This window comes from Cricetulus griseus, chromosome 2, assembly GCF_003668045.3.
Source record: "Cricetulus griseus strain 17A/GY chromosome 2, alternate assembly CriGri-PICRH-1.0, whole genome shotgun sequence".
NCBI classification, from domain to species: Eukaryota; Metazoa; Chordata; class Mammalia; order Rodentia; family Cricetidae; genus Cricetulus; species Cricetulus griseus.
In genome coordinates, this window is record NC_048595.1 from 318,200,841 (window position 1) to 318,345,019 (window position 144,179).

The 144,179-nt window shown below is 43.5% G+C and overlaps 1 protein-coding gene, 1 long non-coding RNA gene and 1 pseudogene across 3 annotated transcripts; 2 read left to right on the forward strand and 1 right to left on the reverse strand.

Moving 5' to 3' along the window:
* Window positions 1–334: 334 nt before the first annotated feature.
* Window positions 335–94,302, reverse strand: Map1b (microtubule associated protein 1B). 2 transcript variants are annotated; one of them, XM_027401637.2, is made up of 7 exons: window positions 93,968–94,302; window positions 85,883–85,984; window positions 26,773–26,855; window positions 24,217–24,357; window positions 10,238–16,721; window positions 6,036–6,274; window positions 335–4,791 (listed from the first exon to the last, which is right to left on the reverse strand). In XM_027401637.2, exons 1-7 carry the CDS (start codon window positions 94,149–94,151, stop codon window positions 4,636–4,638), a joined length of 7,389 nt encoding a protein of 2,462 aa, XP_027257438.1. In that variant the 5' UTR covers window positions 94,152–94,302; the 3' UTR covers window positions 335–4,635. The 2 variants fall into 2 exon arrangements, with proteins under 2 accessions (XP_027257438.1, XP_035296410.1); XM_035440519.1 differs by having other exon boundaries at window positions 26,773–26,966.
* Window positions 94,303–94,396: 94 nt separating this feature from the next.
* Window positions 94,397–98,812, forward strand: LOC103161326. The gene is made up of 2 exons (XR_004768514.1): window positions 94,397–94,549; window positions 98,580–98,812. It is a non-coding gene; the product is annotated as an uncharacterized LOC103161326 (long non-coding RNA).
* A 25,629-nt stretch (window positions 98,813–124,441) lies between these two features.
* On the forward strand, window positions 124,442–134,304 carry LOC118238194 (annotated as a pseudogene).
* The last annotated feature ends 9,875 nt before the right edge of the window (window positions 134,305–144,179 follow it).

The following is a 144,179-nucleotide window of genomic DNA, read 5'->3' on the forward strand; positions in this document are numbered from 1 at the left end:
GCCCTCAGAAATTGTCTACCAGGTGACATCTCCTCCAGTGTGCGGGACCACTGCTGGGGTGCGTGTTTTCCAGGCAGTGGTTCACCAGTTAATTACAAAAATTAACTTAATTACAAAAAGCACATTCAGAAGCCTCCTCCTTGTGGGCACAACGTCCCTCCCCTGAGGAGCTATTGGCTTAACTATAAAAGACACCAAAAATAAGTTGCAAAAGTCATTTGGGCCCCTCTAGGCTAATCACCCATAGCCAGGGAGCCCACCATGAACCAACCGCCTGATCATGGTGGCAAAGTCCTGGTAACAAGGAAACCAAAAACGTCTCAACACACAAGTGAACTTTTGCCACTTTGTATTTTATTGTGGAACTGAGTTTCTGTTTTTTTGTTGTTGTTTTTTTTTGTTTTTTTTTTTCCTTTACATCAAATATCCTCAATGGAAGAGGGGATATTGCACACAAATATCATAAAAGCACTACATATTACTTTCACTGGAAACTAATTTTTCTACATTAGATATGACTGGATAGGATGGAAGTGATGCAGGATTATAAGACATAATACCATACACAGCTGCAGACCGACACAAACACCATTCAGAACAAGAGAGAGGAGTGAGCTGCTTCTCCACAGCCGGCCCGGGACTGTACGCTGCCTGCAGTGCAGGAAAACAAGACTCGGAACCATCGCTGGGGTGAGGGCAGCTGAGCAGAGCCACTTCTCCAGGGCTCCTGTTTTGGGGAGCTCCACACTGCGGAGAAGCCGATTCTTAGCTGTTGCTGTTTTCCTTCCTTTTCAGTTTTTGATGCTGCCTTTGAAATGAATTCATAAAGTCACAGTTTTTGTTTTGTTTTGAAATAGTGAATAGTTTTAACACCAGGTGAAGAAAACCTAATTGCTATCAAAGCGTTGCTCATCCCTAGGCTGCTTTTGATGTGTTGTTCAGCTGGTTAAATGATAAAAGCTTACAGTTCCTTTCACATGGAAACAGAATCTTTTCTCCTAAATATGAAGTACAAAAGGAAAAAAGAAAGAAAAGTCATTATTCCAACTCACAAATACCATTGCCAAGCAGGAACCTCTTGTGACAGGTGACAGAAGAGGCAAGAAAAGCAACTCCAGAATTGTAGTTTCGCTCTCAGGAGCTGAGTTTGGTAACAGAATTGGAAGGTGGTAAAATTTTCATTAGCAAATAATTAAATTTATAAAATAAGTATTAGAAAGCTCCTAAATTTCATAAGCTATTGGAAACACTTAAAACATCCATATACACTGGGGAAACCATTCACTATGATATGTAACGATAAGAAAAAATTTTTTTTCTTTTGAATTCCATGGGAAATGGTGTTTGGGGTGAGGGGTCGGTCACTGTATCCAGTCCCACCACAAGACTGAGAAAGCATGCATGGGAATTGGGGTTTGGAAAGAGGACAGAATTGGTTAAAATTGGAATGGAGGATTATCTCTAAGATTTAGTCTCTGTGGAATTTTGTTTACAAACACTACCAAAAAGGTCATGATCAAAGGGAGTGCTAGCTCAATAGAATCCCATCATTTAAAGAGGGTGGAAATCCCTTCCACTCAAATATTCAATCTATACAATTGGATTAAGAATCATATGCACAAATCTTCTAGAAGTCTGTGTCGGTTTTTAGCTCTCACCACAAATATACATGGTCCATTGTGATGGCTACTTCTAAACTAATTGTATATGTATGGAACTAGCAAAATCAGATTAGCCAAGCAGGTAGGAGAGGTACTTGGGACATCAGGAATCACCTGTAAAGCAAAGGTAGTTCACCCTGGTGTCCTTGGCTCCATGGCCATCACTGAGAACGGGGGTGCAGGAGGGTGCTGCCAGATTGTGTAGGAAATCAGAGCCAGTGAATTGATGACAGTTTTGAAAAGTATTGTCCCCATTAAATTCTGTAGAAATAACAATAACAAGTATGGGGTAGAGTGGTTGTAACTGAAGGCTGGCTATGGCTCTTGTTGGATATCTGTATCTTTAAAACAAAATAATATACAGGCTAAATAAATTTAATTTGGGAAACTGGAAAGTAACTCCATCTTCTATGAAAGAAAAGTCAGCCAGCGGTCTGGATTTGGTAAGAAGGCTAGAAACTGCTTCTTTTCTCATTCGTTATTCGGACAAATCGAACAGCTATCATTAACTAACTATATTCAGCTTGTCTCATGAAGTGTGAAGCAAATGAGTTTATAGTCAACGAAGTCTGTTTTCATCACAATGACTTTTCCATCATATATGACATTTTTGTACCTTTAATGTGTTACTTTTACGGGTTTGAAAGAAAAAGGATAATAAATAAAAACTGCATTCCTAGAGACGCCTAACAAAAATAGAATATTAATTTTCTTTAAAAAATTAAACATTTGGAAAATGTGATTCACAGCTTTAAGTAGACTGCATGGGTCCTCAATGAGGGGACCCTAGAGAAGCATTGTTTAAACCCTCAGAGGAAATAGCAGTGCGAAACATATACTTCACAGACGAAAATAAACTAAAATGTAAATTCTGAAATAAATAACTAACATAGAAAATAAAATGAGGTCATTGTTCACTACTCTGTAGATCTTAAGAGTCTGTAGGAAATGTAGTGTGACAGAGCACAGCACAGTTGTTGCTGAGAAGGGTGCCACCTCTGAACCCCGCTACATGAATCAGCCACTTGGGACTTGTGATCTGGCTTCACGGCTTTGTGGTTCAGGGATGACAGCGATGGACATCATGTCTGAACTCTACAAGGTGAACGGAGGAGTTGGGAATTCATTTGTTTTCAATCTATTATTTCTTTCATTTAATGTTTTCCAGAAAAGAAAGCCCCCAAGCAAACTGGTGCGAGGGTTCTTCTGGACGTGGCTCTTTTAACCTTATGATGGACAATCTTGGAAAGAGGAGATGGGACAGCTCTGGGTGACGATGCACTTAAAGCCCTCAACAATAGCCTACCCTGCTATCCACCCACTCTCAGACAGCACCTACTCACACTTCCATGATATGAGAGTCAAGGGGTGGGAGGTATCACCATTTCTGGTACTTATAGGTTTGTAATAAATATAATGACTTCAATATCAGATTTCAAATCTTGCCAGAACCTCAAAAAAAAAAAAACTTCAATTTTTGTGTTATGAAACACTTAAAATAAAAAAAGATCATCACTTGAAATTTTTCTCTGCATTTTCCTGTAAATGAAAACATTCGGTAAAAAGTTCATCTATGAAAAGTTCTCATGTATCTTTAAAAAAAAAATCTTCTGTACATGTGTTCCCATCACTGTGTTAAAATGAGTGGAAAATTAAAATAGCCAAAGCAAGACAAAGGAAGGCAAATACTGTACACTTGCTGGGAACCTCTTCCACCATAAGGTTCACTGTTTTCCCAGTTCTGATCATAGAAGCCATTTTCGATCTTGAAGTAGTTAAAGAAGCTGTAAGAGGCGCAACGTGTTTGGCTGAGGGGCCACAGGTGCATCAGTAATGGTGGTATTCAACAAGCATGACTCAGCACTAAACTGTTGGACCAATCGCATGAGCTTCAGTACCTTCCCTCCCCACACGCTCCTCTACCTGGAGTATCTACAATCCTACATGGATGTTTTAAAAACTTGCTGTCTCACATTAAAAAATAAGTGCATCAAGTGTCTTTTTGTACATTCAAGTCACTTCCTAAGGCAAAATGTCTCCCATATTTACTCCCAACTGCTTTGGTATTTGCTTCAGTGAATTGGGGTGGACGTGGCTGTTGCTGCATGCAGGTTGACTTGGTGTGGACTAAGTGGGTGGACAGACGCTGGGAGCATGCCTTAGATCAACCTACTCATAGTGTTTGAAAAGCCGGAGAGTTCTGAATGGGGCTCAAGCCACTCGCATGTCCAGTCTACACTTGCTACATTATGCCATGTGCAGCCTTTAGAGTAAAGGCATTTAATTAAGGCGTGAAAAATCTCATGCCCTCATAACAGGCTTCGTTCTTTTTGTTCTTTAGAAACATGCTTTAGGAGATTAAGACTCCTTCTGATGACTCTGATGAAAATGGAAAACTTCACCAGTGTAGACCACACAATAGCTGCTGTCAGAGAAAATGCAGACCTAGTTGCTGGTGTCTTCAGAATACCCCATCCTGCCCACTCTTTCTCCCTGGGCATCACATCAGAACTCTCCACCACTGCATCTCCTTCTCTTGCATTCTTTTTCTTTCTCATTCTTTCTCTCTCATCCTCTCTCTCCTGCATTCTCTTTGTCCCTCGCTCCCCGCTCTCTCCCTCCCCTCCCTCTGCCTCTCTTTCTCTCTCTTTCCCTCTCTAAGACAAATGCCAATACCTAGCAGAAGTCAGTTGGGTGCGCGAGTGCATGGCTTCCAAATGTTCAGCAGAGATGAACAGGGGTAGGTAATTTTGCAGTAACTTGAATTCTAGTGTGGGAATATGGTTACTTCCCTTAGCGATCAGCAAAAATTGAGAAATATCAGTGACTTGCATCACCATGACACAGTATAGCATTTGGCAGGTAATTGTTCAGTGACTTAATTAGATGAATGGACGTTTTAGAAAAGGTAGTTTCAAATTCAAGAATTTCTGGAAACAAAGTTCAAATCCTGTGGTGTGGCCGGCTGTGGTTTTTACAGTTCTATCTTGCATGCAGGGAAGGATTCGTCTTGCATGACCACTGTACTGCTGCTTGCTAAAACCATGATGTTGAGGTCTTGCTGCTTCTCATGGGTCTCCTGGTACCATTCCCTCATCACCTCTGAGTCATGTGTTGGGATCAGAGTCACCTACAGAGGGGGAGAAAAGGAGATATTGCAATATTTCAAGGGCATAGATAGATGCCGGAAGTAAAAACAAAGCAAGGTATTAACTGGATCACTAGAGGAAGGGGACAAAAGAAAAATGTTGTTTTCTCCAAAAAATGCAAATGAAGTTTGCAACTGATATTTTCCAGGAACCATAATCAAGCTGTAAAAATAAAAAGGGTTTTTGTTTGTTTGTTTTCAATGAGGGGAGGGGTTGGAAATTAGAATCTAAATCAGCTAAGGGACATGTCAGTTCATTCATCTGAATTTCATTGTTGGTTTTTCAACAATGCTGGAGTATTAAGAAGTGTTTGGATTAGGTACAGCTTCTCATATTTAGACTATATTCCATATTTAATAGAAGAAGTTTTAGTTATTGCAGCTCAAAACCCTCAGAAGCTCACCCGTTGGCCTGAAAACTGGGTGATAACAGGAGTGGAGCACTGATTGGTACTTCTCATTTGAATACTATGGAAGTGTTATAAATTAATCTTATTTAAGATGCAAACATAGGTTGCTAGATAATTATATGAAAAAAAAACTGTCAATCAGATGACCAGTGATCACAGGCCAATAGAGAGAGACAGAGACTGGGTGGTTCATGGCCAGACCTGAGAGTCTGGAGTTGAATAAACAATGGCACCACCCTGGAATTCCACCTGGAGACTGGATCCCCATGCCCCTAGCCCAGTGACCATGTTCCCATTTTTAGTCTACTGGTGAAACACAAATGAGTAAAAAAAATTCCTTAGCAGCAATTCCACAGACACAGGACCACTTTGATTTACACGTACAATACTCAGCATGCTGTAGGAACAGCAATTCATTTCAGGTCATTTTACAGATGCATGAACTCTGTCTTAGGTAAGGTGGTTCTCCACTGCCACCAATGGTGAGCCTTTCAAGAATTTTACTTTGGGACAAGCATGGCAGCGCATGCCTTTAATCCCAGCACTGGGGAAGCAGAGGCAGTTGGATCTCTGTGAATGCAAGGTCAGCCTGGTTTACATATCGAGTCCCAGGACAGCTAGAACTGCTACACAGAGAAAACAAAGGGCTAGCTTCTGTATGTCAAACTGACTTTCTGTGTAGTATGTTTCACATGCAATACTCAGGAGGCACCACATGAGAATCTACAATCACAAAGATTCCCATTTAAACATGGTTCTGTCTCCACCTCTAGACCTAGCTCAAATGCAGCTCAGATGGTGGACGTGTGCTCTTACCTGCATGTTGCTTCCCCACTGGGCCTTCCCTTCCAACAAGGCATCCAGGACAGCCCGGCTGGGCTCCTCAGCAGCAGGGTCATTCCCACTCACCACATAGTAAGATGACCTCACTCTCTTGAAAAATTCCACATCAACATTCTTACTATTGCTGTGGTTGGGAATATAGCACAGGTCCAAATACACAGGGAGGCCTGGAGGCACGGTGGATGACTTGGCCGTCTTAGTGGTTCCTGGTCCTTTGATAACAAAGACAAAGCAAGGGTCATAGTAGTGTGAAGACACCAATACATCCACTTGTCCCCAGCTCTGGGGTCCTCTGGGACATGGAAAGGCTGGTAATATTATTATTTCCCTGGCACTTTGTACAGGTCATCAAACACAGGGAATCTGAGAAAATATACCATGGTTGTTTATCATCTCAATAAGAAAAATTGAGGTTGAGCTGGCTTCCCTTTGCAGACAACCCATCAGGAAGTAAAAAGTTTTCAGAGCTTTTCAAAAGAGGGAATTAGACAGTAAGCCTCTCCACCCAAAGATCTATTGATGTGCATTTTAAATCGAAAAGCTCTACAAGATGGTGGCTTAAACCATGGGTCCTGATGCCATATAGATTGAACAACTGAACATGGATGGATTGATAATTTTCTACAGTAAGAGATTTATGGTCACCAGTGACCAAAAATTAATTCAAAATCAGATGTGTAATGAATGCTTGGGGTCTCTGACAGGGCTTGCCAGTATGGCTCACACAACTCCACTTGCAGTCTTGGTTCTGGACCAAAGCATGCCCACTATGGGTTGTGCCTGCCGTCATACTGTGTGATGGCAATAGATGGTGTCTGAAACACGACACTCTTGTAGAAACATAGTTTAACTAGAAAGACAGACTTTGCATAGTTTTCTACCATCACCTCAGCATGCAAGTATCAAATGAGTGTATCTTAGATTGGCTTATGCTAGAATGCTTGATTTAAAAATACAACACTGCTATTTGAATTAATGGCTTGAGCTTCAGAAAAAAATTTTTCAACAATTTTGGGTTGGAGCTGGGAAATAATTTTCAATAATTTCTGAAATAGTCCTAAACATTCTTCTGCCATTCTCTACCTGCATATCACCTCACATGAGGCGATATTCTCAGCATTGATGATGAGGAAACAAAAATATTGAAAAATGATGATCCTCCTCTCATTGCACAGCATCAAGTACACAGCTAGAATTTAATTCCTCATGGAAAAAGTGAAAGGTATACTCACTTCACCAGTATGCAGATTTTCATCTTTAATAAATAAATTCTGTATGTGATCAAAGAATTGGTTTAAAATAATTTCTATATGAGTTTATATCAATATATGCTTGATTTGTATACTTATTTATATGCCTGGACATACAGGGTTGTATAAAAATTTCATTTTTTATACAAAGAAAAAGGAAAAGGTTTAAGAAGCTCTAATTAATAAACATTTTAAAAATCCAAAGGAAGCATTCATATTTGGTAAACCATAGTTTAGTGGCCTTAATAATCCTTTTTCTGGTCTCTTAAAATTTACCCAGAGTTCACTGGGATTCCCTAAAGTTTGATCCAGGAAGTAGTTCAGACCTCAACCTCATATAATCCATAGGGTCCTCAGCATCTCAGGCTTATCCAGTAAATGGATGAGCTAGGCCAGTCCCTTAGGAAACGGAAATGTCTCTCCCTAGACAGGGTTAGACACCAACCTCTGGCAAAGAAGGGTCCAGAAAGACTAGGCTTTGCTAACCAACTGGGCCCCATCAGTCTGGGGAAATACCTGGCAGCCAAAATTCCCAGCCTAAATTAGAAAGACCTGGGAAAAGCCAAGATTTGGATGAGCTCCCCCAAGTGTCTGGGCACCCCTGTTTGGTTTAGTATTCTGGAGACACTAGTAGAAGGAAGGAGGATCGGCCTCGCTGCACACCACCACAGACAGAACCACCTCAGTTACTTAGTGCCACAGGCCTCATCTTACGAAGTCTGACCTAACTGTTACAGGGCCTGGGCACGCCTGATGATTCAAATGGTAGTGGGTTTGAGGACACTGATCCAAACCCATTCAAAACAGCTCGATTCTATATACCAATTCTTTCCTTTCTCCATAGGAAGTTTAAAAACTGCCTCCCCAAAGTCAAAACAACCAGTGAATTCCATCAACCATCCAATGTTACTTTGGGGGGTGTGAGGGCAGGGGAAGTGGAGATGGTGAGAACGGGCCAAACTTGTATTTAGATAAGTAAATTCATTTTATAAATAGGTTGGAAGACCATGCCTCTGTGTGTGTGTGTGTGTGTGTGTGTGTGTGTGTGTGTGTACTTGATGGAGACAGAGACAGAGAGACTCATTTTGACTTATAAGCCAGGTATGGTAGCACACTCCTGTAATCACAGAACTTGGGAAGTGGCAAGAAGAGGATCAGGTATTTGCAGTCATCCTCTGTTACATAATGGACAGCACATCCACTTTTCCCTTGAACATGAAAATCTTTATCAACAAGTGAGTGTTTCCCACAGATATACCAACTTTCAAAGCTATCAAATGAACACCCAGGTTTGTTTGCAAAGTCAATTTATGATTTATTTTGCCTGTTTTAGAAATGTGAGTGTAATGGGATCAGGGTCTCGTGCATGCCAGAATACACAATACACGTGGGGATCAGAGGGGACAGCTTTCCACACTGGCACCCAGAGACTGAACTCAGGTCATTAAGTTTGCATGACAAGTGCTTTTACCTGTAAAGGCATCTCAGCAGCACTGCCTTTACCTCTTTAAATGTCAAAAGAAAAAAAAAATTCATTAGTTATATGAGCTAATGTTTTTGGCAAATTTCAGCTGTTTTTTTTTTTTTTTTTTTTGTACCTTATTAGGTCCTATTTAGATAAATTCTATGCTTTCTCCTGAGTATGTGACAGTTGTCAACTCTTCTAAAACAGGGAGTTAATTATCTGGCGGCTTTACCTTTAATCTGATCATGAACAAATTCAGTTTATTTTCTGTGTAAATTGTAGAAAGGCCAAGCCTGACCAAATCTGATGTCCATGTAAAATAAAACCCTGAGAACTAAGATGTCCTAAAGGGCACTGGATTTGAAAGCCCCAGAAGTTGGTCTCTAGGGTTTTCTCTCATAGACCAAGGAAATGCTTAAATTAAGTTTTTGCTTTACATGTTTGGATAAATAAATATTATTTTGTGGTCAACGATCTCAGGGCAATTATGTGACACAAACAAAGTGTATTATTATAAATGATTAAAGCAACAGGATGAAATTGTGTTGCCCAGAAGCCATTCCATCAAAACCCTACTCACACCGGTTCTGGTGGTACACTCCTGTGATCTCAGAACAGGTGGTTGAGGCAGGAGGATCACAAGACCAAAACCAGCCTGAGTTATAAGGCTAGAACCTGTCTCACAAAATGGAAGCCTCAAGTCACTGCTGTGAAATGGAGAATGCTGTGCATCAGTGGCAAATTGGGAGCTCTCAAACATCTCTATTTAGCTCCTGTTGAGTTGAATTCCAGTCTGGACAAGCAGTGTGTTAGTGAGGCCATGGGTAGGAAGGAAGAAGAAAACAGCCTTTAATTTGTTCTTCTCTTTGTACTAGAGAAGAACAACTGGAATGCCACTGTTCATGAGCAGGTAAGAAAACACAGCCGATGTTTAAATGGGCACAGACTGCCCAAATGAAAGCTTTTTAAAAAAAAAAAAATGTGTAAATTTTTATAATTTTACATTTAAAATTTTTCAGAAGAAATAAATATTGTGCCCAGAATGAACATTCCAAGTTTGCTAGGGAACCTCTAGTTTGCTATAGGTCTTTGGGTGCTCGTGGCCTATCATCTCAATGTGATTTTTAGGGCAAATATGCCTGAAGTCTCCCTGAACAGCCTGAGACATATTCTTACTTCTGAAGGTTTGCGACAGGCCTGCAGCTACATCCAGAATGATACTAACCCAGCAATCCCACTTGGTGGATTCCAGCAGCACTGGATATACTCCGCTATCTCTAACCCTGGGAGCCACTCTGGGCCCAAGAAGGTGTACCTTTAGGCAGAAGAGGAAGGCAGAGGGAAGGAGAATCATCAGTCCCTGTTCCCTGGTTTTCCCAGCAAAAAGCCAAATAGTGTGTAGACAGGCTTCGAGTGCAAATGCAACCATGGTCTGAATGTAAAGGGTCACCCCCACGTACCTGCTGTTGCGGTTTTCGCTGACTTGGATGCGGAGGCATTTGCAGCATTCTTAGTCTCCTTGTCTTTCTCATCCCCACGTGTGGCTTTGATCTCGGGAGTGGTGGTGGTCTTCGTAGCCTTTTCCACAGATTCTTTCTTCTTTGGAGAAGCCACTCTGGACACCTTGTCAGAGGATTCCTTCAAGGCTCCTGGTTTAGGAGACGCTGCCAAGGGCTTGGACTTCCCATCAGCCTTCTTCACAGGAGAAGAGGACTTGGTCTTCGTGCCTGGTTTCTTGGTCTTAGTCTTCTCTTTCAGGTCTTTCTTCAAAGCTTTGCCTAGGTTCTGCTCAATGGCCAAGGCCTCTGGGTCCACCATGGACACATCAGGGTGGCGAGGAGAAGGGCTTCGGTCTTGCATGGGGGCTGGAGGTGGGTCCATGTGTTTGTATGTGACAGTTTTGTCGGTGGGGATGGTCTCTGACTCATCTTCAGAGTCGATGTTGGCATCAGCTGTGATGGAGGGGCACTCTTCCGTCTCTGGGGGGACATCAGAGTCAGTCTGGGATGGGGCTGACTCACTGACAGAGGTGGGTGGAGTTTCATCACATTGTCGGCCCTGTTGCTTTCCTCCTGAAGGTGGAGGGGCTCCTCCGGACTCAGCGAGGGGCTTCTCAGAATCTTCAGTGGACTCTTCACTAGCAAACCACTCGAGAGGATTTGGATTAATGAAGGAAGGTGAGAGCTCTGTCTTGGGATGTTTGTATTCACAGGAGGACACAAGACATAAATCAACATCTTGGCGTGCCTCTGAGGGGGACCTCTTTTCTGGAGTGTAGCATCGATCTGAAGTCTCATAGGAGTATGTGGATGCCTGTGGGGTCTTGGTGATCTTCTCCATGGTCTCATAGCAGTATGTGGCGGTATCTGGGCTCCGTGTTGTTTTTGTAGACATCTCATAGGAATAGCTCTCAGACTCAGGAAAACTGCTAATTTTCTCTGTGGTTTCATAGGAGTAGCTACAGTCTGCAAGTGTGTGGCCACCATCCTCAGAGTCATCATAGCCATTGCTAATGTCATCCAGGAGCCTTCGAGATCTCTCCGTCTTTTCATAGGTGTAGCCACCTACCTCAGGGGTCCGCGTTGTCTTCTCACTGATCTCATATGAATACCCACCCTCTTCGGGGGTCCTCGTGGTTTTCTCAGTAATCTCACAGGCATAGCCACCGTCTTCTTGGGGCTTGATGGTCTTCTCAATGGTCTCATAGGAGTATCCACTGTCACATGGGGATTTTATGGTTCTCTCCGTCTTCTCATAGTAATAACCATCAGTATCAGGGGCCCGGGAGGTTTTCTCATATGATTCATAGTCATAATCTTCTTCATCTGGGGATCTGGTGGTTTTCTCAGGCTTCTCATAGGCATAGTTAAAGTCACCAGGTGTCTTCCCTCCACTATCCTTCTCCACACTAGATGTGGTCAAGTCTCTATTCAAGGCCAGATGATGTTGCATTGTGTCAAACAACATCGAGGCACGGAAGCCATAGGGCTCTGCAGATGCGGCATCCATTGGTGGGGAAGAGGTTTGTCGACCTGCTGCATTCTCTGTGGTTGCAGAAGTTGAATCTGAAAAGCCAGGTGAATATAAAGGTGAGGACTCTCGTGGGGTGAGTGGAGAAATATCGGATTTTGGAGAGAGCTTCTCTCCTTCCAGACTTTGAGCTTTCTCGGAAGTGAGTGAGGCATATAAGGACATATCTCTGGGAGGAACAACATCAGACAGAGTGTCTTCCTGAAGAGGAGAGGCTATCTGAGAAGGGGTGTGAGCAGAAGAGGTGGATGGGGAAGCCTCCACCTGAGACACAGAGATGAGCTCAGACAGATCATTATCTTGGGTGTAGGATGGTTCCTCCATTGGTGGGATCTTATGTGACAAACTAGAATCCTGGATATCAGAAGGACTATAGTCCACTTCAGTTGGGCCATTTTCAGTGATGTGAAGCATACTCGCACCCACAGTAGGGTGATCAGGAGACTGTCGGCTAAAGTCCATAGCAAGGGAGTGCTCAGGGGATTCCTGGCCAAATTCAATAGACATCGAAGACTGTTCAGATCGGTGATCTTGAACTGGTGTCCTGGACTTGGCTGTCTTAGGGGAGAAGTCTGGAGGAGAAATGGACATTGGTCTTGGGCACTCTTCTTTAGATGGAGACATTTCTGTTTCCTGGAAAGTAGTAGGTGTCTGCACAACAGATACTGAAAGGGAGTCATCTACCTCTGTGGAGTGTGGGGAGCCCACTTCAGCATGCAGAGAAGGAGACACGTCATCTGTGGTTGGCTCTGGAAAAGAGCTTGTGGCCACAGAGGCAGTAGAGACTGAGGCCACGCCCTCCATGTGAGAATAAGTATCTTCTGCCACACCCTCATCCACGGGAGTGGCTGATTTGTCTGAGACAGTGCCTTCTGAAATGGACATCTTGGTGTCTTCTTTGAAGGAGCCAAACTGACTGACATCTATTTGTGTTGGAGATACATCTCCTCCCAATTTTCTTTCATCCAAAGCCAGAGCTGACTGAGAGCTCATGATTTCAACCTCATTGGTTTTCTTTTCTGGACCAAAGTCTTCCCTTATTGGTATGAAGCCCGTGCTTTTCCCTTCCTGTTCTTCTTGGTAAAGACCGGTGGAAGTCACTTCAGACACCGGGCTTTCTCCTTGCTTTTCATTCTTTCCTTCAAAGGGGCTTTCGATACCTCTGCCAAGAGCCTTGCCATCAGCACTGAGAAAGTCTTCATAGGCAGACTCAGATCCAATAAGAGGAGGGCTACGTAGAGGAGACAGAACTTTCTCAATAGGAGACTCCGAGTCTGGCACAGGCTCATCCATGGGGCTTATGGAAGCTCTCTCATTCTCATCTTTGGCCTCCTCACTGAATTCAAAACTCACTGGAACTGCCTGTGGTTTCTCAGTGGCTTCTGTAGGTAGGTGACTGGCCTTCTCATCAGTGGGAGATTGGTAGTAAGGTGTGTGGCCAGCACTGCCAGTCACAGACTGAGATGGTGACACTACTTCCAGGGTCTTCTCCTCAGGACTGGCACAATGCTCTTCAACTACTGCTTGGGTCATTCCAGGAGACACTGATGTCACGTCTGCCTCTGCAGAGACTTTAATCTCATTTGGGGTCAGAGAGAAATTCACACTGCGTTCACCCAGGGGAGTCTTCTCTATGGGTGATGGCGGAGAAGGACTCAGGGATGGACTCTTGGTTGGGCTAAGTCTCTCATCCGAGACATCTTTGATGTCCAACGCAGCACTGGCTTTCACTTCTTTTTCTTCTGAGCAGTAAGCATCACGCAGAGCAGACTTGCTGAATTTGTCTTCTTCCATGGAGGAAGGTGGTGATATGGTGGAGGCAGAAGCATTGTAGTCCTTGCCATCAGTGGCGTCTGTTTTTGACCCTTCCGACAAGCCATTGAATGATGCAACGATGGGTTTGGAGTATTCCTGAGAATACAGCGAAGATTCATATTTGGTAATATTTACGAACTCCTGAGATGGGGACTCCGTCTCCTCATTGTTGGTCTCATCACTCATCACATCACGAGGAGTAGACATCTCATCCATTGGAGTAGGCTCACTAGATATCTCAATGGTAGACTGGGTATATCCAGAGGTGGCAGTGAATTCCTCCGGCTGGTCTTCTCGATTCTCCTCATCGGAAGCCGTGGCCTCACTCTCGGAGCCTCCAGGTAGAGTCTCATCATGAATTGAAGATGCAGGTTCTCGGCCAGGAGACTGGGCTCCAGGTTGCTTGGTTGGTGTGCTCAGGAACCCGTATTGCTCCTCAGCAACACCAGCCTCTGCGGCCTTGTCAACCACAGCCATCACATAATCTTCACCCTCAAGTTTTTCAGGCTCATAGTCTTCCTCTCTGGCATCCTCTGCCTTGTCCTCCTCCTCACCCTCCTCTTCAGATTGTTCAGCTTCCTCTTTCTCAAGTGCTTCATCCATGTCTTCTTCTGCCCGGTCATCACCGCTCGTCACAGACTCCCTCTTCTCCTTGATGTGCACATCTGCCTCAGCCTTTGCGCTTTCATCATCTTCTGTGGGGCTGTGCTTAGAGGCACTCCCACTCACATTATCTTCCCCATCCTCTTCTGGCTCCTCGGCCTCCTCAGTTTCTGCCTTCTCTTCATAGTCTCCAGTCTCTGAGGATTCTTCAAAACCAGCTCCCTCGTCTTCAAATTTCTCAATGTCATCCACTCCCTGCTTCTCAACTGGCTCCAGCTCCTCGGGGGTTTGCTCACATTCACCTTCCCCTTCAGTGGTAGTGATCCCCTCATCAGGTGACTCAGCAGAACCTTTGAGGACTTCTGTCTCTTTCTGGATGACGTAGGCTTCCACGGACTCGGTTTCCTTCAGTTTCTCTTCATCTTCAATGAGCTCCAGCTGAGGTTTGATGTCCTTTGCCACATCAATCTCCTCAGCCTTTAACTCCTCAAAGTCCTTGGTTAGATCCTCAGGGGATGACATAAGGGACCTCTCAGCTTCAAGTTCTTTGGCAGGACCAGTGGCCACTATTCCAGCCGCTGCCACTGCAGCAGCTGTGGTAGCCGCAGTGCCAACAGCTGTGGCAGCTGCCTCTGTTGTCTTGCCTTCCTTCTTAATGACTTTAACTTTGCCCTTGTCCTTGAGCTTGCTAGCAGCAGCAGGCTCCTTCTTGGTGGCCTCTTCTTTCTTCGCTACTTTTGGTTTTAATGCAGCTGGTTTTTTTGTTTCTGACACAGGAGTGGATTTCTTTATGTCTTTGGAGATCTTCTTAATTTCCTTTTTGGGTTCCTTCTCTTCCTTTTTAACTTCTTTCTTTTCCTCTTTCTTCACTTCCTTCTTGGCTTCCTTCAGGGGTGTCTCCTTCTTAACCTCTTTCTTCAGCTCTTTTTTCTCCTCTTTTTTGATTTCTTTTTTGACCTCCTTTTTCACCTCTTCCTTTTTTGGCTTCTCATCTTTCTTGAGTGGTGTTTTGTCTTCCTTTTTAGCCACTTCTCTCTTGGGCTTTTCCTTCTCCTCTTTCTTTTCTTCAGGTTTTGCCTTTATTTCTTTCTTCACCACTTTCTCTTTGGTGACTTTAGGTTTGCTCTCAGTGGCTTGCTTCTCAGCCACCTCGGCTTTCACAGGGGACTGCTCCTCTTTGCTGGGTACCTCCTTTTCTGTCACTGAAGGTTTGGTTTCTGTCTTTATTGGCTTGTCTTTTTTCACTGTTACTTTCTCTTTGCTTTCAACTTTGGGTGTTTTTTCCACTTGGCTAGGTTTTGTGACTTCAGGGGCTTCTTCTTTGGACTCCTTCCTCACTGATTTACTGGGAAGTGGTTTTGTAGCTGGCTTCAGGCTTTCTCGGCTGTCAGCCCTCTGTTTCAATTTGACTTGTTTCACTGTGGGGGTGGGCACCTGGCCAGTGAGATCTTTTTGGGTGGCCAATGGCTGCTTTAGGAAGTCTAGGTGCTTGAGTTTTTCCAGTCCTTCCAGGATGTTGTACTGGGTGCTGTTTCCGGGAAACAGAACTCGGATGATTTTCTCAGCCGGGTTGGCTGGATGCCATACAATCAAAGATGAGACTGAAGTTAAGTAGGAAATTGGGATATCTACTTCTTGACCATTGGGCAGGATTAGTTCAGCCTTGTCTTTGTTGGTGCCAGTCCACTGTTGCATAAAATATTGCATTTCTTTGCTGCTCTTGACTGGGTTAAGCACGTACATCTCAAGTTTGCCCACTCCCATTTTTTGGAATAGGATGACAGGCTCAATGGTATTGCCTACGCTTCTAAATAGAGGCTCTGGTTTCATGGACAGTTTGTTCAGATATTGGAGGGTGAAGCATGCTTCTTCTATGCTCCTCTTCATCTTGATGTTGGGCTCTGGGTTTTTCAGATTTTCAGGTACATTGAGAAACACAACCCCCAAATCAGGGGAGATGAGGTTTTTCATCCAGTCACTGTTGCTGGTGGAGCCCTGGGACCTTTCCTCTTCCAGCTCTGCAATCTTCCGCTGCAGCATGCTATTTATGCCAGGCAAATTGTCATCCCCAATGTGGGTGAGCAGGATGGAGTCCACACGGTCCAAGTGCCGAATGAGCTTCCAGAAGCAAGATTTTCTTTCCGATCCTCCATTGATGAGCATATTGAATCCATTCACTGCAAACAGGGCAGAATCACCCCGGCCCCCTGGGAAAATGTAACAGCAGGGCTTGGAAAGCTTGAGAAATCCGCCTGAGGTCGGCGGTTCCAGGATATCAAAGGGAGAAGGGACTTCCACGGACTCCGAGAGATACTCCGTAAACTCAGAAAGTCCCTCCATTTCTGGCAAGATAGAAGCTGAGTTGAGCTTAATGTTGATGAAGTCTTGGAGATTGTGTCTGTCAAGGTTGGAGTTCTTCCAGTCTCCCTCCTCGGGGCAGAAGAGGGTGAGGCTGGCTTTGTTGGCAGGGTGGGTGGTGCTCAGGAGCTCCCCAATCTGGGTTTGTAAAAAAGACAGGAAGAAAAGGGTTAAGTGACGTCATCAATCACCCATCACTCCCATCTATTAGTTACTTTAGGATCACTGACTTTACATTAGGCTAATAGCAAAAGTTTGGCTACAGTTCTGATTAAAATATTGATAAACTTTTATTTTAGAAGGTGGACAGCCTCTGTTCTCAGTCCCTGCATGTACCCTTTGCCACCTCCTGACCTTTGCTCTCAAATCCTCTCCCCATGTGTGTCTTTGCCCCAGAACTCAGGTTCCAAAGCCCAGGACCATCTGGGTGATTGACACTTGTATTGCAGCAGTTATAAAGTAATCTGGATACTGCCTCTGGGTGGGTGTTAGCCATGCAAAGATTCTCACTAACAAATATTAGGCTATCACAAGAGAAAGCTGCATCCATCATTTCACCATGGGTTAGAAACCTTTATTTTAGCCTAAACTAGACAAAATGCCAGCATGAAGAGGAGGTTAGGTGTGAAGTACCACTGCCAGCTAAGGAGCTATTGCTACGATAGCTGCTAGAAAGGGGGTTGCCAGTTTTTTTAAAGGGTGTGACAGGCCACACATCCAAGAATATATGGGCAGCATAAATTGGAGAAAGTGGGTTTTAAAAAAATGAAACAGGACATAATGGTAGGGGGAAGGGTCAGATCTGGGAGGTGTTATGAGGAAGTGAATATGATCAAAATATATTGTACAAAATTCTCAAAGAACTAACAAAAAGTAAAACATTGGTTGTAACCCACTGGACTTGACAAAAGGGGCATGAATGATGCATTTTAGGACTTCAGATAATAGTGTATTTCTTGATGTCTCCTTTCAGAATTTAATAGGCACAAAAGAAAAAGGTTGGTAGGTTTATTTTATTTTTTGCTCTAGGAGACAAGGAGTTGTTGATTGCCCACTAATACAACAAATTACTAGGTTCTGGCACCCACATTCTGTAAGTGCCTGGCCCAGCAGATCTTCTGCAAATACAAATGCTCCTATTGAAGCCATGATAACAAAGTGGTCTGGCTTTGTTATACAAACAAGTGGCCACATTTATTCCTCCATTTAAGTTTAAGTCCAAAGTGAAAAAAAATCAAAATAAATAATTCCAAGTTGAGACTCTCAGTCCTCCTCATGATCTCAATGAATTTGGAGCAAGCTGGCTATCAGTGACTAAGATCTCATTTGGCTTAAACATTTTTCAACACATCATGCATTACTTCCCAAGGAAGGGAATATGGAAAACTGGATCCAGACCAAAACAAGTATGGTTTGGAAACAGTTTTCTTCAATATCTAGGTCATGTATTTCTTGGTTTTGGCTCAGGAAATGCAAATAATGCCATTAGCTCCAAACTTCAGTTTCAGCAAATCTCACACATCAGTACAGAGGTTCCAGTGACAAAGGGTCTATATCCAGATACAAATGATTTGGGGCCAAAACCAAGGGTCATTCTTGAGCCATGGGCTCTGAATCCTTGCCCTTGGTTTCTTGTCTCAATGAATTCCAGAATACTATCACTCCTAAGCTATGCGTGTGAGGGTATGTATGCAGAAGCAATGTATAGAAGCCAAAGTTTCCCATATTAGTTTTCAGGAGAACAGTCATCTTTGTTTTGTTAGACTATCAATCCTGAGCATAACAGTTGATGTCACAAAATACAGAATAACAATGCTTTGCTATTTTCCTCTGACTTGACTTAATTCCGTTGCATAAAACAGTTAAGAGTCAACTCCTGTTTTGGAAACTAAGCAAACTAACACAGAAAGTGGCAAATATCCATGAGGGTAAAGGGCACCACTGATCAAATCATTCCTTATAAATGTCAGTTATCCTTGGGGGAATCTTTTTTCACGTTATTTGTGGGCCAAGGCAAACATGAATAAGGTTTCATTTTTATTGCATTCATTCATTCATTCATTCATTCATTCATTCATTCATTCATTAGGTATGTATGTGGCATGGTGTATGTGTGTGGAGGTCAGAGGGTAACTTGCTGGAGTTCGTTTTCTCTTTATAACATGTGGCTCCTGGGAAGACGTGAGGGGGGATCAGACCCAAGTTAGCAGGCATGGTAGCGCCTTTCCCCACAACAGCCATCTCATTGGTCCTTTAAAATTTTTTCTTACTCCATTTTATTTATCTTAAAATATGATTTCTTGTCCAATAATTGGCGTAGACCCTCATCACCATAATTTCAGCACAATAAGGATTCTCTCATTCCCAACTCTCACACAGAGTACATGAGAACTATTCATATCTACATATTAGGGAACAAATCAAAGATAATCCAAGCTGCTAAGACTTTCACAGTGGAAATTTAAAAATAAGTTGAGTTCATTTTAATCTTTGAGTTCCAGTCTAGCTGAGCTGAAGCGAGCTGAAGGTATAGTCTAGCTGTGTGTGTCTGAGGTTACTCACTTATTAAGTTATGTCAATGATTTTAATGTTTTATTTAGATTTATTTATTTTGTTTTATATGTATGAGTGTTTGGCCTCCACATATGTATGGGCACCGCATGCATGCCTGGTACTTATGAAGGGCAGAAAAGGGTACCAACTACCATGTGGGTGTTTGGAACAGAACCTGAGTCCTCTGGAAGAACAGCCAGTTCTCTTAATTGCTAGGCCATCTCTCCAGCCCCTAATTTGTAACTTTTTAGTATGAAACATAGAGTCACCTAATTCAAGGAGAAAGTAAAAAGACTTAAGGGATATTATCCTACTTTCTAGCTCTTCACCTGTCCCCAGAAAGTTCCTATGAAAAGCAGAAAATGACTCAAAAACAGATAAGGTTGCCAAGAATTCTGAGGAAGTCAGAGATCATGGAAGACAGCCAACAGCCATTGCTGGATAGAAAATGACGATTTAATGAAATCAGGAAAGCAAGCCAGAGAGTGAAAGTCTAATCATTCTGGAAAAACATCAGCACACTGTACCCGATGAGACAAGAACGTAAAGACAAGAGTTGGAAAGACAGATGGAATAGGGCAGGAGATAGGAGGGTATCACAGCATCCTTGGGGATACCCAACAGAACTAAAGCCCCTGATTTTTCCCATAGCCCAGCTCCAGGCCTTTGACAAGTATCATGATGAGGATGGAATTCAAGGACAACAGATGACTGAAGATACCCAGTCCGTGTTGATGCTCAGTCCACACTCATTCAGTGAAATGGTGGGATCAGTAAGAAGTATATGAGAACATTGGCAGTACGAAGGGAATGATGACTAGTTCTTTGAAATCAGGACTACTTCGAAATGAACCAGAAGTCATGTTAACAGTAACAGCAACCATATGGCACACCCTTATACAATGAAAATTTCTAGTTAGCAAAAACGTTTTCTCTCTTTTTGTATTTTAGTTGTCTTTGTTTCCTCAGTGTATAAGCAGACTCAGTACACTAGGTTACACACTGCACTTAATTTGGTCAATTCACTACATGATGTCTTCCTGCAGCTGTGACAAGTGCCTGTTGATGCTTATCAAACACAGAGACAGTTCCCATGCTTCTCACAAAAATGGATGGCAGACATGAGTAGGAGAAACACTGCTTTGGTGTAAAATCATACCTTGTGTTAATTACCTTTCCTGATAAATTCAGGCACACTTAAAGAGGAAGGAAGATAAAGGAATACATGGCTTTACCAGTGATATTAACAAAACAAGATTTTAATTGTAAGCCACAGATTTCTAGCTGTATTTCCTTTTTTGATTAAGTAGCTTGCTTAGCTGAAGAGAAACTACTGTAAACAGTGTATTTCTGGGCTTTGGCCACACATTTAACAGGGTCTTGGGACAATGCGATAACAGAATTAGGTGGGTTTATAGGCAGCTCCATAAGTAGTGCTCCTTAGTGTCGGCCTGGAGGAGGTCTGTGATAGGCTGTGTCAAACTTCACTTCTGTCCTGTTGAGTACTGACTAGGATGAAAATGGAGCAGGATGTTTGTCAAATCTGTGCATGGCTTCAAAATGAGAGACATAACGGAATATGGGATGGTAGAATTAAGGCATTTAAGAAGGCTTTGGACTTGATATAATGCCAAGGCAACTGTGAACAGCATGGCATTCTAAAGAGATAAATGTAAGGTTCAACAAGCATCAGAGTAAAGGATTGGAAGATGTGGCTTAACGACAATATCCCTGGAAAACCTCGGGGATTTTAGCTGACAATCAAATGGATTTACATGAAGCCAAAGAAGCTTAAACTTCAAGGCCCCTCACTAGCCTGGTCCTCTATTGAAGTACTGTATTTTAAAAGTGTATTAATAATGGGTTTTCTTTTCTTAGTGGGAATCTCCAGATTATGTTAAGTTGCAGAATGCCTCAAGGCCTGTATCTCTTCTCTATTGACATTTAATTATTGTCAATTGGAGAAAGTTGGAAGCTTTTAGACTTATTTATTAACTTGACTGGAAACTCTACAAATTACAGTCTGGCCACATGACTTCTGGAATATGGTGTCTAGGTTAGGTCAGGATACCCAACAAATTGTATATATGTGTGTATGTTTTTATGTTCTCTCTTTCTTCCTCCCTCCCTCCCTTTCTCTTCTTCTCCCTCTCCATCCCCCTCTCTCTTTGCATTGACACTGGTTGTCAAACCCAAGGTCTTGAGAATGCCAGGCAAGTGCGCTCTACCATTGAGCTACATCCCCTACCCAAACTGTGACATTTTAAAGAAACCCGATTAAACAACACTCCTGAGACAAGTCCCTCTTGCTGGATCCTTCTCTTTGATTTTAGCCTCTAGAGTTCTTCATTCTTCTCTCTCTAGAGACAACATCTGTCTTCTGGGCTCTAAATGCCCATATCACACAAATGGATTACAAATGAGTATCTCTAGACAAGTCAATGATCCTTAGGCTCTGGGCTCAAATATCTACCTGTCTGATACCTCCAAGGTGTGTCAAAGAATGACCAGTGCTGAAAGCTTGAATTCCCCCCATACCTACTTAGACAGAGAACACACAGGACTGTTTGCAACTTATGGACAACAGAGCAAAACCAACCATGGTTAATCTAGGGGATGAGTGGAAAGTGTAGGTGGATACAGGGTCAAGGTCCCTCCTTGAAGATATAGTGAAACAAACAAGAAAATCTTTCCTATGGAAAGGTTGAAAACTGTTCCAAGAAATGTTTGCTTTTCTAATGTTACGTTTCTTTTTTAGTTGACTAGTATGTTTCAAGGATTGAAGAAATGCAGCGAGACTGGACAACAAATGACCTCACTAAGACATTCTGCAAGCCTTCTTCCAAGGCAACAGTAAGTAACCATAGCTCCAAACATGAATATTCATTGGTCTAGTTTAGTAAGTTTTACAATTTTTTTTTATTAATTCTCCTGCATGCCTGTCTGTCTGTGTAGTACAGGCATGTAGTACCCTAGGAGGTGAGAAGAAAGTGTTGGGTCCCCTGACACCTGAGTCACAGAAAGCTGTGAGCCGCCATGTGGGTGCTCGGAATTGAACCGGGGTCCTCTGGAAGAACAGTCATTGCTCTTAACCACTGCCATCTCTCCAGTCCCTAGTCTAGTAATTTTTAATCCACTTTAGCTGTGACATCCCTTCTTCAATGTCTAGGTAAAAGAAACACAGGCTGAGTTCCATAGGTTTAGCAGGAGGGCAAGCATGAATTCCACCCTTCCCCCACCCTAATACTAATGATCTAATCTATTAAAGAAGACTCTGGTGATCCTCTTGTGTGCACTGAGCATGACTTCCTCCAGAAAAGGTGGGGTAGGAGAGGAGAACATGACCCCCTGTGACCTCAGTGATGGCTGCCCAGGTGTAGCAGGGTTAGCATCTACCTTTATTACTACAAACCCTGGAGAAGTTGCCCCTTCTATAGAACTTGAATTCTTTAGATAAGGTTTTCCTTTTCTTTGGAATTAATGGTTAAATTGGGCACACGAACGGCCCATTGTACAAAACCTCCATTTCCACAACTTTTAGAAGTGATTTAAGTAGCAACTTTATAAAACTATTCCTTATGTTAAAGGGGCCCAGATCAGTGGCATGATGCCTCCTTATGTAAAATCTTGGCAATGATAAAATGCTTTTCCTTACACATTTTCCTTGTTTAGTTTTCACGGCAAAAACCCAAACCCATGATGTGGGCAGAAAGCGAACACTAGGAAAGTACCGCAGAACTGAACAGGAATGCAGGAAGGCGCCCATGTGCATGTAAATGAGCCCAGGCCTCAAGGCTGAGCTGAGCTTACCAACAGAGCCCAACACGACACAGGGGCCACTTCCACCCTTCTACAGCCTGCTCCTCCCTGAGACAAGATGCTGACAGCTGAAATGCCAGACAAAGGCCCGAGTGCCCTTCGTAGCACATGATCTGAGAACATCATCTTGAAAAAGAGCTGGCATTGCAGTGACTATTCACCAATTTCAGGGCAGTCTAAACAGGGGAAGTCACAGCTCTTTGTCTTTGTCTCGGCATTTCAGGGCAATTGAGCAATGCCAGTGTGATACATCAGGGTGTTCGGCTCAGCCCCGGAGGAAGAGAGAACACAGCTGTGGAGAAGGTCACAGGCAGAGCTTCCTCCTTAAGGTGAGAAGACAGGCCAGCAGTGAATGAGCCGGAGGCCCCTGAGCCAGGAGCCGCTTGCCAGACAGGGGTCTGTTTCTCACTCTGCTGAGCTGGTGCTATGTGCCTCCAGGTACAGATGACCTCACACCCTCTGAGAGAGCTCCACACTATGTAAAAATGTTCCCTTTCACAGTCCTGTGCTGCCTACCCCCTCCCATTCGGGGAGAGAGGAAGCTGTTGTGTCATCTCGCCAGGGTTTTACTGAGGCCTTCAGGTGGAATGAAGCTGGGCAGTTTGCTGAGAGGACAAGCACACAGAGACTTCTCTGTGAAGTGAGGTGCTGAGGAAGCTTGAATGCAGGAAGACAAGACAAAAAGCCCTTCCCAGCATGCCTGAGACACCAAGGCTCCCATCTCAGAGAGACAGGGCTAAATGGCTCTGGTAACTCCTACCAGCACGTCCCTCAGCCCACTCCCACCCCATCCCCACTTCACCCCACCCCACCCCAAGCTTTTCACAGTGCTTCACTCTAAAGGGTACAGTCATTAGAGGTAAGAGAAATTGGAAATAATCAGGCCAGGAAAAGTGACACAAGTCCTAGCAGGGAGGTCCTGCTGAAGCCAATAGATCTATGGAGAAGTCTCTTGGAATGTAGGGAAGCTGGGTTTCTTCTGGAGCGTTGTCCTTTCTACTACTGTCTCCAGCACTTCTGCCATCTGGAAATGCTGATCATTCCAATGCCCCCACCGCCCACCTGTGTCTCCAGCACACCAACAATGGTCCCACTGCCCACCTGTGTCTCCATCACACCGGCCGTGGTTCCAACTATCCTCCGACTGGAACTGTGGTCTAGCCCAGGCCCAAGTCATTTTGCCTCACAGTTTTGTTTATTCCAAAGGGGTCCGCCCCACCTGCCTTGCCCCACACATCAGGACACGCTGTACGGAACCTACCTCTTGATCCGTGAAAATCTCTATGAAGTTCTGGAAGGAGAAAGAGCCTGACTGGAGAATGAGCTCTCCAGTGTTCTCAAAGCACTGTCCTGTAAGCACCAGCAGTTTATGGCGGGCTGCGTCAGTGATCATCAAGCGCACCTGAAACACAGTAGGGGTGCAGAGTATAAATGAGGATGTAGAGAGTGAGAGGCAGTCCCCGCGCCCCAACACCAGGTCCTGATGCCTGAAGCTTATTACCAATCAAACACACTCATTCTAAGAGTCTAATTTCTTCAGCAGAGAGTGGGGGCAGGGATGTTGGACAGAGCCTTGGCTGTAGGAGTTATTCATAAAATCAATTGTGGTTATTAGTGCGCCCGTGAATACCATTTTAGAGCTTTGCATCAACTTTCTCCCCTGAGTTCCCTCCTCTTTCCAAAGCAGTCTTCACAGCTGGCAAGCATTTGTTCCACAGCTGTTGGAAAGTGTCTGCTAGCAGCCTGCAGCCTATGAGGCCAGGGGAGACCTGTGGATATGTCAGTTCAGGTCCCGCAGCTACCCTCAGAAAAGAGGTGTTTCCAAGCAGGGTCTCAGAACTACCCATTCCTACCCAGGATTCCTGCCTTCCAAGCCACAGAGCAAGCACACCATGCTAAATGCCTACTTCAGAGCTAGCGGCAAGGGGCTTGACACTGAACACAAAGAAAAGGCGACCCCTGAATGGCAAGCTGGGAAACTGAATTGAAAATAGTCTGTGCTACAGAGCTCTCAGTGAACTTTCAGTTACAGGGAAGCCAGCTGTCCTCCAGAGGAACACCACCCCCAGCACCAATGTTCTCAACCCAGTTTGTGAATATTTAGCGCAAACTATGTGCCCCACATAGTGTTCTGCACTGGGGAGAATTCAAAACTAAACAGGCCATGACTCCTGCTCAAGAACCCCACAGGCCACGCCTGGAAAAACACGAATGCCTAAATAGTTGTTTCAGACTCATCTGATCCACAGGCTAGCTGGATTTAAAACAAACAAAAAAAAGCTTTTATTTTATTTTTCCTTTTTTTCACAGCTAATCTAGGCAGTCTACCTGGGTATATACTAATTCTCCACCTCCACCTCTTTGTGTGTGTGTGTGTGTGTGTGTGTGTGTGTGTGTGTGTGACAGAAATTGTCATCCCAATGCTTTTCACAACTCCACGCCCTAAGGGATTGTCAGAGATTTTGCAGGCAGAAGTAGGTCAACACAGGCCCGATTATGACAGCCCCAAAGTGAAAGCAACTAAGAAATAAACATGCATATGTGGTATATATATGCAAAAGGATACTATACAACCATTAAAAGGAGTGCAGAATTGACATGTGCTACAACACAATCGAATCTTAAAGCAGTTAAGCTAAGTAAGTTAAGCTGAACAACAACCAAAATCAGGCCACATGTTTGTATGATGCCAGGTACATGAAATGTCTGAAATAGAAAATTCTGGAGAGAAAAAATAGGGGTTCCCAGAAGCCAAGGGGTAGTGGAGTGACTGCTAGTAGGTTTAAGACGTTTTAGGGAGTGACAGGCATGTTTTGAAGTTAGATGGTGATCATATCTGTTCAATTTTGTAAACATTCTTTAAAGAAAAATCACAAAATTATCTACTTTCAGTGGATGGATTCTGTGGTTTATAAATCCTATTCCATTATGAAAAACCATATAGTCAGAGTTGCAAAGGCATGGACAGAAGATACCACAGCAATGATGCTGCCAGGGCCTCTGGCTACTTTAATGTCCAAGAAGCATCTCCATCTCTAAGGAGGTGGGAAGGGGGCTCTGTCAATGCTTGGCCAGAGGGATGGAATTCTTATGTCAAGATGGGTCCTAAAATTCCCAGTTACTCCCTCTAGCAATAATTTCATGTCATGCTAATGATACAGTTGCAGTGGCTACCATGTACACTTTAGCCACCTTGTGCCACTCTGTTCTGAACACTGAGCACTTCAAAGCACAACAAGTAGGGACATTAAATGGGGGACTGTTGTGATCATCTTTGCACAGAGGTGTGAAACGAAGCTGCAAGATAACTTGATGGAGACCACCAGCTTGTAAATGGCAGACCTTGGATGATGAAGCCAGGCGATCTGGCCTGGGCTAGAGACCATGTTTCTGATGCTTATGCTAGCCTGCCTTCCAACCATGGCTGAAGGCTGGCCTGGATAACTCTGAACAGGGATGCTACTAGGATGCTAGCCTTCTCTGAGTTCCATCCCTGTATGTGCCAGCCTGAGGGCTTACAGTCTATTTCCTCTGCTACATTCCTGTTCCCCATCCTGGCAACAACATACCCGATGTGTGCCCCCAATTCCACACCCCTTCACAAATACGCTTCCAGCTGGCACTGTCCACTGTGTCCTGAACAGAAGAGGCTTCCTGCGATGATACGAGATGCAGACCCGCTGTATCAAGGAAGACTGGAACCTGGAACTTCTCCTGCTTGCATCCTTCTCCAGCTGCCAACTACCTAGCCCCACCGATCAGCCAAGCCTCTATTCTGTGAGGCTCTGAGGAAGACCTCACAGCACTGAATACTCACCTCAGTGCTGACTGCTTCATCCGAAGGGTTGATTAGGACTACTGTTTCCAAGACGTCACTTCGGTGATGAAGGATCTTTTGTCCTGAAGGCACAAACACACACAAAGAAGAGACCTTTAGCTTTTCCAGATGAAAGCTGCTTGCCTGCTTCTGGGACAGCAGAGGAATTTCCACCTCCGATGTGGCCCTGGAAACTGGGAAACACAGTGGGTGCTACTGAGCAGGATGGTGTACACACAGCAGGCTGAACTCAGAGCTGCTTGGTGTAGCCCAGGGCCCCCAGGCTCTCACACTGGGTCTTTCATGGTCAATGGCGAGGCAGCCTCCTGACCCAATGGCGGGGTTTTCATCTGAGACCAGGGAGGGATGCCAGCAAAACTCAACGGGGCTCTTGACATTTCCTTTCTCATGGTAATTGGGGATGTTTCTCCCTAACGGCCTTTCTTCTGGTGAGAACTGCTAGGAGATTAATTAGGAGCCTCATTGTGCAATGAATGACGGCCAGAAACCCGGCTAACAATTAACCCAGCAGCCAGAATGGCTGTCTGAGGCAGGCTCATGGTCTGTTGGGGTATTCACTAATTAATTCGCTTGCTTGTAGAAAAGTGAAGAAACTGTGGGCAAATGAGAAGCGGAGAACAACCCTCCCACAGGACAGGGTGGCCGAACTGCCCGCCAAGACAAAATGGATGGAGAACAAAAGGAGCAAGGTGTGGTTTGGGATGAGGGGGCCTGTTTAGGGAAGCACAAGCAGGGCCTTCAGTATCCTACTCCTTATAGGGTCATCCCGAGGCTGATCAGCCTCTACCTTAAGTCAGCAGAGACCTAGTCTACAAATACTACCCTGCCTCGACAAGGAAAGAAAGACATTAAGTGAATGTGAGCAGAGTCACTGATGCGCTACCAGCAAACAAGGGACAGAGCAGGGCGGTCCCTCTGAAATGTGGGAGGAAGCCATGTGGTTGGGAGGAGAACATGCCTGCTGTTTGGAAGAACAATGATGTTTGGAAGATAGGAGGAAACAGAAGAGAATCTGAGGGAGATACCAACAGAGAAAAACATAGAAGAGAAATGGAAAATAGATCTAGGGTCCTTCAAAAAGCTAAAATAGAATCGCATATGACCCAACCATTCTGTTTGTTGCAGTTTGAAAGCAGAAACTTGAACAAATACTTCTTTTAGTTTTTCAAGACAGGGTTTCTCTATGCAACAGCCCTAGCTGTCCTGGAACTGGCTCTGTAGACCAGGCGGGCCTGGAACTCACAGAGATCCTGCCTCTGCCTCCCTACTGCTGGGATTAAAGGCGAGTGTCGCTGCTGCCTGACTAAACAAACACTTTCATGCTAATGTTAATTACAGCTTTATTTTAATAGCCCAAAGGTAAAAACAACCCAGTCTGTCTATGGGTGACTGGATAAAATATGGTCTACTCCCAGTGAAATACTAGTCAGTCATAGAAAAAAAAATGAAGCTCTGATAATGTTACAAGGATGAAGCTGGGTCACACACACTAAATGCAAAGAGCTGGACACATGGGCAAATAAAATGAAATATCCAGAATAGCCCGGCAGTGATGGCATGCCTGTAATTCCAGTACTTGAGAGTCTGAGACAGGCAGATCTCAGTGAGTCTGAGGCCAGCCTGGTCTACAAAGTGAGTTCCAGGACAGCAAAGACTGTTACACAGAGAAATCCTGTCTTGAAAAACCAAAATTAAAAAAAAAAAAAAACAAAGAAAAAGAAAAAAGAAATATCCAGAATAGGTAAATTCAAACTCCAAGGGGAGATTAGTAGTCACCAGAGGTTTAAGGAGGGGAAATTGGGGAGCTATTTCTTAATGGGCACTAGTTCATGCTTGCAGTAATGAAAACATTTTGAAATGGAAGTGATGGTTTACACAACCTTATGGGTGTTATAATGGTCACTCCTGAGTTGTACATCTAAAAAAAAATAGTTAAAATGGCAAATTTTTCTCTATACATATTCTATCACAAGATGAAGAATCAATGTGGCAGAGTGGGAGAGTGGCATGGTATGGACACTATCTCAGTGAAGCAGTAGAAGAAGACAGTTCCATGCACAGCTTGACTGGAGTTTCCGCTTTGTATCACTAAGGCTCAGAGAAAACAGAAACATCTGCACATTCTTACCATGTCACCAATATTGATCAGTCTTGCTTTGCCTAACAGTAATATTTACCAATAAACTCTAATGAGGCATAGGAGCAGCCCAACTAAACCATAATGGTCCCAAGCACTATTCTGAGACATATACAATTTTACTTAATCCCCTCAAGAGCTCTCACACAGGGCACTAGGACCATCGCCCACTACTGATGAAGACAAAGAGTTGACAGAAGACAAGTAGTTCAAGACTCCACAACAAGCAAATGGTCAAGCCAGGGTCTGGCCCAGGTTGCCTGGCTCTAGGTTCCTTCTGGATTACCACTTCCTATGATGCCATGACTTGGATTTGGCAAAACGGACACCAAACGATGAGGAAGCACTCAGAGAAAGACCAACAGAATAAAAGCAGGGATGTGCTCAAAAAAGCAGGAAGTCCGCAGAGAATACCAGGTGGTCAGGTGGGGCTGAGCACCTAGACACAGCAGAGTAAAATTAAGTAGAATCACGTCAATGTCCTACTCCAAAAAGACTGGTGACAAAGAAACTCCAAACAAGAGCAGCTCTTACTGCTTGAGCAGGCAAAGACCCGAGGCTCATGAAAAAGATGCCCAACCATGGAAAACAAAGTTCCTTTCGTACGAATGCTATAATTTGTAATTAATTTAAAAATTGCCTTTTGCCTTTATGGCTGTTTTCCCTTTTGGCAGCCATGCACACTTAAAGCTAAAGCAAAGACAATGCAAATAAGCTGACAATAAAGTGAAAAATCCCACAAATACATCCTTGATCAAGGGTCTCTAAGCCCTTCCCCCTGTGCCATCCTTGGAACAAAGACTTGAGGATCTTTGAAGACATGAACTTAGGACAACATGAAGCTGACACTTAAAACCAAGACCTGAAAGGCTATTTCTTCATCGTATCTTTGATGTGACTACCCGGAGCACCAGATAGTGTGAGACCGGGTGTGACCACTGTCATTAACTGTGCTCTGTAGGAAGTCACAGCAACAAACCAAAGTAAGGTCTGGAGAAGCAACCCCCTTCCCAAGAGTCCCTAAGGGAGCTTCTCTGCTGCCCACAGTGCTGCTGATTGCATGCACCCTTCCAAAGCGACAACAGGCAACACAGTCACACTCCTGCCCACACAGTCCAGTCTCTCCAGAGAGGTCTCCAGCCGCTCTCTGCCGGGGGCTTCTTACCATCCTCCAGACATTCTCTTCCTCCTTGGCTTCCTCAGTTGCAGACAAAACAAATGCCAAGTAACAGCTGCTGGTAACCTCCACTCTTCCTTAGTCATTTTCAAAGCAGTCTGCCCAGGAATTCGGCTAATGATTGTCTCCCCATCTTTGCAAGTACTCGGGAAAGACACTGACAACGCATGTGCAGCAAGATGCCTCTTGAGAGGGTTGATCCGAATGCAGAAAGGGATATAAAGGCAGCCAGAGAAGCTTCCAGCTCTTGTCTCAGCTGGAATGTTGTCCAGATTCAACCTCAAGACTTAAGCAGAGGTCAGGCCTCCTCAGCACTTGGCAAGGCCAGGGCCCTGACTGAGAGACCTGTCAGGCCCCCACACCCAATATCCCGTGAATGCCCGCTCTCTGGCAGCAGGGGATTGTCTGCTCAGGCAGCTGCGAGGCTCACAAAGCCACATATTTGGGGAATGTTTCACACTGGGAAGAGGGCCAGGCATTCTGAGGGAGAAGCCACCACCCTTCCCTGTAAAGGTCCCATTGAGTTGCTTCAGAAAAGAAATTTCCAGCCTCTCTCCTCACCCTCTTGTCTGCCCTCCTCATAGATACCTTATAAAGAAACCAAGGGGTGCCCCATGAATAGTTGAACCCTCCTCAGCTTTGTGGAGGCTGGACATGAAGTGATGGAGTTCTGTCACTCAGTTTCCATATTAGTCTTGGAAGTCTTCCTCAAAAAAATCCCACATAGCCATGAGGCTGGACATGGTGAGGTGGGGGCGGCAGAGAGGGCCATTGTGTGACAAAGGGTTCTGCTTCACTTCAGAATCAAAAGAGGGTGAGGACCCCTTGAAGCAGCAGGGTCCTTCAGACAATGGGGCTTTTGTCTGTGGTCTCCCCGAGCTGTATTTGAAATTCAAACAGTCCATACAGTTTCCAGTTATTGATGGGATTTTTTTTTCCATTTTGAAAATCTGGTAGATTAATTGAATCTTCATGCCTTTTAAAGTTGGGTTGTTTTGATGGTTTATGTTTAACTACATCTAGGCAAATTTTGAAATTTCTTAAGGCAAAAATGACATTTCCTAAGGTAAAAATGACATTTTCAAGCATCTAGGATAACTATCGATCTCTTCAGGGAGTTTAAGATTTTCCTCTCAGCATGGATGTGACATGCAAAACAGAGGCTCTCTCCTGGGTTTCAGAGGTTGGCTATGGCTAAATCCAGCCAGACTCTTCACTGAGGACCTCCAGAGCCTGGGCTGGGATGTAGCTCAGTTGATAGAATACTTGTCTAGCATACACTAAAGGCCTAGGTTTGATCTCTAGCGCTACATAAAATTGATAATGATGGGGCATGCTTGCAATCTCATCACTTCGGAGGTGGTGGTTAGAGGACCAGAAATTTAAGATCATCCTTGACTACCTGTTGAATTGAAAGCCACTTGGGACTACCCAAAACCCTGTCTCAAAAAAAAAAAAAAAATCTGGAACCTTCTTTTATACATGGGTAGGTCTTCTCTCCTATACACAGAGCCCATAATTCAATAACTAGGAGACTGTAGCATCTTTGCTGGGCCAGAGCAACCCTCAGCATCCTTAGTTCAGGCCAGAGCCTCAAGGTAGCTGAGAAAATTTCTGACGGACACAGAACTGCTAAAAGTGACTAAGTTGTTCTTATGGGCACAAGACCCATTATGAATTCCCTCTCAATGATTACAAGCCAGAACTTTATTTGAACAACTTCCGTTTATTAAATTGTGCAATGGGGAAAAGATAAAGAGGGTCTTGAATCACCCACAGTCAAGATGGTGGACAGGGGTCTCCAGCAAGGAGAAAAGCCCTGTTGTTCCGTCCCGATCCCTTCCTCTGACAGTTCCCCTGTTGTCATGCCTTTATCAGTCACCTCTCTCAGACTTTGCCAGATGAAAACTAGAGTGCTTCTTTTTAGAAAAGACATCTGGTCTTGTGAACCAACACGAGATAGACCCCTATTGTAAAGGTTACACTGGGAAACGTGTGAGCTAAAGGCCTGAGACTGTTAACTAAACATAGGTCTGGTCACTCAAGAGCCATGAACACCCCTGGATGTTAAAGCAGGGAGGGAGATATGGCGAGTGCTTCTATCCTTAAACCCCACCTCTCCATCTAGTAGAGCTGTGAAGGGAAAACCTCTTGCCTCAAACCTTTGCACTCAATACTATGCCAGTAAAGTTTAGCTAAATGGATAAAAGCAAAAAACAGGAGTGCTTCACAGGCATGGAAATGACAGACCCGTGGTAGGTAATTACCTACAGGTCTCTAGACAGCTTTTAGTAACAGCTTTTTATTTAAAACCATACCCAGGCCTCCTTACTCTAGGAACCCACATAACATGCAGGGCAAATGTGTGGTCAGTTTAAAGAGACACGAAGCTGGTATGGAAGGAATTAACTCTGGGCAGAGAGCAAGCCCTGGCTCAGCAGGAACTGTCACTACACATCTCTCAGAGGAGAAGGGTGGTGCCTGCAAGTGAGGAAGCTGCATAGAAAGCTGGGAAGGGTTCAAGAAGGCCCCTGAGCACCTTTGCCCCACCTGTGTTTTTGAACAGGAAAACCAGAGAAAGTGAGTGAACACAGGTTACCTGGTATCAGGGGCTTCTGAGAGGTCACAATTATCAGATCCCATTCCCAGCACTCAAGGTTAGAGATTGGAAGAAGCATCTAGAGGAGAGGCTGAGGCAACCTGGGAATAAGCAATGCCACCTGGCTCCCTAGAGCAAGAAATCACCTCAGCCTAGAGATACAGGACCACAAGGCAGGGCAGACACTGAATCCTCTATGACTGCTTCTGAGGAACTTGAGAAAACAAGGGTGCTGGGGGACTTGGTATCTCCTGATTACCATGATCCCCAAAGACCAAAGGCGTCAGCACAGAAAACAGAAAGCCTACTGTTACCAGGAAATGATGCAGCTTTCCTCTGGGGAGACAAAACCACACCCTATAGGGAGTTTGATTTCTCCAAGGCCCTCTCACATCAAATCAACTTGTTCGTCTCTTCCAACTTACCCGTTCAATCTTAGGCTTAACAAAGGACCCTTTTCTAGCCTGGCATCTCAGAGGCAATGGTGACCACAGGTAAAAGGCAGCACAAGCATAATCCAATGGATAGGATGACGTGATAGTCATGGTTGAGTAAGAGAACCTTCCATGTGATTGGTGTCAATCTGAGTCCAAGAGGTTGAAAGCCCATCCCAGGAACACAGCAATTAAACCTTAAACATGGAGAGTCCTACAGGATAGCTAAGCATTTGATCTTGGCTGGGGCTGGGGCCGGGGCTGGGGCAGTGTCGGGGGAGGGGGCATGCTGTGTTTAAGTCTTCTAACATTCCTAAGAGTGCACTCCTGAGTGCAAATATTCTCTCCTCTTAATGGACTACAAACTTGGGATCTAATGACTTGGCTCTACATCTCACTCCTGGCCAAGGTCAGGGATGTGACAGTATCCCTTTCCTTCCTTCTCCTGATCCACTCACCCCAAAGAAAGGTTGCCCAAGTGTAATGCCAAGACTTCCCTTTGTAAGAGGTTAACACACAGTGTGGGCCAGCTGACAGTCGTCCAAAGCCTGCTGGATGCCCTGATCAACCCTCCTACCGGGTTGTTTCTGCTGAACGGTCAGCCAAATTCTCTCCTACCCTCCTTCCTGATCCCCCAGAAATGACATTTATTTTCTATTGAAACTGAATTTTTGCTTCTGACATTTCAGCTCTGGGGCATAGTCTTGAAAGCCACATTGCTCTTCAAATCTGGCCATTTGCTTTTCGAGAGAATTTAAAAATAAATAAATAAAACCCCATTTACACACATTCAGGCACTTTTTTCAGTGTAAGAATGCTGCTCAGTGCTTGGGAGTAACGTCACTTGATTTCATCATGTTGGCTTTTGGAGTTGCAGAATATTCAATGGCTTGAGTCTATATCTCATTTTCCCTATACTCCCTTGATGTTAACTGGTTACTGTTTTTCATTTTCACTATCACTTGCTTTGGTCTTGGTTTCCATGGCTGCTGGGCCTTCAGCCCATCCTTCCCTTGGGTGCTCTGCCCTCCTGGACTGTATGTGTCCCCAACCTGGAAACAAATAACTAAAGCCCCTGACTCCCAAGGTTCTCTCTGTCCCAAGCTGGTCCAAGTAGGTAGAAAACCATAACAGGCTGGCTTTTCCCCTGCTGGCAAGAGCATCCTTGTTTGACATTCTGCATTCCCTCCTGTTTCAGTGGAGTACCCAGAGCAGAACTTACAGGGGTAGGATGCATGGCCGTGGCTTCTATTCCCTTTGCAGACTTCTTACTCAACTTCTAAATCCTCTGCCATGTTCTTCCACCTCCATCCTTTCCCCAGGCTCTTCTTTTGCTTTTTAATTTCTTCCTTCTACTGTCTCCCCTAAACCATCTTTTCTTTTTATTTATGTGTATGTGTGTCTGCACATATTTATGCACAGGTATGTATGTATGTGTGCATGCCTAAGGAGGCCAGAAGAGGGCATTGACTCTTCTGGAGCTAGAGTTGGTGGCTGTGAGCTGCCTGACTTGGGTGCTGGGAACCAAACTCTAGGCTTCTGTAAGAAGATCAAGCAAGTGGGTCTCTGAGTCCAAGGCCACCCTAGTCTATAGAGCTAGTTCGGGATAGCCAGGGATACACAGAGAAATCCTGTCTCGAAAAACCAATAACTAAATAGATAAATTGCACACATGTACATACACATACATATATGTACATATATATGTGTGTGTGTATATATATGGAGAGAAAGGAGTGTGTGTGTGTGTGTGTGTGTGTGAAAGAGAGAGAGAGAGAAGAGAGAGAGAGAGAGAGAGAGAGAGAGAGAGAGAGAGAGAGAGAGAGAGAGGTTTATGAGGGATATATTTTCTTAGAATGGAAAATAAGTCCATTCTCTGATTTATAATGTTGGGGGCTCTTATTTTGAAATCTACCTACTTTGTGTCTTTGTCAAAAGTTAGGTAGAACCAGAAGATTACCAATATCAGCACTTTCACCTTAAAACAACATTTTACAATTTGATGGAACTTTTTGGTTTTGTGGTTGTTGACTCTGGAGGCATTATTATGGTGTACTGGGTAGGGCTTTAAGCATGCTAAACAAGAGCTCTACCACTGAGCTACACCCCTGGTCATTTTTCAATTTTCAATTTCTTATTTTGAGGAAAGGTCTCACTAAGTGAGCAGGCAAACCTTGAGTTTGTGGTGCTCTCCTGTCTCAGCCTCCTGAGTAGCTGGGCTACTAAGCCCAGCTGGACTTTATTGAGAATAAAGTTTCCCGGAGAGTTCTTAAAATCGGAAGGGCCCCTGCTGCCTTTGTAAAAAGATGCATTTCTTATTTGTGAAGACAAGTAAGACTTACAGAGGACAGACATTTCTGGAATTTAGTTCAGACAGATCAGTCTGACTTTCATAACTGAAGCTCCGGAGTTAAAACGTGAATGGACACTACCTCTGTCCTGAGGGGAAGCCAGTTTACCAGGGACACTCGGCAGGCATTCTGAGCACTTAGTAACCTAGGAAACCTAACTCTGCAACAGTGTCTCATACACAGCACAAGTTCAATCACTATTCGATAAAGGGATAAATAATAATAATGGTCATGATACTGACTATCTATCCAAGGTCTGACGTCCATCATCACTAGCAATGTGCACTTGAGGCCTGTGGGAAGACATCTCCCATTTTACAGGCGAAGATGAGGAACTTGAAACCCAGGGCTGTGACTGCCCCATGGTGTGAGGACCAGAGCTCAGCACAGGCCAGGGACTGGGTTACCATTTTATTTTACCATTTCTTTTTGTATTTGTTTTTTAAAGACAGGGTTTCTCTGTATTGCTTTGGAGACTGTCCTGGAACTCACTCTGTAGACCAGGCTGGCCTCAAACTCATTGAGATTCGCCTGGTTGCCTCCCGAGTGCTGGGATTAAAGGCATTCACCACCAACTCTCAGCTTATCATTTCAATTTTTAAAGGCTGGTTTTCACTATCCATAGCCCAGGCTAGCCTCAAATGTTAGGCCAGTTTGTCCTTAAACTCACAATCTTCCTACCTCATTAGTCTCGAGAGTGCTTGAGATTACTGGTAGACTTCAACCATAAGGCACCATCTTAAAGGTGTTAGGTTTGAGGAAGACTGGGCAGAGAGTTTGTGGGGGAGGGGGAGGCAAATAGTAAAGGCAGACAGTGAGTTTCACTTGGGGTGTGCTGCATTTGACGTCTCCAGGGGCTGCCCAGGTGGTTATGTCCAGTAGCAGACAGAAACATGGATCTGAAGCTTAGGTCGTAGACTGAGCCAGATCAGGGTCTATTTCTAGTTGATGCTGTTGGAGAGTGCTACATGCTTCTCTCTGATTACAGTCTTGAGAAATGCCCATAATTAAAGGGCAGGCAAAGGCAGGAAAAGGCTGATGGAGGAGCCGGAGCAAACAAAGGGCACATGGACTCCCAACCTCTTCCTCTCACTTTTACCCCACACGAGGTAACCTGTAACTGCAGCCTGTTCTAAGGCCAAGTTCAAACCACCTCTGCCTAGAATTGTGGCAGAATATCCCAGACACCAAGTAACCCAATGAGAATTCATGTCTGGCATTCAAATTCAATCCCAAACCCTCTTGGCTTGACCTCCATAGACATTGTGATATGTTAATATACAGACCTGACAGAATAGGCCAGCTACCAAGGGGCTTCATAACATTCTCCTATGCATGACCCACCCTTAGGCATTCTGATTCATGAGGCCTAGAGGGTCCGGAGCTCTACCCTTCTGCAGTCTCCCAGATGGTTCAGTTGGGTCTGTGTTCTCTTTTTTGAGAAACACGACAGTGTGACAATGACTGTTCTGATGATCAGTAAGAACACAGTAAGTAGCCGCATTAAAATCATCTTTATATTGTTTTCCTGTTACTCTCTTAATGTCTGAGCATAATGCTAGATTTATTTCCCTCGGACAAAATATAATCATTAAAGGCTCAATGAACTTTTCCCACCACCTATTAATTCTCAGAATCCTTTGGTAGGTTTATCTGATATTGAATTTGCCACCAAAAACTCCACCCGTTGATTAAATCCAAGGAAATGCCTGGCCTTTTCAAATCCTCTTCTGTTATTCTCAGAATCAAATTAACACAATGCTACTCATCCTCAAATCCATCTGCCTCAAAACAAAAGCTGTGTTAGTCCTTTTTAGTATCTGGCTATTGAAGAAGGGGAAAAAGGAAAAGATACAGATAGAGGACAGAGCACACATTAAACCTAGAATCTAACAATTATCCACCCTGGGCAAGTCTTTTTTTGTTTGGTTTTTGACCACGGAGAAATAGTATGAACTGGATTTGGTTTGCTTGTTTTTGTTTTGTTTTGAGACAGTATCTCAAGTATGCCAGGCTAACCTCAAAGTCACTATGCAACGGAGGATGACCTTGAACTCTTGAGTGCTAGGATTACAGGTGTGTGCCACCATACATGATTTATACAGTTCTGGAGATCAAAACCTGGGCCTTGTGCACGTCAGGCAAGCACTCTACTAACTGACCCAGAACACTAGCCGCATGAGCCAATTTTTTTTTTTTTTCCTAGTAAAGACCAAGTGAGCAAGACTACCCACAATGGCAGCAATCAGTCTAGTGGCCCATCAAGAGGGGACCCCTTGGATTCAAGATCTTGACCTAAAAGGCTGAGACTCAAAAGACTGGAGACCTTTATCTAACTGAAGTGAGGTCCCAGGGGCCACCATCTGTAACAAGTGGCATACAGGTGGCTCCTTGGGTCCGCCCATAACTAAATCTGGCCATCTCTATAAATACTTAACATATAGTCTCAACCCAGGTCTTAGTTAGGGTTTCTATTGCTGTGAAGAGACATCATGACCATAGCAACTCTTACAGATGTAGGTTTGGGTTTTAGTTTAGGTTTAGGTTCATAAGTTTAGGTTCATAGGTTTAGGTTTTAGTTTAGGGTCATAGGTTTAGGTTTTAGTTTAGGCTTAGGTTCATAGGTTTAGTCCATTATTGCCATGGCAAGAAGCATGGTAGCATGCAGGCAGACATAGTGCTGGAGAAGGAGCTGAGAGTTCTTGATCCAGGAGGAGACTATGTGCCACACTGGGCATAGCCTGAACATATGAGACCTCAAAGCCCACCCACACAGTGACACACTTCTTCCAACAAGGTCACACCTACTCCAACAAAGCCACACCTCCTAATAGTGCCACTCCCTATGGGCCAAACATTTGAATACATGAATCTATTCAAACCACCACAGCCCACCTCCAAGGAATGTAATTTTTATTGCTTGTTTGCTGTGTTTGTTTATACACTGACTCATTCAAAGGAGGAAGTAGGATGGTTAACTTATATGTAGATAGACCCAGTACTTTCTTTCCCACCAGTGGTACTAGCATTACTCAGTCACAGCTGGATGCTTGGCTACCCAGACAAGTACACCCAGTTCTCAATGACCTTGGCCTTCCTGCTCATAGAGCCAAAGGCCTTGCCTGTTCTTTACCCTGAATTGTACTTTCTGTCTGGGGAACCAAATGCCTCCCTGTAGTCTGATTATAACTTCTATCATTTGGGTTTGAGTGGATCCCAAGTGTGTTCTTTCCATTTTTAAGTGTGTCCTCTTTAAATCCAAGACCCATGGACAGACATTCAAGGTCTCTGTTACATATGTAGGTTCCATCTTTTCCTGGATAAGCTCACATGTAAACATGAAAACCCAAATCTGCTTGGGTGTTTTCCTCCTTATCACCCCTCTCATTTATTCTAAGGAAGGAAACAGTGAGTCTTCCTCACGTCTAGTTCACCTTTCTACCTTGTATATTGTCCTAGACAACTGAGAGAAAGAGGTGCCTTTTTTAAAGACTTGATAAGCTTCCTGAACAGGAAGCCTTGTGTGTGTGTGTGTGTGTGTGTGTGTGTGTGTGTGTCATTTATTTGTTTATATTTTTTTAAGCTCTGTCTCTCTAAATAGCACTGACTGTCCTAGAACCCACTATGTAGACCAGGCTGGCCTCAAATTTACAGATATCTGCCTGCTTCTGCTTCCCAAGTGCTGGAATTAAAAGTGTGCACCACCATGCCTGACATAGTCCTTTATCAAACACTGAAGAAGACCACACAACAAATCCACAAGGTAACTGCTCTGACCATGTCTTCAAAAACTCTGCCACAGGGAATGCTGAGCCCTGTGTATGAGGTTTTTTTAATGGACACAGAGAGTGAAATCCAACAGAACAAATTCTCCAACTAAATTCACCAGTTCCTCTTGCCCAACTAAATCCAACCTGGTATTTAATAGCAAAATATTTCAGGATATTTTACCCTACCTCTGTTCATTCTAGGCTTTTGAGTTTTAAAAGAATCTGAGTCACAAATCCCAAGCACTGAACTCATCTCTGTGACAGGAGCACACACAGCAGGCCACCTCCTCTGCACACTGACAGTTGACCAGGTTTGCAGGAATCGAAGACACTGAGCTTCACAATGGAAGCCATCTTGCAAACCCGAGACCCTATTTCCCTTTGTTTCCTCTGAGTTCTCTAAACTCTACATTTGGCATTTCTGCTTTGCCTCATTGGTTTTGGAGCTTGTATACCGAGCATTTCCTTTGGATACAGAGAGAGAGAGAGAGAGAGAGAGAGAGAGAGAGAGAGAGAGAGAGAGAGAGAGAGATCTAGCAATTAGCATACTTTGTGTGGCTGTACCAATCTGATAGACTCCCAAACATGTCTCCATGGCAGAACAGAGGCCCTGTTTTGTCTTGTTTCCTGGCCTGCCCCGCCCACCGCACAGCCTGCCATTTGCCAACTGGAGACGCCTGCCCCTTCCCTTCCTCTGCTTGCAGCTTCCCAGGCAGTCACTACACAGCCTTCCTTGCTAAGTACTTAATGAGGTTTTAATTCAGTTTGGGGTCTGGAACTGGGCCAGCCACTGCTGCTGAGGTTCAAGTTGCCCTTCCTACATTATCTGAGAATAGTCATAAAGACAGGCTGGGTCATCACTAGCTTCCTGGGGGGCTCAAGGGGAGGGACTCACTGGACCTTAGATTATCAAAGGTCTTGCTGGCTTTAGATGACAAAAAGTTGACCAGGAAGATGAGGGAAACAACTGTTGAGGCAATTTCTTTGACCTTTCTAAGGGTGGTACAGTTCTGGGTATCAGTGGACCTTGGTCCAGATGGAAGAGAAAGGAGTACAGTACATGCAATATGCTTTGGGTCAAAATCATATGTATTTTTACAAACACGTTACTGTCACATAGGAGGGTTGTGGAATAGCCCTCTTATCCATAACTCTGTTGCTGGAACGGGGTCCGAGTGCTTCTCTTATCTCCTTAGACCCTGATGCAGAACACTTACTGAAGCTTAATGTGCTGAGATATACCTCTACATGCTGCAGTTTTTCTTATATTCTCCCAGTCATGATTAGCATGTCATACATAGTCTAGAGTTTCAGAGCCTGGGGCTGCAGCCAGAAAACCTAGGTTTAAGTCCCCTTGCCAGCTCTGTGAATCTTGGATCTCTGAACAAGTGATCCTGAGCCATAAGAAAAGCTGACCATAATAATGCCTATCTCTAATAGCTTGAGGGACCTCAGAACTTTGAAAAAGATTCCCAATACCGTGATTTCTCCTACCCAGGTCCACTGGTGACCAGTTAGAAAATTCCCCCTATGATACTTCTTGGCATGTTCTGCCACCTCACCTTCCAACAGGCACATGCTTTCTTGGCAGTGTGCGTCGTGCATATGAGTACAAGGGCTCTTGAAAGACAGAGTTATTGATCACCATAGAGCTGGAATTACAGGTTATTGTGATCAATCAAAATCAGTCCTCTGGAGGAGCAATATATGCTCTTGACCACTGAGCCATCTTTCCAGCCCCATCCCAGCTTTTTATGTGGAAAGTAATGACCTAAACCCAGGTCCTTTGCCTGACTGGCAAGCACTTAACCAACTGAGCCAGTCACCTGATACACATCTTTTTAAAATCCTGATTTGTTACAGATGCTTGATCTGATGACTTGATTGAAACATGATCTAATCATGTTTTAAATATCCATTTAGCCATTTGTTCATAATAAGTATAAGTATAAATATTAATAAGTATATACTAAGAAGTTCTATGTGCCAAGACATGCGAATATAATGGCCAGCAAGACTCCAGGTACAGTTGGTATAAAAAGGCAAAAGCAATCAAATCAGTGAGAAAAAAATCATCAGTTGGTGAGTGGCAAAGAATTAAAACAGGGCTATTTCTTTGATCAAGGGGCCAAGGCAGATTACATCAAAAAGTCATTAAATTATTAAAACGCCATTACCTGACCAAATATCATTTTAGCTCTAAAGAGCTGGTTTCCTTGGTTCCTATTCTTTGGTTTAAACCTATCAAGATTCTCTCATACTATTCAAAGACCAACAGCAGAGCAATATATAGTCCATGACCTATGTACCCAATGACTGAAAAACAGGAACTTTAAAATAAAAAGAAAGAAAAAGGGTTGGGTGTTGGTGGCACATGCCTTTAATCCCAACACGTGGGAGGCAGAAGTAGGTGGATCTCTTGAGTTCAAGGCCAGCCTGGTCTACACAAAGAGTTCCAGGACAGCAACAGTGAAACCCTGTCTCAGTGGGAAAAGAAAAAGGAAAATCCTTCAAGAAAAATATTAATGACTATCCCTAAAAGACAATACTCCACAATAAGTAAATAATAAAATTGTTGGGATACAATATCCTTACCATCCCAGTGGTCAGGGTAACAATGTGTACAGAAAGACCCCTGATATCCTTCTGCCTCAGCCTCCTGCATTCTGTGATGGTGAACGTTCACCATCATGCTGGTTCTGAAAGTCTTCAATTACTTCAGGCACCCGCACCAGCTCCATGGCTACCTTACAAGAGATCTTCATGAGGTTTGATAAGAAAGCTGGCACCCAGCAAAGAGCCAAGGTGCCAGTATCAGCAATGAAATGGTTTCCACCTGGCTCATCACCAGTCCCTTTTTCAAATTCAAGAAGAGACCCAGGGGAACAGGCAAATTAGTGTCATTCATTAAAAAAGCAGAACACTGCTGTTCAAAATATCCCAAAGACTAACTCATAATGCCCCCGACTCTCAATTTCAAACAACAGATGATATCACTCTTGTCTCAGACCTACCTTTACTCATCATTGCCCTTCACCTGAATTGTGAAATGCCTCCTATCTAACTTGTTGTCTTCAGGTAGCCAACCCAGGCTATAAACTCCACCAAAAGAATCTTTTTATATATGAATTAACTCATGGTCATGAGTTCAACTTTGCAACCAGATCTCCTCCTAAGTTCAAATTCAAGCTCTAGGGACCTGTGAAAATGGCTCAGAGAGTAAGAGTGCTGGCTCTAGCTATCATAAAGAGCTGAGTTCAACTCTCAGGCTCCTAAGAAAAAAGCTGAGCATGGGTGCACATGCCTCCAACTCCAGCTCTCAGAGGAGGTGGAGACACTCTTACTGGCCATCAACCAAGCTCCAAGTTCAGTAAGAGACCGAATGTCAAGAAAATAAGTCAGAGGGGCTGGGTAGATGGCTCAGTAGTTAACAGCACTGACTGATCTTCCAAAGGATCAGAGTTCAATTCTCGGCACCCACACAGCAGCTTATAAGTGTCTGTAACTCCAGTTCCAGAGCATCTGATGTCTTATTCTGGCCTCCACTGGCATCAGGCATGCATGTGGTGCACATACATGCAGGAAAAATTCCTATACACATAAAATTTTCAATTAAAAGAAAATATAAAATTGAGAGTAATAGAACAGGATGTCCTTTTTCTGGCCTTTGTATATGATCCACCCATACACCTACCCCCTACACACACATGATCACATCCACCCATACACCTACCCCACACACATATGATCAAATCCATCCATACACCTACCCTGCACACATATGATCACATCCACCCATACACCTACCCCACACACATATGATCAAATCCATCCATACACCTACCTCACACACATATGATCACATCCACCCATACACCTACCCTGCACACATATGATCACATCCACCCATACACCTACCCTGCACACATGTGATCATATCCACCCATACACCTACCTCCCCCCCCACACACATATACACATTCAAATTCCAGCTCAGCTCTAGTTTAAGGACTTTTTTGACTCCAAGAAAGTTACTTCTTAGTAACTCCATCTCCATATCCACAAAGTGGGAAGGCTAATAATAATACCTGCCTTGTAGGGTCACTGTACAAAGTAAATACAAACAGAATAGAGGTAAAATAGTGTTAGCCCAATGTGAGTGGTCAATGAAAACTTAACATTTCATTATGGAACTTGTGGTGATTTTAAAACAGTAATGGCCCCCTTAGGCTCATAGAGAGTGGCACTATTAGGAGGTATGGCTTTGTTGGAGGAAGTGTGTCACTGAGGGTAGGCTTTGAGGTCTCAGATGTTCAAGCCAGGCCCAGTGTGAAACTTTCTTCCTGCTACCTGCCAATCTGGATGTAGAACTCTCAGCTACTTCTCCAGCAGCATGTCTACTTGCCATGCTTCCCACCATGATGATAATGGACTAAACCTCTGAACTGTAAGCCAGCCCCAATTAAATGGTTTCCTTTATAAGACTTGCCATGGTCATAATATCTCTTCACATCAATAGAACCCTAAATAAGATAGATATCAACATGGCCCTGTTATTCTTAGCTATGTTTCAAGTGTTTCCAGTGTCTTCAAGATAAAGCTAAACTCCTTAATGTACATGATCTGGCCCGCTTTCAGAAATCCTCACCTGAAGGCAAAAAAACTACTGCCAGCCCTGGAGCTGTTCTCTCTCTGTCTTTACATTTGCCGTTCTGTCTAGTGAACTCAGGTCTTCCTGTGCACTCAACTGCTTCCAACAAGGCTTGCATGTCTTGAAGGAGATTGCACTTCCAGGAGGTGTTCCTCGGAATACTTGGTGCTCACTTGTAAGCCCCAGATACCACACTATGTTCCTCTGCTCTGGTGTCAGAGATCAGGTCACAAGACAGTGTCAGGTGTGTCTTACAAATAGAGATGCTTGGCATTTATTTATTATTCATCCGTGGGGTTGGCACCAAGGGAAAAGCCTTCCTGGCTGAGAATGTGGGTTTGAGTTTTATAAAAAAAACAAGAAAGAGAGAGAGAGAGAGAGAGAGAGAGAGAGAGAGAGAGAGAGAGAGAGAGAGAGAATTACAGTAGAGTAGAATAGAGGCTTTGCAAAGGGGAGCCTAGATAAAGAGTGAGACTGAAAGTTATAGTGAGTGTTTTCTAAGTTTTTATTTTTAGTGTGTATGTGTGTGTGAATGCAGGAGCCTGAAAAAGTACTGTATCTCCTGCAGCTTAAGTTAAAGTGTACAAGCTGTTATGAGTTGCTTGACATGGGTCCCAGGATCTGAACTCTGGTTTCTGCAAAACTAGTAAACACTCTTAACCAGCAAGCTATTCCTCCAGTTCCTATAGTCAGTATTTTTAAATAACCACATAAAAATACATCCCACACACACTATGATTCTTCCTGTTTATAAATACCGGAGGATGTTATTAAACATAGCTATCTGGCTTAATTTAGACATTAACACATTATTAAGTTTTTACCTCAACTTTTTGTTGTTGTTTTGAGACAAAATCTCTCCATGTCATCCTGGCTGTCCTGGACCTTACTATGGAAACAAGGCTGGCCTCAAACTCACAGAGATCTGCCTTCCTCTGCCTTCTGAGTGCTGGGATAAAAGGTGTGCACCATTATGTCCGGAAACCTCAAATATTCTTAAATCTGATGGACTGAGTGAGTTTCATAGTTCAGGTGCACTGCCAGACAGAAGAAATGGGTTATAGACATCTTATGAGAAAGTAAGTTCCCCTTGTGCAGATGGATATGATGGACCTACTGGTCTACCAGCCTGTGGATCCAGAATGGGTCCAGGTCCTGGTGATCATCAGAAAAAAAGAAGTACCTCTTAAACTGATGGATTAAACCTCCACCTGCCCACTGGACACATATGGGCGGGAGGAGTGTAGGCAGAGTGGGAGTCTGTGTTGTGAAAATTGCTAACTAAGAGCTGAAGGGCTAACTGCCATGAAACATGCTGGAGACCCTTTTGAATCTAAGCTTTAAATTTGTCCCTATTCAAATGAAAGAAGTAACTTATCACATGCTTCTCAGACTTGTAACTTGAGACAATCATAAGAATCTTTTGTTAGGCAGAAAAGAAGAAGGAAATAGCTTTTCAAAAGGAGAGAAAAGACCTCTGGACAAGGGAAAACCAGGAAAAATGAGGGTTAAAAATAATTAACAATAATACTAATGATAGTAGCAGGAAGAAGCACAGGTTAATGTGCGAGGAAACAAGCCCCTGGATGGGTGGGATTCAACCATCAAATATTGACAGAGCTGCGCTTCAACACTGGGGAGTAGAGACCAGCAGAAAACACAAGATGGCTACCACCTTCTGCCTCACATACACTCTGGAGAGGACATGAAGCTCTTAAGGACAAAAGAGAACCACAGTGAGAAGGAGGGCTTAGAAAGGCATTCTGAGTAAGATAGCATTAAGGTAGGGCTTAATGGATATTGGATAGTGGGTAAAGTTAGGGAAGAGGCATGTAGTAAAGAATCTACAAGAGGCTATAAGTCCCAGGGAACTCATCCTCTAGGACAGAGTTTGGCAGTCCAAACAGAATCCCTGCAGCCTGTATCTCCAGGGATTTGTTTGGACAGACTTGGTGGTTTCCAGGCTAAGACACTAAGGTTCAAAAAGACTGACATGTCCAGTGGCACACTATAAGATAATGGCAGAGCCTGCAACCAGGAGTGTGTATTCAGATCCTCGTGGTACCCAAAACAATCACTGTTGAGGCTAAGGTCACCTCTACCTGATCTGGAAACCTTTCCCCTCTGTGATGGGAATCTTCCTCCTACCCTTGCCTTCTATCCCACAGTAATGGCAGCATTTTATCAAGCGATAGTATCCCAAACAGCATGAAAGGTGTCTTTGATTCTTAATCTAGATATTTCTCAAATTCCTCCCTGGAAGCCACAGCTGGACTGCAAGAGAAGTTCAAATTCAATTCTTAGGTTACTGGTTTGAGTCACTAAGGGCAAAAACATGGAATCTCATCTACTTGGCTAAAACTGTTGGCTTAGATCTGCCCTTCTTTTGGAAAAGGAACAGCTAGAAAACATAACTGACTGCTTTATAAACTATTTTAAGGGGCTGGAGAGATGGTTCAACAGCTATGAGCATTTACTCCTCTCACAGGGGACAAGAGTTTAGTTCCCAGCATCCATGTTAGGCAGCTCACAACCATCTGTTACCCCAGTTCAAGGAGATCTGACACTCTCTCCTGGCCTCTAAGAGCCCCACACACGCACGTGATTCACTCACAAAGATGTAGGCACAACATCAGTTTTATACTTATAAAATAAAAATAAATCCAAAAGAAGAAAAAAGCTGAACTATTTCAAAGGAGACAGGGAAATCCTGTCTCCAGGATTTATGTGACTTTCCATGCTTTGGTTCTAGTCTTCAGAGACTTCTTGTGGAGATCTTCATGTGATGAGTGAAAAAGCCTCACATACCACACAAGAGGGCTTGGAGCTGGGTGATACGATCCCCCCTTAGCAACACTCACTGTGCAATAATTAATATTCTACTCATGTGCATTCATGAAACAAAAAGGGTTCTTGGTAAAAAGGGAAGAAAATAGCAACGAGTTGATATTTGTTTCTTTCCATGTCAGATCACGCCCCCTGCATGAAAAGAGCTTCCCTGAGGCTTTCAGAGGTGAGAGGATCTATTCAATCAAGCAAAAATTCTATAAACATCTCTGTATTTCCTTCGAAATCCTTCCAAATTACACCATAAGGTGACGTGTGTGGCTGCAAAGAGCAAGTACTTTTTTTTTCTTAAGGCCATTTTATTTTCATTCTCCTCCAAAGAGTGAGAGGAAATGGGGAGGAAAAGGGAAAAGTCACACAAAGTTCTATGGCTCTTGCTTCAAAGATTTTCAAGTTAGTTTCTTTGAAAGTATGGTGCATGGAGAAAGTGAGGTACAGGGAAACTGAGTGATTGGTCTAAGGGATCAGATTCACCTGGCATCAACGCGAGCCTCTCCTCCTCACACACAGACTCGGGGCTGGCTCTTCTCTGTGCCCTAGCCTGGGGTTCTTAAATGTGAATGTCTAAACACTTTGGAGGAAAGCAACAGGTTCCCCTCCAGGACCAGTGTGTTGCCCAGGCCCAAGGGCACCTCTCAACAGTACAATATACTGTTCAGTAGTTAAGCTAAAGGGAAATGTGGTCTGGGTTTTTCTGACCTGAAAAAAAAATCCCTCATCTCTCTCTGAGCCAAGGTTAAACCCATACCCTCATTTCAGTGACACTGTGAGGCCCAGGGAAAGTGAGCCATTCATGGCCAGTCTGGTTTGTTCTTTAATATCAGATACAAAGATTCTGTCAGCCTCTCCAAGTCATACCCAGGACCTATGACCCTCTAGTAGAAAGGGCAGGAGCCCTACTGTGTGCCCTATTCTCTGCCTTCAGAGGGTTAAGAAAATCTTCACAGGTCATTTTGGGGACAAGGAGTACTGACTCAGGGTCCTGCTGTGCACCCTAAGCAGGCCTTGAACTCACAGCAGACCCCTTCCAATTGTTGGGATTACAGGCCTGAATCACCTCACCCAGCTTCTTGAGTCTTTGATGCTCTCTCTATATTTATCTCAAGGAATAGGACTGGCCCTATTCACTCTAAAAAAGGCTTAAAATGATATAGAATAAAATGATTATATCTTTAGACTACTACACTGATATAAAGAGAAGACACAATGGAGCAATCATAGGGACCTTTATGAACCCTTCCTACCTCAAAAGAGTGCAAAAAAAACCCATGGTTTATTTCTAAACAGTGTAATCATCCAGTCTATTCCCAGCCTACACTCGTTGGTTAGATAACAGTCATGATTGTTTAAATAACTTCAGCTATTTCTAGCTGGGCAAATAAGTATAGTTGCACAGAAAAATATAACATGTAGTAAAAGACCTAATGCTACCTACCACGGCTCTTGATTAGAGATGCTATTGGCTTTTATGTCTTTTCAAAAATAGCTAGGAAAGAGCTACAGGAAGTGTTTGGGTTTGGGAGAATTTGTTTGGTTCCTAACATACGCTCAGAACCTTCCTTTATAAATGCTCCATCCCTAATCCACAATAAGAAAAATTTCCCAACTGTTTCCAGATTCTCATTCATGCTGAAACTGAAAATGGAAACACAAAGAAGAGAAAATGAAGAAATAGCTAAAATGCTTTCCCTCATTCAATTCAAAGACACATTTTACTGCCACACATTAAAAACCCCAAAAGTCGCCGGGCGTTGGTGGCGCACACCTTTAATCCCAGCACTCGGGAGGTAGAGGCAGGCAGATCTCTGTGAGTTCGAGGCCAGCCTGGTCTCCAGAGTGAGTGCCAGGATAGGCTCCAAAGCTACACAGAGAAACCCTGTCTCGAAAAAACAAACAAACAAAAAACCAAAGTCTTGGTGTACTCCAAAAGATACCAGATAAAGACAGGTGACAGTTAAAGAACCAGTTGGGCTCAATTCTGATGGAGCTCCATCCTCTCCCAGCTGAAAACAAGTTTCTAGTAGACGGAGGCTCTGTGTAACACTGACTCCTTCCCTCATCACAAGTCAAAATGATCATGAGTAAGTTCTGCACCTCACTCTAGTCAGTCTCAGGAAAGCAATCCCCTTATAATTAGACTCCAGTGTGAATTTAGTGTGAAACACTAGTTCCTGGGACCCATGAAGTTCCTGTTGAATCTTTGCAAAGGTTCCCTTCTTCATTTTCATAAATTGATGTGTTAAAAGCTTTCCCTAAAACCCATCAACGCCAACTTTCCATGACCATTTGGAGAACAGGACAGCACTTTTCTCCAGGGCACAAGTTAAATCATGGGTATGATGGCGTTTACCAGCAATATAATACCAGATGGCCAATGCACAACAGACAATTGTGCACACACACAATCCAGCAAAAGAAGGCTTGAGCTAATGATGTGTCAATCAACACAAGTCAGTGGCCAATGGCGAGGGGGGGACTCGTACAATCTGCCTTCTCAGAGGCTGCTGGATCCTGGATAGTTCTGTTCTTTCTAAAGAGTCCAACAAAGTTGGAAATGACTTAAGAAAGCAGGCACAACTGACCAGCAACACTCCATTTTGACTAATTCCTGCACTCCCTTGAAAGTTCCCTTCTCAGCTATCTTTCAGTTCTGATTGTAGAAGGTACCTCGCAGGAAGGTACCTCAAACTTTGGAAACTGGCTGCTCTCAGTTCATATCTCAGTGTTAGAGCTTGTTGGCTACGGCCTTGGCTAGGTTATTTAATCTTTCTGGCCCTCAGGTTCTTCATTGGTCAATGGGAATTGTGTCACTCACTTTCTAGGGCTGCTGAGGGGACTACGTGGGATCTGCTCCACAAAGAGACTGGCATGTGAAGGCTCAGTATAATGGGTTGGCTCCAATGGCTGTGGTAACTAGTATGTAGTGACCCACTCTCTAACTTTCTGTAGAAATAAGTCTTCTAGTCCCAAATTTACATTTTTATATGACTTCTTTGATTAGGGCTGGCAAGATGGCTCAGCAGGTGAAGGCACCTGCCTCCAAGTCTGATGACCTGGCTTTGACCCCAAGGCCCACATGATAGAAAGGGAGAACTGACTCCCAAAAGTCATCCCCTGGCCTCTCACACAAGTGTACACTCATGCCCACACATATACCCACAATAAATGTATGTATGTATGTAGATAGATAGATAGATAGATAGATAGATAGATAGATAGATAGGATAGATAGATGTTTAAGAACTTCCTTGGACCCAGTTCCTCTCTCCTCCCTTAGCAAGGCCCCATTGTCACTAGCATCCTCTACACACTAGCCTCCCTCTCATGAGCCTTTACTTCTAAACTGCTAGGCCAGCCAGAGTGATGGACCAAAAACAGCAGCAGCTTCTTCTTGCCTGGGTTTTACCTCTTGCTCATTTCCACTGAGCACCTGTTCTGCACCTCACTTGTCAATCATCAAAATTTCAAGCTGCCCTTATTTTTCTAGTCCACACACATCAGTGGTCCTCCCTGAACTCATCACCCCCCGAAATCACAGAAACCAACCCTGCTGAAAACCTTGCTCATTCAGCCACTTGACAGCTCCCGTGTGTATCTCCTGTTAGTTGTGTGTAAGTGGAGCCAGTCACAGTTTTCAGACACTTCCCTTCTTGTCCAACTGTTCTAACTGCCTGAATAGTTGTGTGAAGCAAGGACAAGATGGAAGGCTAATTTTGGTTTGCATTGTTGAGAGATTCCCACCACCTCTTAGTAATCCATCCCATTACTAGGACTTATAACCACTACAGGCGAAGCAGCAAGGAAGAGTTAGCCATTACTAACTGTTTCCAGTGTTCAATGCAGCATTCCAGGTGCTTTGCACAGTCTTTCTCCTTTGCCACCACTCATTCCTTCTCATTCATCTAGAAGCAATTACAGGAAGGTTGGGAATTGCTTTTACCGCACTCATATGGACATGGCTATGAATCTTATCAGGAAGGTGAGGCTAGCTAGTCATCACTCTCCATTGTCAGGGACTGGGATCAATGATTTCTCTTAATTCTGCTACCCACTTGCTTGAAAAAGTCACTCCCTCCTGTGCAGTGAAAAGCATGAGGACAGACCTCAGCTGGCTGTCCTCAGCATTCCATCTCCATCCTTGGTTCCCATAAAGCACCCACAGCTACAGCTGCTGACCTGTGTCTTGCTGCTATTTGCATTCCAAATAAGTGCATGAAAACAACAGGCAAAACAGTAAATTGGAGATTTGTGTTTAACAGCAACAACAAAGCCTTTGATTAATCCATGATACGATAGGAAAGCAGCTCAATGCACCACCGTTGGCCCTTCACAGACTCAGAGAACCTGTCAGTGGACTATCTAATCTAGGATCTCCAAAGTGAGCAAAAACAACATCTTTGGGTAGGAAAGTGGATCAAGACAAAGAGAAGGAAATGTGTTGCTTTGCATACAGTTTCAATTGAAGTCCGGCAGCCAGGCAACCATCTATCCATCTGTTTAACACACATTCACTAAGTGGTGGTCCTAACCTATTGGATTGCTTTAGGGGTGCTGATTACAAATCTGTTCTCTTCTACAAATAAACCAGCAGTGGTATGGGAGAAAAAACCCAAGGTTTGACCCCACAGCATGCTACTTTTGACTTGTGACTTATGAGTCAATACCCCTAGACTTGTATTCTCATCTGAAAAAAGGTTGAGGAACATGGGACAGAAGTTTGGACTGACTGCTCAGAGAGTCCCTCAACTGGAACCTTGGGATCCTAGGGTTTTGCCCTGTGTCTCTCTGTGCATGTCAGAAAAAGTGCTGCACCCATACTGAGCACTGAAATTAATGAAATTCATAATCTTACATGAGTCCCTAAATCTTGGTTTCTTTGTATCCAAATGGGAATACTGGTGATTATTACCTATGCAGAAAATTCAATTTAAATGAGATAACCTACAAAAACCCCACTGCACCATACAGATGTGAGTTATCACCAACACCCCTGAGGCCTAACAACCTCTTCAGGTTAAAAATTCAACAGCTTGTCTCTCTGCTGTCCCTACACATCTCTATTTATGCTTTGTTTGAAAGAAAAAAAAAGGATTTATCTTATGTGTATAAGTGTTTTTCCTGCATGTATACATGTGTACTACATAGTACCCTTGGAAGTCACAAGAGGTCCCAAGATCCCTTAGAAATGGAGTCACAGATGGCTGTGAGTCACCCAGTGGGTGCTGGGAACTGAACCAGGTCCTCTGTAAGAACAGCAAGTGCTCTTAACCACTGATCCCTTCACCATTCAGGTATCCGGTTCCCAGGGCTATGCCTTTAGTGCCAACTAGTGTTCCATGGCTCTATTACAGACCACGCCATTCCAGTTGCAAGTTACAGTTTTAGAGGACTTTTTTGTTTGCTTTTTTTTTTTTTAAGAAGATTTAGAAATGTCTTGACTAAGGCCTTTTGGACCACAATCAATGAATCATTGAATTGAACAACTCTGTTTTCTCTTTATCAAGAGAAGGTGGAAGAAGTTTGGCACATAAGGGGCTGAGGCTGAAGAGCAGGTCAGTGTGTGTGTCACAGGCCAGGTCTGCCTTGCTTCATGGGACTCCCTTGCTGCCTTTAGTGTTATGCAAGGGATGAAGACAAATCAGGGCTTCAGAAAGGGAGGAAGGGAAAACAGAGGACAAAAATGCTGAGGTAGAAACCTCCTCGGGCCAAGTGTTCAAGATGAAAACCCTTCAGTGACCCCTTGAACACTGCCCACAAAGTTTGCTACTGAAGGCCACTCAAAGGTGGCAGGAAAAGCAAACACAGTGCATTATAAAACATTTCTAAGCAACCACAGTGGGTAGACCAGAACATCACAGTCCTTGGGACTGTGATAGGAAGAGGCCCCGAGCAAGGCTGTATGTGCCTGATGTGATGACTGCAAGATTTTACCAAGGATATTATCTTTGTACAGATGAACTCTAAGCTCGGTCTCAGAGAGTGGCTCTGATCGCCAAGACCAGAGGTCCCATCCCTAGCTCTTCATTGTCTGGTTGGACACCTGCTGGTTTACTCAGGGAAACCCTTGTTGACAAAGTTCATGAGCTCAGCTGGAGAGGGTACTGATGCAGCCGAATGATAAACTTGATTATTCCAACATTTCTCTCCAACTCTCCCCTGCTCGTGGCCATCTGTACTGACCAAATTAACTACAACTTGTCAAATCCCCTTCTCCTGGAGACACTACCTCTGTCTGTTTATAAATAGATGAAGTTGTTAACAGCACACTGGAAAAGGACCAACACCAAAACACTCGATTGGTCCAAAAACATGTCAGGCTAACACCCCCTGAAGGCAAGGCACTCAGTGTGGGTGGCATTGTACGTGGGCACTGGGACGTTCCCAATCCTCTAGACCTAAATCATGTTCCCTTTGGTCATGAGATTACTTCACATACATATTTCTAGAAATCTGTTAGTTTGTACTACACTTGCCAGTGACAGAGGGATGAGTGGGGGCTGGTGACAGGAGACAGAAAGGCAGCAATTAAATCCCTAAGAGTTAGAAGCAAAATGAAAATGTAACAAAACTTCCACACAAACAGGATTTTGTCTTTGCTTTTTTCTTTCAATATACAAGTGGCTTTTAAACTTATTGATAAACTATATATAAGTTCTAACCTGCAGACTGTGGTCAGAAATGTTTTCATTTTTCTAGTTTTTTTTTTTTTAATTGAGATATTATGGGGCGTTTGTTGGATTTTGAGACAGTTTCTCACTCTGCAGCCCAGGATGAGACCACAGGAATGAGCCACCAGGCTTGGTTATTTATTACTGTTGAAAAAGTGTGTATTGAAGGCCATCTTGTCAGCTTCTGTGGGAAAGGTGTTGTTATTTTTTCCTATTGTTTTATTGGGCATCATAAAAACAAAACAGATCCTGTGAGGCTCTGAGAGAGCAGATGTCGCTAGAAAGCGCTGGGCACAAGGACCCCAGCTCAGAGTGGAGCTGTTTCCATCATTTCCATTCTTTGCTGTTATTCAAAGCCCAGACCAGTGGTCCCTAAGCAAAGGGGAGAGGGTCGGTCCCCTTTCTCTCCTTGACCAAAGGCCAACAAAAGTGACCCAGAGGACACAGAGATGGAAGGAGACCCATGTATCCCATCTGCAGCTATCATCCAGGGAACACTCAGCTGTGTGTGGTTCCACCAGAACTCTTTTTCATGGTCATTATAAATAATCCCCACAGGACTCTAGGCCTCAGGTCTACTTGTGGTTGACTTACTTTGGGTAAAATGGTAATGAAAATTGGTATCCACAGATACTGAAAACATACAACTGTCTCTAACAAACTAGCTCTTAACTTTAGCCAATGAAAAGACCTCAAACCTATACCTGATTCAGTAAATGATTCAAATCAAGTTCAATGTGATTCCTGAATATCTGTGCAACTGTTTCCTGTAGGGAGGTTGACATCTTGGCACATCCATACCCTCATTCCCAGGCTCTCCTGTGACAATTCTGGTCAGGCAAGCAACACAGCCTGTTGCTAGGTAACAGAGCATAGCTAACATGTTGCCTCATGTTTGTAAATGGCAAGAAAAGAAAGACAAACCTGTGCATAAGGCTCAGCAAACACAGATACAGAGCAAATACAAGGCTGCTCAGCCAATCTTTGGCTAAACATCTGGTCAGAATTCACAGACCCAGACACCAGACATATCCACAGTACAATTTCCTCACTGTGTTTTGCTTTCTTACATTCACTCCTGAGGCCTTAAACAAGCTTTCTTCTCAGACTTTAGACGGCTTTGGTTTCCTTATGGTTCCCCCAGAGGAACCATGTTACCACTTCCTGTTCAAGCAAGACCAGCAAGTGGGTACTTCGGTGGGAGAAGGGGGGCACTGAGCCCAACTTACCTCCAAGGACATAGCTGTATGTTGGATGCTATCTTCACTCAAAATGTTATTTCTATGCTAAAATTAGAAACTTTTCCTTCACAGACTTGCCACTGGCCAACATAAGGTTCAAGGGTAAGGAAAAAAAGAAACAGGGTCATAGTCTTGGGTTTGTAGAAGGAATGCTGTTCCCAGAATCAAGAGACCAATTTCACCATTGTCGTTGGCTCCACTCCCAGAGGAAAATCAGGTAGTCTTTATGTAGATATAACAGTCGGACAAAGGGTAACTGACATACACTGTCTGATTTGTACCTTTAAGAAACGTCATCTAAATGACATGTGAGATCCTGCAATGGCCTAAGAAAACTTCATGGGGAAATCTGTCCTTTAATTAATACCATTCTATGAGTGTCAATTTCTTTGTTTTAACAAAAAGCAACATGGCAGGGCCAACTGCAACAGGGGGCAAAGGAGATAGCTGAGGATACAAAACCTGCATTGTCTTTGCAACTGTCTCATAAGTTGAAAATTATTCAAAAATAAGACTTTAAAAGAGTCCACCTGAAGTCTCAAAAGTGGTCAATTACACAGTCATATTCTGGTTGTTACTTGTTATATAAAACAAAATAATAATAATGATGACAATAAAGCACAGAGTGGGGAGGAACTTATAAAAACCACGGAGACAGAAATCCTGGGTTTCACCCATTCAGCACTGCCGGTTTGATATCACATTTATCTCGGCCTCACAGCTAAGAAGTTTCCTTTAAACTTAAAACTTCACAAGTGCCCGCAGTGAACAGTTAAGCTGCCACAGATGAAGCAGCATCTCTGGGAGTGTGGTCACTTACCCAGGAACAGTCACTGCCCACCTTTGATCAGGTTCATCACTTCTCAGCAGGGCAGTTTTCACACAGTGGGGAGTCACGCATTCTAGGCTTTGTTTCTTCACTTAATTTCTCTGGTCAATGGCTTCCCTGTATTGACCTGGGACTTTTTCCAGAGCAACCTATCTGCTCTACCAAGCACCAATCCACATGTGACCTAACTCAGTGCCAACTGTTACACAGTTAAGACTCACAGCGTTTTGTTGCATATTATTACCACAGAGATAGCTGAAGGGACAACGTCACCCTGTGCCTACTTTTCTCTGGGCTTAGAGGTATCTCAATGGTAAACAGGCAGGACATGGCTATTCAAGGTTTGTGGCCATGTCTGCTTATAGCCACTTAGAACAAAACACACACCATCACCAGAGAAAAGGTCAGACCAAATAAGAACAAACTGAAAACAGTTTTGAGTAATAATGATATGAAAATATTGAGTGGCTCTTACATCAGTAACTAATATATAATAACAACAAAAACAAAAAGAGTCCTAGGTAACCATGGTGCTGTCTTACACAAGACAGACTGTTTATATTGACACCAAGTCAGCATTCATTTTGGTCAAAACTCAGTGGGAATAAATTTCAGTTCAATTTCAAGAGAATGGTTGAACAGCTAGATACTGTAAAAGATGCAGAATGGCCTAGATCCAGCTCTTACTGTGAAAAGTGAAAAATAAGACACTGATAGGCTCACAAACATAGCCAAATCCTGAAGCCAACTTTATTAACTTAATATTTAGTAGGATTAAATGGTTACATCAATATTTAGGAAGAAAAGCTAAACTCAAAGAGGTCAGCTGCTTCTTTGAGGGGGCCATTTCAGTTTGTACTGGAATCATACTGCTTCACTCCCTTCTCCATCTATATGTATGGAACCATAGAGGAACATAAACCATCCCCCTTATGCCCATCTCCTGAGCTTCCCCCACCCTGTTTTTCTATTCCAAGCAATCCTTCCACTGTCTCCATGGTTCCAATTAAAATCCAGATGAGGCCCCAGGCAGCCCCACTGAACCGGAAGGCTCTATGTGAAGAGCTCTCTGGAGACTTCGAGCAGTCAGTCTGGAACACCAAGTTCTTCAATCTTTGGGTTCTGAACCAGAGTCTCACCAACGAGATAGCAATCTCACCAACACTTTCTGTAAAACTCAGGGTTCTCCAGACAGACATTGAGAGTCCAGCATAAAAACAAACAACTATTTTGGAAAAGTGGAAATCTGAGATGTGTGCATGTCACTCCTCCAAGCACTCAGAAGGCTTAACTAATAAACAAATATTTTCTCAGCAGGGGTGAAATTGCTTGGTCAAAACAGACATTTCTTTCCAAGTTACTTTGAAGGGACAGTGACACCTTGCAGCTTTGTGAAGTCTAGAAAGAACATCAACAACAGCAAAACAATGCCGGGAATTCCAGAGCATTCAACCAAAAGACACAGTGTAATGAGCACCTACTGAGTGCCAGGCACTGCGGTGAGTGCTGGTGGCACAAGACACAGCCTCTGCCCCTGTAAGGGATGATGCAATAATCGGCTAATCACACAAAGTGTGTGGGAGCCCGTGAGAATGCCTGACCAGAAAGCAGCAGGGAAGGTGGGCTCCTAGCTAAGATAGAGTAAGGGGAAGAAGACTCAGGTACCAGATCTAAATGTTCCCATTTGGAGAAAGACAGGTGGGTGGGCCTGGAGTCTTCTCCCTACGGACTGTACCTTAGCACACTGCTGGTTATGTTCTCTCCTCAGAACCGTTTTCTCTATCACCACAAATCTCCTACTTGCCTTTTGTTTCTATTCCCATCTCAGCATCTCACAGGCACGTCCCCAGCATCCAAAGCAGCATGAAGCAACAGCTATGCTTAAAACATAAACCAGAAAAGTCACCTGGCGGTAAGAATAATCTGTTGGGCCTGTTACAAATGCAGACTCTGGCTCCCGTGCTCACTGAGGTACAGAGACTCCACACCCTTACATTGCTAACAGCCCATCCACCCTGCCACACAATTCTGGAACATCCTTAAGCTATTCTAGGCTCTCTGCTACCTTTCTTAAAAGAAAATTCAAAACTAGAGGGATAACACCTCAGACATGATTAACAATGACCTCCCTCCCTCCCTGTGGAAGCCTATTGTGGGTCCTGATGGGTCTCCATAAACACAGGGCTTTGGGGATTGTCCCCTAAGCCCTCAAGAGACAGGGAGGATGAAGAATTTTTAAGAGTCATGTAGCTTCAGGGTGGAATGGGAAATTCAATGGGATAGAGTTCTGAAGAGTCTTCAATTTTCAAATCTTCATTTTCATTGTAACTACTCTACAGTTTATAGTGACTTAATGTGGAGTGTTTGCTATATATGGGGTTAACACCTTTATAGACAACTGATCTTTCATTTAGGGAACTTTTGGGTCTTCTAATCTGGGTGGCTTCCCTTCCTCTGTAAGGAAAGGGAGTTTGAAACCAAAGTTGAACTCTACTCTATGACACCAGTATATTAACACACATACACACACACACATGCAAGCATGCATGCACAATGTGTGTATGTATGTGTATATATTTTCTGCTTTTTTTTTTTGCTTTTAGATTTACTTAATTATTCTGCCTGCATGTCAGAAAAGGGCACCGAATCTTGTTAGAGATGGTTGTGAGCCACCATGTGGGTGCTGGGAATTGAACTCAGAACCTCTGGAAGATCAGTCAATGCTCCTAACCTCTGAGCCATCTCTCCAGCCCTAGTGCTAACTTCTTTCATGAGCTGGTTAGAGGCTTTGTCTCCAGCACATTACTCTATCAGAGGTGACAGTGAGCAGGGGTTTACCCTGGAGCAGCCTGCTGTCCATGGGCTTCCCAGGCAGCATACCAGCCCCATTCCATGGAATAGTCTCCCAGCTTTCTTCTCTGACATGACTTTTAAGGCCTCCCTTACCACCTGGCCACCAGACTATACCACTTCCACCTGTGGTAGAAGGAAAGAACGGGCAGGGACAGACAGTCATCTGGACAACAGGGAGGGCAGAGCCAGCAGTGTCCTCTGCCAGCCTCAGTCTGGGCTTCAGTGCCTTGCCAAGACCTTTCTGGTTTTTTCCCAGCCACTTCCCTCCTCTCTTTTGGTGATTGGTGAAAATGGTTCACACTGGAAGTCCTATTTCTCGGGAGATAAGTCACTGGAGCACAGAGAATGAGGCAGAGGTGAGCGCTGAGACAAAGCCCACTGATAAAGCCAGACCTTCCAATACAGCTTTCTTACCAAAAATGATACTGGGGGCTGGAGAGATGACTCCACAGTTAAGAGCACTGTTTGTTCTTCCAGAGAACCCAGGTTCAATTCCCAGCATCCACATGGCAGCTCACAACTGTAACTCCAGCTCCAGAGGATTTGACACCCTCGCACAGACATACATAAAGGTAAAATACCAATGCACATAAAATAAAAATCATTAAAAAATAATACTGGCAGCTTGGTTATAAACTTTGGATAGAGATTCAAACTGTATGTAGCTCAGGCTGACCTTGAACTTGTAGCAATCCTCAATCCTCCTGCATTGGCTTCCCAATGTTGGGATTGCAAGTTCCCTATTAAAGATACCAGAGGTATCCGAGGGCCTTTAGTATTGGTATCTCCAGAGCCTAAACCTCATCTCTGCTACTCCTTCATGTGTGACCTTGGACCTGCTACTCACACCCCAGCACCTCAGGTTCCTCAGTCAAACACACCCACACCTTGTGAGCTCTTGGTGAAAGTCACATAAGCTTTGTTCTAGCTCTTAGCAATCAAGGCTGAGGACACAACCCAGTTAGTGCACTTGGTTAACGTGTCCTGGCTTTGATTCTCAGCACCAATCAACTTGATGTAGTGGTGCACATCTGTAATCAAGAAATATAGGTGTGGGGGGGTGGAGGGGATTCAGGAGTTCAAGATTATCTTTGGCTACATAGTAAGTTTCAGGCCAGCCTAGGCTACACACGAGACAGCCTCTCTAAAGAAAATAAAGATCACAAGGCTGAGGATGGCACCATAGGCTTCTAATCCCAGCTCTCGAGGGACTAAGGCAGGTAGTAGGAGTGGGAGCCACAGGCTGCTCTGGGCTGCATATTGAGACAAATCAAAAGATGACAAAGATGCTCAAAGCACCTAGAAGGCTGACAGCTTCACGAATCAAAGAGACAACCAAAATTACACAGTACCAGCACTACCTGAGAAAGACAAAACCTCTTCCCCAGGATATGATCCCCTCCCAGAAATCTCTAGAAATATGGCCTGCCTGAAATTATTTTTAGATTTAATGAAAAAGGCAATCTACTTCAAATTAGGTGAGCTGGGTGGCTGTGCACTCCAGCCCTGGGGCACTATTCGGATCCCTGCCTCGGTTATCATGCTGGGCTGAAAGGAATTGATTTAAATGAGCTAATGAAAAATTCAGACCTCTCTCCTCACAAATGGCAGAACAAAGCTCCAATAGCTCAAATGAACAAACTACCTTCTTGTGAGAGGAATTCTGAAAAAGAAGAAAGGAGATTTAGGGCACGTAGTTCTCCCCAAGTCATTCGCAGTGAGTTTTTTTGGTTGTTGTTGTTGGGCACATCTTTATCCAATCTCAGGTGTTCTCCAGACTCCTCCTCTAGAGCCCCCATTCCCAGGTCTCCCTAGACTCCTGAATACAGTTAATGGATGTATTTTGTGGGTCAATGCTGGACCCAGGAGAACAGTACAGTTCATGTATAATAAATGGATGACATTTGTGAAACAATAGGGATGGATATGATCCAAGATCTAGAACAGGACTCTGTGGGTACCACAAGGAATCCACTAAATTAGCAAATGATTCAAGATCATGTAATTTCACACCATCATTGCCTGCAGCCATCCCTGGTACTCCCCTGCTCCACAAAGAGGAGATGCCTAGAGTCTGAATGGAATATTGTCAGGTGACATGAGGCCTCTTCTGAGTTGTGCAACATTTCCCTTCAAAATCTTGCTGATTATGCAAACACTGGATAATTACACTGATTCATGTATTATGCTCTGTCAGAATGACAGCCCATTAGCACTGCCACATTGCTAATGAAACCCAGCAAGCTCCGAAGACCACCATCTATCCAGAGAGAAAGACTTCATTCAGAGTCATGACAGGTGCGTGACAATGAAAACAGGGTTTAAAAAAAAAATATGTGGACAGATGCCAAAGATTAAAACCACTCTGTGTTTAATATCATTCTCTTTGTGTTCCTCCAATGTTTAGTATTTGCTTTCAACAAAGAAGCACAGAAGTTGATACAAGAGAGCCCAGCTCCTTGAGACCTTTCTTTAATTTCACACTGGGTTGGTTAACACTTCCTATTGGGGTTTCTATGGCTTTCTTTAGAGACTGATGTTACCCCTTCAACAAACTGGGGACTGGGTGGGCACTAAAGTGATTCTCAAAAAAAAAAAAAAAAAAACACAAATAACTGAACTGAGAAGGGAGCTGGTGCCAAACAGTGACCCCACAGCTGTATAGAGAGTGACTTTCACCCCAACAATGTAATTCACAGGAAACACCAGGGATAGGCAGGGACAGGTCCTTCAGCAGTGCACACAAGCATCAACAGTCTCCAGCAGCTCCAATGGCTGAGAAGAGAAGGATCTGTGTCCAACCCAGAAAAAGGGACCCATTCTAGCATCCCTTTCACACAGCCTAGCTAGGGTTCAGGCCACCTCTCTGAGCATCCCGTGGCTTAAACTCCCTTTAGCATCCACAAATCCTCAATGTGAAAGACCCAAGCCTAACTCTCAGTGTATCAGAAGCTCTTTTATGTAGCTGCCTCAGCTGCAAGGAACTCAGTTTAGAATCTAGTTACAAAATGGCATGCCAGAGGGAAGGCTTGGAACAGGCCAGCATAGAACCTGTTTAGCCAAAGTATGTGAAGTTCAAGGACTTGACGACCTGGAGACACCCCCCTTACACATGTGTGTGCGTGTACACACACACACACACACACACACACACATACACACACACACACAGAGCTGAACACTGAGCTCAAGTGCACTCTCTTTTCTCTGCTTCTTTAGTCAGGAGTCCTAATGAGCTAAGTCATCTCCTGGGTTTTGTGATCTACAGCAGACTCCAGAGGTCACAGAAGGAAAGTGTGCTGAATTGACTGGCCTAGACCCCCAACGTATGACCTCTGCACAAAATCTGAGATCATACAAGATTAGGGGAAGCCTTAATCCAATGGCTGGTGTGCTTATGTAAAGGGACAATAGAGGACTTGGGAGATGGCTTGGTGATTGAGAGAGCTCCTTGCTCTTCCAGGGGATCCATGTTCAGTTACCAGCACCCACACTGAGCAGCTTCCACCTGCCAACTCCAGCTCCAGGAGGTCTGCCATCCTCTTCTGGACTCCACAGGCACCCACACACTGGATACTCACTCACACAGACACACTCATGCACATATAAGTAAAAATAAGTCTTTAAAAAGTAAGAGGAAACAGGCATCCCCAGGGAGGAGAGGACATATGGGGGCACCAGAGGGATTGTCCATCTGTAAGAGGAGGCCAGGGGCAGTCTTCCTCAGAGCCCTGAAGGAACCAGCCTCACCAACAACCCAAGACAAGAACTTCTTGTTCTTGTAAGCCACCTGGTTGGTGACATTTTGTTACAGTAGCTTGAGGAACATGGAGGAGGTTTAAGAAGAAACTTCTGCAGTATGTGTTATGATAAAGCAAGAGGGGAACCTTGTCCAATTCCACGGCAGGCAAGGGTGACGGAGACGGTGGGCAAACATGCCAAGCAGACAGAGCTTAGTGAGAAGTTTTATTAGAAAGAGGAAGCGGGGGAGAAGGAAAGGGAAAAGAGGTAAAGAGACACAGAGAAGACAGAAGTGCACTCTCTTTTCTCTGCTTCTTTAGTCAGGAGTCCTAATGAGCTGACTAAAGGGAGACAGGAAAAGTCCTCTCTGCCCCAGGGGAACAGCAAAAAAGAGTGGGAAAGAGAGCATAAGTGGGTGGGGTCTTTCTTTTAAAGGGTCCTTTGCACCTTCGTGCAGACGAAGCAACCATGGTACCCCGGGCTGACCAGGGTACTGCCTGAGTGCCTTCTTCCAAGTGACAGGGACAGGGCAGCACAATGCCTGAATCTTTATAGTATGGTTCCCAGGGGAAGCCAAGAGGGAGATGTTTTCAAAAGACAAATGAGTAGAAGAGCCAGAGCTAGGACCATTCTATCTGGTGGCAAGCCAGCAGGTCCTCAGGTTGTGTAATGATCATCCAGTTGCCATAGTAAAGCAGACTTTGCGTTGGTTGTTGAAAGGCTGGCTTTGGTGCAGTGTCCCAACAAGGTGTCAGGGTGCTGCCTCCCTCCCTCTCCTAAAAAGGAAGTGCTTGTTTTTGTCTTTCACTTCACTAAACACTCTATTATACTTGGCCTCTCAACATGGCCAAGTTACTAAATTCTTGAGACCGAAATTTCACATTTTTTTTTGGGTGGAGGGGATCCCAATCCAGTCATACTGATTATCTATAGTACATGTAAAGGTTTCTCTACACTTTATCAACATTGTTAGGGTGTACACACACCCTAAGAACAACAAAGAATCATATATTAGTATCTGAACCTGTCAAGACCACAACAATCCACATTCGACTGTGGAGTTTATCTTCGAAAAGCAGTATTTCTGGTGGGTGAGCTAGGACATCAGAATAATTATAAATTGTCATCAAATCACTAACAAACTCTATGCCTCTACCACCCTCCCATCTGGTAAGAAAGAAAATAGGTAGCTGGGTACAGTGGTGCACACTTGTAATCCCAGCACTTCGGGAGGCTGAGGCAAGAGAATTGCCGTGATTTTGAGGTCAGTCTGGGCTACATAAGGAATCTATGGCTAACCTGGGCTATGCACCTACACCATGTCTCAAAAAAACGAAAGCAAGATCTCAGTAGAAAATGTTTCACTGTGAACTGTATTCCACACAGTTCTGCATTGCTCTCTGATCCTTTCCCTCCACAGCCTGTACCAAGCTCAGTTTACCTCCTTATTCATAATATTGTAAAATTTCATTTAAAAATTATCTCCTTTTTTATGTGTAGGAGTGTTTTCCATGCATGTACCTCTGTGTACCACATGCATGCTTGCTGTCTATAAGGCCAGAAGTGGGCATCAGTCCCCTGGTACTGGAGTTACAGATAGTTTTGGTCCATCATGGGAATGCTGGGAGTCAGACCAAGTCCTTTGGAAGAACAGCCAGTGCTCCTAAACTCAGCGTCTTCTTTCCAGTCCCCTAAATCTATAATCAATTAATTAACAAATTAATTAATTAACACATTAATTAATTAATTTGCTGGAAGGGAATATGTCATGGCACGTATGTGGAGGTCAGAGGACAATTTGTAGGAATAGGTTCTCTCATTTCCCCATATGGCTCCTGGGATTGAACTCAGAACACCAGGCTTGGTAGCAGGTGCCTTTCCCTGCTGAACTATCCCAGTGGACCCAGTTTAGGTTTTTTGTTTGTTTTTAATTCAAACTTACGCTTGCCACCTTTTATGAGAGGTGGAAGGGTCACAGGGTCATACAGGCAGAGCACCCCACTCATTAAGTCCATCACTATTGCTGCTCCTGGGCTCCTCCAGACAGTCGAGCTGGGCACAGAGCCAAGGTGGGGAGGGCCACCAGCCTGTCACTGGATAGGGTCTCCTTTGCTTTGCTTTGCTTTGTCAGCATTTTAGGATTTAAGAGTGGGGGCTGAGCTCCTGGAATAACAAAAAAGCAGCCATTACAGAAGCACATGGCCAGGCATTGCAGGCTCTGCAGGGCTGCACAGGAGACACACTGAGCATTCCTGATCCAAAGCCACAAGGCACAGAGGGAGGCCAGCCCAAACCAGTGGCTGGATAGCAAGCTGCCACCTTAGTGCAGAATTAGGGTGGGAAGGCCTAGACAGAGTGTTTTCTTCTTTATCCAAGCCTCTTAGTAACTTGATACCCACTGCCTTAGGCTTTTCTTTCTTTTCTCTGTTTTTTAAAAAAACGTAATCTTCTTACAAACACAAAAATAGTCTCAAGACCTCTCCATATAAGGCATCTCCAGACAGATGGATTCTGAGCCTTTCTTGGGTTTAGTGGAGGAAGTCATTCTGGGGCCTGGTCAGACTTTCTGAGCAGGACATGGGGACAGACCTGGTGGCTCACATTGGATAGGGTCTGGTCTTTCAGAAACACAGTAGGTCAGCAGCAGGAAGGTCACTCTCTGCTTACTAGTCTCTAGGTCATGTTCACGATTTCCAAATAAGTCCTGAGCCCAGAGGCTAGGTGCAACTGTCGGAACAGACCCTAGACAGAGGCTCTGAAGCCACACCTCTTGACTATTACTAATTGAGTAACAGAAGTCATTACTTTCCTGCTGAAGAGACAGATGAAAGGTGTAGCTCTCCCAAGTACTGCTCAAGGACCGACAGCCACTTACCTTCTGGAGCTCCAGTGACCATTGCTGAGCTCCTCCAGCCATGTTTACAGGTGACCAAACTGGCACCACAATTAACAGACAATGACAAAAGAGACCACTGAAAGAAAACTGCTTTACCCCCCCATTGAGCCAAATCAAAATGCAATGTCACGAAAGCTAACATGTACAGATTAAGAAAAAAACAAAACAAAACTCACAAACAACCAAAATCAGAAAGGAAAGCAAAAATAATATAGAAGGAATATGTTAAGAGACTAGATATGAGGGATTAGAAGAAGACCGGTGGAAATTCACATAAAAGTAATGCTGATGCCTCTCAAACAAGTTGAAATTGTGCTTCTGAAAGCAATCATACACCCCATGCAGATGAAAGAAATCGCCATCAACTTTAGTCTTGTGGAAAAAAAATAAAAGCTGAGATCTTAGTTGTGGCTTTTGTTTTGAGTGTCCATCTTGAACTTTCCTTTTCCCAATCCCAGTCACAGTGTATGAGTCACTGTGAACAAAGGGTGACCAGCAAGTTAATCAGCTCCAGGCAGGAAGCCCTGGGAGGCGGAAGGCATGTGTTCACTGTCAGCTACCTGCATGGCTGCAATCCAGAGGCCACTGGTAACTGCACATGCCCGAAATCTGCCATGTTCAAAGTACTTGGCACACCCTTTCTGATGTCTGAGACTTCAAAGCATGGGACAGGGCACATAGGGTGAAGGATCTTGCACCCCGAACTTTACTCCTGCTATAGCCTGTTCTACCTCCTCACGGTCTCTTCTCACTCTATCATCTGCCAAAGCCATGTCTGTCTTTTCATTCCCTTTCTATTCTTCTGCAAAGAAATTTGTAAGTACTGTTCAAAGTTTGTCCCAATATATAAATTTGCTATGGAGGCAGCACAATCCCAGGGTTCCTAGATTTCAGAGTCCATTTTTTTTTTTTTCTGTCCTGGCTGTTTTATGTATCTACTCAAACCTCCTTAACTCAGACTGACATCGTGGGTTTCCTTGCTGTGTCATTACACAAGTTTGAGGTTTCTGAGGTTAGAGTCTGAAGAGCTTTTCAACCTCTGACTCAAATGTACTCTATTTCCCCCAGACACAGAACTTACTACTGAATCTCATTTCCATGAGAAAAACAAAGGAGGGTAGTGATTCATGCCTCAAATGGGAGGCTTATCATTGTAAAAACTGCTTATGCCTTTTCCTGATTGTAAAGTGACCGGAGATGACTGCACAAAATCAAAATGTACACAGAAGATACAGGTGCAAATATCCTGCTGATGACCCAAGTCAGACCCTGAGCTGGTTTTGCAAAGACGGTGTTTTGGTACTAAACTGAGATCAAACTGTAAATGGCCTTCGTGAACTTTGCCCTTTTACTCACAACCGCCATGTGTCCAGTGACACAGAATTTGTAACGATGTGTAATGTGGGCTGAACATTGCATCCTCTTGACTAATTACACCATTCACTCCTGGCTGGAATTTCAGTTGTTTTTTTGTTTGTTTGTTTGTTTTTTCTGGGTTTGTCACATATATAAATAATAAGACAATAAGCCATTTTTACATAATTTTTGTGTACATCTCTGTTTATCCCCAATAGGATAGATGTCTGATCAGGAATGACTAAGTAAAATGCTTGTGCACTTTTACAACCTGATTTTTACTAAAATTCGCATTTTACAAAGGTTGCCGGGATCCAGCAGCAGAGCAAGAGGTTGGCTTGTGCTCTTTGTCGACACTGTGCAGCACCATTTTCAAAGCCTTGTGATTTGCAGGTAAAACTGTATCTTCTTGTATTCACTCAGATTTCTTCATTCATAGGGGTTGTGTGTTTTTCAGAGGTGTACTGGCCATTTTGTGTGTATGTGTGCGTCTCTTTCTCTACCAATCACCTGTATGTATATCACCTGTGTGCATATAAATTGAATGTTCGTTCATACCCTATGCCCATTTTTAATTATTTGTAAGGGTGCCTTATAAAATGTGGAGGACCAAACAAGCATATTAAATTTTGAGTATGAAATGTGGAGCAAATACTTTCAGCCTCTTTTTTTTTTTTTTTGGTTTTTCGAGACAGGGTTTCTCTGTGGCTTTGGAGGCTGTCCTTAAATTAGCTCTTGTAGACCAGGCTGGTCTCGAACTCAGAGATCCACCTGCCTCTGCCTCCGGAGTGCTGGTATAAAAGGCATGCGCCACCACCACCCAACCAGCCTCATTTCTAATTGTGTGGCAATTTAGAGTAATTTTTTTTTCTTTTACACTGTCTTCATCATAGAAATAAGTCATGCCATCTGCTGGTAAAAAAGCAGAATAGTTGGTAATTTCTCACATTTCCATGGTAGTTGCTTTACCACACCAATTAATTTAATACCAGATACCAAAGATGAACAGCTGAATGGGGTTTTTATGACATTCTGGAAGTTCACATAATCCTGTGGCTATCAGTCTTTGATCATATTTAAATATTAAGGCTATTTAAGTTGGGCAGGAGAGGGGAGGGAAAGGCTTCAGGAAGTTAGACATGAAGGGGAAAGCTGAGTTCTAATCTCTATCATAGCTACTTCTGGGGTTAATTTTGGATGTAGCTATGTGAGCCCTGTTTAAAGGAATCATACTAATTCAAATTCTGAATTTTTTAATGAGACAATTAAGGGAAGGAGCCTTTAACATTTACATTAGCAGCAGCTCCAAAGGAGCAGTTTTTAAAACCAATGCTTGCAGCTGGCATAGGAGAAGCTGCTGTCACTTGGTTCTGGATGAAGATGTCTTACCAGCTAATGACCAAACAGCTTCCATGGATTTAACCAGAAAGTGCATCTCAATGTGGGGCTCACATATAACAAGAGCTTCGATTTTTGTTTACTGCTTTGAACTCCCTTGGGAGCAGTCTAGGAAAAGCAGTGTATTCAAAGGAGCTGTGGAAACCGACTCTGTCTAGACATCAGCTGAATACAGTAAGACTTGGTCTTGCTTGTACTCGATGCATACAGGTCCACTGCCAAGTACCAGAGCCAGCACTGACCTGTCTTGACAGACAACAATTAAGTAGCCACCCTCTGTAGGAAGCTGCCCTTAGGAGTGCACTGAGCTGATCTTTTGGGACTGTGAATCACTACTCAGCCTCCAGGAGTTTTATTGAAAACCAAAACACAAACTATCCAAGAAGCCCTTCAATTGTGTGCCATGAACACAGTCCACAGTAGCTTGATCCTCAGGTAGCAGACACACAGATCTGAACCAATCTATAACTGGAAACGAGCAAACAAACCTCTCTATAATGGAGAACATAGAGTTTTAACAATAAAATTAATCCAGATGCTTGAGATTCTAGCTCAGTGGCACATGGATGGAGCCCTGGACTCAACCCTCAACACTGGAAACAACTGATTTTGATTCTGGGGGAGAAAAAAAATAAGCAACTTCCAGACAAGATTTTCCCTGTTGGGCTTGGTAGCTTGAGCTAAATGAGCAAAATTTTAAGATTATTGTTCATTTTTTAAAAATCCAGGGATGTATGAAGAACCTTACATGGTGGTACACACCTATAATCCAAGCACTCTGGAGGCAGAGGCAGAGGGAGAGTGAGGCCAGGCTGGGCAACATAGCAAGGCTTTGTCTCAAAGGCAAAAAAATAAGAAGAGAGAAAAAGGTTGAAAACCAAGCCTGGACACGCCCTGATCAGGAAGCACGTCTGGCCAGCAACTGAGTAAATGGAACAAAACTTCAGGCCCGGTTGGCTTGGAGCAGGATCTGGCAGAAGGCAGGAGTAAAGGATTATGAAAAGCAACCAAGACTATTTCCCTCTTCCCACCATCCAGGCTGAGGGCAGATTCAACATTATCCCAGAGACCCAAACCACGGATGGATGAGTCAGATGACTGCCACGTTGAAAGCGTGGTAGGGCCACAAGTGGAGTAACAGGGGAGATGACCTTAATGTCCCTTCAGCAACCTGGAAGAGGAGGATGTGGCCATCTCCAGACAGTAATTTCAGCTCTCCAGAGCAAGTAATGACTACATGTCTGTAACAGCCTTACTGTGATGACAAGGTAGGAGAGCTATCCTGCATTCCAAGCGACCCAAGGAGTTTGGACAATTGTAGTGGAAGCAACTTTGTATGGATCAAGAAGAAAAAAGAAGAAAGTTCAGGAGAAATTGAGATAAGAGCTCATTTCTGAAGACAAAAAATTTGGTGAACCCCCTGACTCTGCATGGAGCAGTTACAGAGCTGGTACACAGCTGTGGCATCTCCCTTCTTCCCACACAGGACAACATGACAGGTAACCCTAGCAGTGCAGTGTTTCCAGAACCCTCAAACCGAGTCTGGCACGTCCCAGGGTCTTTCCCACCAAATAGCCACCCCAGACCTCATAGAATTGCAGCTGAGGACTTTCAGTCAAATTAATATCATTCAGAATCTTAGCCCTAAAGTATCACTCATATAAACAAAGGCAGCTAGGTAGCTCACCAACCACCCTTCCAGACAGAACAAGAGCAACGGGAAAGTGGGCGATATGTATGCAGTGACAATCCTGACAAAGAAATCTGGTCTGCACCCAACAGAACTAAGTGCTAAGAAGGGTCTGGTTTTACAAACACAGAGACCTGAGTCAGATCACCAAGGCAAGTAAGTTGCTGTGGACTTCTTCCTTGAGATGCTTTCAAAAATGTTTTTAAAATGTCAATTTCCAGGGCTGGAGAGGTGGCTCAGTGGTTAAAAGCACTGGCTGCTTTTCCAGAGGGCTTGGGTTCATTTCCCAGCACCACATGGCAACTGTCTGTAACTCCAGTTCCAGGGGGTCTGACACCATCACACCAATGCACATAAAATAAAGTTAAATAAATTAGGTAAAAAATGATTAATTTTTTTTAAAAAATGCTAATTTCCAAACAAGTAAACAAAACCCCTGCAATTTCAAATGCTCTCTAAAGCAGGTGGCCCTAGATCTCAGAGTCCCTGTGTTTTCTCCGGAGGGAGAGGGGCTTGACAAGCTGCAGTTAGTTCCCTTGCCTGATTCTGCAAAAGCCTTACAGAAAACGGGGGAGCCAAAGGAGAAGAGGGGCTGTAAAGTGAAGGGCAATGCTAGCCTGTTATCTGGAAGGAAATGGTCTCAGGAGGTGAAAACAACCTTTGACAGTTACCGGACCCAGCCTGTGAGGTGTAGTTACTTAGTCAACACCATTGCACAGGTGTGCAGCTCTGGGCAGCTTGGTGAGTTGTCTAGGGTCACACAGCTATGCCAAAGCCAGGCTGTACTTGAGCCTAACTTTTCCAACTCAGAGCTATCAGTTGCTCCAAATAAGGAAAAGATTCCCATTTCTCCACATCAGAAAGGGATTTTCTTCTTATTTTTTAAATTATTGATTTTGTTTATTTTTCTCCAAGTCTATGTTTACTTTTGTTGCTAGAAGTGAAAACTGTTGATAAACTTCAATCCCAGCTCAGAAACTTGTGACCCCGCCTGGCCCTGACTTATTTTTTGGGGGGGAGGGGTAGGAAGGGAATGAAGAGTTCTACCTTGAAACATAACAAATAAGACCTTGAAGACATCCTCCAACAATGCCAATTGTGAAAAAAAGAAAAAGAAAAAGAAAGAAAGAAAGAAAATCAACATTTCAGAGGCAGAGGGGACCAGCTGCCTGTGTCACCTTCCCACCCAACAGCCCCTATGGCTATGCCTTCACTTTTCAGAGCCATTTGCTGCAGCATGGCCTAGGGCCATTGTGGGCTTTCGGAAGAACGGTACTAAGCTTTTGTAAGGGAAGCGATTTCCCAGGCACGCTTTGTGTCCCTGCGCTTTCACTAATTGATAGGCGGGGCTGTGGGGCTTATTTCTGTTCACTCAGCCTCCGTGTGTGTGTGTGTGTGTGTGTGTGTGTGTGTGTGTGTGTGTGTGTGTGTGTGTGTGTGTGTGTGTGTGAGAGAGAGAGAGAGAGAGAGAGAGAGAGAGATCACATTTCTCTGTTTTCAAGTTTTGATTGACTTTTTTCTCTCCTTTTAAAAAACTTCTATGAAGTAAGACACAGTCATTTGTAGCAAAATTTATTAAAGCCAAATTCTTCTTAGTGGAAATGAAAGAGAGAAAAAAAAAAGTCAGTAGAATTTCTCTCCTCATGCTAATCTCCTGTTTAGCATGCAATGACATCATACTATGGGGAGAGGGGGTGTGGACAGAAGGCAATGTAGTGTCTGCTATAATTACAGGGCTTAGTATGCAGGATCAGGGAGGTGGCTGTGAGCAGCAAGCCCTTCTCACCGGGCCTTCCTAGGGATACAATGGGACACAGTAATGCAGTGGGGTCTTGCTGTGACCATACTAAAGGAGCAGAAATCAAAGGACTGCACTGAACAGCTTTTATTTTCTGATGCAAAAACATCTCCAACAAGAGACCACTGAAGTTAAACTGCATTCCCCCCCCACACCATTGAGCCAAATTGAACTGCAGTGCCACAAAAGACAATGTGTGCATATAAAAAAAAATATTGCAAACTAGCAAAAACAGAAAAGAAAGCACTTTTAGATGCATGGCAACACCGTACACTTACAACACAAAATCTCCGTGCATCCCTTGCCATAAGGGCGTTGTGCTGATTTGTAGGAAGCAATTAACCTTACCAGAGGACACTGCTTTCTTTTGTAAAAACAACACTCATAACTCCCCCCTTTAAAAACACAGGTATTGCAGGGCAGCAGTGACACATGCTTTTAATCCCAGCATTCAGGAGGCAGAGGCAGGTGGATTTCTGTGAGTTCCAGGCCAGCCTCAAAAAAAACTAAAACCAAAACTAAAAAAACACGGGGTTTTGAGGTGTATCAAAAAAAATGGCAAGAGAGTAGCTAGCACATTCTCTAACCATGAGGAATTCCCACAAGTGAAGTTTCTATTTTACAGAGTTCCTCCAGTCAGACAGGATTAAGGAAGCCAGTGGGATACAAGGCAGCAAACATGAGCAATCTAATGTGCCTTGTCCAAATTTATGCATTTTTCAAGCAATCCATAAATAGCAACTTCTAGAGTGATACTAAGGGTGAATGTGACCCTTTTGGTAGGTTCTGGGGCTACAAGGAGGGATTGGTTTTTGAACCATACGATAAGGAAGACAGAGATCTCAATCAGTTTCAAACCGTGGAGGGCCATGATTAGACAAAGTGAAGCAAAAAACCTTGCTTCTAGGGACCTTCAAGCTAACACTGTGAGGAAATTATAAGCTCAAAGCAACTACTTATATGAGTGATGCTATAAATCACTCTGCAGAGTGGCCAATGGTACAATCAGTGTCAAGATGAAGCAACTTTCCTAACATTTCTTAGTATTTCCCCAAAGGGTTAAAAGCACTACTCATCACTATAGATATTTTTCTTTTTAAGAACGTGTATCCCAAAACCTGAAAAGCAGAAGATATTGTACTTGGTGAAATATTGGTTTATAGTTCAAAATATCTGCATATTACTTAGAAAAAGAACATCACTCCAGAGTTCAACATAGTGTCACATGCCTGTGATCCCAGCACTGGGGAGACATGGGGGATAGGATCGCTGTAAGTTAAAGGCCTAGTCTACATGGTGAGACTTGCCCCAGAAGGACAAGACACAAACAAAAAGAGGATGCTCTGCTAATTATCATGGAGCCGGTGAACTTGGTTTTTCAATAATTGAAAATTAATGAAATGAATGAAAATGAAATAAGTACGTAACTCACTCTTGAAATTATGGCTTTTGAATTATCTCAAAGATTATAACATGATGACAGCTGTGAATGGCAGATTTCCACAAACAGATTCTATAATACAATGACTGTTTCAACTTAGGCTGAATTAACGTGGGTGACATGGGGACAAAAAAGAATATGCTCTTGTCTAAATTTATGGGTCTTTGAAAAATTAATGAATATACATAAAACCACCACTACCAACAACAAACATGCCCATGGTGATTTAAAGCAAAAATGTTGCTAAAAGGCATGGCAAGGGAAAGGGGTCACAGGAGACAAAATAGATAAAAAGTGATTGAAGCACACATTTAAAAATGTCTCACCCAAGGAAAAAAGTAACAGGTGACATTCATGGATCGTTTAATATGGTCTCACTATCTCCACCCTTCACATGACTTAGAGCCTCTGCGTACTCATTAGAGCAGGCTCATCAGTAAGGAAACTGAGGCTTCCTCCTCTTAAGAACCAGACAGAGCTGGGTACAGAGAAGGTTTCTGTGGGCATGACAGCCTGAGCTGAGTAGTATCTCAGGAAAAGCCCCTGAAAAGGGAGGCAACATTTGGGTGAAAACTCAGGACTCAAGTGGGATATAAGGAGATGCCCCAAGGAGGCTATGCAACCTTGTCTGTTGACGCATGCTGAGCCTGGATGGACATTTCCATGTCTAGGAAGAGAACAAACAGCACTCAAAATGGGACCTTTGGAAAAGGTCTACAGTACAAAATAAAATGAGTACTGGCCTGAGAGTTGGTAGAAAATCATATCTCAAAAAATGGCTTTGTCCAAGGAACACGGTGAAGTTCTGGAAAATAACTGATTCCAAAGATATAAGTCATCTCTGTGACATGATAGAGAACCATCCAAATAGGATGGGCTACGATGCAAGGAAGCATCGTGACACTGACCTACGAAAAGCAAATAGTGAAGATAACTGGCCTGGCAGAGACTGGTCCAGCATCACCTCCTAAGCATCCTGTAAGCAAATGCAGACACGAAGTAATTTATCCACAAGTGCACAAATCTACTTAGCAGAGGTGATTAAAGCCCAGGTTCTCTGTCCCATTGTTCTCAGCCACAGGCCACTTGCCTTTTACGTCTCTGAAAGGTGATAGTTTGTAAATAAATGTCCTGCTACACCTTAGTATTTAAAGGAAATCTATAACTAGGAAATTGCTTATAGTGTAAGTAATCACTGCACCTTTTCGTTTTCTAATATAGCTTATTTTCTGCTCGATAAGGTGATTGTAATTTCTTGAGCCTGTGACATCTCATGACTCACCACTGCACCTTTGTAGACCTAGTTCCTGGCATTACCCTAAGGCTCTTTAACTTAAAGCCTCTTTGTCTCCATGGTTAAAAGATACCTACATTCCTTCTTTCCTACAAGTTTGTTGCCACTGGGAAACAGAACCACATCTGAAATTTAGACTCCTAAAGGACTTTGTTCTGAAATCTGCTCTGTGATTAATTTAAGATCTCTGGTCTTTCTTTTTCTTATTCAAAATATGGTTTTGTTTATTTCTTTTATTTCCTTCTTTTTGAGTTGTAATTAGAACTTTTTGTTGCTAACTATTTTCAAATTTGTAAGGAGGCTACTTACCAGGACTAGGAAAACCCATTTACTGGGTAAAATTTGCCAGCAGTGAAGCTTCTAAGGATAGAATCCTATTTCTAGATGACCCCATGGAGTGAGCTAATTTGACACATTATTTCATTTGTATTTATAAGCTTGAATGATGTTCCAAAGGCTCAAAATAATCCCTGTTCTATGTATAAAGCAATAAAACAAAAAGCAGACAGGGTATAATAGCATATCTAACTGACCATGATGTATGGCCTACTTAAATAACAAACACTGACCTCATGCTAGGTGTCTAAAAATAACCCAAACTAATATCATTTGTAGAAAATATGGCTGTGATTGGATAGTGGGGAGACATACTGTTAAAAAATTGAAATGGAGAGATGAAAAATGAGAGAGAAACAGATGACTTGGGAGGCATGAATGAGTGACAATCGGGACAGCACAATGAGAGAAAAAGAGACAACTGGAATGATACGTGGAGCTAGAACTGCACATGACACACTCCAACAGAAAACATTTTTCTCATAAGTAGGAATATAGTCCTAAAATCACAATAAGAGCTATATTTTAGCAAACGCATTAATCAGTGATAGTTGATTGTCCTTATGAAGCATGATGCATTATCACAGTAGTACATGCTGCACTTCCGCACAGCAGGCAGTACCGGTGTTTACATCTGCATGGACAGAAACCCGTAACGTGTCACTATCTTATGGCATCCTTAAACAATAGTTTCCCAGCTCGGTTACGAGCCAGTGGAACCTCTGTTGTGTGCTTACATGCAAACACACACACACATGTACACATACTATGATTCTTGAACATGTAAGCAGCTGCAAGATGTAGCCTTAAAATTGTAATTTAAAGATATTTTGGGCAATAAGCTTTTTTAAATAATTTAATTTTGCATTCCTTTTAGATCAGTGGTTCGGAACCAGTGGGTCGAGATCCCTTTGGGGTCCCCTCTCAGACAGCTTGTATATCAAATATTTACATTATGATTAATAACAGTAGTAAAATTACAGTTATGAAGTAGCAAACAAAATAGTTTTATGGTTGGGGGTCACCACAATGGAGGGATTGTATTAAAGGGTCTCAGCATTAGGAAGGTTGAGAACTATGTTGTTGATCCAGGCTGAATTTTGTGTTTAGTGCCTTCTTACAGGATCCTGTAATGGAGGAAACAACTATGTGCTATAAACACTACTCTTTCATAGATTTAGAAGGCATACAGGAAGAAGGAACATGTGGCGGAGACTCAGTGAACATGCCTGTTGTACATGGATCAGAACAACACAGATGTAACATACTAGTACATAGTCTTCAAACTCTGAGTTTCAAGCCACATAAAAGACAGACATGGTCTCCTTTCCACCCGACTGTTCCCTCTGCAATGGTTTTGAAGGCACCTGGGGAAAAATAAGTGGGTTGGTCTGAGCCTGGATTCCAAACCAAAAGCAAGGTGTGTTCTCCTCTTGAGTGAGGGTGTCTTTTGGCTCGTGTTTCCAATAAATGACAGTATTTGCTTAAAGGGTGAACTAAAGCAGAGAAAGGTAGAGAAATCTGTTTCCTCTCTCCTTCCTTTCCTCCTCTCTCTCTCCTCTCTCTCTCTCTGTCTCTCTCTCAAATATGACTCCAGAAAGGAGAAGGAATAATGAATTTCCAAATTCATATTGACTACAAATAGTTTGAATATATCTTAGGCTGACATTTAAATTGATTTAGGGTTCTTAGTCAATTCTGAGATGCTTGCCTTAAAAAAAATGACTGCTATCATTGGTTTCTAAATTTGGAAAAGTGTAATCCCACATGGAATAATCATCAGAATCATTGAATGACTGGTCACTATACTGTCATCTATGCACATGATTGACAATGAAGCTATTATATGTAAATAAGTTTCTTTCAAGTTTTAGCATGCTATGTATAGTTTGCTGTGAAGACACAATAATGTCATACAGGTGTTACTAAGTAAATTAAAATAAGCTTTTAGAAAAAAATGATCAAATTAGAGATGGGACAAATAGAACCAGTACTTTAAAGGCCTCAGATGTAAGTGGGTCATGGTGGCTCACATCTTTAATGCCAGCACTCACTTGGGAGGCAGAAGCAAGCAGATCTCAGAGTTTGAGGCCAGCCTGGTCTACAGAGTTCCAGGATAGCCAGAGCTAAACAGGGAAACCCTGCCTCAAAAAAAAAAAAAGCCTAAATAAATAAATAAATAAATAAATAAATAAATAAATAAATAACAAGGTCTCAAATGTCAGTAGCCAATCATAAACCCTATTACCATAAAAAATCACTTTCCATTTGGATAGTCACGGCTTTCTGGTGATGATCACCTGAATGCACATTGGTAATAATCTGATTTGAGCTAGGCTCCCCAAGGGTGTTTGTATCTGCGTGTACTGACTTGTTAAATTGTGTTATGCTAATAGATCATTCACATGACAAGATATGCATAGCTGGTCATGAGCATTAAAATGCAGGCCATTCTCAATTATGTACAGCACACTCAAACTACAGTCAACCCCCAAATCTATATGCCGCAGTCCTTCAGCCTCCTTCCAAATACTTGTAAATCAGCAGCTAGTCTGAGGTGCAAAGCAGCGCCGAATGCCAACATGCAAGCTCTTGTTTAAAGGGGAAAAGACAATGAAGTTATTTCCAATTTGGCATTGTGTAGATAAAACACCCACAAATTTGACTTTTGAAATACTTTCCACACAGGTGTCTGCCATTGTGCAAACACAATTAGTTTTATCTGGCTTGAACCTTCCTTGAAGAGAGATAGGAAAAGGCAAGGGCTGGGAAGTCAACATTCTGAGCATCCTAAGGCTGTGTCTCTTTCCTTATTGACAGTCCTAGTAGGTGGGACAGGCAGATTTTCTAGATCAATTTTTTTCATAGACCTCTTAAACCTGGTTTTAAAAACATATTAAGCTGCATGGAAGACAAGCCCCCATCTGCATTTCAGTGCTGACCTACCGGGGTTACAATCAGCTCCACCCTTTTGCAAACTGTGTTCTGCAGAAGTCCAATCCACAGTGGAAGTGACAGGTCTAAATTCATGCTTCAATAAAACTGAAGCGGTTCATCCAGAGTAGCTTACTCAGCTACAAAAATAAGATGGGAGAGCATGCCCTATATCCCACAGAACTCTTATCCTTTTTTTTTTTTTTTTTTTTTTTGAGTGTTCTGCAGGACATTTACAGGGACCTAACGTAGTTTAATCCCTTTATTTTCAGAAAAGGAAAGGACACAGCAACTTTCCAGAAAGCTCCAGGGCTGACAATAGATAGGCTCCTATGTGGCCCGGGCTGCTGCACAGGTCAGGCTTTCAAGCCTTGAGGAGGAAGGGAGCAGGCCCGCCCTGCTTCCCCTGACAAAGGAGCAGGCAGTTTTCGAAGTGTGCACTCTAGCCTCAGGGCAGTGAACCAGCTAATTCACGTTTATTTCCTTGGAACTTCGAACTGTTACAATCACCCCTAGTGTCTCCCATTCGACCACTTCGTTAGCACTCAGAGATGAAGAATTAAGCATCTACATCCAGGCAGAATTTGGTTCTTTGTCAGGGGTCACCAATCCTTACAATAACTATTTCCACTGGTGAACTGAAGGACTTGGCTCTAAAACAGAATTTCAAACTAGGGAATACTTGAGTTTGGGTTCAAAACTTCCCAGGCCACAAAGAGATGTCAACATCTAAGTCCCAAATCGCATAGATCATATATGTTGGAGCGTATTCTATGCATTTTTTTTTTTTTTAGTGTATCCTCAATGAAAAGAATTTACAGGGTTCTCTTACAAATGTCTGATTTACACACACTGTAAGCTTAGTTGATTGTTTAAGAAAATAATTATAACCAACTCTCAGGCTAGGATTTATCAGTAAGTCATCTAAGTCGTCTTATGCCTGCAGGATTTCAAACTGAACTGCACTTGCTGCCCATGTTTTTAATGACAGACTGTCTGGCAATGGACTCCATCCCAAAAGACATACCACAAAATGTGAGGAGCTCCTCTCCCTTCCAGTGGATCAGAATAAAACTCTCTTTCTCCACCCTGCCCCCCACCCCACCCCACCCCTACAAGATGCATTAAACTAATTACACAATGCTTGAACACCTTGTGGGGCCCTTTGGGTGTCACACACACACACACACACACACACACACACACACACACACACAACTTCTTCTGACTGAACCATACCTCCAAAATTCTGAATTTTGCACTAAGACATGACCTGGAATTCTAGTTGCAAGAACAGTCCCTCCTTATCTAACCAGGCATCCACTGTAATTAAAAAGCAGTTTGCATGGGTCTTTCAAAAACTCCATCTTCCAGGTGAAAGCCTGGCAATGGTAATGACTCTGCAAGATGACAACAGGGCTGTTCATCATGATGGTGGTGTTCACCTAGGTGGCCAGGTATACATTCCATCTTTAATCTTTTGCTAGTAGGGTTTTGTTTTTTTGTTGTTTTTGCCAAGTGTGATATTTTTGCTGAATTTCAGGAACCCCAAAGCAACACTGTGAGGCGGGGGCCTCAGGGCCAGGTGTGCAGCCTTCTGAGCTCTCAGCTACTCCATTCCACACTTGCCTGGGAGGCTCCCACGGGAATCTAGGAATTTGGGCCAGTGGCTCAACAGTGACTGTTGCAAGAACAGTCGTAACCACTGCAATCCCACTTTATTAAGGAAACCCTGGCTTAAGGCAAAGAAAGGACAGATGTAGGGACTTTTCTCCAAGACAACAAAGGCAGTCCTATGTATGTTGCATTTGATCTTGGTCCCTCCATCTGACAATTGAGGTACACTTTGGTTCCTGTTTTTCATCACATACTTCTCTCAAATCATATATGGATTCTCTGGTTTTTCATAGCATTCATCTCACTAGCCCTAAGTACAGGCAGTCCTGTAAGCCCTGGAAGAGTCGATTAAAGTCGCGTTATTCTTGTTTTGTCTTTGTGTTAGCTGCCCAGGCCCTGCAACTCATTTTAAGGTGCTTTCCCAGGCAGGAGTACTTCTTACTTTCCCACATGTCTCCAGGACCAAGGAAACATGACTTCACACACATAATGATTACCCTCAGACCACAGTGCGAAAACAAAAGCGGTGAGCCCTGGAGTATGATGTTTGGAGATACTGGATCGTTGCCGCGGTAGCGGTTCATTAGTCTTGGGTTGCTGCTGGGGGTGGAGCGCTGGTACCTGGGCAACCTTTGTCAACATGGCTAGTCCTGGGTTTGAGCAATCAAAACCTGGGACTTGTTCAGCTTTCCATCTTCACTCCAGATTTTTAGGAATTAAAGTAAATTCCCTCCCCCCACACAAAATTTGTAAATTTAAAAAAGCACTTTCTTTGTAAAATGGCGTTGAGTTTTAAAGGAATGAATGCTGTCTTTTTCTAGCTAAATTATGAAGAGTGAGGATATCTCCTCCCATATTTCCCTTCACACTTCTTTGCTTGTTAGTAAGTACTCAATATCATTTGCCTGAAGTTCGAGACACAATCTTTCACTTATGCCCTCATCTGCCATTCTCTCTAGCACATTACCACAAATACAAAACATGGCCCAAAAAGTGGCAGTAAGAAAGTGTGGGACTGGGACTGTGCTTTTAAAACCTGACAAAAATCATGGGCACTTTAGTCCCTGAAATGGTAGAAAAAAGCACGGAGGCCGCCTGCAATGCCACCCTTGGCGAGCAGTGACAGCTGCCTCTCTGGACTGCACTTAGCTGGACTTAATGGATGGTTATTGGCGTTCCCTAACATGGCTGCTGAGCCCAGGCAGCCCACTTCCTGCCACCTTCCTGCCTATGTGGGTCTGTATCGAGTAGTTCCACAGTGCCCATTAGGAACCCATGAGAGCCATTACTGTCGGCAGACTAAAACATCCTTTCTACTCAGGTTTTAAAAAAAAAAAGTGAGATGAATAGTTATTTCTAGGTGGTCTGAATGAGCCATCATTAACTCCCTAAGGAATGAAGGCGCTTAAACACAGCAATGACACGATGTTTTTTCCTTTATGTTGGCCACACCTGTACCAAAGGAGGGAAATCACCTAGTGTGTTAGGATGTGGATATAAAGAACCCCTGACATTTCAAAGTGGAGAGGAATGCCAATCTCACAGGAATTGAGTCTTGTGCTATATACATCATAAGATTCCGAATAGGCTGGCTCTTGAACTATTTTGGAAATTGCAGGCTATACGCTGCAGTGTGGACCCTGTAGTCTAAAAGGGAACAATAGGACAGAAGCAGGTAAGGCCAAGGGATACTAAGCACACAGCCATCCCTGCAAGTGGGCTGGGTAAGCTTGAACAGGAGGGCCAGAGGAGAGCCTAAGAGTTTGCATTAACTCTTTCCCAGGCAAGCACCATTTACCCCAGTGAGTATTGAACAGAGGTCTGGTTATTTCATGAAAAAATAAGACTTGCCATTTTAACATCAGAGTTCCTCCTGACATCTTGGACAATGGCATGATGAAAAAGAACGAGGGAGCCAATGTGAGCATGGGGATAGGGACCCTGCCCTGACTATGTACCTAGGACAAAGGAAGCAGTAGGGCAAAGCCTTGGCTTTGCAGAGGTCACAGGTTCCCAGAGTGATAAGTCAGTCTCTTGAATGCAACGGGAGCTTGTATTTGTGTGTTTGTTGCTTAAAGGCTGAGAGCAAAGCTGACAATATATCCATAATTCACCATCACAGAGCAGTGGATATACTCTGCAAACGCCACTGAGCCACAATTCTATGTAATGACTAACTATACAGGACTAGGCACAGAAATATGATAAACATATCACAAAAATAGTTGTATCTTTTAAATGTTTGTCATGAGACCTCAACTCATTAATGTGAAAGGAAAGGATTCTCATGCACGCAGTTGAAAGGGTTGGCATTAATTCTCTACCTACACCAAGCTCCAGAAAAGGTGAGCACAGACCTGAAGATGCTCACCTGCAGTTTGTTTGTCTTTCATCATCTACAGGAAAGACATGAGTCCTTAAACAGAACCGCCTGGGTGCACATTTCAAAATCAGTCACAACCATATGAAGGCCTTTGTGAATGTGATCTAGTAGCGATAAAACTAGTCACAGAATGTAAATATGCCAAAGTTGTACTATTTATTCAGCTGGGTGAGAAAATAAACCACAGGAAATCTGAGTTTCTTAAAATTGGCAGAGACTCTAGTCACTGGTGTATTGAAGAGAGAAGAGGAAATGGTGGTGGGATTAAAAGGTTTGGAAGGATGGGTCACCACAATAAGGGAGACAGCTAGGGCTCTCCCACTATGTCACCATCCTTGTTTTCAGTGTGGCAGGCCATGTTGCAAACGGTCTAACCTCTGCTCTACTCCTCAGTACTCTAGCACATTGCCTTCCTTTTGCTCTGGTGCCCCAAGGACTGAGAGTAATGCTGAACATATATCTGAGACTAAACTCAAAGGATCTTGCTGCCCCTACACAAAAGGAGCAGAGACACACCTTCTGAGAATGCCAAAGGCAACTGTTTCTGAGGATCATCATTGATATAAACTAAAAATTATTACAGGAACTTGGTATTTCCCACAGACAATAAGAATCACCACACATACAAGTCCCACAGATTTTCTTTGTGAAGATGGGAAATGGCTACTCATTTATATTTCGTTCTCCAGAAGATAGGTCTCAATGTGTTTATAAACATTAATTCAATCGGTCTTCACAAAAACTGTGAAGTTGAAGTAAGCATTCTGTTTTACAAGCAAGGAAAGTGAGATGAATGCCCAAGGTCATTCAGGAAAAAAAAAATCCATGACAGGGCTAAGAACAAATGTGGGGAGCTGGCTCCAGAATCTGTAACTGTTGCATTGTGCTGATGGCAAGGAACTGGGTTATCAAAAAATTTAACTATGTTAAAAAACAGATAAAAGTGACAAAGGGAGAGAAAAGAGAAGACTGAATGAAACTGGTGTTCTCTTTGGGGAATTCCTTCCTTCCTTCCTTCCTTCCTTCCTTCCTTCCTTCCTTCCTTCCCCCCCCCTTTTTTTTTGTTTTTGTATGAGAGAGGTGTCTCTCCATCAAAATCATGGGATATTTCCTATGCCCTCAGAAGATAATGTTGCCTGTAACTACAGTTAAGCTTGGGGAAGAAACAATAGAAATGGAAGTGAATAGAATTCTATGCATCACAGCAAGCCTGAGCTTCCATTAAAGGTCTTGCTGATTCTTACTCCTGGAGACCTGCAACAATGACTCAAATCCAACATCATTAAGGCACAAAAATCATATACACAAACAAAAGCTTTATGATGCCATGGGGACTCAGAAATAGAAGGACATATAACATGTTGCTTTATGTTACAAAGTCTCAGCTGCTGAGCTGTCTCTTGAGTGAAAGATAGGCTGTTGTCTCAGAACCACTGTGCCTGCTAGGCCGGGTCTCACAGGGCCAGAAAGCTTCAATCAGGGAAAATCTGCAGGGAATGGCCTTGGTACACAGCAGCAGGAGTGTGCGTGAGGCAAGTCCATGCTCAGCTGGTTAGAGACACTGGCGTAGACTTCAGTGGCTAACAAGTCCCCAAATTATATAGTCTGCCAATGCTACAGGATAGGACTTCAAGACCTCTGGATTGATGTTCTGAAGGATTCACACTGTGCCAAGCCATCTAGTGTACAAAGGGCTACCTATATCCCAGGTTCTGAATGACAAATCAGACTACTTTTGATTGAGACATGATTGGACTCCCACTGAACCCCAAAGCCCCAATACAAAGTCTACAGTAGTATGAGAGTAAGGGCCTAGTTCCACCCACATGGTCTGCCCTTTGCAATTAAGCCAATACTAATTTTTCATATATGATCTCTGATTCTTAAAAATAATAAAGGAATTAACAATGAATATAAATGTACAATGGGCCTGACATCCGCATGCGCCCTTGTCTACTGAGTCTACAAATATTTTACAATAAGGCTGCTAGTTAAAAACTCACCAACCCAAATCAACCAACCAACCAACCAACAACAAATTTGGGTTTTTTTGTTGTTGTTGTTTGTTTGTTTGTTTGTTTTTCAAGATAGAGTTTCTCTGTGTAGCCTTGGCTGTCCTGGAGCTCGATCTATAGACCAGACTGGCCTCAAATTCACAGAGATCCATCTGCCTCTGCCTCCCCAGTACTGGGATTAAAGGCATGTGTCACCAACACCTGGCCAAATAAACCTATTTTATGCCTAGAGTGCAGGACTTTATGCCGCTGTGTGTGTGACTGTTAGATGCCTCTTCCTCCCCTAAGAGCAGAAGTGTGACAAAGGTCACAGTTATTCTGTTACTCACTTCACCCTTCAGAGTTCATGGCATATGCTAGGCTCCATTGAAATAGTTATAAAGCAACTGAACGTCCTGGGTTTTTTTGTTTATTTCTTTTTGGGTTTTTTGTTTGTTTGTTTGTTTGTTTTTAAGGACTCCATCATTAATCATATTCCTTGTCTCTAAATAGACTTAGACTTTTGAAACTCTAAACGAGGCTTGGCTGATCCCACTTTAAGTAGCCTGAGAGACACAACTCGGCTTTTAATGAGTTTCAAGTAAGTGGGGAAGAGACAGGTAGAGGAGAATTAGACTAAATTTCTTTGGTGTTTTCAGGAAACTTTGATAAAGGTTTCCTTGAGCTCAAAGTAAGGATCATCTTGCTATCTCCACCCAATCTGTGTTCTTGCCCTTTAGCCTCTTTCCACAGCACTTGAGATTCAATATGAATCATGCCTTTGGTATTGACAGGTTTTAGAATTTGGATTAAAGAATTTTAGATTTGGGGGTTAAAGATACAAAGACCCCAAACCCAAAATCTCCAAAAATGTGAGACTCTTCTGGTTCTAAACATTTTAGATATAGAATACTTAAACTGTAGTAGAGTCTGAGTTAGAAAACTCCATGCCTCCACAGGGGCACCATGCATTGGCTTTGCTCAGAGGGAAGCTGGGGCACACTGAGGGACACTCTAAATAGTAACTTATTCTGCAGCTGGCCAGAATGCTAAGGGCACTGTTCATACAGAAGCCAGTCCCCAATCCCAGCCCTGATACTACTTGATAGGTGACCTGTTCTTAGCAGGGGACAGCAGGAGGAACAGGATAAATCAGGCTAACATGCAATTTGTAGAGATTTCTCTTTCTAGTTTCCAGAACAGTTCAAGATAGGGCTTTAGTCCAGAGAGTGTTAACTCTTCAGCAGTTTTTTGCAATCTTTCATTTTGCAATACACATTTGTCTTCACATAAAGACAATCCAAATACGAACGTATACAATGAAAGCCACATGTTTACAAGAGAAAGAAAAAGTCTTACAAATCAGAAAGGGGGAAGAACCTACAGAGACACTTGGCTTTTACTTGTTGAAACAAACATACTTGTCAAAGAGCACTTATTTTTTATGAGGTGGTTACAGGGATTTGCAAGGCATGAAAATAAAACAGAATAATGAGAAAATACCTTAAGCTGCACCTAGCCTTCAGCTAAGTACGGGCTGATGGTCCCTAGACAGCGTCCTCCCCACCCCACCCCTCACCTACCATCTTCTCTAAGTTCTGTGCTTGAAAGCTACAGTTGCAGGTCACTGAAATGTATGGGGTTTTATTCTAATCTCAAATTCAAGAGGAAAAGTAAGGGGCGGTCCCATGGCCATATTACTGAGTTAAGAATGTCTCATGAAGGCATCGTTTGGTATCTCAGTACATGCAGGATAATGGAATATGATCTAATCATCTAAAAAGTCTAACCTTCATTCCTGATGTTCTGTTAATGCCAATAAGAGCACAGAGAAGAGAGGCATATAGACAGAAAACTCCTGATTTTACACAAGTTTCAAATAATAGTCAAAAAATAAAACGTTACCATTTCAATAGCAACCCTTTTGACTGACATACCTGGGTTTAGAAAGTTCATGACTGAGAAAACTGTTTTATGATGCCCAAATGGGACCAGATGGGAGAAATGCATCGCTCACAAAGGAAGAAGAGATGATTCTGCATAAATTATCACCAAAGCAGAGATGTGGGTGGTGAGCATCCTCACTGAGAGGGTTGTCAGGGAACAACTTCATATGTGACCATTGTTTGTGTCCTTACCTTTGATTCTCTTTTTTATTCTGAAATAATAAGGCTGGAATGTCAGACTCTTCCCCACACTAAGGAAGATCTGTGAACTGAAAAACGTCCTTTGTGTCTGAAATGCCATGTGGCCTTCCTTTTTCTTTCTAGAGAAGGGAGTTGGAGGATCATTGGGACACCCAATTTATACTCATAGCTTTGAGTAAAATTAATACTGAAGCAGTCTGTAATCCCTTCATGTCAGAGAGATTGAAACAAAAAAGGGAAATAACCTGAACTTTGAACCCTCCCACCTAGAATCCATTCCCTAAATAACCCACATGTTAATCACTTAAATTCTACTTTCTTAGGTTGTGGCTACTGGCTAAAGTCACTGACACAAACAAAATACAATGAGAGGAAGATTTTTTGTTGTTGTTGTTTTTGTCATGTCCCCTACTTCTCTTCCCCCCACCACCTATATGCTAGGCAAAGCTTTCCAGCCAATAGCCACACCTCTTTCAAGATCTAGGCTAACACTAATAGAAGCCTCACCTGGAACTTCAGGAGAGAATCTTGCAGAGTGTCGAGATACGAAAAGTTTGAGTTCTTGGTCCAAGTTGCATTCAATCAGGTTTGTGTCCCATGATCGGATCCCTGTGGAGGAAAAGGAAGACAGTTGGCAGGCTTCCAGCGAGGCACCTCCCAGTAGGCTTGGAAAGCACCCCTACAAAGGTTTCTCGTGCCTTTTTCTGGAGAGTCCCTTGACTAGCAATGGATGCCCACAGATGGAGAAGGAGAGGTCCCTCCACTGAGACACAGGACAGAGAACTGACAGTGGGGCTGAGGTTCTGCCCTTCATAAAACATAAATGCAGCACTGCTGGAGGCTGCAAAGAAAACAGTTATTAGGGTAATGGCAGACTGAAGAACAGAGAGAAAGGGCAGCTAAGAGGCTGCACACCAATGCCAGCTTCTTCAGCTTCTTCAGGATCCAAGACTACACGTCAGTGTCAGATGCAAGTGGGATGGGAAGCCACCATTCAAGCCCAGGCCTCTGGTTTCCAAAGGATGTTCTTGCAGTGTGCTTGTGTGGTTTCTTCTGTACTCATTTTTTTCACCTTAGTTTCTTGACCTCTGGATGTCAATCCAAAATTGTGTGATCCGTAGTAAGCATGTGGAACTCCAGGCTTGGCCTGAGACTCCTACCAGTCATTTCTTTTATCTAATCAACTTGTCAGGGAGTGTTTTCATTCACAATTGTAAGTTGTGTTGATTTTTTTTTTTTTATCCAGAAGAAAAGAAACAGAAAACTGGCAACTTTTTATACTTGATAAGACTCTGATGGGATTGGGAAAGGGCATGAACTTCCTTGCACTAGCCTGGAAGGAACAATTAGGGGCCAAAGTAACCCACAGTAAAGAATGAGAATGATGATGGTTTCTGGTTCAGGCCACACCTCTTAAGTCTCTTCCTTACCTCTCCTCCCCCTCCTCATCCCAAAAGGGATGCCTCAGAGGGAACACAGAGAACATCAAGTCAGGAGAAAACTGGGCATAAGCCTGGAAAACCTGTGAATCCCATAAGCCAAGACAGCTCATGTGTATTTGTGTTCATGTGTAAGTGCTTAGACTTTCCTCCACAGATTGTTCATGATGGAGCCAGTACATAGCACCATGACTATACACTGGTATGAGCATCCTTAACTGCCAGGGGCCAACTTCTGAACCAACAAATATTTATTATCCTACTCCTAAAGAGAAGGGCTTGAGCCCTTAGGTCTAACTCTGAAAGCGAACTATCTCTAACAAATGGCCAATGATTGGTTGACTGATTGATTGGTTGACTAATATTTGTGCCATTGGCCTACAGGGATTAAGTAGCAGTGCATGAAACCGACCTCTAAATCCTTAATGTATGCCTGTATTTACCATCGTTTATGATTGATTAAATGTTCTTATCCTAGGAGTGATCATGTGCATTATACATACAATAAAGATATATAACAATATCATAAATACATGTAATAACTTAATTAAATATATATTAGATATATATCATTTAAAAGAATGTGGTTCTCAGTTCACTGTACATGTAAAGCTATCTTCAACGTCATTCTCTCTCAATTTTTTTTTTTTTTTTTGAGACAGGATCTTACTACACAACCAAACCAGCCCAGAACTTATTCTATCTAGTCCAGGCTGCCTTTGAAATTGTAATTCTGATACCTGAGCTTCTAGATTGTTGGACAAAGACTGTTTCCATCAGAGGAAGATTTTTTTCAAACAGCCGTATTCCCCTTAGACAGAGGCAGAATCTCTCATAGGACTAACGGGAAGAATTCAGACAAGAAAGAGTTAACATTCCCAAGGAGCATTCCTAAGGAGAGGCTAAATTATAAGGGGAAATTTTATGAGTCTCCCTGGAAACATTAAATGGCCTCAGTTTGCATTTGTGCTAATGGAATATTTAAATTTTAACAAGAAAGGCATGTTGAGAGTTTGTGAGTCTTTTTAGTGGAGAAATGATAAATGGCTTCTTTTTGTTCCCCACAGAGCTTGACAGGTTGAGAGGTCTGAATTCATTAGAATATTTTACTTCAACATATACACTCTATACTAGCCTCGTGTAGAAAGCCATTGAGTTTCTGTCTGAGTAGCTTAATTGGGACTGTTGACGGAGCTCCACTTTGTCTTCCGGCTTGTCAAGCTGGGTCAATAAGTTAATAATGAGACATATGTATTTAAATTAAATTCATACTATTTTTCCATCTTTGTTCTAAGTAACATCTAAATGGCTACATTATTTGAATGACTTCATCTGGGGCTAGGTACCCACTTGCCCTTGCACTGTTGTTCGTCATTTTCCCCCTGTCACGACACAAGTGGTGAAATGTTCGCTTTATATTCATTTATGCATTTTACATTTATAACTAGACAATAGAAAAAAATGCTCAACCTTAAGAAATCATTGAGCTAATTTTTAAATTAAACAAGTAGACAGCTAATAAAAATAACTTCCCATGTGCAAACTCCCAATGAAATGAAAACTTCAAGGTTCTTTCTAAGATAGCAATTTCCAGCCAAAGTATTTCTTAATGATGCACAATCGCTGCTGCAATTTATAAAATAAAGATTACAATGAACTCGCTGGCTACTTTAGGTGGAAATGAACGTTTTAGAGCCATATCAATTTTGGAAATAAGAGACTTAGTTATGACTTGGTCCCTTATGCTGGATATTATTAATAAAGGGAGACTAATCTCAGTAAGGATTGATTGCTTTTTACTAATCTTCTAGATCTGCCTCCTTTATTGCCTAACTGGGAGTCAAAGTCGGAACCCTCATGATGATAAGCCATTGTCATGTTCTGGGTCTGGACTCCATAGGCAGAGGGGATGCCCAGGTGTTGTTAAGAGGGTCTGAAGAGATTTGGAAGCAGGGAACACAAGCTGTACACCTCACCCTCTTTTTTTTTTTTTTTTTTTTTTTTTCTGATGATGATCCTCTATTTCCAAGGACAAGCTCTTGATTGAGGCTTTGATTTTGTAGCAATAAGAGGACTTCACTCTGACTGGACTACCCAGGGGCTAACAACTGGAGCCACTGGAGGTAGTAAATAAGCCTCTGTGTTTCAAATGCCTGGGCTCAAGGGGCATCTGGCACTCAAGAATGCTCCTTTCTGGCTCAGCCCTGGGAAGCAAGCACTACTGACCAGGTCCATCCCAGGTGACTAGGAAGCATCCAACCATCTTTTCTTTTCAGTTCTCTCACTCCAGGTGGTAGCAGTGCACAAAGAAGCCAACATGCACGTGGTTTTAACAGATGGGGAAAAAAGGGGAAGGCCATTTCAGAACAAGTCGAGGTGAAGAAGGGAGAGGAGCGTAGGTCTCCGGGTATGCAGGCTACATTGTGCCAAGTGTACCCTGATGATGGAGGAATTTGGGGTTTAATAAAAACCAAAAAAGCGCCTCTCCTTTAATGGATGAAAACTGTATATTTCTAATAGAAGCAGTAGACCAAAGGAAGGAAAACGAATGGACCACCAGTGCATGCAAAGCTCAGGGGTTCCATGTGACAGTTACGTGGGCCTTTCATAAGCTGTTTTCCTCAATGGGTCCAATTTAATTGTTCCCTTTGAGAAACAGGCTTTTGAGTATTTCTTGTAAATATCAGAACAGCCAGCCTATAATCCTATGATTCTGTTTGGAAAACAACACTAAAAGGTAACCTGAACCTAGAACACAAGTATAAGTCCAGAGAAACAACTAAAAAGAAAATGCTAAGCGGCTTTTTAGAGAAAAGATTTCCCTGGTTTCCTTTGACCCAACCTTTGGTTTGCTCTTCTCTTTACAAAGCCTGTAATCTAATGTCTGTAACACATTTGTGTGTAATGCAAATGACATCTTAAAGAACATCATTTCAAAGCATTGGCAGTGAAAAACTCACTGTCTTAGATAACATCTTACAACAGAAGCAAACAAACAGTGATTTATAAGAATTTATTTCTTAATCTAAAAGTTAGAGGTTACTTTGGGAAGTAAGTTCTCAGGGAAGGTTAACAGAAAAGCACCAATTTAATGACCTTCCATTTGAGGACTGACCGGCTTGTGTTTTAACTTGGATCACAGAGCCCTTAGTGGGTAACGCCAATTAGGCAGCGCAAGCAAAATAATCCATCTGCCTTCTGACTTTGGAAGTGTGAAGACAAATATAATAAAAGTAACACATTCTAGCATCTCTTTAACTCCCACCATATATGGTTTTCACTTTTTTTTCCTTGCTAGAAGAAAATGAAAATTAAATCCCGAAGCTTTCCCAGGCTTTTAATTTCCTGGCCTGCCATCTTGGACAGAAGCATAATGGGTAAAGCAACATCAGACTGTTAGATTGTAACCAGCTCAACTCACATCTAAAGATCCAAGGCAGTGGATATTACAGTTATCTATTTTCTCAGGAGCACATCTTGTTCATTCCCAGTGTCACCTAGAGGGATAGTTGCCTTATAATAGTAATTGAAAGCCTCAAGCTAACATGTAGATGGCTTAGTTTCTTTAAAAAGAATGGCATGAAACAATGAAAACACATTGCACCAGGCTTTAAAATTCAGTTTGTCAGGTTATTGTTGTGTAGAGCCTATGTATTGAAATATACCAAATGACAGCATTTTTCTAAAAATAAATTAAGCTAACGCCACATTGGGGCTAATTGAGGAGGGACAAATGAGTCAGTTGGTGGTAGTCACTATGGTGGAATCAAGTCCTATATAACTACATCAGTGTAGCTGGACCAGTGTAAGGAAACACTATTGTTTGAAGCTCTGGGGAAAGAAATGATCAACTCTTTTTGACTTTGTGCTTTTCGAACACAACTGAGCAAGTAAGAGCAACCATTTTTCTTCCCTGGGCTCAAGAAGCTCTTAGCATCCATACTGGGGTGTTTCAGGCCAATTGTTTTTACTACATTATTTACCATCCCTCTGCAGGAGTCGAGACTATTTTTCAGAGTGCCCTGGGTAATCAATCAGATGGCAAATATACCAGTCTCCAGGGTCTCTAACTGCACAGTGCTTGAGTTTGGATGGGAAAGGAAGGGGAAATAAGAAAGCTAACAGATGAGAAGCTGTTTTCCCAGCCTGCAGGCAGCTCACAATCAGAGCTGAGCCCCCTGGAGCAGCTCCATCTTGCTTCACATAATGTAGCCTGCAGGCACCAGCAACAATAGCAGTGGCATCAGAGTGACCTCTGGAGGAGGCCCAGCTGCAATCTGCCCTCTAAAGCAGCAGTGTGTCATGCCAAGAAACAGAGCCTGCCTCCCTGTTGCTAAGTCATCTCCCACTGTCTGAAAATCCTGGGAAGCAGGATTTTCACTTCTCCTTGAAAGGCAGGGCAATGTGAGCTGCATAGGAGACCCCTGGACCCAGGAGAGCACTCTCCAGAGGATCAGCAACATCTGTTACTACCCTGGGGGAAAGGGCTGTGCTCACACACTTGGTTGATTCTTAATGAGATCGATATAACCATTTCAGAGATCTATGGAAAAATCTGACCAAATTAGGGAATTAAAAATCAAAAAAGCATGCTGATTGCAAAGTGAACATTGGGGTTGGTGGGCGGGGTGGCTCCTGGGATGACTATGGCTGTTTCTTATCTGGACAAGACAGGTATGCTCACTTTGTGAAAATTCAGTGAACTGCTAGCCTATGGTTTGTGCTTTTTTTTTAAATTGAAACTATTTTTTGTTAGAAAGACAAATCTGGATCTTAGTACTAAATGCTGGCAGTGTAAAACAAAATAAAGCTAGGACCAACATCACAGAATTCCTTGGCAGCATATTTTCTCCTCTGACAGAAAGAGGCTTGAATAAACCCCAGCAAAGGACGATCAGGCCAGTAACAAAGCAGGAAAATAACTGTAGTCAGAAGGTGATGGCCGAGCCACCTCCCTGCACTGAGCGCTGCCCACAAGTGGATGACTGTACAAAGACAAGGTCTGAAAACCGCCTGCTGAATCTTCCTCTGACGTTAGCCTGCCTGCACTACCATCTGACCCGGCCAAGCAAGTAGTGACACTGCAGTACCGGTCCTCCTGTCACTGCTTCACAATATGACCTTGAGTCTGTCCCTCACCCTTCCTGCCTCTCTGCGTACCCAATCTCTAAAAATGGGCGTGATGATTCCTCTCTTGGCACCACAATAGGTGATCCTGAAAATTCTGGAGATGAACAGACACTTCTTAATATGTTATTTCCCAGCAATGTTACATAAAGAAAATAATTTTAAAACACCCAGTCATTAATTCCCACAATAGCCACACCCAAAGTCAGTACGTGTGATTTTCCAAGGAATAAAATGTGCAAATAAACCCAGTTTGAGAAGCAGATCAAAGGCTTATAGCCTGAAAATGGATTACTGAGACGTTCAGATAAAGCATTCCACTTCTGAAATCTTATTCTTGTTTTTTTTTTTCCGAATGAAAAATCATGACTGGCTTTCTGCTCACTTTTGTTGTTGTTGTTATTGTTGTTGTTGTTGTTGTTTTCTTTTTAGCTGAAAGGGAAAATCCGTGCTTTAAAGTTAAACAAAAGAACCGGGTCTGCAACTCCAGTCCCCACCCTGCAGCCTTTTGTTCTGGGGACAAGTGGCCATTTCCAAATGCAGAGGCAGGTAACAAGCTTTTGTTTATTTATTTATTCATCTAAACCAAAATCATTTCATCCATCTTTTATTGGCGTGAGTGGGAGCGGGAAAGGAGGGCTGCGTGAACGCCCTTTGTCCGCCTCGGGCTGCCGTAGAGACCGCAGTGCGGACTGCACCACGCCCACCAGCCGGTGTCTCCTGGCAGAAACGTTTCAGCACCACCCCGAGAGAATAGAGCGCTCAGGCTGCGCTGTTCGGGGACCCAGCGACCTCTGCCAGGGATGAAGTGAAGGGAAGGATGGGGAGGAGGGCGGAATAAGGCAGAGGCCAGAGCTGCCCACCGAGGGGCTGGGAGCGCAACAAAGCGGCTCACAGCCAAAGGTGGGCGCAAGGCCCCCCGACCGCGCGCAGCTCGGGCAGAGTGAGCTCCGGGCCAGCCGGGGGCGCCGCAGTGCGGGGGCAGGTGCGACTGCCCAGTGCGGGCACTGCGGCAGGCCGGGTGGGGCTGAATCAAGGGTGGGGCTGAATGAAGGGCGGGGCCGATCGTGCCCGCCCGAGACTCCGTCCTCCCGGGCCCTCCCGGGCCCTCCCAGCCCCGCCCAGGGTTCCCCGGGAACCGCTATTCCTCCTCTGCAGAGCCCGCTCCCGGTGCGCGCAGCAGCCCAGGAGCTGGCCCTACCCCGCCACCCCCTCTTCCCATTCAAGCTATGGTTCCTGAAGCTGAGACTTTTCAAAAAAGCCCACCCCACACCCTGGAGTCCCATTGTCCTTTCTGAAAGCTGAAGCCAGGACCTCAGGGGCAGGACGAGGCCGGACTTCGTCTGGGAACCGAATGCAGACGGGTTCCATGCCTGTGTCCTGGGGGGTGGGGGTGGGGTGGGGCGGGCGTGGCACTAGGACTAGCCTAGTCATTCCCAGGAAAGAAAGGATCTGGAAGTTTAAAGTCAGAATGGGCATTCTCCATTCTCAGTGTGTGTGTGTGTGTGTGTGTGTGTGTGTGTGTGTGTGTGTGGTGTCAAGGGCGGGTTGCACAGGGTGGCTATGATAAGGACGATTTCCATGAGGGCCTTGGCACATGGTATTTGGACCCCAGGTTTTCGGGTAAGGGGAGGAGGGTCTCAGCCTTTGCCTAGGGCGAGAGGGAAGCTGAAAAGAGAGGTTATGCTAGGTCCACCCCACCCTTTCTGCGGTTGTGGTTTTATTATGGCCTCCGCTCCTCTGACACCTGCATTTCACTGACCACGAGAGGAGGTGGCCAAGTCGGGGGCGGCCACAGACCCAGCCAGGTGATCCATCCCTCGGGCTATTAAAGATTCTCTCTTTGGGTCTCAAATAGAATATTTGGAAATGAGCTCAGAAAAGAGTCCAGATGGAGTGTGGGATGTGGCCTGGAGAGGCGTGGGTGCGGGGCGCGCGGGAGAACAAGGTGGCGGTCGCGCCCTGGGTGGGGTCCTTCTGGCGCATCTACCTACGCACGTCCCTGGGGGGCCGCGGGACTGCTTACCCAGCTCGATGTTGCCGATGGCACGCCTCAGGTGCTCTTCGGTCACGGTTTCGCCGACCACCACCAGCAAGTAGAACTTGCTGTCTAGGAAGCGGTGCGACAGGCTGGGCGAGGTGGACGCCGCCGGGTTGGCGATGCTGCCCGATGGCTCCGGCTCGGTGGCTTCCACCACCACGGTCGCCATCCTGCGGGCGCTGCTAAAGCCTGGGCGAAGTGTTCCTCTCCCGCCGCTCCTCTGCTCTGCGGCAGGAGAAAAGATTATCTCCGAAGGTGCTGTCTCCGCTCCGCCCCCTGCGTCCCCCCTCCTCCCGGCGCGCGCGTCGCCTCCTCCTCCGCCCTCTCCCGGCGCGGAAGAGAGGAGTGGGGAGTGAGAGGCCGGGGAGGCGGTGCCGTTTATATGGAGACTAGGCTAGGAGCCTGGGAGGAGGAGGAGGAGGAGGAGGTGGAGGAAGAGGAGGAGGAGGAAAGGACCACCCGGCACATCCTCGTGGTAGCTGCCTCCACTCCTGTAGCCCTTGGCCCAGGGCTGATGTCATCTGCAGCAAATCATTTCGCCGGCGGCCCGGAAGCTGGAGGGACGAGGTGTGTGGACAATAGTCTGGGCAGGGCCGGGAGCCAGGCTCTGGGGGACCCAAAAAACTCTGCTGTAGCCCCGAGGCGGGCCGCACCACCACCCTTCCTTACACACGCCTTCCTTGCCCCAAACCATCAACTCTCCTGTACCGGAGAGGGGATGACTTCCTGTTTCAGAGTGGGATTATGTCCTGAGTCCCGAATGCACATCAGGCCTCTTCCTGTGTCCCATTCACCGTGAAGTTGGGATTTGCATAGCTGCAGCAATCACAGTGGGCCCTGGGTTAGGGTACCCCACTCAAGAAGACTGGAATCTGCCTTTTTGACCTTGTAGATTTAGAATGGTGTACTTGTCATTTTTGTTTGTTTGTTTCAAACAACAGGAATATTTACCACCTTAAAGGATACTTTGCAAGCCCTAAACCTAATACGTTCAGGCTTTGGAGTCTAGTCTGGAAAAGAACTGTCCTTTGGTGCTCATGGGAAATGAACGAGAGGAGGCAGACATATTATGTTAGATACAGATTTCTTTTTTTATTAATATGCTGAACAGATAGCATCAGGCATAACAAAGAATAGAGAAGATACTGTCTCTGCCCAGCAGGGTTACAGTGACTATAATGTGCTTTTCAGTTCCTTGGGGATACACAGGCAGAATTATTTTGTGTGACAATGATGTCTTTTAAGATACACATAGCTTTGGGAGTTTTTATTCCCTTTGTCTATATTTAGAAGAACTCATAATAATGTTTCTAAAGGCCACCATATACATCCACTTTTCACAAATCTAATGAATATATTTCTGTCTTAGGACAGGAGGGAAGGGCAAACACTGCATTATTATACAAACTGGGGATTAGAGTTTTAGGGAAGCAAGTTAGATGGAAATAGGTGTAGTCAATACACTTATTATTAGAGTATATACTAGTTTTAAAATGCTAACTGGAGGGGCTGTAGCTCAGCTTGTAGAAAGCAGGCCCATTCCAGCATCCTTATCATTGGGCAGTGTAGTCTAAGCACTCAGGCTGTTCAGGCAAGGAGGATCAAAAAAGTTCAAGGTCATCCTCGGCTTCTGATGAGTTCAAAACCAGTCTGGGATACATAAGACCCTATCTCAAAACAAAACAAAACACCTATTGAAAGATTTCTCAAAACAACCCAGTGTCTTTAAGTATTCTCTGTCATGACTTACTAGTTACATGTCTTTTGCCCTATTTCTTTCTTGAAGCCTGGAAAGGCTATCCAGTGGGCTGCCAAAGACTATGCTAGTCTGGTCAATGGAGACTCAAGTTACCTGACATATGGCATTAGGGGTCTGCAACAAGCTTGCTGCGGAGATTTGGCCACCAGTGAAAAGAAACTATTTAAGTGGGAAGCTGCCTGATGTTTGGTGAAGACAGGCAGCTACTTAGGTTAGGGCAGTGGGGTGGTCCATGGTGAGGGTGAGGAGGGGAACAACATCAGAATGGCTTCATCAGGTGAGTTTCTTCCATTTCTCAGAACCACCATTACTCCTATGTGTGGGGGAGTGTTTATGGTACTCTTTGTCACAAATTCCTGTGAGAGACTGGTGTAGGAAGATTTGTTTCTGCTCACAGATTCCTGTTTCCAGCCATGGTCTGTTCCTTCCTTTTCTTTTGTCCTGAGGTAGGACAGAACGGCGTGGTGGGAGGAGTGTGTAATGGAAGAGGGCTGCTCACCTCCTTGCAGCCAGGAAGCAGACACATTGCTTCTCCCCATTTCTTCCATCTGTGTCCAGTCTAGGGAGTGGTGCTAACCACATCCAAGGTAGTTCTTATCCTGTTAGCTAATCCTCTAGAAACACCCCAACAGACACACCCTAAGGTGTGCTTTACTAATAGCCTAGGTGTCTCTCAACCCAATCAAATTAATAATCAAGTTGATATCAGTGCTCTTTTACCTCATTTATTTTACTTAAATTTATTTGGGGAAAATGTCTATGTTTCTGTGTACATAGAAACACTACTATCACAAATAAATAGGAGGTAGTCCTCAAAATATCCAGAATGAAAATAAGATACTGTTAAACTTCTGCTATAAATTGTTCCTATTTGCTCAATTTTGAGCCTGAGGTATGTACTATCTTAGACAAAATCAGAAAGTGTTGAAATATACTAGCACTAACTGAATTGTTCCATATGTTGCAATGGAATATTGGATGTAAGGACAACAGGAGGCCAATGAGATGACTCAGTGGGTAAAGGTGCTTGCTGCCAAGCCTGGGAACCTAGGAAGTTCAGTCCCCAGGACCCACAAGTGGAAGGAGAGAACAGACTACCAAAAATTGTCCTCTGACCTCCACACACATTAATCAAGCAATCAATTAAAAGGGAAAAGTGCAACCAAAGGGCTGCTTCACTGTGGTGGTCTGTACAACGAAACCATGACCATAAACCACTCCAGTTTTCACCCTTGCTGTGCAAACTGGAGACATGATGGCAGAACACAGACTAGCAATGGGGACTGCTACTTTATACCCCTGTGACTTCAAACAAGTAATTTGGCTCTTCTTTTTATGTTCAGTCCCTTTGTTGCAAAAGCGGGAAGAATCAGGACTTTGTGACTGTGTGATGAAAGAGACTTCAGGGGCTCTTAATCCAGTGGGTGGAGCACAGTAAGAAATCAAGTTCTGGTGAATAAATGCCATCCCCACCCCCATTTCCTTAGACAATGGAGTAAAAGTGGCTTTACAAGGTGTACAGGTGACTCCTTCAACAATACCTCTGAGAGAAAAACAAAAATAAAAAACAACATATTCAGCCACTTTTCTAAACTAGAAAAGTCCCCGGCCCCTAGAAAAAGGACACAATTCTAAAGAAAAAGAAAACTAACATCTAAGGGAGCCTGCCTATATGGCCAGCTAGTCAGTGACCCCACCCAAGTGTCCCAAAGGCACTGTACACTGGGCATGCTCCAGACACAAGTCATCTTTACCCTCTAGAGCTGAGTGAGCACATCTCCTGTTCCATTGAACATGGGCACCATCTACCCCACTATGTAAGCTGGAAACCTCACAGAGATCTTGGACTCTCCCCTGAACCTTACTTAACTGCAATGGAATCTGGTCAGTTTCACCTTCACCTTCCAGATGCCTCCATAGCCATCTACTTCTCTCCATTATCACAACCCCAGTCCTCCTGTTATGAGAGGTACTATATATAGTTAAAAAAAAAGTTCCCCTCACCCAGACATGGTGATAAAACCCCATGGCTTAGAGTATACTCTGATACTTATTCCCTGAGGTCATAATTTAGTAGCTCTGTGACCTTGGACATGGTGTTTAAGCACTCTGTCCTGGTTTCTTCTTCATTGTAGCAGCAATGGGTCCCAGCTTCCTGGAAGGGTGTTATTAGGGTTTTTGTTCATTTGTTGCCATGCTGGGAATGAAAGCCAAGGCTATGCATGTGGTAGGCAGACACTCTCACCAGTTTAGGCTCCACCCTCACCCAAGGGGATAGTTTAAGCAAGTGCTTAAAAGTGTCTAGTGTGTATGTAACAGGCACTCAATATATAGGTTAATTGATGTTTTATTGTTTTACCATTCAGTATAGACAGTTTCAAACAAGTACAAATGACACAACTTCATGTCAGATTATAATTATTGGGAATGACGTTTTTAATAGTTTGCTTAAGTCAAGGTCAGAATAAGTTCGATGTATTTAAACTAACCAGGTGTTTGTTTGTTTGTTTGTTTGTTTGTTTGTTTTGAGACAGGGTCTCTCTATGTAGCCCTGGCTGTCCTAGAACTCACTATGTAGACCAGGATGACCTTGAACTCAAAAAAGATCTACCTGCCTCTTCCTCCAGAGTACTAGGATTAAAGGAATGCACCACCATGCCCTGTTCCAAATGTTAACCTTTACCCTGTGTGCCCTGACTCTTCTTGCTTTCCTTGTAATGTTTTTGTCGAAACATTTGTTGTCATCGAGTTTCACAGAGTCTGAATTTTGCTGGGTACATGAATGTTTTGTTACTGAATACCTCTCCATCATTTCCTGAAATTTTTGTGTCTTAATAGGGAGATCTGAGAGCTCCATTGGAGGGTTGGGGTCGTCTAGTTGGGATAATGCTGCCCTTCCATGAATGAGGCGCTGGATTCGATGCCTGAGATCCTCGCTCCTGGAGGAAGAAGTAAGAGACTCAGAAGGCCAAGGTCATCTTTGACTAAGCAGCAAGTCTTCAGAGGCCAGCCTGAGCAATATGAGACCTTGTCTCTAGGTCATTTAATTAATTAAAAGATTGGCCAGAGTTGGTTTTTTTTTGCAACTATTCTTCATAGATGATAGTGGTTTCATTGTATGATTTTCATTAGGTCATTACCTAATCCATTATTTATTAAGGATTTGAAATTTCTAACATTCTATTATTTATTTGACAGCAAGAGGGCATCAATTGGGAGAAGTCTTGTCAATTGGTTAACCTAAGATGCAGTCTGTACAGGAAAAAGAAGACAAACACATGCCTCTTTATTTGCTAATTCTAACATCCGTTCACTCCACCCCATCCTCACAAAGTGACTAATATCTTTCTCTCATTAAGATCTTATACAGATCTGTTAACTCACATTGATATTTTAATTTTCCCATCTTGGCCAGGAGCAGGCAGAATACTTCCCACCTACCTTATATTTAGCCACAGAACCAGGATTTATCTGTTTCTCTAAGGAACCCACATTACTTAAGTAAAAAAAAATAGTAATAAAATAATCTTGATTGAAGGTCTCTGCCATCTTGGTCATTGTTTCCAGATATATTTTCAGTAAACACAAATGAAGAATCTTTTTTTTTCCTTTTCTTTTCTCAAGATGAAAGACACTATGGGTTGACCATGATGGCAGTAATTAAGGTCAAGGCCACAGGGGTTTTGCTTCTCCTTCATCTTTCTCATACACCTGAAATTCCAGTTCTCAAGACAACAAGGACAGGGTTAGAGCAGAGAGCAGCTCATTTTCTCTGCCTTACACTCCAGTAGCTATACGATAAAAATGCAACACTTTTTGCCAACTGTATGGTTACTAAAAGACCATTTAAATATTTTTGCAATTATTTTCCTTTTTAGCTTGTATAGAAAACCAAAACTCTCAGTCATCAGGCACTGGAAATGGTGGTTCTTTTCTGCTCTTCATCATGATAAACACAGCACTGTTGGGACAGCAGCAAGATAGCAATATCAACAGGATTACTGAAAACAGCTTGTAATTTCTTTTTGCAATAGCTATCTCCCCAAGGCATACAGTTTAATGCAGTCTAATTAATTAATTCCTTTTTATAGGATGATGCCATTAACTCATATGTAGATTCATTGGTTTCATTTGCAGTATTTCTGAGTTGATTTTTAAATTTAATTTTAACATATAATTATGAATGTATAGTTTCAAGGTCAAATTTATAAGACAATTTTTATCCAGATGATTTCAGTCTGTACTTATACTTCCTCCACCATGTTCGCCAACTTTCCCTAGAAGCACATCCCCTCACTCCCCACCCATTGCCTGGGTGTAGTTCCTTGGCACTTTACCTACTCAGCATGCACTTGACTCTGGGCTCAGTCCCCAGTCCCCAGCACCAAAAAGAAACATATATATATATATATCATTCTTTTCTATTGCTGCATAGTAACCCAATACATTGATAGTGGACATTTGAACCATCTCTTACTTGATTTATATTGTAAATAATAGTTTTATTTGTTACCTTTCTCCTTGCTGTGTCATATCAAAAGCAGCTTGAGGAAGGAAGGGCTTGGTTTTGGCTCACTGTTTGAAGGTATAGTCCCTCCTGCTGGGGAAAGTGGTGGCCAGAGCCTGAGCTAGCCAGCCTTGTGTGTCCTCAGTGAGGAAGGAGAGAGAAGGGATTGCTCAGGTTGTTCAGTTTCCCTTTTTCTTCATTGTGGGACCCCACTAGTGAGATGATGCTATCCACATTCAAGGTGTGTTTTTTCTGTTCAGTTAAAACTCCATGAAAATGCCCGCACAGTCATGCCAAAGATGTCTTCAAAGGGTTTTGGAATTCTGTCAGGCTAACAGTGAAGATTAGTCACCATAATAGTTGTTAGCATTGTTTTCTCCCTTTGTAACAACTGGGTCACCCGACTGGCTCCCACACGGTTCTGACCCTCAGCCAGTTTGTGATTCACACCAGAAGGAAAGTACCTGTTGGTCATTTTACTCCACTCCCACTGGAAGTCCCATATTGTCTTCAGATAAAGACCAAATTCTTCTGGTTTTGTCTTCTTCTTCTTCTTCTTCTTCTTCTTCTTCTTCTTCTTCTTCTTCTTCTTCTTCTTCTTCTTCTCCTTCTCCTTCTCCTTCTCCTTCTCCTTCTCCTTCTCCTTCTCCTTCTTCTCCTTCTCCTTCTCCTCTTTCTTATTTTTATTTTTTATTCATAGTCTCACTGTGTAGCACTGGCTATCCTAGAACTCCCAATATAGACCAGGCTGGCCTCAAACTCAGAGATCCACCTGCGTCTGCCTCTGGAGTGCTGGGATTAAAGGCGTGCACCACTATGCTCAGTCCAAGGCCAAACTTCTTAACATGGCCTAAAGCCCCCTAGAAAAGTCTAGCCTCAGCTTGTTTCCCCTAGGCAACCCCTAATCCAGTTGACTCTTATCTTTCAGCCTCGGCCATAATAGCCTATGTCAGCCTCTCCTCCCTCCCCGTGTATCCCCTTCTTTCCCTGGCACTCACTAGTTCACACTCCTAGTTAATATGACCTAATGCTACAGATGGCACCTCAGCTACCACCTCTGTGGGAAGGCCTCTCAAACTAACCTTCTCATGAGCACTTGTGTCTCCAGGCCTCAGTTATCTCCAGTGCCTATCACCTATAGAAGTGATTTCTTAAATTTGTTTGTCTTCTCTATTAGACTCTGTGCTCTATATAGTAAAGGCCATGTCTTCACTCCCAGTACACCTGCGAGTACACACACATGCACTCCAGCTCACTTTGGAATTTATAGTGCCCCACATAGAGTCTGTGTACATTCAGTAGCTGAAAAGCCTCTCTGGTGACAAGATGACAGTGTCTGTGAGTTGAGTCACAGTTAGAAGCATTTTGATTGCATGGCCTTGAGTTAATTTCCACCAATTTCCTAAGCACTTGAAAATGGGGGGAGGGGGTTGCTGTTGCTTTGCGTTTTTAAGAAAGAAGGAAAACAAAGGTGGGTGGTTAGAAAATGGGGAGAAGCTGGGAAAACTTGGAAGAAGAAAAAGAACATTATCCAAACATGTTTTTATGCAATTCTCAAAGAATAAACAAAAACATTATTTAAAATTAAAATGATTCTAGAATGCAATTTAAGGCCACTTTTAGCAGAAAGGATGTACCCTGTGTTTTATTCAGCATTAATAGATTCAGCATTAATAAATTTCCAATTTCTAAGCTAGCTATCGAAAACAGCAAAGTTTGGGAAGAAACAAGAAATTAGGGAAATGATTTATAATGTATGAGCTATTAGAGACAATTTTAATAGTACCATGTGCTGTATCATTGGCAGGGGTACTGTTCTCTCTGGGCCTTTTACATTATTTCTTCAGGGCATTTCTGTAAATTCAGTGCTTGTAACCTCAGCTTCAGGGAAGTATCTTATACTCACTTCTATTTGATTGTGCTTGCCTGGGAAATTGCCTATTCTTTTGGTAAAATACTGGATGATGGGGTATATCTCCTTAGGAGGCAACTGTAGTAAAACTCCTTCCAGCTGCGTGATCTGGTCCCTCCCATCACTCTTCAACAGCAAACAAATGAGCAGTACCAAACCCTACAACCGGATGGAGAACCAAGTGCAAGTTGTGTGTGTGTGTGTGTGTGTGTGTGTGTGTGTGTGTGTGTGTGTGTGTGTGTAAGCACACATACATATATACATACATATATAGGTAGTTTTACACAAATGTAAAAGTTTAGCTTATACACATATACAGAGATCGCCCCCTGAGTCAATAATATTTCACACATAGTTCTTCAAATAGCATTTCTCTTTTTGAAACTCTCTTCAGATATGTGAAGATTGACCTCATTTTCAAAACTTGTACACAGGAACCCACAGTCTGAATTCACTCTTCACCATTCATTCCCTTTTCTCCCTGATAGCAGTCCTTCACCTGACCTTTGCTTTCTTCTAAGTGATGTGGCAAGGACCATGTTTCTGTGTGTGTTCAGCTCTCTGGGCACAGATGGTTGGAGTAGAATAGATGGGCTGAACGTGCTATCATGTTTTAACACAGGCTGCCTCCTGCCAAGTGACTCTCCCAGGGGAAGTCAGCGGCTGATACTCTCACTACATCACAGTATGGGTTTTGATGCATTTTCCTTGTAACAAATAAATATACTTATTTAAAAATTGAGATTTTTGTGGTGGGGGTTGGCTTTAGGTATTTTGTTTTTTGTTTGTTTGTTTTTTTGAGACAGGGTTTCTCTCTGTAGCCTTAGCTATCCTGGAACTCACTCTGTACCATGCTGTCTTCAAACTCACAGAGATTTGCCTACCTGCTGGGATTAAAGGTATTTGCCACATCTCCTGGCTAAAATTGAGAATTTGCCCCCCACAAAAGAATCTTTTAAATCACATTTCTCCCCCTTCTATCAACTAAACATATATGTTCCTGAATGTCTTCTTCCTCCCTTTTTGGATTGTTAGCTTTTTGTGTTGGTACTGTTTTCTTGTGTTTGTTAATTTCTTAAACTTTCTATGTGTGTATGTATATGAGTGGCAGGAGGGAGGGAGTATGTGTGCCCTGATACACACTTTCCAGAGCTGGTTTTTTCCTCCTATGATGTAGGTTCTGGGTACTGAACTCATGTCATCAGGCTTGGCAGCATGTGCTTCTACCTGCTGAGCCATCTTGCTGGCCTGTTCTGTTTTTGTTTTTGAGAAAGACTTTAATGCAACCCAGACTGGCCTAGAACTCACTATGTAGCAGAAGATGACCTTGAACTCCTGGCTGTGTTGCAGCTGCCTTTCAAATGCTAACATCACTGGTTTGTATCATCATGCTTGTCTGACCTGTCGGTTTGATTGTGAGGATCTCAATACATCTGGATAAATAAGTCTCTGTGATCAACATGTATTGCAAATGTTTCCTCTCTGTGTCAAGTTTTTCATTTTTGGTCCATTTCTGATAGCTTTAATGGCATAAAGCATTCCTTCCAAGTTCAACCTACCTTATAAAGAAGAAACTTCTTCATTTATGAATTATTAGGATTTATCTTTCCCCAAACCTTAGCATTCTAGTAATTTTACAGACATGTTCAGTCGAGAGAATATCAGCAAAGGTTTATAAAGGAAGAAATATTTGAAATTGCCCTAGAAGAATTTTTTTCTATCAGGCATAGAGAATAGACAACCTCCATGAAGGGACAGTGTGTCTCCACACACCCTCATCCTCATCACCAAGGGCAGGCACCCCTGTTGCTTTTGACCAACGCATAGAGTTCCTTTGTGTGTGCAAACCTTATTGCACCACGGCTGTCTTGATGACGACTCCCAATCTTTCCATCAAAATAGCAGTGCTACTGTTAGAATCTAATCAGATAATGCAAACAACACTGCAGCCAGTGTCGCTTCTCTTAAGTTAGAAGCTCTCCACAGGAAGAATGCTTCAGAAATTGCTGAGTCAAGGGAAGCACATTTGAAATACTGAAAGACGTTGACAATTCGTCTCCTTTACATTTTGTGTCGGTGTGTGCTCCACCAGTAACAGACAATTGCACTGTTTGCTTCAATGGGAGGATTTTAAAACCTTATGGGCTCCAGTGTTAAAGATAATAAATAATATCTCTGTAATTTTAGTAGTGTTGTCTTCGTGAGTGTGTGTGTGTGGTGTGTGCATGTGTGTGCTTGCAGAGGCATATGTAATGTACATGTGAAGGGGTGGTGCCTGAGGTTAACTGCACGTGGCTTTCTTTGATCCCCTTTCACTTTATTTTTTTTAGACAGAGTCTCTCACTGACCCTGAAGTCCATCCATTTGTCTAGCCTGGCTGGAGCTTCAGGAATTTACCTGTCTACCCGATCCCTGCCCCTGTAGGGGTTATGGGCATACACCACCACACCAAGTTTCTTACATGTTCTTTCAATTTGAACCCAGGGCTCTGTCTTCCACAGCTATCCCCCAGGCTCAGCTGCACTGTCATCTAAGTGAGGCTGATGGGTTTTCATTTCAGTGAGCTGCATGCTTTGTCCTTTACCTACATTTTGTGTTTTTCTTATTGATTTGTGTGTACTCTTTCTATATTAGGGGAATTAGCCCTTTTGTGGTATGACTTGCAAATATGTTTTTTCCTCAGGTTGGCATTTGTTGTTTTGACTATTTTGCAGATCTTGGCATAGGGAATATCTTTATGCAGTTGTTTCATTTGTGGCTTCTGGGTCCTCTATTGTACCTAGGCCTTAAAATTGCCTTGCAATTCTTAGATTGTACAAGAATTTCCTCAGGTTTTTCCCAGTTCTCCGAAAACTTAAATATTTCATATTTTGGATTTATCCAGATGTAGACATTTCTATCACTTATTTGTTCCTAAGTTCCTTAGCACTTTGCTGATACAAGATTGAACAACATGATGTAATCTTTTGGTATCTTTTGCCTCCATTGATTTTGGGATCTATGAGAGTGGGTGCTTTGGTTTTATGCTTTTATCCCCTCATTCACCTTGCCTTCTGCCACTCCATCCTCAGCCCGAGCTTCCGGAGTCAGCAATTGGGCAGCTCAGACTTGCTGCTCTTCACTGCTGGGGGAGGTAAATTGGGATGAGGCTGGGGGTGGGGGAGTGAGATGAGATTGGAAGTTCTTGTCCAGTGCCTTTTCATTAAACTCTGGCTCTTACGGAGTACAAATGCCAAGTGAGACATTCTGACACGCCAGAAGCCTGAGTGCCAAGCAGAGAATTATGCTGGAAATAGCCAAGCCTGCTTGAAGATAGGTTTCTCAGTTGTCAGTGCAGACAAGCAGCCACCCAGCTCACAGCAGAGCAATAGCTGTCCGATTTGCAGTTCAAGTGCTGTGCCAAGCTGCAGGTACAAATGTAGGTCCCTTCCCAGGGTACCAGCAGCCCCTGAGTACTGTCCTCCCAGCTCACAATCAGGACAGGTGTCTCTGGCTAGCAAAGACACTCTACCTGAGGTAAGAGGTGTACCTTGAGACTCTAGGGGAAGCATCTAGGTGGTAGAAAGCCAGGGAGATGTGCTGGTGTCCCCTGCAGAGCACTAACACAGCAATAGCTCCAGTAATCTGTCCCCCTGTGATGCTGTTCTAGTCCCTGCCCCACTTAGGAAAGTGGGCACACCATTGAATCTCTCTTTCTCAAGTAAGTAACAGTCACACAGAAACATGGGGTCAGGTCCAGAACAGAAGCCAGTCCAGATCAGAAAAAAAGAGTGTGGAGGAAAATGTAGTTACATCCAACCAGGAGACCAGGAAAGTTCATAAGGAAGGGGCACAGCTGCCATCAGAGCTGAGTGTCAAAGGTCACTTTCAGAAGGTGTTTGGAACAGTGCAGATGGAGCCTGGAAGGGAATGTAGACAGAGTAATGCCCGCACCGTAATCCCTGTGCCTTGTATGTGCCATTTTAACCCAGTAGTCTTCAACCTTCCTAATGCTGCAGTCCTTTAATACAGCCCCTCATGTTGTGGTGTCCCCCAACCATAAAATTATTTTCGTGGCTACATCATAACTGTAATTTTGCTACTGCTACAGATTGTGATATACGTATTTTTGGAGACAGAGGGTGGCCAAAGGGGTCACGACCCACAGGTTGAGAACTTGTGTTTTAATGGCAAAGAACTTTGCAGATGTGGTTGAATGGAGGATTCTGAGGTGAGATGATCTGGTCACTAGGGTCCCTGTAAGAGAGACAAGGTGTCAGAGACAGAGGAGATAGGACATGGAAGTGGGGGGTGGGGAGGTGTGGGTGGGACAGGAGCAGAGAGAGGACAAGTCAGATTTTAAGATAGGGGAAGGTAGTAAAGAGCCACGAATGTATGTGGCCTCTGGAAGCTGGAAAGCTAAGGAAATAGAGACTCACCCGGTGACCCCAGAAGGAACAAATCCTGCTGACACCCAGCTACAGGACTTTAGATCTCCGGACCTGTCTAATTATAAATAGGTATTTTACACCTCGAGTTTGCTATAATTTGTTACACAGCATCAGTACACTAATGCAATGAGTTAGACACTTAGAGAGGGCAGTCTTTGCATAACTGTGTCTGGGATTTTGGCTAGCTCTGCCAAACAGTGCCCACCCCTGCAGTCTGACTTGTGTGTAGAAGAGGGTTGGAGCTTCCTGGAAGGTCCCCTGCAGTAGGATATTCTTTAAAGGTGTGTTACATTTGTTTATGCTGTAGAGCATTTGTTTTAATGATGCAAAGATGTGTTGCATTTTTTATGTCTCATTTGTTGAACTCTGTGCAGCTTTGACTGTTGAAAATACCTGAGGTCAAATAAAGAGCTGAACGGCCAATAGTGAGGCAGGAGCAAGGATAGGTGGGGCTGGCGGGCAGAGGGGATAAATAGGAGGAGAAATCTGGGAAGAGGAAGGAAGGAGCAAAAGAGAACAAGGAGAGGAAGACTTCAGGGGCCAGCCACCCAGCAGCTCAGCCAGCCACAGAATAAGAGGGAAAGTAAGATATACAGAAATAAGAAAAGGAAAAAGCCCAGAGGCAAAAGGTAGTTGGGATAATTTAAGTTAAGAAAAGCTGGCTAGAAACAAGCCAAGCTAAGGCCGGGCATTCATAACTAAGAATAAGCCTCTGAGTGTGATTTATTTGGAATCTGGGTGGCAGGCCCCCAAAAGACCAAAGAGTAAAGACAAAAGATCAAAGAGCAAAAAAAAAAAAAAAAAAGTAAAACAACAACAAAAACAAACCAAATCAAAAAAACAGCTGACAACACCCCCCTACCCCCCCCACTTGCCACCTCTCATCCCTGATCTTGCATGAACAGTCAGGACAGGGCATCCACCCTCTGTATAGTATAAGCTGCATAAGAGTACCTGAAAGTTCTATGAACAGTGATACAGTCAGCATTGTGCCTTAGAAGACTGTGTGACATTGCTCAAATCCATGGTCACTAAGTATTTGATTTCCCATTACATGATTTGTTGCTGTTCCTTTAGATGGTATATTCTTTTTTGTGTTTTGTTGTTTCTTTTTGTTTTCTTTTCTTTTTTCTTTCTTTTTCTTTCTTTTTTTGGGGGACAGGGTTTCTCAGTATAGTTCTGGCTATCCTGGAACTCCCTCTGTAGACCAGACTGGCCTTGAACTCACAGAAATCTGCTAGTCTCTGTCTCCTGAGTGCTGGGATTAAAGGCATGTGCTCCCCCTCCCCACCCTACCCCCAGCCAACCACAGAAACTCTTATAAAAAGAAAGCATTTAATTGCTGCTGGCTTACAGTTCAGAGGTTTAGTTCATTATCGTCATGGCGGGAAGCATGGCAGCACGCAGGTAGACATGGTGCTGGAGAAGGAGCTGAGAGTTCTATGTCTGGATTGGCAGGCAGCAGGAAGAGAGAATGACCCTGGGCCTGGCTTGAGCTTCTGAAACCTCAAAAAACCCACCCCAGTGACACACTTCCCCCAACAAGACCACACCTTCTCCAACAAGGCCACATCTCCTAATTGTGCCAGTCCCTATGAGTCTTTGGGGGCCATTTTCATCCAAACCACCACACTCTTCCAGCAGACATAGGAAACTGGAAAAGTAGAGAAGTGAGTATTTTAAGCATTCTTCTGTCTCCCAACTTTGAGGCCAAATTGACAAATATATGTTTAATTTGCATAATGTGATGGTTTGATTCACAGTATAAAACAATTACCATCATCAGATTGCCTAATATAGGCATCACCACAGTTATCATGTGGGGAGTTTTTGCACTCACACACCTGTGTGTTTATGTGTGTCCATGCATGTGGACACACACACACACAGAGGGGGGGCTTACCATTCTTTTTTTTTTTTTAAAGATTTTATTTATTTATTTATTATGTATCCAACATTCTGCTTCCATGTATATCTGCACACCAGAAGAGGGCACCAGATCTCATAACAGATGGTTGTGAGCCACTATGTGGTCGCTGGGAATTGAACTCAGGACCTCTGGAAGAGCAGTCAGTGCTCTTAACCTCTGAGCCATCTCTCCAGCCCGCTTACCATTCTTTTAACATTTTTTTTAACATAAAGAATAAGGGAAAGTTCAGTAGCCAAAATGCAGCTTTAAAAAAAAATTGTGATCTACAGACTCCATGTGGAAGGTGATGTGTCATATTTACTCATCACACTGTACCTCTAGGCACACTGGGCGGCAAGAATAGAGCCATCTATAGTAGACATAGTATAAGAAAGGTTTCCTGGCAGTGAAGCATGATGATCTGCTCAGCTGAGGGTATGTGGGATTGTGACTGGGCACCAGGCTGTGCTGGATTGCCTTCTTAGCACCTCTGAAGCCCAACTCCCATTTCCCAGAATATTAAAAAACACAGTGAGGTCATCAGCACTGCTGATAACAGCTAATATTACAGCCTGAACAATCAGGCAGAATCATCATTGTTACTCTCCTCTGTGGCAAATAGAAAAAATGACTATTTTTTTTTTTTGAGACAGGGTTTCACTGTGTATTCCTGACTGTCCTAGAACTCACTCTGTAGACCAGGCTGGCCTCGAACTTGCAGAGATCTGCCTGCCTGTGCCTCCTGAGTGTTAGGAGTAAAGGAGGCATGCTCCACCAGGTCTGGTCTTAATAAAGAGTAGTTGTAAATTAAGGAAGGCTTGTATCTGATTGGAAAGGGTACTTGGCTTCAATATTGATTGCAGGTGAATGAGTAAAACCCTGGAAAGTGAGGCGGCTTTGTCATCTGAACTCAGGACCACTGTGTGTACCTTGGGCCATACATACTGTCCTCTGAGCGTATATCCATCCCTTCCCCACTACTACCAAAGAGAGTATATCAGTAAGGAATTTGTGACAGAGATGATATTAGACCAATATTTATGTATCTGACTCTTCCCCACCTTAAAAATAAGGAACAAATATTCAATCCGTATATTGGCAGAAAATACCACCTTACCTACATATAAATAAACTCCAAAATGTCCCTAGCATGGTGCAATAGCTCATCAGTTGCAGGCTGAGGTCGTTATGCAGGCTTCTCATATCCAAGGCCAATCCCATCCCATATCAGTGTCAGCTTTCTCACCTAAAAACCAAAGATATGATGTCATCTCTATGCACACAGTCCAGTATTCATTGCTGACTGTATATCTTTGGGGTGTCAGGCATGAGGGCAGTTGCTGAGGACAGAGTCTTTAACTACCTGATGTTCTTAACATCTACTAAAAGATACAAGCAATGAAGTACACATCTCCAGAGCAGATCTTAGTTTCAGGGAGGCTTGACTTGCTCTGATCTTTGCTGCTGTAATTTTGTTGTTTGTTTGTTTATTTGAAAATGCCTTATAATAAGATATGCTAGAGTTCACTTTTTAGGTACCTATTGCTTTTGTCCTTCGTAGTTGTCAGGAGCCATTAAAGACACAAATGGATGATGTGGAAGACAGTCTAGCCAAGCGACCCATGTGTACCTACAACTCAGCAGGTAATGAGCCTGCCCAGTGTTCTCTGCAGAGCCGTACAAATCCTTCTATGAGTGAAATAGAAACATTTCCCAACTCTCTTTCCCTTTACTAATGCTGTGTTCACTTTAAGAACAGGGTCAGCTTTCAACCCTTTATTATAGATTCGTGCCTATTCCACTGAAGTGTTTATGCAATCAGCACAAACTAATTCACCACACACTACTCCCTGCAAATCACCAATGCTCGAGATTAAGCCCTATTCTGGACCCTAGATAATCTTCTTCCCCCTTCAGCATCCCATCCCTCTTTACACAACTAGTTCCTCCCTATGGAATTTGGGTTTCAAAATCTGCAGCCTAGGAGTGCTTCCCTTCTAGTGGAGGGGACATTCAAGGAAAGTACCTGACTTTAGTGCTGCTGTGACCTCAACACCTAACAGAAATAACTTCATGGAGGAAAAACCCATTTTGGCTCTGGATTCAGGGGACTTAGTCCATCCCAGAGGGGAAGGAAAGGCACAGTGCTTCTGCCCATGGCTGTGGGAATGTGAAACAGGGGCTGCTCATATCATGACTGAACACAACACAGAAAGCTCAATTGAAACCAGGGGCTGGACCACAACCTTCAGAGTCCTGCCCAGGCAAGCCGTTTACCAGCTAGGCCGCACCTCCTAAAGGTTTCTTAGTCTTTTACATAGTACAACCAGCTGGGGCCCAAAGCATTAAAAATATGGACCCGTGTTTTCATGGGGAAGTTTTCAAATTCAAAACATGACAAGGAGTGTGTGAAGTTTAGATAGAATGGATTCCCTACTATATGCCAAGTGTTGTGCCAGTCACTGGGGCATGGCTGTGGCTTAAACAAACACAAATACCTGCCATTGTTAAGCTTTTGAACTCATGTCTATTTGCTCTGAGTCTGCAAATAGACATAAAAAATAGAATCATACATGATGATTTCAAAGGAGAGTATATTTGTCCAAGGTGTTGGCTTGTGTCTGAGGGAGAAGGTTCTTGAGATTGTTTGGTCAAGGAAGACATTTGGAAAATGGACATTGGAATCACCCACATGAAGAGATGAACCCAGCTGCCCTTCGGAGACTCTTCTAGATGAGGCTGGGATGAGACCAGGCTCAGTGTGTTGGGAGATGGACAGCACGGAACAGAGAAGGAGGTGGGGTGAGACATAAGTAAGTAATCTTGAAAAGGTAGGTAGACAGGGATGATATCATGGGGGTACATGTCATTCTAGCTCATCTTCTAGAAGAAGCAGGCTTTGTGAGGTACCATTAAAGTCACATGTCTTGGACTTCATTGACTCCAGAGGTCATACCTGTGACTTTGTGGGTTTTTCCCATCCTGGTAGCACATAGCCTGTGAAGAGTTGCGTATAGATGGGTAAGCAAATATTTCACACTTTTCTGGTCACTCCATGAAGAGGCCAGAACACAGAATTGTCAAGGTTAGCGATTTCCAAGCAGGCTCACCTGGGCAATGGTTGGGACAGCCTGGGCTGCGACTGCCTTAGCTGCGACTGCCTTAGCTACAACAGGTTCTGTCATGATTACTCCATTCACCCTTATACCTGGGGCCCTGATTGGGGGAAAAGATAGCTAAAAATCTGCTTTATAGTCCTCAACTCTCCATCCATTGGGATCAGACACTGAGATAAACAGTTCAAGCCAACAGGAGACCTAGCCCTCATGCCCTCCCACCCCGCCTCCCCATATGTAGCTGCTCAGGAAATAGAACAATGAAATGAACTTCAGAATAGCAGAGGACCACATTCGGAGTATGAATTTTGCATCCCTACCTCCCACAATGCCACTCTTGGAGTTTTACAAGAAAACTACTCCCCCCCAACACCCCCCCTTTCTCTCAGTCTCACTCCTTTCTCCTGATGCTTCTCGCATCCGGGGGTCATCTCCCGCAGGTTTTTCCGCTACTTCTTTATTCCTGTGGTCCACTGAGCCTCTCCCTGGTCCTAAAGACCATGGAACCCGGTCTTGCCATTGTTTGGACCCTGTTGCTGGCTCCTGAGTATTCCTTATCTGAGAGTGTTTTTATCCTTCTGTTATTGCCGTTAAAGCTTTTCCTTGACCCTGGTCTCACCAACTCTTTCGCAGGGAGAATGAACTGAGCCGCTCTTTCTTTGTCTCTCAAACACCATGGCAAACCTAAACAGAGGAATCACTTAGTAGAGAGTGGAGTGCTTCAAGATGTTTCTCTTGGCCCCCGGGGTGGAAACTGCAATCCGAAGGCACCAGTCACCTGTTACTCTACAAGGTTACAAACTGAGGCTCCCGGTGCGTGCTGGTTCTCAGAGTCAACAGCTGGAGAGCTGAACTTGCATGTGTCTTAATATTCTGGTCTCTAAAATGGAGTGAAAGTGGTACTTACTCAAATGAGTATTGAAGGACATTAAAAAAAAACTGAGGTACTTAGGGCAGGGGGTCGGGGAGCTTAAGTGCCCTGTGGAGTGTCTTCCCTAGTGCTGGTGCCTCCTGCTAGCCTTATGGGTGGGTCCAGTGCTCACTGTCACCAAGTCTTCATCGAACTTCACCATGCAGTCACCTCCGAGTGTCTATCTAGGCTTCCTCGGCCATCTCCCATCACTCTCCCAGACTCGGAAGCCAAGCCATTTTTAGTTGAGGCTATAGAGAGAATATGCATAGAACCTTTTCCTCCCCTGCTCTGCAGCTGCAGCCTAAGCAGCCAGCCTCTACGTAGACTCAGTTATCGGAGCCTGATCTATGGAATCAATCTGAAACCACCTTAGGTTTCTTACAGCTTCCATATGTGGCCCTGTCATTAAATGCACCGTTCCCAGTAATCACAGATTTTCCCCTTGAAATAACCCTGATGTATTCTGGCTCGATTTTGCTCATGCCCGTTTTTCACCCACAGTGTTTTTTCTTGCTTTTTGGGCAAGCTCTTAAACATGACAAAAATTCAATCTGAAAGATTTGCTATTTTTCAGGACAGTTTCCACCCCTTAAAAGCAAAAAGTGTCCTCCATGCCCATGATTTACTTGTATTCAAAATAAAACCAGATTTTAAAGTGTGTTCTGATTGAGCCTGTTTATTTTGTCTGTCCATAAAAGCTTACCAATTACTAATTATGTAATTGTGTGTAACCGAAAACAAGACAAAAGGCTATGTGGCTGGGTATAGTGGTACAGCCTTGGAACCCAATCCAATACTTAAGATATTAAGATAGGATCAGGAGCTTAAGGCTAGCCTGGGCTAACTAGTAAGACCTTGTTTCAAACAAACAAAAACTGGAGTTCAGATGTCTGCCTATCCCATGGGTGCATGAGTTTAAGGAGGCCAGTAGATGCAGCAACAGTATCTGTCTGACTCGTCTGTGTCTCTACTGTTTGTGTGTGGTTTGAGTCAGGTAATGTTTGTTGAATGAATATGTGAATCTTTAAAGTCTGGGCCTTTGCTTTAAAAGAACAAAATCCTGCAGATAGTTCTGTTGCATCCTTTAGGGCTTTGGGGACCCTGTTAACTAAGAGAGGACAGGAAACAGTTTTAGGTGAGGTAAAGTTGCTGCCCAGAGGAGCAGTGATTTCCAGGCACAAGGCTGGCCAGAGCTAATTCTTCCTTCTGTCATGACTTCTAGCCCATCTGATTTATTGGATATCAGATACATACTCACCGGGGAAATAATTCACTGCAGATATGTTAGAAGCTATAAATACACAGACACTAATCAAACCCGGAGGAGTAAAAACCTAACGTGGGCTAAGCAAAGCCCCCACTGGAAAGCCAAATAGTTCATTGGAAATATTTGTAAGATGGTAGAAAAGATGACTAAATCTGAGCTAATCACAGGTTTGGCATTTGTATAGAACTAGTCTGTGTGCTTGGCAAAGGAGTTCATCCATTTTATTAACCTCATTACTCAGTGTGTTGAATTTACAAAACTCTAGAAAGTCGATAACAGTAATTAAGCTTGGGAATGGTCAAACCTGTGAACGGTGAACCTGCAGGCACAGGGCCAAGGGCTCTTAACTACCTGGCAGGGGTGGCTTTCTGAAAAGAAAGAAGAAAGTAACCCGAGGAAGGGGGAGGAGGGAGAAAGGGAAGCAAGGACAGGAAGGGAATGATTTGATTTGCTTCCAGCCTTGGAGGTATCCATCCTCACCCCTCTTATCTGCAGCCTACTGCCTCTGTGCTCGGGACTGTTTGATTACATTGAAACATCTCAGCTGCCCATTTCCTGGGCCCAGTGACAGGCCAGATGCACAGGAGCTGCCCTGGTCACTCAGCCCTTCCTTACTCTCCTCAGCAGCCCCTCAGGCTCCTCCCATCAGAAAGCAAAGCAAAAGTGAGAAGGTAGGGATGGGGGGTAGGGGGCTTGATTCCTAATCTTTTCTGTTGTCTTTCTTGGAGTATATTGCTGGGGGGCACCCATCCCCCAAAGATCCTCACCAAAGGAAGATTTCATTCATTAATGCCCTGGGCATGGAGGGTACTGTGGCTATCTCAGAACAGAGGGAGGAGGTGCAGTGGAGCTGAAGTGCAGGAGGATTCCTGGATGGTCTAGTTTTTTGTTTTGTTTTTTGTTTGTTTGTTTTTTGGAATGCCTTTTAAGTAGCTCTGTTTTATCAGAACTCAATTCAATTCATATGAGCATCACCACCACACTGATCTGTGGCAGCTACTATAGAAGTAGAAAGATAGGAAAACATCCCTTGCTTCGTAGAGTTATGACCCTGTTGCAGGAGCAGACTTGTGTGTTGGAGTAGCAAACACAGCTCAGAGGAAACATAAGATGGAGGCTCAGAGACAGCAAGGTCAATTTACTGTGAGTCTTCTTCCCAGAAGAAGCATGGCAAGGCCTTGAGATGGGGAGCTCAGAGAGGGCTTGAAAAGCATGGGAAAAGCTGCAAACAAGCAATTCCAGAGACTGTGTACAGGGGCCTACAAAGGCGAGTAAGTGGGGATCCCAGGTTGGCAGACAGAAAATCAGAGCACCACGTTGAGAAAACTGGGTGAATTCTGTGGACAGTAGTTAGCCACAGACATGTTACAGTAAGAAATTGTTACAATGGCAGACATACTCTAAGCGACTATCCTGACTGGGATATGATGGAGGACAGGAAGGGAAAGCTGAGAGGCTGCATAGTATTTTAACAGAAGTCACAGAAGGCTGCCATTAAGGCTTTAACTTCTGGCTATGTAGAAGACCAGTGGCAGCTCATCGGTAACGTCTCTGGACAAAGTCCAACTTCATTAGCATGCCTGCTGGTTATTTTTCTCATCAGTGGGGCTTTCACATTGCGAAACAACAGGAAGCAGAGAGCCTGGACCAGGAGCTCAGCTTCACCCCTGGCCCTCCGTCTGCCAGCCAGGTCCACTCCCAAAAGGTTCCACAACCTCCCCACACTCCTTACCAACAGGGTCTAACTCATGCCCATGACATCAGGAGGGACGTTTCTTATTCAAACCTGTGTGACTCAAGAGGCCTCTACTCCATCTCTAAATCAGTGTCTCAGGCCTTCATCTCCCAGAAGCCATTCGGAGCTCAAGTATGTTGTGCTTTCCAAGCCTTTGCACATGCTGCTCCCCTTTGGTTTTGCCTGAAGTCATGATGAAGATGATGATGATGATGATGATGGCTGATCATGAGTTGGGTGCTGACTATGAGCCAATCCCTGTTGGAAGTGTTTGTTCTTTCTCACGCTTTTCCTGAAGAAACTTCGGGTCTGAAGTGGTGCTGCGCCTTTTCTCATCTTCCATGAGAGACTGGTACCATCGCCATCAAGAACAGAACTAAGATGGCAAGCCGGGGCCTTTTGGCCCATCGTAATGTTCTTGAAGCACACACTTAATTGTAGCTGAACTTTATTACAAAGCTCTAAGACTGCTATTTCCTATTTTGGATGCATGTTTCTGTGTCTGTGTATTATTAGGAAAATTAAAATGATACTAACAATGACTAGGAAATGACTTCAGCATATTGTGAATTCATAAAAGCAACCTTATTTTGTTCACCTCTGGCTGTATCCATAGCTTATGAAGCAACTTCCCGGCACATACAAGAACATATAAGTTTATTAAGTGAGTCAGTGAATGCATGAATTAATGAAATGCCTGTGGAGGAATGCTGTTTCCCAAGTCAACCTCTTTACTCTTGCCTCTGCTTTTTTCTCACATAGTCAAACCTACCAAGAGGACTGTCTCCATTTCCTGCTGTGATTGGTCTTCATGGCAGGTCACAGAGGACACAGCAAGATTAGAGGAATGACTCTAATATGCTGGCTGCTAGTCTTCCATCCAGGATGTGCTAGGACAGGCAAGTGCTCGAAAGAAAGCATGGATGTTGCAGAGGTCCAGGCTACAGAGCAAGGCTGTGAAAGATGAGAAAGAACCATGCTTTTCCACCATTTGTTGCCCTTTCTTGATGGTGAAGGCAATTCCAAGCATCTAAGAGTGTACTGAGGACTAGAATTCAGGAGGCACCACGCCTACCATGGTATAGTCCATGTCTAGTCTTGGAGTTTGAGGACAAAGCCCCCCAAACCAATGGTCTTTACAGTCTGGGAGTTTTCAGATTTCATCATCTTTGCAGGTGGTAGTGAGAGGCAGGAGCCAGTGGGGCTTAGAGATGGAACCAACGCACAGAGACAGCAGACACTCTCCTGCCTGCTTTATCGACCTGAAGAGACATTGGATGTACATCCTTCAGGGGATACAGTGTCCCTCAGAGGGAACCAGCTCACTCACGTATTATCTTCCCAATTACAGAGGGAGGGGGAAGCCAATTAGTGATAGACAGGAAGAAATAAGACAATGATCAAATGGAAGTGAAACTGGGGAGAGAGCAGGAACTTCAAATGGATATTTCTTTACACAGGGAAAAATCTAGGTTTTGTTATGGCACAAATGGATCCTTTTAGTAAAATAGAAAATTGAGATCAGCAAATGGAATAGTCACTCAGAGAAAATCAGTTTTACATTTTAAGCCGTATCCGCCCTGACTTGTGGGTGTGGAATGCGTATTTGTTTTTCTATTTTTGAAAGTGCAGCCACGCTTATATGCTGTTTTGGGCCCAGAGTGGATATAAATTTTGTAATTCTAAAGCTTTAAACACCAGGAGTCTTTAAGAAAATATTTTAAGGTTATGAATACAAACACACTGGGGAAGGGCTTTGCAAGTGGGGGGTTCTGGAATTTAAACTTCATTATTTGTGGTACTCAGTGAATTCCTTTTTTCATGTCCCAGTTTGGTTTATTTACTCGTTTGTTTGTTTTCCTATCTGTGTATTAATACATAATAGAATAGACATCCATTTACAGTTCCCACAAGCTCCTTTCCCCTTTCATTTCCGTAAGATGACATCAGAGAAAATAAAACTCAACAAGCATACATTTGGCATCTATTGTGGACCTGGCATGGAATGAGGAGGTTGAGGCACCCGCAAGTCCTCATCCAAACAGAAATACAGCAAATAGGCAGAGTGGTGAAACCCAAGAAAGCCCGAATAAAGGCCCCAGCTTTACTCACCTGCTTTCATTATAGATTTCAAAGGTGCTACAGCTAGCTAATCTGCATGCCTCATTAGTTCTGCTACCCAGAATACCTCCGATGTGTGGTCACTATGGAAACGAGGGCTTGATTTTCAGAAACCTGGAGGTCTTTGCTATATGTCTCAAACCCTCCCTCCCTCCCTCCCTCCCTCTCTCTCTCTCTTTCTTTCTCTCTTTCTTTCTTATTTGCCTTTGGACAGGTGTCCATTTCCACTCTCATTCTGACACCTCTATTTTCTGAGCGCAAGACCTCTGAAGACCTGCGGAGTTTGACTGCGCAAGCGCAGGCCGTTGATTTCTTCAGTTTTCCCAGTGACCATTTTTTTTTTTTTTTAATCTACACCTTAGACCATTGTTCTTTTATTCCATAGACACCTTTAAATCCTAGCCTCAGGGAGCTAGATTTGGGAGTCTGGGGTTCTTGCCTCCTTTAGGTTGGTGCCTCTTAAATAAACTAGAATTTTTCTATTTTGCAAACTCATTTCATAGGTTGGCACAGACGGCAAACAGGGCCTGAGAGCTGGTAACTCCTGATGGTCTGTGGATTCATTGAGGGGAAAAGGGAGCCTGGCGGCATCAGCGTTCAGTGGGCTTTTGGCTGAGGTACCGCCCAGAAGTTTCTCTGCAAGCTTCTCTCCAGCGGGACTCAGGGATGGGCTGCTGCCACTTGCTGCACTCTCATCGCTTCTTTACCCCGTTAAAGCGCATGCTCCAAGAGCCTCTCTTCTAACAGAATGGCGATGGAACTCAGTCCTGAGAGCTATCAAAAATAGATGTCATTTTGACAATGATATGAATAATGCAGTTCCAAAAATGGGGAGAACGGATTTGAGGATTATAATTAAATATAGCTTGAATGTTCTTTAAGGTTAATCGCTCACACTCCAAGTTAGAGGCATTTAATTTTCTAGTGCATTGTGTATAAGGCGAAGGGAACTGTACCCAGCGAAATTCAGTGGCAGCACAGAGCAAAGACAATGTGTTTGCTGTTTTAATGTGCTTGGTCACTGCTTTGAAAACCATGTCAGCACAATCCTATTTGAGCACACGCAGGTATACTTTTAATCTATAATAAAATGCTATTAGAGTTTACACTTTAAAAAAAAATTCTGTAAAAATGATAGAATTCTTTTTAGCTACCACCCAGTGGCTTGTGTGGGTGCAAGATTTTGGAGACCCAGTTCTCAGATGACAGTGTCATGGTTCAAAAAGAACTCTTCCAGAAAATGAGTGTATTAGTTACCCTTCTGTTGTGATGGTAACAAACATAATGACTCAGACAATTAAGGAAGAGTTTGTTGGAACTACAGTTTCAGGTGAGGGTCCACTGGTGGGGACAGCATGGCAGCAGACATGGTGACTAAAGCTGGGAGCTGAGAGCTGAGAATTCACATCTCAAAGCAGAAAACCAATTCAAATGGCAGAGTCTGTAAACTCTCAAACCCAGTGTACTAGTGAGAGTTCTGAATCAGCTCAGGACCCCCAAGACCAAGTTCTCAGAACAAAGGAGATTTATTTGCCCCAGAGAGACAAAGGGCAGGGAATAGAGACAAAGACAGGAGATAGAGGATGAGAGAAGGGAATAAGGGCACAAGAGAATGGGTATTTGTGCCTCTCTGGATAGAGAGGAGACAGACATGGCACATAGACAAATGGCAATTTATAAAGGTAAGTGGGGAAATCTCATGTTGAATTTTAATTGGGAATGTTAGTTAGGTGAACCAGAGGAAGCTTCCATACCTTAGTAGTTGGGCCTTGGTAGTCAGCCTCTGGAGGAGGAAGTGGCCAAAGAAAGGAATGAACCTTGGAGCTAGCTTTAGGAATGTAACCTAATGGATTTATTTATTTATTTATTTTATTTATTTATTTATTTATTTATGGCAAGGCAGAGGGAATGAGGGGGAAGGGCAAGGCCTGCCAGAGCCTTGTTTACCATGCTCTGGCTGTCTAGAGTCCCTTCAGGAACAGAACTGACAGAACTTATTAGAATAGTTGACAGGCTGTGGTCTGAGTAGTTCAGCAATGGCTTTCTCCTGACAGAAAGGCCAGGGGTCCAGTAGCTGTTCAGTCTATATAACTGGATGTCTCAGCAGTCCCAATCAAGTGTGAGAGTCCCAGGGAAGTCCTAGAGAGCTGCCAGTTTTCACTCCATGTTGGAATCCCCAAGAAATAGGTTCTAACACCAGTGAAGGAAAGTGTCAGGAACAGGGCAGATGAGTTTGCCAATGAGAGTGAAGGCAAGCAGGCCTTCTTCCATGTGACTGCCCTTTATGTGACTGCCACATAAAAAGACCCACGTCTGAGGGTGGGTCTTCCCACCTCAGATGAACTAATTAAGAAAAATGACTCACAAGTGTGCCCAGATGCTTGGTGTGGTGGTTTGAATGTAATTGGCCCCCATAAGCTCATAGGGAGTGACATTATTAGGAGGTGTGGCTTTGCTGGAGTAGGTTTGGCCTTGCTGGAGGAAGTGCGTCACTGTGAGGGTGGGCTTTGAGGTCTCTTTTGCTTCAGCTTTGCTCAGTGTGACACTCAGATTACTCTCTGTTGCCTGCGGATCAAGATGTAGGAATCCCAGCTCCTTCTCCAGCACCATGTCTGCCTGAGTGCCACCATGTCCCACCATGATGATAATGGACTAAACCACTGTAAATTTAAGCCACTCCAATTAAATGTTTTCCTTTATAAGAGTTGCTGTGGTCATGGCATCTCTTCACAGCAATAGAAACCCTAACTGAGATAATTGGGAGTTTTAATTAATTCTAGATGTAGTCAAATTGACAATCAAAATTGGCCATCACATGCTCCTCCAGTGACATACTTCCCTTTAATGAGGCCACATCTCCTAAATCTACTGAAACAGCACCACCAACTGGGACCAAGCATTCAAATGCCCCAGACTATGGGGGACAATTCTCATTCAAACTGAGGTATTTCTCAAACTACTGTGTATAGAGAACCTAGCTCAAGTATTTTAAAAAAAATCTTAATTGATCTCAGTGGTCAGGACCAAATTTAAGTAACCAAACCACAGGAAGTTTCTGTTCAGCATTAGAAGACAGCATGGCAAAGAGCAATAGTCCATTTACATAACGGAATACTATATGGCTGCAAAATGAGAAGGCTTTTCAGCTATCTACATCCAAATGATTCCAAGATGTGCTATAAAATGATAAAAAGCAAAGTGCTGAATGTTATGTACTGTTACTTATGGATAAGGGGGCAAAAAGACACGCACTTGTTTGAATATGGATATCTCTTAAGGATACACAAGAAGGACAGCAGCTGTGACAAGGGAAGGATGGGAAACTTCACTATGTATCTTTTTAGAGATATGTACCTCCCCCCAGCGCTGGTATTAAACTGGAGGCTGCATATATGCTAGGCAAGAGCTCTCCTACTAAACTGCATCCACAGCTGTCTTTTTGCTTTGCATCAGGGTCTTACTAAGGTGTTCATGCTGATCTTCAACTCACTCATAAGCTGAAGTAGGCTTTGAATTTGTGATCTCTCTGCACCCCACCAAGCTCTTTGTGGAATTTTGTCTCAAGTGACTGTATTACTTTCTCTAAATATAAATAAAAACCCCAAATATAATTGGTTACCACCCAATGAAACATTACTATTTCTTGAATACAATCTGAATATGATTTCTAGCCTTAAAGTCAGATGTTTTTACATTCTCCTCAAGCTTGTCCTTAGAAAAATTAACCATGGGCAGTATTCCATCTCCATTTCCCCTTGAAACTCAGGCCCTCTTGTTGTACAATTAGTAGGAAGCAAAACTGCAGGGCATGGTGTCTTGATCCTTGAAAGGGATGCTTTTGCTTCATAGATCTTCCCTTTGGTTCTCTCATGAGAGGGAAATGGGTGGAAGGTTCCAGCAAGAGAAGCCCAGTTGGATTCCAAGTCAGCTTTCTGAATTGTATAGTGATTGGAACCTCCTCCCCACTCCCACTTTATGACATCAGCAGGCAGAGCAGAGTTTGGGGTTTCCTCCTTCCTGGGCTGAGGCATGAAGATGCTTGGAAGGTGCTCACAGCTGCATAGCCCTCCACGGTGGGAAGTCTGTGACTTGTGAAAGAGGGACATTTTACACACAGAGCTTCTCAACCTCACTTTTCAGATCCTTAAAACATGGTTGGATTTCGCTTTATTTCTGCTACATGATTTCTTAGGAGCAGTCTCCTGGGGAAAGAAGCAGGGCTTTATTTCTGCTTCTCTTGGGCATTGTGAAGGTGAAGTTTTGTTTCTTACAACATCAAATGTACCTGAAATAAATAGCAGAAGATGAGTGTTAGCCCAGAAGAAAAGACTTTCAGCTCATCAATAACTGGACAGGGATAAAAATAGGCAGGCAGGAGCCACTGCAGAGAAGGTTCTCAAAGTTCTAGGCTGTGGGGGGAAATGGATTCTCTGGCTGATGTCTGAAAACAACTCAGAAGCATCTGTGCTTCAAAGAGGCCCCCTAAGACCTTGGTCTCTTCCAAATGTCCTCCCATTTCAGTGCCTATCAGCAATATTGCAGAACCCCAAAATGATGCATTTCTTGAGCAGTACACCCTCTTCCTGATATCCTCAACATTGCTGCTGACAAAGATAGCTGGCCCCCAGATGACAGCACAAAGCTAAAATTCAAGTGATTTGTCAGTATTTCCTCCATAAGAATACAAGCACCAGATCCTCAGAGTGGAAGGCAGTAGGCCTGAAGAACAAGGCATTTTAACCTTGGTATAAAAAAATATCAAGGAAGAAAGAAAAACTCCAGTATTCTTGGTACAGCATTAATAAACACTGATTTGTGTCCTAGCCACTCGCCTACCCGAGCGAGTCATCCAGTCTGATTCTCAGACTTCTCGATTGTAAGGCTGAGACTAACAGCCCACCTGACAGGATTCTTGGGATGATGAAATGAGTGAGCACCTATAAGGCACACAGTCTGTGAGTGCTGCATGGCTGTTTCTGTGGGGAGATTGGGAGGAACAAAGCAGAGATGCCTTGGGAGGAGGCCTGGTCAGAACAAGGGTTGTTCTTGCTTTGTTGTTGTTGTTATTTCCAAGCTGGCCCCTTCTGGCTAGGTCCTGGGAAGATTATCTCCCACCCTGCAGGCTGTCACTTCTGTGTGAGTCCCCAACCCCTCTGCATCTAATAACTCAGCGGTCCCTGTTTATCTGTGGAGTCTGCCACACTGTCAAGCAGGCTATCCCAGAGCTGATTTGTATCCAATGAGACTGTAATCGACACAGTTATCATATCGTAAAACCAAGGTCATGGAAAGGTGAAGATGGGTAAAGAATCTATTAGATCCAATAAAATAATATGAGTAAATCATCTTGATTTAAAAAAAAACCACAACTTCAGGAAAACACATAAACAACACTTCACATCTTTATGGGATTTTACCATTTGCTTCCTGCCCTTTGTGGTTTGCTGGCTTGCTGGCACCTTGATTTTCAGCTTGTCTGATGCAGAGTCCTCTGTTTTCTGCCACAGCAATTCTGTGGATAACTGTCCCTAGAAGACACTTAAAGAATATCCTTAATGAGACCACGGGTGACTTTCAGTCAGATTATTTCTTTTTAAATCTGTGTGTGTGTGTGTGTGTGTGTGTGTGTGTGTGTGTGTGTGTGTGTGTGTGTTTGGTTAGGTCTTTTGAAAGAGAGTCTCCCTCCACTAGCCCAGAATTTACTCTACAGATGAGGTTAGTCATGAACATGAAGAGGTCCTACCTCTACTTTTTAAGTGTGGGATTACAGGCATGAGCCACCACAGGTACGGCATTTGTAGTGATTATTTAAGATTTTATTTCTGTTATTTGTAATTTTATGTATGTGAGGGTGGGCATGTGCAGATGCTTGAAGGTGCCTGCAGAGGCCAGAAGCATCAGATCCTTTGGAGAGGGAGCTGCAGGCACTTAGGAGCTGATGTGGGCACTAGGAACCAAGTTTGGGTCGTCTGCAAGAATAGTAGGAGCTCTTAACTGCTGGGCCATATCTCCGGTCCCTTGTTTGCTTGTTTTATGTGTTTCTTTTCTTTTCTTTTTTTTTTTTGTTTCTGAGACAAGATTCCATTCTGGACCCTAGAATCCTCCTTCTCCAGCCTCCCAGGGTGCTGGGATTATACGCATATGCCATCACACTCAAGTCAAATGATTTCTTATTGACCTAAAGTAAAGTTGCTGATATGGACTTAATGTTGAGTTTCATGATTCTTCCCCCAAGGAAGGTTTCTAACAGTTTCCTTCCCTACCCTGGTAAAGACGAATACAAGGACGTGTTGAACGATGGGCAACCTTTTCTTATCTTGGGGCCAACCCAGCACTGGATCAAAAGGGAAAAATTCTGTTGGACTTCTCCTGAGTCACGCTAGCAGTAATGTAAGGTCTCCCTAGCTTTTCCACACAGCTTTCTTGTGTCTTGAGCATCGTGTCTCTGCTAGGGCTGATGTGATTAATGTCCCACAGAAAACTCCGAGCCCAAGTCCACAGAACACAGACTGTATTGGTAAAGGCTGTGGGGCTCTGGGTTGTCTGGATTTTGAAGAGGCACACACCAGCTCCAACAGGGTGAATCTGCTCGATCAGTTTCCTAGTTCTTCTGATTTAGCTCAAGCAATCCAGCCCAGGTGAGAACCATGCAACAAAGGGCTTTCCTTGTCTTTCAGTTGCATAGTAACCAGTTGGTGTTTTCCAATCCTTTCCAGGCCCCAATCTGAGCCTATGGTCTCCTGTAGGCAACATCTCTTTTTGTTGGTAAACAGCAGTGACTTAGCGAATGATGTCTTATATGAAGAAGTCTGTCATTGTGTTGTACCAGGCACTTTCAAGTGTATTTGTGAAAAACTCAGAAACACATTATCTTTACACCATTACGACTCCTAAATATTTATATGCACAGCCACAGTTTACAGGTATCTGGAGGCCTTTATAATTTATTTAAAAACCTGTTTTAAATTAATCCAGCAGAAGGTCAATATAACAAGACAAATGGATCCTAGCCCACCTTTGGTCAGCCACGTCCTAGAAAGATAGCATTGCAGAAATAAACAGCCTGTACCGGCAGTTGCTCCACCCACTTACATAAGCAACAGGACAGATGGATGCACAGGCACATCAGCCTGACTCAGCACTTTTCCTTGAATATGTCAGCAAGGAGTTTAGATTTGTGGGCTTGTTTTAAGAGGCAGTATCTTCCTGACCCCAGCCTTCTAGCTTATCGGGACTCAGATAAAACTTGTTTAGTCCTGTGCTAGCCCAGTAGTTCTATCTTTCCCAATACTAGCAGATCAATCATTATATGTCCTCTCTGTAAGCATTTCCCTTTCTTTGTGGCATTACCCTTCAGATGCCTAGGGCAACAGGAACGTGTGATTTCTTTTTCTCCTCTTAGGATTGTAGGTGAGACAAACGACAAGCAGGGCAGTTTTATCTTCGTGGCTAGACATCTGACGAAATGTCTCTGTCTGGGTTGCATCTGTGCAGAAGTGTTTGAGAAAATGTGAGATGCCGTGAGAGACACAAACCTGTTGGCCTTTGATGCAGCTAGCAGTTTTGCATCTATGGCCCCAGTCAAATTTCATGAGAGCTATCTAATTTTGAAGAGATGTGTTCCTGGAAATTTTTTACCAGGAAAAATGAGTGTATCTGTCTTCCTCCTCACAGCTCTTAAAGGAATATAAGGGATTTTTAGCTTGAGTTAAGAACCTTGCCTCCCAGCACAATGCAGAGAAGACAAGTAGTGAGTGTCAGGAGGTGACATGATGACATAGGTCTGCCCCTCTGTTCACTCCTACAGAGTGTTCCTTCGTAGGCAGGGATCAAAACACCAGCAAGGCTTTCAAGCATGCTTAGATTAAAAGCCACTATTTATTGCTATAGTATTGTGCCTTCATTTAAGAAAAATACAACAAAAGTAAATAATTTCAAAACCGCAAAACTTGATTTTGCAAAACATGTGAGTGACTATTACTTTTCCATTGTCATTTGTCAAAGAACTTGGCATCTGCCTGCCTTACACTATGTGCTAGTGCAACAAAAGTTATGTTCAATTTTCATTTTGCACACAATGTAACTAGCAGACACACTGTCTACACACACACACACACACACACACACACACACACACAGTATTATTGACAGGTAGCATTTTTATTACCTATGTAAACATTGCAAATACCCCTTCACTGAAGCTCTATTAAGTGACTGAGGCAGAAATATGTCCCGTTTTCCAGTACAATGCATCATCTGACATTAGACTGACTCTACTTAACCTTCTCTTGGTGACTGGCACCCTGGATGTATGTGCACTGAGCATTAGTGCACTGCTAACGACGCCTTCACATGTGCATGCTATTGATCTGCTTGGGTTCCAGCTCACTAAGCCCAGCTGCTCCCTGCTCTCAGGGAGAAGATGCTGAATAAGCAGAGGGAGGAAGGGACCAGCCCCAGAGACCAATTCTTTCCTGTCCATTCAGAGGACTTATGTGATCCTCACCACCAGCTACTAAAACTGCACAATGAGCCTGCCCATGGGAGAGTATCAGAAAATAGATGTTAGATACGACCTTGGCTTCATGATATCAGAATCTGTGTCTATCTCTGGCTCCTCCTATGTCCTCTGGAACCTCAAGCAATACAGAAGATGTTTGCTTGCCTTTCTCTTCTCTCACTGAGAAAGTATCAGAGAGAGAGAGAGAGAGAGAGAGAGAGAGAGAGAGAGAGAGAGAGAGAGAGAGAGAGAGAGAGAGAGCGCAAGCGAGCAAGCTCTGGAGAATGGTAGATAGGCATTTTAGAGACCTGGTCAGGGGTTGTTCTACAACCTTCTAGGTGGTGCTTTAGTTTTCATGTCTGTACCCTCCTCACTAAGATATTATGAATTTAAATAAGATCATGCCAGGAAAATGTACTGTATGATGTAGTACCCAGGGTTACCATTCAGAAATTGCTCAGGGCTGTTGCTGCCAGGCGTATCTGAGATGATGATGGAAGGATTCATTCAGAACTGACAGGAGCTCCCCAGACTAAAGAAATAAGATTGTCCTACATAGCCTTGATGATGTACTTGAAGGGAAAAAGATTCAGACTCCTTTCCATTTACATTCCAAAGGCAAGGCATCTGTTGCCTCTTCCAAGGCCTTGTATTTTGTTGTTTTGTGGGTGGTATTGGGGATCAAAGCCAGGTCCTTTCGTGTGCCTCGTAACCATCCTATCACTGAGCTACAAGCCCAGTTCAGGTCCCTGCATTTGTCATCTACCATGTTAGACTCTGGTGCTGCTTCTCAAACAAACTTAGAAAACAAACAAAACAAGACTATTTTCAGCTATTGACCCTTTGAGTGGTTTTGTGTGGAACAGAATACAGGGGACAATCCATGTAAAAATATTCCCAAGCAATTAACCTGTTTATGAAAAGGGATATGAACAAACCCAGAAGTGTAATGCATTTTCCCTCTTCAAATGAGAGGCTGGTTGCTTATGACTGTGTTGCTGTGCAGCTGTGGAGATGCCGAAAGACACACATCTAACCAAGGCTTATTGGTTGATTACTGTCTCTATCCTGTGAACAGTTGCTTTTCATCTAACTGGAAGTCTGCAGAGATTCTGGGCTTGAAGACATTCACATTTTACTGATGGGTGCTCAATGCTGTTGTTGCGTCAGGAACCCATTTCTTCATATGTTAGTAGTGGAACCCATAACTGACTTCATTTACCCTCCTTCAAAATGCATGAGATGTCAAGCTACAGTCCTGAAGCCATAGGCCTGCTTTAGGCAGCCCATTTCATAGCTGGTAGCATGAAGCAGGTTCTGTGTGGTGTCTGCCCTGTGGTTCCTGCCTCTTCCCAGAGTGATGCAGACCTTCCTAGCTTCTGTAAGAAGCTCAAGTGAGGACTGGTTTTCATCAGCATTTCTGCCTCTTGTCTCCATGCCTTTCTCCAGTTGCTCTTGTTTCTCAAATCCATTTCCAATTTGCCCCACTGTTCGGGGCCCTGGCATCAGAGTTAGTTTGAAGCCATGGTTCCATGCCCCTGCAGCTGGAGAGATCTAGGAAGGGAGTGTAGTTCCCTCTCTTTTATTTAGGCATTGGATCCACTGCTTCCCAAACAAAGATGAGTTCTGAGCACACAGGTTGGTATAAGGTAATTAATGGCTTTGGTCATTCGATTAGGACAGAAGTTGATGGTAAAAGAAGCCTAGAGACACCTAACCTCCTGCATTGCCCAGGCATTTCCATAGTATAGGGCTGCCCAATGCAGCCAGCATTCCCAGTGCCTCTAGACTCTTCCAGACTTCCTGAGGCATTCTTCTCCAAATCACAAGCTTCTCCTGCCTACTTAATACTGATCTCCAAGACCACAGTCTCCTCCTCTTTTTTAGAAGCTGTCTTCAGGCTCATTTCTAGCTGAGACTTCAGTGAGGTCTTCATGGCAGGTGGTGTTAACTCAGGGTACAATCTCAGGAGCCTGCCTGGTCAGCATGCAGATGCTAAGTCTTCTTACTGATGGCATTCATCACAATGGGCTCAGATGGGTTTCTCAGGACTGGAGAGATGCCTCAGTGGTTAAGAGCACTGGCTACTCTTCCAGAGGGCCAGGGTTCAAGTCCCAGCAACTCCATGGAGGCTCACAACTGTCTGTAATCCAGCTCACAGTGACTTGAAATCCTCATACAGACATAAATGCAGGTAAAACACCAGTGCACATTAAATAATTAAGTAAGTAAGTAAATAAAATAAGTGGGCTTACGGATGGACATTTGATAGCTGTATCTCAACCCTGAAGTCCTGCTTGCTGGTGCTGCTCCCTCTCTTCCCTGGTCTCTGACTTCTCTGCTCTGCCTGCTCACTCCTTCTGGTGTAGCAGATGGTTTCACCTGTTGAAATCTCACCAGCCCTATTGGTATGGTACCAGGTTCTTTCCCAGTGGAACTGTGTCTGCCTGGCTTCCAAACCCTCATCTCCACACATTAAATAATTAAGTAAGTAAGTAAATAAAATAAGTGGGCTTACGGATGGACATTTGATAGCTGTATCTCAACCCTGAAGTCCTGCTTGCTGGTGCTGCTCCCTCTCTTCCCTGGTCTCTGACCTCTCACCAAACTTCTCTGCTCTGCCTGCTCACTCCTTCTGGTGTAGCAGATGGTTTCACCTGTTGAAATCTCACCAGCCCTATTGGTATGGTACCAGGTTCTTTCCCAGTGGAACTGTGTCTGCCTGGCTTCCAAACCCTCATCTCCACGTTGGGGTGAGAATTTCTGGTTCTCCTTTGTGCAGGTGCCTGTGTACACACTCCTAGTGTGGTTTTTCTTCTATCCATGGGCTTCTAATTTTATTATTTTACAATGGACACCAATCTTACAGCCCACCCCCACTATTTCCTGTTCATGTCTCTCTCTCTCTCTCTCTCTCTCTCTCTCTCTGTGTGTGTGTGTGTGTGTGTGTGTGTGTGTGTGTGTGTTTGCGACAGGGTTTTTCTGTATACAGCCTTGGTGGTCCTGGAACTTGCTATGTAGACCAGGTTGGCCTCAAACTTACAGAGATTCACCTGCCTCTGGCTACTCTGTGTCCTGGGTGCTGGGATTAAAGGCGTGCGCCACCACGCTTATGTTTTCTCTTCCACTTCCATTCATTCTTTCTCTTTTCTCAGTGCTAGAGACCAAGCACACATAGCTTTGTATTCTATTTTCTTTAATTACATAAAATTTTAATCAGTGCATTATTTTATTATTTAGAACAATAAAACACCACTGAGGCCTTTACAATGAAAAGCAGGCATTTTACTTTTACCACTTCTCATTCACCTTATCATTTCCAATCTGGTGTATCATTCCAGAATTTACCCATGCATTTACCTATGACATATGTAAACATTATTTGGAAACTTGGGAAAAATGAAGGAGAACAAATGGTTATACGTCAACAGCAATGTAGTGTGTCTGTAACATTGCTATTTTCCCTCTGCTTATGTTCCCAATCTGTGTCCCCTGGCCGGCCTGGCCCAGCCTCCCCACACCTGTAGTCTGGAGCATTCTGCTATTCTGCAGAACCACTGCTTTTCTCCATTGTTTACTACACTGTTAACAGCCTCGTTTCTAGCTCTGTTGATATCCCACCATCTCCTCTCCGTTCACATCCCCACTGGATTTCTTTCTGGGGACAGAGTCAGAAACCACATGTTCAAATATTAGACCACAACACACAGGTGGATGACTCCAGCTCCCTCTGAGTACTTCAGAACTGTCCTTCACAACATATTTATAATGATTTGCATCTCATCCCAACCCCTCCCCCACTCTTTTGGAAATATGGTCTCACTGTGTAGCCCTGGTTGGCCTGGAACTCACTCTGTGGACCAGGCTGGCTAAACTCAGAGATCCTGCCTGTTTCTGCCTTCTGAGTGCTGGGATTAGGGTGACAACTCAATCTTAGCAAATTTAGTGGAAGACATTGTACAACAACCTTTCACAATTTAATAAAACTGGATGGTCAGTCTTCCAGCCTGAAGGCAGACACTGCCCTTTGTGGAAAAAACCCACTGAGAAGCAATAGCTGAAAACAGACTTTTGAGAAGCCATGAGTCATGGCCTAAATGAACAAATACATTAAATGATGAATCAAATTGAACACAAATGTCACTGAAACATCCATGCTGGTTTGAGGTCATTGTCTCTGTCTCTGGAATGTCAATGTCAGAGGGTCTCAAGACTACTGGGGTCACAGACACTTTTCCCCCTCCAGCTTTATTGTTTTCTTGGTGGTTCCTTTATCTTAAAAATGTGATCCACACTCCCCAGTATGTGTACACACACACACACACACACACACACACACACACACACACACACTCATCTAGGCCATTTTTTCCCTCTCTTAAATGGCTATAAACCTACCTTTTAAATAAACAACCAGGCTCTGTGGGCTTAACAGGGTAACATCTATGCTAATCCCTGATCAGCCAGTTATGGGCCCCCTAAAGGACCTTGAGTTAGGCTTCCTGTTTCTTCCCATCTCCACTTACTTCCTCAGTTGGCAATACCAGCAGGCTCCTCTTCCTTCCTGGGTTGTCCAGGCACGAACAACTGAAGACTATGGGAAAGCTACCTGGCTGGTGGTGACAGCCAGGACAAAGAAACAGGTTGGCTCTTGCTAGAAAGCTCTGAATTCTGAAGCTGGCTTCATCTCAGCCATGGATCCTGGTCTACCTCAACTTGGTACCAGGCACTATACTGGCAGCTGTGGGAAAAGGAGAGGAAACGAGGGTTACAGTCCATGTAACCATTGAGACTAGGTCAAAACACACAGAAAGTCAGTCAATGTTAGAAATGAACTAGTGTCTCCACTAAGCATAATAACAGCATATAACCTCCATATTTGAATGTGGACTATCTGATAGGCCAGAATTCCCATCTCTGGTGTTGTGTGCCTTCTTGGGACTTCACCTCTGCTCCCAGTGGAGCCTTTGCTCCAAGCCCATTTGATGTTGCTCATCCTTTCACAAAGCTTGTTGTTGTTTTAATTACTTCTCTTGTTGCTGTGGCAAAAGTTGTGAAATAGCAGTCAAAGGAAGTACAAACTTGCTTTGAGTTTTGGAGGATTCTGTTCATAGTTACTTGGCATCTTGATGGCAGGAGCATGTAGCAAGTGAATTCCATGACCTCATAGCACACAGGATTCAGGCAGAGTGACAGGATGAAGCCAGGGACAATATTGTTTTGATCTATCCTTAGTGACCTACTTCGTTCTTCAAGGTCCCACATCTCAAAGTTTCCAATTCCTCCCCTAATAGCCCCACCAGCTGGACCAAGCATTCAAGACAGAAAGGGGGAGCATTTCATATTCAAATCACAATGCTTGTCTTCTCATATAGGAAATTAACTTAGAAATTTCTGTTAATACTTTAAAAGCTCATGAACATATAATAGGGCATAGAATATTTCAGTATAATCACTTATCAGTTAAGAAACTTACATATAGGGCTGGAAAGACGGCTCAGTGGTTAAGAGCACTGACTGCTCTTCCAGGGGACCCAGATTCAATCCCCAGCACCTACATGGCAGCTCATAACTGTCTGTAAACTCCAGTTCCAGGGGACTCAACACCTATCGCAAAACACCAATGCACATAAAAGTAAAAATAAATACATTTAAAAATAAGCTTACATATAGACTATATTAAGAAACTCTCATATCCTATTAAAAAGATAAATAACATGACTTTAATATAGGTGAAAGATTTTAATACATATTCTTCACAGAAGACATAAATACATAGTGAGTGCATGAAAAGGCGCTCAACATTAGCTTTTAGGGAAATGCAAACAAAAACCACAAGATAACCACTTCATGAAGGCTAGCATGACTCACAGTCTCAGAGGGTTCAGAACACAGTCTCGTGGCCCTGAACACTAAAATAGAACATCATGGTGGTGGAACTGGGTCACCTCAGGGTGGATGGCAAGGAGAGACAGACAGAGAGATGCCAGAGACAAGATACCCCCAAATCCCTGCCCCCAGTTATCTATTTCCTCCAGCTAGATCCCACCTCCTGAAGTCCCCAGAAGCTTTTCAAAACAGTGTCACTATCTGGGAGCCAAGTGTTCAATGGTGGGGAGAGATTTCACATTCAGACCATGATAGTTCTGCTACATTATCTCTGCTCGTTCTCCAGGAAGCTTTGAGGTGTAGGTTGATGGAGAAGCAGCCTTATTTGAGCTAGTCTGTAGGGAGTCTCCAAGGAGCATGCATGTAGCAGGCTAGAGTCTTGCAGCTGAGCAGTGTGAGCATGCCGGCTGCCCTCCAGGTCATTAGGAGGAAACCTAGTCACCTACAGTGTCAATAGCCAGGTTTCATTGCCCCTCCAATGTGTAGAAGGCTGTACTCTAAGACAAAGCCCTCTGGAGCTTGGTGCATGTGTTGCAGGGGTGGAGGGGAGTGAACTTGACCTTGTGCCTCTTAGGGAGTGCTTATGGGATCATTCTTGCTTCCTTAATGTGTGTCACAAACAGCCCCTCAGCACCCCTAGTTCATGATAATTCTTGCCTTTGAGTGACTCTTCTTCCCAAGTCTCCAGAGCCTTTTAATGGGCAGGGTTGTGGGTGTGGAGACATGACCTGAACCCTGCAGGTACCAGAAACAGACAGATACCATAAGAAACACAGATGGAATTTCCCACTTGTTTACCCCAGAGCAAGCAGGCTGGTGAGGCTGGCCAGCTGCAGGCAGCCAAATGTCCTTCCTCTCTGGAAGAATCAAGCTTTTAGCTCACGGATTCTATCCAGCTGGAAGCTCAGGCCAGGATGAGACAGCAGAGCTTATAGCCAAGCCTTCGGAAAAGCAATCTCTTAAAAGCAGACTAGGAGAGACACCCGGTCTGGGGCCACAGTGCATCTTGGGATTTCTGTGACTCTCATGCCACCCTGAGCCAGCTTGCTTGTCTATGAGCTTTGAGATGAGATGGGATAAATTGGACCAAGCAATGAGCTTTTCCTCTTTGAAGAATGAGTGCAGTGTCCTTGCTGCTGGTGTGTCTGAGCCTTACTTCCCCACCATTTTATTCAAACCCTTCCTCATTCTCTATTGTACTTTGCTTTAGGGGAAACTGTGTCACAATCCCAGCATGCCAAGGAGGGCCAGAAATAGGCTAGGATTTAGATGAGGGAGCAGTAGCAGCAGGAACAATTAGAGGCTACCTCCATAGAAGGGGCAATGGCTACTCAGACCCAAGTCATTGCTGCTATGACTGTATTAGCAATTTTCTTTTTTTTTTCCTCAAGAAAATCAGAAATCTGAAATTTCATTGGCCATTTCTTTTTTGTTGTTTTTGTTTTTGTTTTTTTTTGTTTTTCAAGACAGGATTTCTTTGTGTAGTCCTGGCTGTCCTGTAGACCAGGCTGGCCTCGAACTCACAGAGATATGCCTGCCTCTGCTTCCCAAGTGCTGGGATTAAAGGCATGAACCTTCACCACCTGGCAGCCACTTCTATATTTTAAAGTAATGTGAGCAAAACCACAAAAGGGATTGTGGGAAAAGGCTTCTTCCTTTCCATCTAAGACAGCCGTTGGGTGAGCGGAGATGGATACATGAGCACATCCAGGAAGTAGGCAGTCCATAGTGATGTGCTTTTTGCCTAGGGTCGGCTGCTGACAATTCAGCCAGCTCTCTGTGACCCCACCCTGACAGGCTGGATAAGGCACTCAGCTGGGATACAACAGCCAAGCAAGGTTATATCGCATACAGGATTCGTGTCAGCCATGTTAACTGCAAACTCCCAGTTCCTAAAGGTTCATGTTACAAGTCATTCCATCATGGTGTTAACCAGCTGCAGGAACTTTTCAGTCTCTTGCTGAGGAGAGAGCTGGACCCAACAGTGGGGTTTGAGAGTTTTGAATTCTTGCTGAGTAAGTGAAGATTCTACATATAAAGTCTTTGACGTTATCTTCATTGGGCCATTCCTTAAAGCTCTCAGAAGGAACCCTGACACTCAGTGGATCACCAAACCAGTCCACAAGCACAGGCAGATGTGTGGGCTGACACCGGCAGGCAGCAAGAACCACAGGCAAGGAAAGGACCACAAGGTTCATCACAAGGTTTATCGCATAGTTAGTGGTTCTTGCCCTGCTGCGTGGAGATTGTGCGATACTCTCTAGCACCATTGCCGCTAACATAGGATGTAAGTATGTTTGCAAATATTTACACCTAATAGACAATTCAGGGCAGTCAAAAAAAGAAAAGGAAAAAGGAAAGAAAGAAAGAAAGAAAGAAAGAAAGAAAGAAAGAAAGAAAGAAAGAAAGAAAGAAAGAAAGAAAGTGGGAGCCACACCTTGAAGACTTACAAGGTTACCAATTTGCAGTCTCTGCTTAAGACCGCGGTGCCCAACAGCCGGACTTCTGGAATCCAATTAATTAGATTTTAATTCTGTGCCAACTGTGGATCTTGAGTGAATTATCTAATCTTACCATCAGCAATTAAAAATTCAGCCACCGCCATCTTTTGAGAATTAAGCCTGCTTAACACAGTGCCAGACCTCTAGTAAACGCTCCGTAAAGATTAACTATTTCTATTCTATCTTGATTTCCTTTGGAAAAAAAAAGTTTCTATCCTCAAAAAGCAGCGTTACAAAGACCCCTCGTGCTGAAAACTGCCCAGCAGCAGGCCCGGCTATGATGCTGTGGAGCTGCAAGCTTGGTGGAACACTGATTGCTTCCCTGCAGCTCACCGGAGGCCAGAAGCGCTGCCCCTCCCCCACTGGGCATGCCCAGAAACTATGGATCCGGCCTTAATTACCAGCAATTAAATCAGCTTCAGCCTGCAGTGCAGGATCTGGCGCTGCCGGGTAGCCTCCTGAGGGCCTTTCCGGAACACAGCTCAACCCTTCAGGAACCTTTCCTACCTCAGCCCCAATCATTTATTTAGTTTCCTTAAACTTTCCCTGGTGTCAGAAGTACCTGGGGCTCAGGAAATCTGAGCTCTGTGGCAGGATGAGGGTGGAGGGTCCTGATTTGCAGCAGCATTCCGACCCAGCACTTTCCTAGTTCCTGGAATTTTGGAGGGCAAACCTGGGTTCCTAGATTCTCTCTGCACAATGAGCGACGAAGGCCCTGGTCCTTGTCAGTACACTTCATTTGTGGGGGAAAAAGTCTGCAAGAGGGAGTGTTCTTATAACTGTAAGGAAATGATACATTAAGTGGAAAAGATAATAGAGAACAGACACATAGATGATAGACAGTACAGAGATAGATGATGCATAGATAGATGACCTATATATGATTGGCAGATAGATAAGTAGATATAGATGATAGATATATGCATAGATGCATAAATAGATAGATGCTGATCTTCTAGTGTAAGAGAAAGACAGAGCAGCCATGGCAGAGGCTTTCATCAATGCTTGAATGATTCAGTCAGAGAGGACACAAAGGCAGGGCTGGAGGTACCCTCAACATCTCTGGGTCTGAGATAACACGGGTACAGGCAAGAAGGAGGGATTGAAGTACTTGAGCATAGTCTTTCTGTTTGACATCGAGTCTCCATCTCTGGCACAGGCTGCTGAAACATCTAAGAAAGTCCTTTTTCTGGGCTTTCACTCACTCTGTGGGTCTCAAGGTAACTCTTGCTAGCCTCTGTGGAGAATAGGCCAGTGGCCTGCACTCGCTCTTTGCTCTGGGACCATAAGAACAAATGACATTGGCTCTTGGAGCAGCTGAGTTGCCTCCAACTGAGCCCTGAGGTTTCAGTGAGCCTCTGCAAGGACAGGTAGCAACTTCCTTGGTCTCTCTGTCTCAGTCAGTGTTCTTCTTCTCAGCTGCAGTTCATGAGTTATTAACGTCTCTGTGTGCTCTGTGTTAAAAATACACAGAGAGTTAGGGTTTTATAAAGATTAAAATGAAGACTTAAAGTAGCCTTTTCATGTATGTAAATCTTATCTCTTAGGCATGTCCTTGTTTACCTAAGTGATACCAGTCTAAAAACAAAACAAAACAAAACAAAAACAAACAAACCCCACCCCAATGTTTGACCATCGTGATTATCCATGTCAGCAGATTCTTGTCTTCTTTTCCCTTTGAAAAATCAATCAGATGATTAATCGGTTGATGAACCTTTGCTTCACTGAATCTCTACAGGATAATTTCCTGGGTGCTTCACCCATCTGTTCTTTCTCCTGTTCTGCAGTGTTACTAGCTGTCACCAAATGACTTATCTACAGCCCCACTAAGCATAGTCAGCCACATAAACAAAGGTAATGCTTTTACATATCTGGCTGCCTCAAACCCCAGCGTTTAGAAATCATAGTAGACCAGTTAGATGCATTGTCACATTAAGAAACTGCAGAAGTCATCTTTAGAGACTGGGAAGTTACACAGAGTTAGGGCTCTGTTCCACAAAAGGATGTGAAGTCCTGACTGGAGGTGTCGAGGGAAAATTCAGGGAAGTTCAAGTACAAGCCAAAACATGCTATGTGGATGGATGCCCTTTCACTGGTGCCATGAATGGGTCACACTCAATTGGTAGAAACATTTGTTGGCAATGTTAAGAACAACCCCACAGAACTAGCCATTTCTCACTGTGTCTCATCCAGTGGCTCCTGAATCTTTACTCCATAAGACAAGTGAATTTGCTCTCTGCATCCATTTCCTAAGTAGCAGAATTAAGGGATTATGCCAGATACATCCTGAAATTCTTTCCAGTTGTAAGATTCTGAATTTTGTTTTGTTTTGTTTTTCAAGACAAGTTTTCTCTGGCTTTCCTGAAACTTGCTCTGTATACCAGGCTGGCCTCAAACTCAGAAATTCACCTGCCTCTGCCTGCTGAGTGCTGGAATTAAAGGCATGCAGCACCACGGCCCGGCCTAGGTTCTGAATTTTTAAGACATCTTTTTGGTCCATTCTTTGGTGTTTAAGATCCTCACTAATGCCATATTTATTCACATTACTAATAAATGTGAGCCTGGTTGCCTCAACTCTTTAAAGAATGAAGTCATCAAGTTAGGTGAACATTATCCTGCAAACGTTGATGTTTCAGCACCAAGGAGAGCGACACTCTCACTTTTCCCACACATTTCCACAGGGGTGAAAAGTCATTAATATTCTTGTCTAAAAGTTAAGTCTGCTATATTACTTCTGTGTATATTACTGACGGAGTCTAATTTAATATACATCAGGAATGTCTGTACATGTATATTTATTTCAGTATTCACAACAGCTGAGGAAGTCAACTTAGATGTCTATCAACAGATACGTGGATAATGAAAATATGATGTGATGTGGTGTGTGTGTATAAGTTATATATAATATATAATGGAGTTTTACTTATCCATAAAGAAGAATGAAATCATGCTGACTGAGACAAACATTGCATGTTTTCCCTCACAAGTGGAATCTAGATTTTTTTTAAGACATGAAAGCATCAGGGAGACTATTTGGAAGAGGGAGGAACTAGCAGCAGTGGGGAGGAGAGAGCATTATCAAGGTATGTGATATATAAGCATAAAACCATCAAGATGAAGCCCATTGTTTTGTATAATAAATACATGCTAATTAGAAATATGGAAGTCCATGAGCACAGCTCTAGTTTCACTTTTTGCCTTAACTTAGCTATCAAGTTACAACAGAAATATTTTCTTGTGTAGCCAAGCTCATAGGTTATAGAATATTGCCAGTCAGTGCAAGCATTGCCACTGAATCATCTTCCTCTACAATATATTTGATGAGTGACCACCAGGCTTTGGTCTGATTGCTTCAGGGCGCAAGTAGCTTGATAATTCCTTGGAGATTACAAAATCTTGATCAGAAAGGCCTTTCTTCTCTTGAACAAAAGTTGCTTAAAGATAATGATTCTAATGTATTCATACCCGTAATATCACTTCTTATTCCCTCTATGTCCTAGTTAGCTTTCATCAAATTGACACAGCCTTGAAAGAAAAAGGGAAAATAGAAAAGAAGAAAACCTTGATTGAGGAATTAGCAAAACCAGTTAGCCTGACATTTCAGTGAGGATTGAGAAGATAGGTAGGCACTTCCCTGGCTTTGTTTCTATCTACAGACAAGACTCAGTTGCAATTCACTAGTTCATGATGCCTCTATCCACTCAAAGTTAAAAACACATATTTTAAAATTAGTATTAATTAGTAATTGATGTAGGAGGGATCAGCATACCATGGGCAGTACCATTCCTAGACATGTGGTCTTGGGTTGTATAAGAAAGCCAGCTAAGCATGATCCTATGTGTGACTAAGCCACCAAGCAATGTTCCTTCAAGGTTTCTCTTTCAGTTTCTCTTGAGTTCTTGACATTACTCAAATAAGAGAAAAAGTATTGGAGGCAGGAGCCAAATCAACCTTTTCTTCATCCAAATTGCTTTTTTTTTTTTTTTTTTTTTTGAGAGAGAGGGTTTCTCTGTATCGTTTTGGTGCCTGTCCTGGAACTCGCTCTGTAGACCTGGTTGGCCTCGAACTCACAGAGATCCACCTGCCTCTGCCTCCCGAGTGCTGGGATTAAAGGTGTGCGCCACCAATGCCCAGCCCCAAATTGCTTTTGATCATGATATTTGTCATAGCAATGGAAGGGAAACTAGAACAGAAACTGGTACCAGAAGTGGGGTTTACTTGTCATAGAAATGAAACTAGAACATGCCACAACTAGTCATATAGTTCATGTCACCGTAAAAGATAAAAATCCAAATCCCACTAATGTCAGTTTATTCCTGTGTATTCTCCGATGGTTATTTTTTTTTAGAGTAAAGGTAAATCTGATCAGCACCTTAAAGTTCCTTCATAATCTGCCTCCCCCAATAATCTGTCTCTCACCTCATCTGCTACTTTTCCCTCCTTCTATTTCTTTATTCCTCTCTCCTTCCTTCCCTCTCTTTTAGCCATTCTGGCCTCCTTTGTGGTCCTTGAACATCAAGGACATCTTTTATCAGGTGCCTTGCACTGATTGCTATTTCCTACACCAAGAATACTCTATTCTCAGATATCTCCATGATTGATTGTTTTACTTCTTTCTGGTCTGCCCAAATGCTTGCCTAATTGTGAATCCTGTTTAAGGCTCCACAATTCCAAACCATGCTCCACTCCTAGGCAGTGAGTGATTGGTGAATATTAGTAAATATTTGACAACTACATGCTAATTTGTGGCACTTGATAATTTCTATACATATATGTGTATATGTGTAATGATTATAAGCAATTTCAAGATACCAAAGGGAGCCTCTGAAGGCAGAATCAGGAACAAATAAAATTCAGCATTCATGAGTGCGTATAAACCAATTTGCCAGGTCAAAGGAAATATTGTCCTGACTGAGTCCACTGATGGCCATAGGGTTCATTCAGAGTGCTTAAAATGAAGAAGTAACTCATGGTGAATGGATCTTAGTAGAGTAACATGGACTATCTAGCTTGACTTCTGTCTTCCCAGGCACTTAAAAAAGTTTATTTTTGTAAATCGTGTGTGTGTGTGTGTGTGTGTGTGTGTGTGTGTGTGTGTGTGTGTGTGTGTGTGTGTGTGTGAATTCAGATGCCTATAGAATCCAGAAAAAGGTTTTATATGCCCTGAATATAGAGTTACAAAGCCACATGACATAGGTACTGAGAATTGAATGCAATTCTTCAGATAGATCAGTAAAAGATAGATCTTTTAACAGCAGAGTCATCTCTCCAGCCCCATTTTCAAGGTTTTTTGTTTTTCTTTTTTGTGCATATTTTCTGTTCATTCCCTGAAAACCATGTTAAAAGCCTAACCTACCAATATCTTCCTATATTAATTACTTTTTGTTGCTGTGATAAAATACCATGACCAAAGGTGACTTATGGAAGAAAGTATTTATTTTGTCTTATGGTTCCAGGGGGAGAGTCCATAATGGTAAGGGAGGCGTGGCAGCAGTTGGCTGGAGCAGGATACTGAGAGATCATGTCTTCAACCACATGAACAAAGTAGAATGCACACTAGAAGTGGGAAGAGGCGATGGTGTTTTAAAGCCCTCCCTTCCCCTTCCTCAAGCAAGGCTGTGTCTCTTCCAGGTTCCATCTCCTCCCCAAAGCGCACCACCAACTGAGAACCAGGTGTTCAATACATGAGCCCATGAGGGACACTTCTCATTCAAACCACATTTCCAACATCAGTGTTAGTTGGCTTTTCCCTCTTTTCCAGGAGTCCTGATCCTTCATATTAGCAGATGATTGTGTTCTAGAAGAAAACTACACTAATTTATTATCTCCATGATCCATGAGAATACTTATAAGTAACTCCATGGTTCCTTTCTATGGTTTATTTGCATGATAAATTCTTGTCTTTAAAGGCTTTAGAAGCCCTGGAACTTGTGCCATCTCCTCACACACTGAACCAGGACCATATGACAGGTCCTCCAAGTCTATCAGTATAATTGTCCTTATGCATCACAGGATATCAGTTTCTTAATCTTCTGGGAATTACAGCTTCTCACTCCAGAAGAAAGTTATGCTTCTGACCTCCTTGGTCACCAGGCACAGACATGGTACATATTACCATACCATTTTACAAGCAGTTTAAGGGTTACACAGACCACCAATGTGGCCAACTTATTGATCCTCTACATGGTCACAGCTCCATGTTAAGATTGCTTGGCCAGATGAGCTCTACAGTGTTCTATGAATTCTGATATAATAATTTTTTTTTTGCTCACCCAAGCTAGTCAAGTGTGTGTGTGTGTGTGTGTGTGTGTGTGTGTGTGTGTGAGAGAGAGAGAGAGAGAGAGAGAGAGAGAGAGAGAGAGAGACAGACAGACAGAGAGAGACAGACAGACAGACAGAGAGAGACAGACAGACAGAGAGAGACAGAGAGACAGAGAGAGACAGAGAGAGAGACTGAGAGAGAGAGACTGAGGGAGACAGAGAGAGACAGAGATCGTGTTTAACAGAGTAAAATTCTATCTACTAAATTGGTGTTTTACAAACAAATAATGGTGTGTAGTTATCAATTAGTAAGGCATCTTTATGTTATTTATAATGTGCTTGCGAACAAATGGATATGTTTAATAAATTGTTTTATTGAATGGTATGACTAATGAGTTAAAACACAGAAACTGAAAATAGATTATAATTGCAACTTTACTTTTATCATTCAGAGTGTTTACAACAACCTAGTGCAATAAAAGATAGCCTCTAAAAGGGGACCCAGTTTCGTTTTTATTATGAGAAATGAGCTGTTGCAGTTGGCTTTGAGTACTGATTTTATTTTTTACACTGTGGTAGCCTTTATAATGATCTATAACAATAAATATGCTACAAAATTCAGCAATGTTATAGGAGTTGATTCTGTTCTTGATTTTTGCAGCCTTCAACATTGTCCTCTTTTCATTAAAGATAATTTAGGATTTTCCAGGCATGGTGGCAAACACTTTTAATCCTAGCACTTGGGAGGCAGAGGCAAGTAGATCTCTGAGTTTGAGGGCAGCCAGGGTTACACAGAGAAGCCCTGTCTAGAAAAAGCAAAGAACCAAAAATCAAAAACAAGACAAAACAAAACTTAACAAAAAGGAATTACCTTCATGCATATCTGGAGGTACTGGGGGCCATCTGGCCTTGTCAGGAGTATCTGAGAATGGAGCCATCCTCAAGAGAAAGGCAGGGGTCAGGTAGGGGGATGATATGGGGGGATGGGGTGCCTATAACCTCGGGACTCAAGAGGCAGAGGGAAGGGAAATACTGTAAGTTAGAGGTTAGCCTGGGCTACATAGCAAGACCCTGTCTCAAAAACACAAATGGGAGAGATAGCTCAGTGCTTGCTCAGGTCCCAGTAACTCCAGTTCCAGGGCATCCAGTGCCCTCTTCTGACCTTGCTGGGCACCAGACATACATTTGATACACATATATCCTCTAAGACAAAACACTGGTACATATAAAATAAAATAGGCCAAATATGGTCGTGCTTGCCTTTAATTTCAGCACTCAGGGGGCCAAAGCAGGAGGATCTCTGTAAGTTCGCAGCCAGCCTGGTCTATGTAGTGAGCTCTAGGACAACCAGGGCTACCTAGAGAAACTTAGGACCACGTGTAGTTAAAAGAAATGTGTATGTACCTGCTAAAGCAATTGAACAAGAGGAACACAGATTTTAAGTGGCACGATGAATGTACTTACACGCATGTGCACTGGTTTTTAAAAAACTAGATGCATGCATTAAGATGTATACTAAAACATGCTTCTAGTATGAATCTATAGATATTTTTTCAAACAAAATCTGGCCCACTGGTACCAATTTGTTTCCATCATAATGGGAAAGTTGAAAGGGACTTTTCCTGTAGCTTGATGTTTTTGTGTGTGATATCAGGGATCAAACTTGGGGGCTCACACATGCTAGACAACACTCTGTTACTGAGGTACATGCTCAGTCCTTGCCTGATTTTTTACTAACTTTAAAAACTGTGTGTGTGTGTGTGTGTGTGTGTGTGTGTGTGTGTGTGTGTGTGTGTGTGTGTGTTTCTGTGTGTGTGCCCATGTGAGTGCTCCTGTATGTGGAGGCCAGACATCAGGTGTTGTCCACCCAATTTTTTGAAATAAGGTCTTTCGTTGGCCTGAACTGGCTGCTTAAGCTAGATGGTTTCACCTGTCTCTAACTCTCCAGAACTAAGATTGCAACTACAGGCTACCAGATAACTTTAAAAATTAATTAAGATGAAATTAACATACCATAAAATACACATTATTAAATGCATGCTCTAGCAGTTTATATTATTTCACAAAGTTGTAAAACTATCATTATCCAATTTCTATCATGTCCAAAGATATCCCATACCTACTAGTGACCAGTTTTGATTCCTGAATCCCCCTTGCCAACCATGAATCTGCTTTCTAGCTCTATGGGTTGCCTATTCTGGTCATTTTATATAAGCATAATTATATACTATGTGACCTTTTCATGTTTGGTATTTTTCACAGAGCATTATGTATCCAAGGTTCATCCATGTTGTAACATGCATCAATATTGCATTCTGTTTGATGGCTGAAGAACATTTTGTTATGTGGATACATCCAATTTTATTTGTCTTTTGTTGTTTGGTGGACATTTGGGTGTTTTCCCTTTTTGTGAATGTTTATAAGTATTGGTGTGCAGGCATTTGGTCAAACATAAATTTTCAATTTACTTGAGTATATACTTAGGAATTTCTGGGACATATGTATGTGTGGGGAGCAGATAAAGCCCTGAGTAAGTGTAAGGAATGGATGATGTCCTGAGTGAACATGTGTTGTTGACATAAGCATGATCATGTCAAGGACCTGAATGCCTCAGACCCATGGGAGTGACAAAGCCTTTCCCAGGTGAGGCTCAGAGGCAAGAAATATTTTCCTTTTGGCAACTGATCATGGTGTGCAAAAACTAGCAGCTGCAGTTTCCTGCTGCTGGCCTAACAACAGTAGCTAACGCCTCCTCATTGTACTGTGCATAGCAAATGTGCTGAAATTCTGGGCTGTGGGGTAGTTGGTTACTATACTATTTTGCATTCTCACCAGCAAGGTAGAAGATTTTCAGTTTCCTCACCTTTGTCAACACTTGATATTGACTGTTTTTTATTGATGTGTCTAGTGTATGTGTGTAGTGCACCTGCATATCATAGGTATAGTCATGTGTGTGTTTGCATGTGTGTATGTGTAGCTGCATGTTCAGTGTGTGTGTGTGTGTGTGTGTGTGTGTGTGTGTGTGTGTGTGTGTGCGCGCGCGCGCGTGAAGAGGCCAGAGGTTGACGGTTGACACTGAGTATCTTCCTCAATCACTCTCTGCTTTGTGTTTTGAGGCCAGGTCCTCACTGAACCCAGAGCTTCCTGATTCAGCTAGTCCAGCTGGCCAGCTTGCTTTGGAGGTTCACTTCCTTCCCTTTGGAGACTTCCCTTGAAGACTGGGATTGTAGACAGGATGCCATACCTGCCTGGAATATTGTGGGTAATGGAGATCTGAACTATGGACCCGCACTTGCATGACAATAAATACTTTAACCAATGAGCCACATCCCCAGCATTCTATTCATTCATTTTAAGGGGTGTGAAGTGGCCTCTCA

Coding starts and splice junctions, on each gene's coding strand:
- Map1b (XM_035440519.1), bottom strand. CDS start 94,151: ATGGCGACCGTGGTGGTGGAAGCCACCGAGCCGGAGCCATCGGGCAGC. Junction 16,722..24,216: donor AGATTTTCACGGATCAAGAG/GTAGGTTCCGTA, acceptor TTACAAACCCAG/ATTGGGGAGCTCCTGAGCAC. Junction 6,275..10,237: donor AGCGAAAACCGCAACAGCAG/GTACGTGGGGGT, acceptor TTGTTATCAAAG/GACCAGGAACCACTAAGACG.